The following is a 144,179-nucleotide window of genomic DNA, read 5'->3' as shown; positions in this document are numbered from 1 at the left end:
CACAAGCTTTTGTGCTTAAAATTTTACAAATCTTACAAATTTTTATTTTCGAAAACAATGACTAATCGTTTCGCTAGATAAGACCCTTCTTCCTCGGCTGGGATCATTTAGAGCCCTTTGAAACTGCTTTTAAACTACATTTTGGAAGTTCAAATTCGGGGAACAAATCAAGTTCATTATATGCAGAAAAATGCTGAAATTCTTTCCTCAAAAACCATAATTTCGACTGAAGACAGAAAGACATGAACATCTTGGATGACAAGGGGGTGAGTAAATTATTTGTAAACTGTTGTTCTGGAAGTGGACTTCTCCTTTAAGGTGTTCACATGAAGGAAATTCAGTCGAATGAGTAAAGGATTATTTGGATGCATGCAAATTTAGCTTATGCCATTCTGGTCTCTAAATATGGCTTGGGTTCCTCCTTCAATATAAGTTTACAGGTCTTGTCCCATTTAATTGTCTATTCACTATACAGCAGACTCCATGTATCCAATCCTGCTTGTGGAGGTTGACGTCCTGCAGAGTTCATCTCTAGCCTTCCCCAAACATACTTTCCTAGAAGTTTCTAGTGATCCTGAAGACCTTGATTAGCTGGTTCAGGTGTGTTTAATTGGGGTTAGAACTGAACTCTGCAGGACTCTGGCCCTCCAGGAGCAGGGTTGGATGCCCCTGGTTTAAACCAATTCACTGCATGCATCAAAGACTTGAACTTTTCTCCTAGCTGCTCTATCTGGCATCTGCTCTCACTATGTCATGTGGCCAGTCATTTTGTACAATTCAGCCTGTGCTAAGAGCCTGGTTTGCCTGTGCATTTCCGAAGTGAACTCATCCATGCTGTCTTGGTTCAAGAAAATGTCCTCTTGCAAATGACATATTGCAAAACTCCTGAGCACATCTGGTGCTGTACTCATGCCCTCCCCTCTCATTCTCATTCTATCTCTCTGTCACCCCACACCCCTCCCTCACCAGGCTCGGATATGAATGCAATGCACCAGAGAGGCAAACAACAGTGTAGCTCAGTGATTTGCAACGAACTGGGAGGTTAAACTCTTCATGGAACATCATCTGGTTCATGTGTTTGTGTGCAAAGAGTCTTTTATGGAACTGGAATCATTTGATGTGTTTTAACAAGGTTACTGAAATAAAGTTATACTAGACTACCTGTTCTAATGAAAATGAGAGCCATGCTACGTTTGCCAGGGTGTTTAGTGTTATGTGTGCTGTTGGCCATTGCTATGCATTATGCAAACACAGCTAAAATTCATTTTAGTTACAGTATTTATACAGCTATTTTCTATGTAAATAATGTTCTGTAATAATAAGTGTTAAATAGCACAATTTCATTATGATTAAAAGCTATTTAAGGCTGTAATTAAATGAAAGCATTTTATCTTAAATTTACCCAGTGATAAAGAACGAAAGTTAACAATGTCTTTTTTTTTTATAAAATAAAATAATAAAGAACTGCATTTAAATCATAATACATTCATGCTGGTTCTCATTAAAACAATATTTGTTTTCATAAGTATAATTTTATTAAAACCTGTTTAGTAAAGATATGTAAATATAATAAATATATTACAAATAGATTTCATAAATCATACAGATAAAATAAATAAAATATTAAATAAGAAATGTGCATTACACATTGATTCTGGATGTCATTAAAGCAATATTCATTTTTACAAATAGCACTTTATTAAAACCTGTTTAGTAAAGAAATCTAAATAATAAATCTATTACATTTAACAAATAAAAAATAAAATAAAATAAAATATAAAATAAGTATGTGCATTCTACATTCATGCTGGATTTCATTAAAACAATATTTGTTTTTCTAGATAGCATTTTAATAAAACCTATTCAGTAAAGACATGCAAATGTAATACGTCTATCACAAATACATTTCATAAATCACACAAATAAAAAAAATAAAATAAAATAAAATTCTCATTAAAACAATATTTGTTTTTATAAATATTGCATTTTATTAAAACCTGTTTAGTAAAGATATGTAGATGTAAAAATGTATTACAAATAGATTTCACAAATACGATTTCACTAAATCTATTTCACAAAATAAAATAAAATAAAATAAAATAAAATAATGAAATAAATAAGAAATGTGCATTTCACATTCATTCTGGATCTCATTAAAACAATATTTGTTTTTATAAATAGTATTTTATTAAGATATGTTTAGTAAAAAAATGTAAATGTAATAAATAGTAAATAATTAAAAAATAAAATAAAATATAATATAGAATACAAAAAAGTGCATTCTACATTCATAGTGGATTTCATTAAAACAATATTTGTTTCTGTTGACAGCATTTTATTAAAACCTGTTTAGTAAAGACGTAAATGTAATAAATATATTACAAATACATAAAATCATACAAATCATAAATCATACAAAATAAAATAAAATAAAATAAAATAAAATAAAGAATAGTGCATTCTACGTTCATGTTAGATCTAATTAAAACACTATTTATATATAAATAATGTTTTATTAAAATCTGTTTAGTAAAGAAATGTAACTGTAATAAATATATTACAAATACATTTCATAAATCATACAAATAAAATAAAATAAAAAATAAAATAAAAAAGAAAAGAAATCTGCATTTAAATGATAATACATTTATGCTGATCTCATTAAATTGGTATTATTATTATTTTTTTTTTAATTAAAGTATGCTTGTTTTCATGAGAGTGTTGCCTAATATCAGGTTACCAGAATTTCACTGTAATACCAGTGATATTTTTGCAGAAACTATAGTTAAGATGGATTATTCCTGTAGCTCAAACAATAAACCATGGCGCTAGCCATGTAAACTCTTTATAAAATGTGCACTTTGCCTGCAGTGTCACTTTGGATAGACACATCTGCTAAATGCATAAATTCAAATATATTGTAGAAAACAAATGAAATCATCTTAGTTGAGGAAATAAAGAAGGCCAGACACAGACACTGCCCTGAGAATTGGCCAAATCTTTCAGCGCGAATCGGCTCGCCACACTCATTTTGCAAACTCTGTGGCACGGACCCAAGTGAGCAACTTTTTAAACAAAGGGCTACTGTCTTGCATCATTTCCCCTCTCCACCGCCGCTCCGGAAAGCACTTCTTATCACCATTTATTGCCGGTCTGTATCAGAGGCCTGGTCTATGCTAACACCCAGCCCGAATGGATTTTCAGTGCTCCAAATGCAGACAGTTGTAAAATGCATCGCAGGGCTGTCTTACAAAAACAGCTTTACTTTTCCCCCATAAATTTGCCATGTTTTATTGGAAAGATTCTTCCCTGTCAACATTCGTGACAAAATACCCCATCTCCTGAAGTTGGACAATGCTTTTGTCCTATCTTCTGTCGCTGGACAACAGGAAGCAACAAGCAAAATGAGAATGCATAAATGCATCAGTTTAGAAACAATGAGTGATCTGTCTTGGTTTTTACAGTTTGCAAATTTTAATGCTTCAAGTACTAATACTGCAAGCACACACACGTGCACAGACACACACATACACACTGTGCTTGCTTATCATCTGCGGGCTGTGTGAAAAACAGCCCTTCCACTGAGTGCAGCAGCCCCCCGAGGCGCCGGAGGGGACGGAGCCAACCAAACTTGGCTTTCGATATCAGAAGTGCAACACGCCCACTTGGCCTCGGCAGTGGTGCATTCCTAGGGAGCTCATTGTCAAAAGCCAAACACTTCCTCTAGTGTACAGACCGACACGACCGCAGAGACATTTTATACATGCATGGCGCTCAGACCGAAGACAGCTGCAACCCGCTTAACAAGTCCTCACCCCACTGCTTTTCCACTTTATTACAGTTTTAAGGACAGCAAAATAACAAATGAAACTGCTTTAAATTTGTTTTCAGAGATCTGTTAATTGTCTTTAAATATGAAAATGAATGGTAGTAATGTTTAATACTATCCAAAAAGTATTTGGAAACTTGTATTAGCAACTTGCAATTTATCATAATATGAACCCAAATCCAGAAACACATTTGCTTGTGCTATATTTCCTTCTAATCTTCCTGATATTTTGCTATATGTTATCTAAATGAAGAAAGAAAGAAAGAAAGGGTGCATGTAAAATAAAGTAAAATAAAATAAAATAATCAGGAAATTAGAAGAGTATTAATAATATAACTCGGTTACAAATGCAGTTTGTTGTGTGTGTATATATATATATATATATATATATATACACACACACATATATACATATATACAATTTAAAAGGATAAAAACATTAGTATTTATTTAGAACATTTGAAAATATTATTGCTATATTGTGGTGGTGAGCTTGTGAGTTTGGGCATCATCTAAGCCTCTTTTTTTTTTTTTTTTTTCCCCAATGGTGTTGACAGCAGCTCTGGTGGTACAGTCTGTTAACGTGCTGTGCTAAGATGGGTAATTCTGAGGTTGTGAGTTTGAGCCACATGTGGAGTGTGGTTTTTGGATGCATTGCAGTTTGAAGAGGGTTTGTGGTGTTCGTTGGTGTTCAATCTTCAATTAGAAGAGAGTTCAAGAGCTGATACAAAAAACAGGTGTAACACTGGCTGGTCATCTTCAAACAAGATGGACAATCTTTAGCATGTGTGTAAGTCTTTCTTTGAGGTTGGGATATGTTGTGTATTCACACTTAGTAATTTAAAAGCTGAAGGTTTTTGGTTGACTTTTTCTTATTGTGTTTTATATTTACACTAAGTGAGTAGTAATCAGACAGAGTATGATACTTCTATGGTAGTCACATCTCAGACATAAAGGTACAAAAGCTGTCACTGGGGCAGAAAATTTTAAAAGGTACACCTTTGTACCTGCACTCTTAAAAATAAAGGCTCCAAAGGGGTGTTCTTGCAGTGATGTCATAGAAGAACCATTTTGAAGAACATTTTAAAAATCTAAAAGACCTTTTTCCACTATAAAGAAACTTTTCTACATTTGAATGGTTCCATGGATGTTCAGTGTTCTTCACTGAAACATAAATGCCAATAATTAATCTTTTTTTTTTTAAGTGTAAAGAGTCCATTTTGGTAGGTTAATGGTACACAGTAGTACCTAATATGTACATATTAGTGGCTAAAATGCATTAAAGTGTATCTTTTAAAAAGGTACTGGTCCAGTGACAGCTTTTGTATCTTTATTTTTTCTGAGTGCAGCAATGCAGAGTTTGAGAATGAAAGAGTCTGGAGAATGGTTTTAGGATGTGAGACATTGATGCTCAACAGCTTATGCAAAAAACAGGTGTACACTCTTTACAATCTTCCATTGAGCAAGACGTAGGTTGAATCTAAGTAGCCTCATTCTAAAATGTAACATTTTATGATGGCTTTCTTATAGTGACTTGCACAACCCCAATTCTGTAAAGTTGGGACGTTTTGTGAAATGCCATACAATTAAGAATATGTTATCTGTTTCTCATTCTCTTTAACCTTTACTTAATTGACTAAAGTACAAAGAAAAAAATCCAATATTTCAGTGGCCAACTTTTAATTTTATTTTGTAAATATGACCAAATTTTGATCTTTATGGCTGCAACACACCCCAAAAAAGCTAGGAAAGAGGCAACATATAAGTTAAAAAGGTTATAGAATATCCAAATTAAACTCTTTTGAAACAGTTCAAAGTAAGAAGGTGAAATGGAAATAGGTGAGGATATCATGTTTGGCTATAAAAGGAGCATTTCAGTCTTTGCAAGTTGGATCATGTCTCATCACTTTCATGACAAAAGTGTCAAACAGATCAAAAATGACATTTCTTAATAGAAAATCAGAAAGAATTTAACTACAACACATCATATAAAAAAAAAGATTCAGGGAATCCAGAGTGTGTCAGTCTGTGTAGGGCAAGGCAAGACACCTCAGGTGAATGTGCATAACCTTTGAGCCCTCAGATGGCATTGCATAAGAAACCGTCATGCTGTATGACCAGTCATGAAAAGGAGAATAAGGCAACGACGATCACAGACTGCTGAGTATTTGTAGATTTTTATCAAGCCAGATTGGACAACAGTTTTGCTTGCAAAACTTGAAATATTAGTATCCTCAATTCCCCAACAATTAAACATTGTAATTAAAATGAAAGTTGATGTGCCACAGTGTTAAACATGCCTCTGTCCCAGGTGTGTCGCAGCCATGAAAATCAAAATTTGGTCATATTTACAAAATAAAATTAAAAAGTTTTTTTTTTCTTTGTACTTTTGTCAATTAAATAAAGGTTAAGGAAAATGAACCGATAACATATTCTTGATTTTATGGCATTTCACAAAACATCCCAACTTTTCTGGAATTGGGGTTGTAATATAGGTTGCTGTCCCAGTGGTGCAATCAGTTTGTGGATGGTAAGCTGACAGAAAGCAAGGCAATGCAGTTGTTGTTCAAGCATCACCTGAGTGTGGTAGATACGCTTTAGCATTGACTGAGACATGCAAGTTGGACCTTTTTTAAGTTGTGCAATCAGTCTTGTGGCACTTATAAACCAGTATGCAGCAGGACAATACTAATTTTGTGACTTGGAGTCTCACCTGGAGTGTGATCTTGGGGTTGCAACAGACACCAAAAAGCTCAAGAACTGAGTTTAAGGTGGACTTTCTGAGGCATTTGTGCATTTGTTCTTTGAGAGTGGGGCTTGTGTATGAGCATGCAAGCCCAAAGTATACTTCACTTTTTTCGTGTACACGAGGGACAGCGTAAAGTGTGCGTGACGCAAATTTCGTCATCAGAATCGTATGCGCATACTGTATGCACCACCCGATTTTTGTCATGCATACTTTGTTCGCACATGCACATTCAAGTTATTTTGCAGTAATCAGTTGTTCCACAGGGTGGCAACACTGTTCCGGGCCATTGTTTTACAGTAGAAAACAAAACTAAAGATACAGAACAACAACAACAAAATAGCAATACAGACTGCAACAACAACAAACGGTCACTTTGACAAGCACATGTGAGCGAGAGGGTATGAGACAGCTCAGCTTTGGTTTAAAAGAGTTCAAAAATAGTTGTTATCGGGCATAACTTATAGCAGAATATAGACCAGACACTAGACATGGATGAAGCTTTCTAGAGTGCATGTGTCGACCGTCTGCATTTGCGCATAACATCAAATGGACTATACTTTGAAACGCGTACAAAAACTAAGTATACTTTGGGCTTTAGTAGCCAGTTTTTAAAAGCTGAAGGTTTAGGAACTGTGTTTTGCAATCATTTTGAGAAAGGACATTTTTAGTGGCACAACTGGTCAGTGCACTATGCTCAAAAGGCAATATCCAGCAGGGAAAAGGGGACATTGTGTGTTTGTCTGCAAGGGAATCTATGATAAGAGGAGATTTCAATAGCTAATGCAAATGACAGGCCCAAAAACTGGCTGTCCATCTTCAGTCGGACACTCTGTAAAACAGGGTTTCTTAACTCTGGTTCTTGAGGTCCACTGTCCTGCAAAGTTTAGCACCAACCCGATCAAAACTTGAAACTTTTAACTAATGAAGACTCTGATTAGCTTGTTCAGGAGGGTTTGATTAGGGTTGGAGCTAAACTCTGCAAGACAGTGGATGTTCGAGGGACAGAATTAAAGGGGTCCTATTTTTTTTTTTTTTGGGTGTACTAGAACAAGCTTTCATGCTTGGTGGTTCGAAAAACGCATTATTTTTTAACATAATTTACACTATTACAATATATTTCTCCCAGCCTGGCACATAAGGCTTGAATAGTTTCGTGTGTAATGAAGGCCCACCTTCCGAAAAAACGAAATATGTTGTGATTTGTTAGCTCTCCTACTGCGTTGCGATTGGCGAACATCTTAGACGGTGTTTCAGTACTGCCACGCCCCTTGTCAAAAAAGCAGGTTCCGTGTACAACTCTTAGCGTAAGCTAGATTAATGTGATTTTTACGTTTTAAGTATGGATATTTTTCGTACAAAAACATATCGATTCGCTACAAGAGGCCTTTATTAACCTCCCCGGAGCCGTGTGAGGCACCTTTTACTATGGATGGATGCATATTATTGGACTTGCTTTGGACTGATGAAGAGAAACACCCATCTATGCCATTCTAAAGCTTGGGAGTGCCAGGATAAATTTTAATATAACTCAGATTGCATTAGTCTGAACGAAGGAAGTCATATAGGATGCAGGGAGGGTGAGTAAATAATACGTTTCAGTAGTGTTGGGTCCTATCATCAGCCTGCGAGATCGCCAATACATGATATTATCATGCTAATGTATTTAATTATTTACATACTTAGTTTCATTGTTCGAAACCAGCTCCAGCATAAGACTAAAAGCAGCCTAACATTATCAAAGAACATCATCACTGATTAGCCTAGCCTATTCTAGTGCAAGTTTATGCATTTTTAAAAAACACTTGCGTTATAAGTGAAGCTATCTACACTGTATGATGAATAAATCTCTGATCACGTTACGGCTCCGATGCGGCAACCAGAGTAGATTGCAGGTTCGGCGTGTGTTTCGACCCCCTGTACTGCACACGTCTACGGCGCATTACAATTCTAAAGCGGCCACTCTATTCAATGCTTGTGTTTATACCTGCCGCGCTGCGACTCGTTAAAGCAGTTCTCCACGCTGCATCGCTAAAGTTAGGCTAATCCCCCACCTCATCCCTACCCTCCCTCCAACAATTCGAATTTCCGTGGGCGGGATTTAATTTAATGATATTCTAATGGACCAAAGGCAAAATATAAGTAAAAAGGTTATAGAATATCCAAATTAAACTGTTTTAAAACAGTTCACAATAAGCAGGTGAAATGGAAATTATGTTTGGGTATAAAAGGAGCATTTCAGTCTTTGCAAATGAGCTTGGATCATGTCTCATCACCAAATTTCATGACAAAAGTGTTAAACAAATCAAAAATGACATTTCTTAATAGAAAATCACAAAGAATTTAGGTCTTTCCGTGGGCGGGATTTAATTTAATGATATTCTAATGGACCGCATTGTGACATCATTGCATGCGGAAAACAAACGCTGTAGTCCAAAGGAGCCGTTCGTCGTAGTTCTTGAAAAGGGATTTTTTTTTAAAAATGAAATATCTCTTTTTGGAGTGGACTTTGAGATTTGTAACTTTGTAGATCTTTTTTATGCCCAAAGATACACACCACACACTGACTAAAATTCAAAAAGTGAAAAAAACCCTTTAAGAAGCCCTGCTGTAGATGTGCTAATCCACTGTTTTTCAATTCTGGTTCTGAAGACCCACAGCACTGCATATTTGGGTGTTTTTTACGTTTTTTAAGGGCACTGAAAAAAATGGCAAATTGTGCAAGAAACATTCTAGTAAGGCAAGAATTACTGTTTTGTATCCTTTTAAAAACGTTTATTGCAATTGAAAGAGCATGTAAAACAGGCTTCAAAATATTTTGTGTTCCACTGAAGAAAGTAATAGGTTTCAAATCCAAAATTGACATGAGAGTGAATATTTATTTGCAAGTTCTTGAACTCCTCCTGTATATGATAGTCTGAATATGCTCTTTACCGGATGTTGTCACAGGACGTCACAACAAAAGGCGGTCAGACGTGGCCGACTCTTTAGAATCCATCCAACATCTGGCCTAAAATCACCAACTGAGTGCAACAGGAAGCAAGCCCTTATGTAATATGTATGACCTCACAGGAAGGCAACTGAACAAAGGTTTTGTGGGTTTTTCTTTTTTTGGATGCACTAGACACACATATAAAGGTCCACTGTGTCTCTTCCTTGGGGTTACAAAGATGCTTTGTTGTCCCCCTCCAGAGAGGAGGAGGAGGGGGAAAGGGACAAGCATATGTATCAATTGTCTCCTCCGGCTCACAATGCGTGGGCGACCTGTAGGCATTAGGCCAATCTGATTAAAAGTAAAAAGCTACTCAAACCTATACCTGGGCTGGGGGGTTACCGGTGGCCTGTTTTATGCATGTCTCTCCTGTGCTATAGGAACTGAAGTCCTGGCAATGATAAGAAAGACGAACTTTGACTTTCAGCAAACTGAGCTATGGATTACCACACTTGAGCAAACAGCGGGTGCGATCGGTCTTAGTTTTACAAACATCCTTTGAGCCACACATTGGCTTCCTGATGTATGATACAACAAATGTCATGGGATATGATGGGCTAAAATACACAAGCTGCCAAGTTTGAATAGTCATTATTTTTCCCTCCAAGCCATTAATAATCCTACATGTAAAATGATTTTGCATTGAAAAAACAAAGGTTAAACCCATTTAATATAATTCCCTTTTTTTTTTTTCTTATTCAGAAGTATAATATTAGACCATTTTTATTTAGCGGAGAAATTACCATTTTACACCCTCTCTCTCAGCCTTCATATGAAATTTTTTTACTGCTGTGCCTTTAAGATTTAATGTAAACACGCTCTTCACATGTGAAATAAGAACAGCATAAGAGTTCAGAGTTTGTTAAGACTTCCTTCAGACTGATATGCGAAGAAAGAGGTACTGATTTACTTATTTATTTATAAATGGTAATTTGTGGTATTTGGTAGAAAGATATTCTAAATGTAGAATTTAAAACAATTTTTTAAAATTGAAATTAAAAGTTTAAATGACTCAGATGTAAAACATTTAAAAAATGTTAAGAAATTTAAAGCATTTGTGAAATAGAAGACCAAAAATGTTTACACCGTTAGGGATAAATTAACAGTTTACAAGACTTATGATTTTAACATATAGGAATCGTGTACCTTATCTCATGAGCCTTTGTCCATTTAGCTTATGAGGTAATAAAAAGAAGATTTATGAATTATTGATTGATAAAGAAAGAAAGAAAGAAAGAAAGAAAGAAAGAAAAATTATTTTCTGCAAACTTTTCATATTTCCCATAACAGAGTAGAGGTTGGCCATATCAGACTGGAAAAATACAATTAATACAAACAGACAATTGAATAGAGGATCACACTCACATTACCAAGTTGTGTATCAGCTTTATGATATAAATGTCATTTCATTTTGCCTTTGGACAATAACTTAAGATATGCACTAAAAACTTTTATTAAACCTGTTAAATTAAATTTAATAATTGAAAAACAAAAAAATCTATACATTTGAGCGAAGTATTACTGTTGTACCTAACAATGTGAAAAAATTAATCATAATAAATGCTGTATTTATCATGAAAATGGGAGGGTGATATCTGGTTTAAAATGCTTCCATTTACTTATTTATTTATTTATAAACATTATTAAAGTTCAAATGGTGTTATGTATAAGTTTTGTTATGATTAAGACAAATGTGTAATGTTCAGCACATTTGAACCCAGTAAGTACAGGTGCATCTCTATTAATTAGAATGTCGTGTTCATTTATTTCAGTAATTCAACTCAAATTGTGGAACTTGTGTATTAAATAAATTCAGTGCACACAGACTGAAGTAGTTTAAGTCTTTGGTTCTTTTAATTGTGATGATTTTGACTCACATTTAACAAAAACCCACCAATTCATAGAATACTTCATAAGACCAAAAAAAACAAAAAAAAAACAAAAAACAAAAAAACATTTTTAGTGAATTGTTGACCTTCTGGAAAGTATGTTCATTTACTGTATATGTATTTAATACTTGGTAGGGGCTCCTTTTGCTTTAATTACTGCCTCAATTCAGCGTGGCATGAGGGTGATCAGTCTGTGGCACTGCTGAGGTTTTCTCGGTTGGTTGTGCATCTTTTTCTTCCACACTTTTTCCTTCCACTCAACTTTTGGTTAACATGCTTGGATGCAGCACTCTGTGAACAGCCAGCTTCTTTGGAAATGAATGTTTGTGGCTTACCCTCCTTGTGAAGGGTGTCAATGATTGTCTTCTGGACAACTGTCAGATCAGCAGTCTTCCCCATGATTGTGTAGCCTAGTGAACCAAACTGAGAGACCATTTTGAAGGCTCAGGAAACCTTTGCAGGTGTTTTGAGTTGATTAGCTGATTGGCATGTCACCATATTCTAATTTGTTGAGATTTGTTATATTGTTATATTGATTTGTATAATTTGTTGTGAATTGGTGGGTTTTTGTTAAATGTGAGCCAAAATCATCACAATTAAAAGAACCAAAGACTTAAACAACTTCAGTCTGTGTGTACTGAATTTACTTTTCCACGACATTCTAATTTATTGAGATGCACCTGTATATGATCTTTTTTCGGGGACACAAAAGTTACAGATTACCAAAAAAGACCCAAATACATTACATCTCTTAAAATATCAGATAATTTGACCTTTTTATAAGGCCTAGCGAAGTATTTCAGGTTGCAAATCGCTGTATGGTACATTAATAAGTCATGCTATACTGTATGTAAACTTTTGAATATACTAACTTGGTAACACTTTAGTATAGGAGCCAGTTATTACTAATAACTAGTTGCTTATTAGCATGCCTATTAATAATATTGGCTATTTATTAGTGCTTATAAAGCATTTATTCTACATCCCTAATCCTACCCAATACCTAAACTTAACAACAACCTTACTAACTATTAATAAGCAGCAAAAGTCATAGTTAATGGTTTATTAAAAGCGAGAATTGGACCTTAAAATAAAGTGTGAACATAAACATTTGTTGAAAATTGTATAAATAATTTTCGAAACTAACATGAATACCAACGATTACATTTATAAGAACACAGCATGTGGTTTAAAGTAGATTTTTGAGTCTCTCCTTTCATTATCTTGGACACTCTTATACATCATTCGACTAATGTAACAGCATTTTGCTCTTACAGTGTTAGTTTTTCTGCTGTTTAATAATAATAATCCTACTTTTCCTTATTCTTCAAGATGTAAGTTGTTGAAGTTTGGAATGACATTTTGCAGCTTAGTTTCAACCAGTGCTCATTTTGGACTGTGAAGAAAGTCCTGAGATTTAAAGTGTTTTCATAGTATATTCATTTCAGCAGATCCAGGAAAATATAATTCCACATTATATGACCCCTCGAAGACTCTAAGACTTTCAGAACAACTGTGGGAAAACATAGAATATAGATGAGGTTTCTAACATCCAGGAACGAGAGATTTTTGCAATGTCACACCACACTTCCACATTTTCATTTGAACTCGCCTCTGAATGTTGAGAATTCCTCTGTGCTCTGAGCCGTAATGATGGAGTAAGCTTTTTCCACAGTGGCGTTCAAAGGAATGCCGCAACAGGAACCAAATTTAAGTGGTGACCACAGCTTGAAATATATCTCCGCTGCATGTCATTGTGGTATGGAATATGCTTGTGTAACAATTACTCAATTGAAGTCCTCTTGCTTCGAGATGCCGAAGCTAATGAGATTGTTTTATGTCAAACTGACGCATATATACACATTAGACCAAGAAATGTTGGGGTAGCTCTCAAAGGAGCAACGATTATAAAGTGTAAAGCAATAGAGTCATGTTTAAATTGCACCCTACACATGCTCAAGCACCACAAGAGTCTGTTGAAAGTTAAAAAACTGAGCAGAAACACATCGAGCCCATCAAGCCTGGAGATAGGCTATGCCTCAAGGGAACACTGTGAGGTCTGTAACCTAAGAATGCAGAGCAGTCAGGTGTGTGTGAAGTGTTGGCTTCTTGTTAAGGATGTGGTGGGTCATGGTATTCTTGCTTTTGAAATCCATTCCTTGAAAACGGTCTGGCTATCCATCAAGACATACTGGGTCAAAATGCGAATATCTTGCTTGTAATCCTTTACTTTTTCCTCCTACACTTGTAGGTCTTCCACATCCACATGCTTCCCCATTGATAATCACTCCCCTACATTTAAAATTACAAGCTTTTTAAACTGAGAAGGTGATTACCTTTTTCTTTCCTTTTTTTTTTTTGTGAAAACATAATCTCATGTTCTCCCTCATCTTCAACATTGTCTTATATCGCTGTTTTACCTTTTTTGTTAAGGGTGTTTGATCCTCTTTGCATGTTCACTTTGCAAAGACTGGGTCGGTACTTCTGCAGCGATGTAGGATGATTTTGCAATGATTTTTGAAGTCGAGGGAGAAAATACGTTTGGAGTTTTTTGACATACCCTAACTGTCTTGACCCAGAATACACAGAGTTCAGGCAGAGCAAGACGAGCATTTGAGATTAAAAAGTATTTAAATTTTTTTTTTTAAATGAAAAATAATTCACTAGATAAGGCCCTTCTTCCTCATTTGGGATCATTTACAACCGCATTTGGGATCGTCTGAAGCCGCATTTAATCTGCATTTTGGAAGTTCAATTTTTTTTTACTTTTTAAAGTATCTTCCTCCAGTAACTTTTTACATGATACTTTACCAAAGTACTGTTTTGTTAGTTCATTCTCTCTTTCTCTCGCTCTGTGTTAGCAAGCTGGAGGTGGACTTGCATCCACCCACTCGCTTACCCTTCTTTCATGCCTCCACCAGAGGGGCTGAACACAGGAACCCCCCGGGGCAGCTGAAAGCACCTGCTAAGCGACGGGTGCTTCCAGACAAAGGCACCTCTGTCCAGCCTTACAAGAGTGGCAAGACCCTTTCCTCCAGCCCATCCAGCCCCATGGTTTGCCCTCTTGCTGCAGACTTTGCCCAGCCATCTAATGTCTAACTGTTTCACCAAAATTGCACTGGTGCTTGGCTGGGGGATCTTCAACCCTCTCTCAAAACCGGCCTGCTTTTCCATCAGCTTGATACATGCCTCAACCTAAAACGTACCTATTCATACAAACTACTGCAGTGAAATGATTACTAGGGGTGGTAAAAGTCAGACAACTTTTCACACAAATTATGATTTGCAGGGCCAGAGACAGCCCAATTTTTGCACAGTTCCTTGCAGAATATTATCATGACCTCAAAACATTTTTAAGATGCTGCAAAATTTGAAAACTGATACTTTTAAACATTATCATCATGTATACAGCTTCATAGGTATGGGTTTCTAATGCAGTAGGTTTGCTCGGTAGCTCACCCGATACAGTGTTGCACTTGTTAGGTGAAGTGCTCTGATATGAATCCCATGAAGCTAAAGTTAAGTTAAAGTTAAAATAGCATGGTTGCATCAGCCAATGCGTTTTATATCACCTTTGCATTTGTTAACGCCATTGGTTAGGTTTAGGGTTGGGTTTGGTGTAGGAAGTAAGTTATTTTCCAACACAGTTGAGCATTAACCTTTTAGCGACATTTCTCGGGCATTCGAATTCTGAACTGACACAATGCATGCATGGATGTAATAAAAAAGTGGCCATGGTCACGTATTGAATTGTTTTAGCGCCAGTCATTGGACATTTCACTTTGAAACTACCTGCAGTAATGTATGTAATATAGCATGTGTTTTCAGTAAGCCTGGGTTGGTCTTTGTTCCTCTTTGTTTACAACCTGGGACATCACTACGCCCTTTTTAATGGGGCACAGCTGTATTTCACTGGATCTCATGTCCTAGTAAAAAGGGTGCAGTGACATCCTAGGTAAATAAAAGAAACACCATTGATCTAACTGGTCAAATGGGTTTGTACAAAGGTCTGAAATAGTTTGATTCATTCAGTTTGAATCTTTCAAACAGTTCACTTAGTGTTCTATGCAATGATTGTTAATTGAATTTTGAGTTGTGAATGTTAAACTCAAAAGTGGAAGAAGACAAAAATGAACTTGCAGGGGCGGGGTTAAAGCGGACTAAATTATTCTACCTGATCTCATGGCAAAAACGTACCTCGGGCACTTTTGTGCGAGACGCGAAATACGTACCAATAAGTACATATTACAGCCGTTTCGATTAATGAAGTGTAATTTTCGCACAATTACTTAAATATATTTTGTGGCTAAACGCACTAAATGCGGCTAAAGTAAACAATCTCTCAGTGCACAGCTCGTCACTCCACAGAGAGAAAAGAGGGGCGGGACGAACAGAGATCATTAACATTTAAAGGAACAATCCATCAGAATGGGTTGATTTTTGCGGAGCTCATTTTGGCATGATTTGCAGGGCCAGAGGGTGTTGTTTTACACTACCGTTGAGAATTTTTAACTGAAGTATATTACAGACTTTTCATTAAGACCCTAAAGAATCATTTCAACTTGTGGAAAATGGGCATCCGATGACCCCTTTAACACTATTTGGTAGGTTTAGGGTTGAGTTTGGTGTAGGGCATATTTCCTACACGACAGAGCATTAACTTTTGGTGACAGTCCTTGGATATTTGAACTTTGAACAGCCGCAATACTAAAGCAACGTACTAAAAACAGAGTAATACGCACCTATATCAACGAAATAAAAATATGCCAGTGTTCATGTATTGAACCCATGTTTAAGCACCACTCAGTGGACATTTCTTTTTGAAACTGCCGTGAAACGTGTAGTAAGGTACGTAAAAATGGTGAAATGCTGAAAAGTACCCAGAGGTACGTATTTTTATGAGACTGGGTTGAAATGCCTGGAGACGTCCTGCGTGTGTCACCAAAGAGAAGTCTGTCATTTTCACTGGAGGGCCTAGTTATGACTTTTCGATTAAACATTACGAGGTCAAAATGAACATTGGAGCAGATTAATGATTCAAAATAAGATCTATAAAAAGGGGTGAATTTTCATTTCATGCCGACTTTAAAGAAAATGGTGAATGGAAAGATGTGAAAAAAATCTCCATGAAAACTCACTTAAAATTTTTATTCTGTAAGATAATATGCCCATAAACTACATTGAAAACACATTTAATGAATACATTTCTCTATGTGCAAGTCATGTGACTGAATAAATCACTCAGGGAAGAAAGAAAGTGTATCAATATCTTTGCATAGCATCTCAAATGTTGCTCTGGTCATTCTGAAAAGTTGAAGTCAAAGATTGTCATCAAAATAATTAGTTACAATTATGTCCCAGAACTGTCTGACATGCTTTCCCAAACATAAGGAATCTGCTGCTGATTGCTTGCAAACACATGTTTCATGAGAGCATTTTGTCTGCATGCTCTAAGCCCCAAATCATTTATTATATATTGAAATAGTGGCCACAGTAGTCTCTCATATGGCTAAAACTTTGATATCTATTTAGTTTCTACAAAACTATTACAATAACTATTTTGGTCTTTTGAACATCTTGTATGAAAGCGCTGATTTATTCACAAATCATTTGCTGGATAATTGGTTGGAAACATCACTGTCAGTGGAAAAAGCATATGCCAATTTCCAAAGGATACCTGAGTATCAAAATATTTGTGACTTTGTATTACAGTCTACACTGGTCATTTCCTGTAATTTGGAGGAACCAGACTTCTCCATAACCTTTAACGCTGACCTCTGTATTTCAGAAATTAAGTTGGAATTCACAAATTATTACAGCCAAGAAGGCTAAAGTGTATTAGCAAAGCCAATTTTGGAGCATCCATCTCTAATAACTCATTTCCACCCACACCAAGTCCATCCTTTTTTAAGAAATCCAGTTTCTTCCTGTCCATCCATCTATCATCTGGTTCTTTCACTGCAAACACAGTCCACTTTCCTAACATCAAGCCAAAATGATGTCCCCATGGTCATCTTTACTTTTCCCAAGTTCTTCCACAAACTTTAGGGCACAGGAGACCTGGTGGAGAAGCGCGTATGTGTGTGAGCTTGTGTCTGTGAGCCTCCCACCCCGGTGCATTAGTGAATCTACATTAATCTTGGCTGACACGGGCCAGGAAGGGCCTCTGAGAGAGCCGGGACTGAGCGCACTCACACCGCCTGCTCAAATATTTATCCAGGATGTTTTTTTCACCAGGGAAAAAGAGGCATGTCGCAGGTTAACTAGATCAAGATGAAAAAAGTCATTCAGCGGGATGCAGAGGCTCACGGGACACACAGGGAAGAGCGCTCTGCATCTCAGTGCAGATGTGGACAGGTGGGCTAACCTGGGTGTGGATTCTCACCCAAATGCACTGACACACATCAGTATTAGTGCGAACTGGCAGCATGTGCCATTTTCTTCTCACTGACCCAAAATGTGCATTGCATTGTTTTTGTGTTATGAACCTGAATTAAAATATGATGGCATCTGTCAGCACATGCCAGATGAAGTGTTCCCTAAAATAGCTATTTCCAGGAGAGCGGTGTTAAGCACTGTAATCATTCACCTGACTAAATGCACCAAGGGTGGATGAAAGCACAAGGATGTGGGCATCAAGTGGAAATACCAGATGATTGGCCCAAATTAGTGGGAGTGCATTAAGCGTGATTGCTAATTGTGCAGTGATTGTTGGAACTGTTTGATCCCGGTGGCCAACTGCATGCCTGGTGGGCTTTCCCTGCCAATGCCTGAAAGAGGAACAAAACACCAAGTGACTAGAAATGTCAACATGTGAATACACAAAACTTTGCGCAATTAGAATTTCCCTCACTTATGCTTCTTTTGCATCTAAAATAAGCATCATTGCTATAAATATTAGTATGCATATGCATGCAAATATGTTATGTCAAAATACTAAAATGGCAAGAGGCAGTTTGCACTAAAGAAAGATTGGATTGTGAACTGCGCAGGAAAATATCTACTGCTCTTTGAGTTATTTGCTCATTCGAGCACTGAGAGTGTCTGGACGGCAGTCAATTGGGAGAGTTTTTTAAATAAAGTTTGACATGACAAAGCTTGCAGATAATATGCACCTGCGAGGTTGAGTAAACTTTGCATTTGGCACTCTGACTGTTGCAGTTGACGGTTCTCCTGAAAACAAATCTAATCATTTCCATCTCCGCCGCTCCCAGAGGTTGCTCTTCTGAGGCACAGTTGAGTGTTTTATGAAATTAACTTTGTCTTAGATGTTTCTTCTAAACTTTCTTACAATAAATAAAAACAGACAGGAATGTTACAGCTGTTGACATTTAGTAAGAGTTATAAAATAACTGTGAATTGTGCACATGTTTTTACATGCATCCTAAAATTGACCCATTTAATTCCAAGGGTTACGTTTGTAAATACATTTTAGTTTGATGAGTCTAAAATGACTTGAAACTAATGTTTTAGTGTGCAGAATTGTAAACAATAATTAAACGTTCATGCTCTTGATTGCATGTGACAATTTGTACATGCCTCTGTCAAAGCTAAGTTTTGCAAACATGTAAAACCTGTCATAACACACACATGTGGTACATATAACATTCAAACAGTCCATAATAAACGGATTAATAATTTTGGTCTGGTTTAAATCTTGCTCACAGGACATGTATACATGCAAGTTGTCAAATTTGTGACCAGTTGGAAAACAGAAAGCCTCATTTTTGAATAGGTAACTGATTTATTTCAAATAACTGTTACATTAAGTAAAAGAAAGTAAAGATTTTGTATTTCTTTTTTCCCCACAACTGGTAAAACATTGTTGCTACTTTATTGTTTTAAATGGTCTGTTGGGTCTGAGCAAATTTAATGCAAAATGAATCTCACCGCTGTCTAAGACAAACAGTTGAGATGTTAAATAGATTTCATTTCTGATTTTTCTTTTCTATGGAGTGTGTCAGGCACCACTCCAGTCAGACTCTTATTAGCAACAAACATCTTTCATAAACTTTCATAAAGATTTTAAGAAAACTTACACTTCACTTTAGACTTCATTACAACTTAAAAAGGGTGTAAAGGCAGCACCAAACAGTCCCTTTGCCCTGCAGAGGGAATCAATATTTCTCATTTTCTTGACATTTAACATTAAAATAATTCAAATTTCAATATTTTTCTTGGGGATTTATTTGCATAAAGTCTGCTCATGTTTGTTCTCTTTATTTCCACAAGTGGGAACGAGATTCCTTGCCTTCCAGTTGTTTCATTTATTGCTGTGAATGAGGTCTTTCGTGGTTTTGTTTTACACAGAGGAGTAAGATTCGGCTTTCAACAGGAGAACATGGTCATAATTCAATTATGACTCCACAAAGCAGTGAGCGCCGGAGTACGAAGATAGAGGATAATTATTAGGTTGAAGTGTAGCTGTTGCTGAAGCCAGATCAGGACATTTATAGGGTGTATTATTTTCTATTGGACAAGGATTCTGTATTTAGGCCAGTGAACTACCATTTATAAATCTGCTTTTTATTACAAAATAACTTGTTTATTTGGATTTCTGTTTAAGTTGTGTTTCGGTTTAACAGTTCAAGTTTTAAATGAAGTCAAATTGCCTGTGAACCATTAGTCAAATGTAACATTGCGGTGGTTTTATAATCTAAGCTGTGCAATCTGTCTACTTATCACCATCAACATTTTTGAGTAAAATATATATATGCATATAACAATAGCACTGCAAAACGTTACTCAAATCTGATTCTCCACATCTGTCAATGCAGCCAAGGAACATGTGCAGAATACAGGGGGAGGAGATGTATTTACAAGACAGCTCAAAACATTCCACTCCATGTTTTTGTCATCCCGATGCCGCATGAAGGCATGTAGCATTCCTTTTCAGAGAAAAAGTTACGTAGCTGGTCGAGCAGTGTTTCTAAGAAAGAGAGGGAAGAAATGTGGAGGGGAAGTAGTTGAAGGTTTAAAGAACGTGATTGTGTTTATTTGCGGGCTGTGTGTGGGATGCAGGAAGCCCCGGGGGCCCGGCCTCTCTCTGTTTGTTATAGAGTGAAGAGGAAACTGTTGGCGGTCTCTGTCCTCTAAGACCGGGATGGAGCCGTTGTGGAGCCATTCTGTGGCATGTTAGTTGTTTTTTTTTTTTTTTCAAGGAAAAATACTAGCTGTCTTTTATAACTTTTCAAATACACAAACAACTTGCCATGTGCACTTATAAGTGCTTTTGCAAAAGTGACATACACCATTTCAATGTCACAACTGGCAACAAAAAACATTGTGAAAATCATGAGTTTTCAGTTTCAATCAGTTTCAATCTGGTGCTCAAACAAACGCAAGTTGTGTAATCAGATTACTTTTTTAAGTAACTAGTAAAGTAACACATTACTTTCACATTTATAACAAAATATCAGAAATACTTTTTCAAAAAAGTAACGCAAGTTACTTTCTTGTCCCATTTACTCACTGACACATCTCCAGTTCATGTGTTGAGAGAAACTGGGAGTAAGCCAAAGGCTTATTAATTTCACTTTTGGTATGAAAGGGCTCTTATAGTTGCCAAAAATATAACTTTTGGGTCTCTGTTATTAAAATACAAATACAAATTAAAGCTGCAAGCAGCGTTGAAAGGGCCGTCACACCCAGGCTTTAGGAATACAGGGTGAGCAATATGCATTTAAAGTGGTAAATATAGAAGAAATATGTCAAAGTCATTTATAAGTGCCAAACTTCCTGCTACCAGGTGGTAGCGCTATGACTATAACTGGATATAGGCATGTACATGTCTTCAGGCCAGGACTCTTACCAAACATGAGAAGTCTGGTGCAGATTGGACATTGCATGTTTAAGTTAAAACAATTAATTCCCTGTTGCCAGCAGGTGGCGCTATGATTATAATGTATTGGCCTTTAGATGTGTTCAGGCCAAGATTCTTATCGAACGTGCGATGTTTGGGGCAGATCAAACATTGTACGGCTGAGCTACAACACCTTCTATTCCCATGGCAAAAGTTCGAACATTGTCAGCAAGGTTGCCAGGTTTTCACAACAAAACCTGCCTAACTGCTACCCAAAACTAGCCCAAAAGTAGCGTAATTGCATTTCGAGGGGGTCCCCCAGTAAAAATCGCGTTCTGGGGGGTAAAATACACATTCTTTTTTTGGTGTAATTCCTCTGGTAAGGAAATTCTAGGGGGTAGATATTACGTTATTGAGGTCGCTTCAACCCGCCGACATGAAAAACAACCTGCGGCAATAGTATGAAAATAGCCCAATTCCGTGGGAAAACCGCAGACTTGGCAACACTGTTTGTCAGGCCTCCATGGACACGCCCTTTAATGAAAACTCAAGATCTTCTCAATTTAACATTGCACAGGCCTTTAGAGTAGACCAAATATAATGTAGATGTCATTAAATCTCTTTGAGGAGTGTGTAAAAGATGCCACTTCCTGTTGCTAGCAGGTGGCGCTATGTCTATAACTGAATATGGTTATGGGCATGTGTTCAGCACAGGATTCTTATCAATCATGTTAATTTTGTTGCAGATCGGACATTGTATGCCTGAATTATAGCAACTTCCTGTTTCATGGCGAAACATTTTGTTTGTCAGGCCGCCATGGACACACCCTTCAACGAAAACTCAAGATCTTCACAATTTAATGTTACAAAGGGCTTTAGATTACACTGACCAAATTTGGTGTTGATCTCTTTAAATCTCTAAGAGAAGTTTGTTTAAATACAATGCCTGAAAATGGCAAAAACGCCACAAAACTTGCAGAGAAATTTCAAAATAACAGACCTCCTGTTGAGTTTCGGACTTTGTACCGAGGGACTTTTTTGTAGGTATCGGTGTGTTACATGTGTCTACCGAATTTTGTACATGTATGTGAAACATAGCTCGAGGGACACTTCGTTGAAATTTTATAGGTGGCGCTATCGAGCCATTTCGTCATGTCCACTTCTGAAATTTTCACCACTTTTGGAGTGTGTGCAAAGCTTTATGAGTTTCTGAGCCCTCTGATGTTTTCTGATGTTTAGGCCCTCAACAATGCGATTCATTTTGGAGAAGAAGAATCTGAGCAATTCCAAAAGGGTCCTCGCACCACTGGTGCTCAGGCCCTAATAAGCAAGCCCAGCCCAGGTGACAAAAAATCAAAGTAACAGTAACAGTAACAGTAACAGTTTACATAGAAAGTAACAAAGTAACGCAATTAGTTACTTTTTAATGGAGTAATGCACTACTGTAAAGGATTACTTTTCAAAGTAACTTTCCCCAACAACCCAACTGTATGTGCATATTAAGCTGGGACCGAATAACATTTTGACATTGGAAAAAAAAAAATGAGACAGTTGACCTTGGGTCTTTGCATTAAACTTTTAGCATATTAGGCAAACCAAATCTCCAAATCCCATCATCTCAGGCCTATGTTCCTAGATGCAGTTCAGAGTGTTGCAAAATACAAATGCATCTAGCTGCTCTCATTCGCCTTGAGGTTTCCCCTCCATTTCCTTTTTGGTAATTTGACATTTTCACCACATCCACTTGGGTTTCTCGCTGGTGTCTTGGCTCAGAGCGGCCACGGCTTTTTCTGGAACTTTCTACCCCCTGCTAGGTCTCTCTTGTGTGGTTTTCCTCCAAAGCACATGGCTTGCGTCCCAGAGGGGGATGGAACAGCTTGTGGATCGGGGCAAACATGGTCAGGCCAGCTAAGGCCTCTCTCTCGCAAGGACATAAACAGCAAACAAGAGCCCGAGGGACTTTTTCATTGAGCAATTTTTTCTATTTTCAAATCTTTTCCAAGATCTTTGATTGTGGAATGGAGGAAAAAGGAACAAAAAGCTGGAAAGACATGTGGCCAAACAGGTCATCCGTCCTTCTTGACACTCGATCCCTTCCACTGCGAGTCAAGTACAGGCCAGAACGTTTCCTCTGGCAATCGTTGTGCTTTCAGAGCCAACATGAGAAAAATATGACCGTAAAACCCAGGTTTGTTAATGAATAATTTCCGCAGTCAAACGCTGTCCCTGTAGATTGTTTTACTTTACATGCCGCAAAATGCTGTCCACAGATCCGGGGTTGGGATCATGATCCAGCAACACAAAAAACCTGAAGTGGAGTTCAGCTGTGAGATTCAGAAATAGATGAGGCGTAAAGCGTGGTTTTGCATCAGGGCTAAAATTTACTCAATTTTTGGTTGACTGAATATTGGACACAAACCCACGCAAAACCTAGGCCTCCTTCAGAAAACAGTTTTTGCATGTAGTATAGTGCATGCAATGTAGTTTTAGAGCTGCTAATGTAAAAAACAAAACAAATAAAACAGTACTTTTTGAGTTCCATTCCATTACATCAGTAACTAAGGACATTTTTGCATACTTCAAACGATATTTCTTCAAAACTTACCTAACCCCAAACTTAATGCGCTTAAAGACAGTTTCTGATTATTTAGTAATTGCGCTGACGAAGACTCTGCCAAGACCTTGCTGCACTAATTTCATTAAATGGTGACGGCAGCATTCATCTGGAGTCTGGAGCGTTTTATTGGCACCACAAAAGAAGCCCCAAACATTCGCAATCTTGCTTTAGGTAACACAGTTTACTGCCTTTAAAAGCATCTATTTTCATCCTGGCCCAAACACCTCTGCCCTTCCCTGCCGCCTCACTACCGGGGCTGGAAGGAGCTCATTTAGCAGACAGCGGGGCAGCTCGCACTCACAGAGTCCCAATAATGCCTCCACACTGGGCCATGGGCGACGGAGGAGGAGCAGACAGCGTCACTTAGCACTTTATGGATCATACTTCCTTCACACTAATGCTCAGATTTACTGGCCCTGGCTGAGCAGCGCATGAATTCAGGGAGCGCCAGTCTCCGCTGGCGGCTGCCCTCTGCGACTCGCTGTCTCTTTATCATGCTCCAGCACAAGGAGGTATTATAAAAAAGACAGGGGTGACCCCTGCTCCCAGGAAAGAGGAGGTAAAATTAACACAGGGAAATAATTAACCCAATCCAGGTCCAGGCAGGCTAGTTTACGGTCACCTAGTAAAAGACAACGGGATGTCTGGTTCTAAAAAGTGTATGGGGTAATGTTGCACTTATCTGTTCGCAAAGGTCTGTATGCATTTAGCTAAAACTAAAGTTATTAATTACCATAATAAATCATATTATCATTAAAGCTGTCAATGGATCAAAACATTTAATAGCAAGTAAGTTACTCAATGTAATGCCCCTTTTTAATTAAAAGGGTCTTTGGGTATCACTAGAGACTGTGTAGCCTATACGTTAGACATTTTGAGCTGCAGCTCTTATTGGTTTTAAAAGGTCTGTTCTGTTATCATGTCAAATTAGATAAATGCATTGACAGCATTAGGAAAAAAAAACACAAATTATTTTGTAATTAATCACATGCATTAACATCAACAGCCCTAGTTTATTAAATTAAACACTCACACAATGAAGAAAAGCAAATGCTCTGTGAGATTTTGACTTTACTATCCCATGAGGCCACAGGGGAGGATTTGTGAATGGCAGTAAAATGATGCAACTGACGCTGATAGACGTTTTTGTTCCTCTCATTTTGTTTTGTGGTATGTTGATAAATGTTCAATTTAAGACAGTTGCTTCAGTTATATATTTTGGTTTTGATTAGTGTTAAACGTTAAACCAGTTTAAATTATGCACACTGCATGAAAAAAAAAAAAAGAAAAAAAAAAAAAGCATACCATAGATGTAGACAGATGAGAGGAAATCCCTGCTAAAGGAAAGTCCACTTCCAAAACAAAGATTCACATATAATGTACTCACCCCCTTTCATCCAAGATGTTCATGTCTTTCTTTCTTCAGTTATAAAGAAATTGTTTTTTAAGGAAAACATTTCTGCATTTTTCTCCATATAATGGACTGATGTGGTGCCCCGAGTCTGAACTTTCAAAATGCAGTTTAAATGCGGCTTCAAGCGATCACTAATGCGGTTGTAAACAATCCCAGCCGAGAAAGAAGGGTCTTATCTAGCGAAACGATTGGTTAATTTAATAAAAATAATACAATTTATATACTTTTTAATGCCAAACGCTTGTCTTGTCCCACTCACAATAAACACAATAATAAAGGTTAATTAACAATTAACCAAATATATTACGGCTGTCTTGATAAAAATGAAATGTGAAAATGAATAAGAAGCGTCAATTTGTGGAATTACATTTAGAATCACTCTGCATCAGATGACTTTTTTGCATTGTTTTGTGCAGTGTTGAGCCTTATAACCAATCAAACGCATTTCTGTTGAATTTAGGAACGCATTGGCCAATCAGAGGCGCTTTGATTAGTCAGCTCTGAAGATGCTGGAGCTGTTTATGAGAGCGCGCACACCCGCAAGTTCCTTCATTATAAACAAGAAGGTGCAGATATGATGTAAATAAAAGATTTTTTCGTAGCTTTAGTGGTTATAACAAGAGTTTTTGCATAACTTGTCCTAGACTAGACTAACGTCATGGTGAAGCCAGAATGCGATGTGCCCAAAATGAAACAAAAACATTTAATATTGTTTTCTATACATATTATTAATCATTATTACAATTTAAAGAGCAATAATCTATGATTTCTCATAATATTGCAGCCATATGAGCCCCTGTTTTAAACAGTCTATTGTTGTTGACAACAGTTTAAAATATTGATTAAATTAATTTTTTTAATTTACTTAATGAAAAAGTTCATTTCTGACCCTGGATGGTGATTAAAATGCAGCGGCTCTGCAACTTTTCAAAATGAAATTCTGATTCATATAAAGGCACAGTCAGGGACAAATTTTGTGATAAAATGTGAAGCCATCAGAATCCTAAGAAAAAAAAAAAAAGAAACCTGATACAGATTTTTTTTTCTTCAAACCGGCCAACACTAGTTTTAATTTAAATGCCATTTGATGGAGTGAACACAGGACGTTTTAAGTACTTTTTAAATGTGACCACCCACATATTTATATCAAAAAAAGCTGCAATTTTAGTTTTTAGGGTTAAGAAAGTAGCATTATTTTGCAAGGAATCATCTCGACCCAGCCTGAGTACCTGCTGGTTTATTCCACTGTGGTGAATCTCTTGGAATGAACGTGATGATAAAATGACGTCAGGCACCGGCTTCGACTCTCAGACAGAATTCCTCACTGATGTGCTGTGCCAGGCTTAGAGAGTAACATTCTTCCTGCAGAATAAATAAAGTGCTAGCTGACGAGCGGCGGGAGACAAACGAATGCTTCTCGCCGAAGATGAGGTCAACGTGACGCGCACCACTCCCCCAGAGCTTGGTTCCGTGTGCTCAGCCACGTAGATAAATTATCTGTTTGTTTTTGTTAACTTGACAGCAGGAAAGAGTTGGGATTAACAAGTGCAGGGCTCGAAAGCAGCAAGCCTCAAAATGGTTGTGCAACCAGGCAACTGCTGCGACACACGCGCACACACACACACCACTCCCTGAAATGTGAACATGCTGTTGTAGATGTATGGACAACAGTTTGTATAATAGCCCATTTAGCTGTAGCCCAATTGCCTGACCTGAATATCTTAGCTGACAAAGTACGACATGTTTGGAATTTCAGTGAGCACGTGTGTCTTTTAATACCTAGTGGCTTTCAAAAGCATCTTCCCATTTTGCATTAATACATATTTGCATAAATCACCATATTTTGTGGTAAATCAGCAGCCTTTGAGGTACGTACCAATTTCGCATGCTACTCAGGTGTGATTTTCGGCCCACGACTCCAGGCAGATGCGGTCCAGTTGTTTAGGTTTGTTTGATGATGCTTGAGTACTGCGGTTTTCAAATAGTTCTGCAGATTCTCAGTTGGATTAAGATCTGAGCTTTGACTGGACCAGTGTAGGACACTCAACTTGTTGTTCTTCAACCACTCCAGTGTGTTTGAGATTGTTTTGCTGAAAGATAAACCATCTCCCGAGCAGTTCCAATCTTGCAGCCGTTTCTTTCTTCCTTCTGTTTTAACACAACGCTCGGTCTCGGCTGATGAAAAGCAGTCCTACGGCATGACGCTTCCATGAACTAACTGTAGCTATGTTGTTTATTGAGAAGTGAAGATTGTTAGATGTTGTATCGACCTTTGTAAATATCTGTCTTTGTCATATTTGACCACAAAATCTTTCTCTACATTGCATCTGGGTCAATATTACAGCCAATTTAATAGGCAGGCATGCTTCCAAATGGTTGTTTTTAATAACAGAATAAATTGTGCCACACACCCATGCAGGTCATTATTATGTAGTACTATTGATGTGGTTGACTGGCGCACCTTTAATCTGCTGTCATTTACTGAACTCATTAGCACCTTCAAAGTGTTTTTTTTTTTTTTGTGTGAGGGTGCTTTCTCATGGGAATTTCCTTCTTGAAAGGAGTGCAAAATTACATTTTCCAGATTTTCCAGATTTATTATATAAGTTAATAGTTCTGGCAAGCACATGGTAAAGAAATTGAGGTAATTTAAAAATTCTGTGTAATATTGCAATAAACAAAACAGTAATTAAAACATTTTTTAAGACAAATAAATATTTATTGGGGAATACTGATTTCCATGGGATGCAAAATTTATTTTCATTGTTTGTCTTGCTTTCTGTAATAGATATCTACACATTCTTAAATTAAGATACAATTGCTAGAAAAGCAAAATTACTCTAATTTTCCCTTTGAATTAAGATTATTTGAATTAAGAAAATGTTGATACATTTTTTTCAGAAAACAAGACTTCCTAAGTCATTTTGCTTCTCAAGTAAATTTAGATTTAAGAATGGGTAGATATCTGTAATAGAAAAACAAGACAAAAATACTAAGAAAGAAAATGTGCAAATCAATATTTATTTAGTTTCATTTATTGCATTACTGCACTAAAATTTTACCATTTGCATGCTTGTTTTCAGACAAATTTATCTTGATTCAAGAATGTTTACACTAGAAAACATCAAAAATATTACAAAAATATTAAGCAAGAAAATCATTTTATGCAATGTGCTTATTTTGCCACTGTAAATAATTTATTGCATTATTGCACAAAAATTTTAAATTGACCATTTCTTTATCATTTGCTTGCCTGTTTTCAGATAAATGTATCTTGATTCAAGAATGTTCAGATATTTATACTAAAAAAAAGGGAAAAATACTAAGCAAGAAAACCATTTTATGCACTGTGCTTATATTGCCACTGTAAATAAATTATTTATTGCATTATGGCATTATGCATTATTCAATTTTTAAGTTACCATTTCTTTACCGTGTGCTTGTTTTCAGACAATTTTTTCTTGATTCAAGAAATGTATAGATATTTATATTGGAAAATGTCAAAAATGCTAAGTAGGAAAATAATTTTATGCAGTGTACTTATTGCCACTGTAAATAAATTATTGACTGCATTATGGCACTGACATTTTAAAATGAATGAATAAATAAATAAATAAATAAATAGATACCATTTACCAATTTATCATTACCATGTGCTTGCCTGTTTTCAGACAAATTTTTCTTGATTCAAGAATGTTCAGATACTTATACTAGACAACAAGACAAAAATACAAAGTAAGAAAATGTTTTTTTTTTTTTTTTTTAGTGTGCTTATATTGCCACTGTAAATAATTTGCCTAGTAAAATAAGTTGACAGTATTTCTATCCGATAGCAGTGGAACATCTGATCGAATGTTGCAATAGCGTATAGCCTGCAGCACACATGCTAACATCTTCACCAGGTGGAAGTTCTGCTATTTTATTTGCACTGAGCAGACACACTCAGCCTTGTGTTGAAATGTCCTCCCAGAGATTTATTGACCCAGAGGCCCTGTTCAGCACTAGAGAAACCCGCTAGGCAAGCCAAAGGAGGAGGAGGACACTTACAGTGCGATGAGGAGCACGAGGAACACAGCTGGTCCTGCTCATGAGCGAAGAATTTCCTAATATGTCTCATTTTTATCAAGCAGGCTCATCCATTAGGATGAAATATTACCATGCATCACTTCACGCTGAAAGTATGAGTAACAGCTCATAATGGAGAGGCACAGCTAGAAGGTTAAAGATACATGTTAGTGAGTAGCTAAGTAGCTGCCACTGTGCAGTTGTAAACAAAGCGCAGATCTGCCTGGAAACGTCTGGACAAAATCCAATGGACCACTAATACGTTTAAGAAAACTTGCCAAAAATGGCTGGTTGGGTCAGTCTTAGTGTATAGGTGTGATGTCTTGTTCACAGTAAAGGTGCAGTCACATTTACTATTGCTTAGTCAATCTAATAGGAATCTGTTAAGTTTTGCACGAGGGCATAAAAGGCTCACCTCAGAGATTTCGCTCGTTTTTAAATTGGCTAGATATTGTTTAGTTTGAAAAGATCTTCAGGGTGAGCACTATTGTCAATAGTGATGAGTCAATCATGAACGATTCATTCATTTTCAATGAATCCTTTGTGTGACTCGGGAGTAACGAGTTGTATCAGATGATGATTTGTTCATATATTTTTATGACCGCACATGTGCAGCATTCTTTCATTCCTGAACAAAATGACTCGGGAGGAACTAATCGATTATATTTCCAGTACATATGACTCAGCAGTACAAAATTCTGGAATAGGAAACAGATATGATTAGTTCACCTTCTGCATCTTTTGCTGCGAGTCGTTCTTTTTTCATCACATGACAGCTGCAAAGGCTATGTACACTATATCAATGATTATCATTTCCTGTGCAGTTTCAGAAGAACAAATGACGTGGACCGGTGAAGGGACTCGGGAAGTGAACTAATCATTTCTCTTTCTTGTGTATAGCCTGCATGGCTGTCATGTGACACATGAAATATATTGCCAGCAATAATGGACAAAGTACATACAGTAAATTAGTAAAATTACAGATACCCTACAAATGTTGCCAGCAATGACCACCAAAGTACACAAGATTACAGAAACCCTAACAAAATATTACCCCATAGTTTACTCATCCTCAAGCCATCCTAGGTGTATATGACTTTCTTATTTCAGATGAATACAATCAGAGTTATATAAAAAAATGTCCTGGCACTTTTGAGCTTTATAATGCCACTGAATGGCTGTTGAGATTTTGAAGTCTAACATAGTGGGTCCATCCATCATAAAAAGTGCTCCACATGGCTTCAGGGGTTAATAAAGGCCTTCTGAAGTGAAGTGATGCATTTGTGTAAGAAAAATATCTATATTTAAAACTTTATAAACCGTCATCTGCTGGAACACCATTCTCTTGTGAACACGTGTACGGTAGTTAACAGAATTACGGTTTATAAAGGTTTAAATATGGATATTTGTGAACACATTGATTGACTTCAGAAGCCCTTTATTAGCCCCCCATAGACATGTGGAGTACTTTTTATGATGGATGGAGGCACTGTTTCGGGCTTCAAAATCTCAACAGCCATTCACTGCCATTATAAGGCTTGGAAGACCCATTTTTAATATAACTTTAAATGTATTCGTCTGAAAGAAGAGTGTCATACACACCTAAGATGGCTTGAGGGTAAGTAAATAATGGGGTAAATTTTATTTTGGGTGAACTGTCCATTTAAGTACTCTTTTTCAGTTTTACTTGAGTAAATGTACAAAAAACACTTGATTTTTAATGCACCTAAGCAATACAAGTAAAAATTACTGATTGATGAATGTTTATTTTGTAATTTTAACATGTATATTTTTATAATTTTATATAATATTATATTTTTATATATATATTGCAAATTGCATCTTGGAGTGGGTGACGATTTCTCCAATTCAAAATAACGAGGAACAACATGTAATGTAGTGGGGTAAAAAAGTATGATATGCAATGGAATGTAGTAAAGTAAAAGTAAAGGTTTCTCAAAATAAAAACACAGATAATGTACTCACCCCCTTGTCATCCAAGATGTTCATGTCTTTCTTTCTTCAGTCATACAGAAATTATGTTTTTTGAGGAAAACATTTCAGCATTTTTCTCCATATAGTGGACTTCAATGGTACCCTGAGTTTGAACTTCCAAAATGCAGTTTAAATGCAGCTTCAAACGATCCCAAATGCGATTGGAAACGATCCCAGTCGAGGAAGAAGGGTCTTATCTAGTGAAACGACTGGTTATTTTCATAAAAATAATAAAATGTATACACATTTTAATGTCAAATGCTCATCTTGTCTTCCTCAGCCTGAAGCCAGTTTTTTTCCGGTTCATGACAGTTAGGGTATGTCGAAAAACTCTTATGTTTTCACCCCACTTCAAAATTGTCCTATATTGCTTTTACCTTTTTTTTGTTAGCAAAAAAAGCAACACAAGATGAACGTTTGAGATTAAAAAGTATTTTAAATTGTATTTTTTAATAAAAATAACTGATTTTTTCACTAGATGTACATGCAGGTGCTGTATTAAGTGGTACATGAAGTGTTTGTTGCTACATGAAAATATCTGACATGTCTGCAACAAATATGGGAGCTAATCCACTTCAGCTGTTATAAAATACACAAATACACAAGCAACATTCTGGGAGCTGGAAAATGTCCCCCGACTGCAAATCCAGCCACAGCCGAAAGTCGAGCACGGCTAAAAACTTCTGTTCACTTTGTCACGGCAAATCGCTTTCAGTGTGAACACCCCATAACGCATTCGAAAGAAGCTGAGGTTTAGTTTACTGGGGTTCCCTGTACAAGGTGGTGATGACCAGTCAAGCAGAAAAGACCCCCCAGTTAAGCTATTAACATACTGTGACCTCTGACCTCCCACCTCTGACCTGATAAAATGGAGTCTTAATGGAGGCCAGACGCCAGCGCAGGGCGACGGTGTGGCCCATGGGAAGGACGAGTGTCTTTCGATTTCAAGCACCCACTGAAGAGGCCCAATGAAGAGGAGGAGGACGAGAGAGGAAGTTTATACAGCCGACTTTTGGAGGGCCGCAGGAGCGTAGCTATTTATAAAACTAGCAATCCTTTGCTAAAATTAATAAATACGCACAATTGAAGGCATCCTGTTATTTTGTGGCCAGGACTGAGGAAGTTATTTTGTGGTACACTGATAATTTTGGTTAGAACACCAGGCTATAAATACTGTCAGCACCGCTCCCTCCCAAACTCCAAATGAAAATCCGGTGTTTAGGAAAACAACTGCAGGGAAAAAAAGAAAAAAAAAAAAAAAAAAAAAAAAAAGATGGAGGTGGAACATTTTTGAAGCAGGAGATTTGAGGGAAGACTCATGCGTTTGAGCACAGCTTACAGACCGTCTACAACTCCGTAGTCAGTGTCACAGATGACTGCAAAGGGAGTTTTGGAAAACCGATACGGTCACAACGTAAATACTGTGAGTGAAACACTTTCCAACATACACTAACACAGTATTCAGAGCAGCAACAGGAAATTGGTCTGTCCACAGTAAATGTGAAACTGCTGCAGAGCATGACACAATTCTATTCAGTGAGAGTGTTTTGATTGGACAAGCAGCATTCCAAAAATGCTGATAAATATGACATGCTTAAATTTTGACTGGATTATCTTATTTTTGATAAAACAAAGTCTCCATTTTCAACGAATGCTATCTTCTCATGAAATACAATAAACATTTTAGGAGCTGTGTTGCACGTTACATGTACTTATCGTAATAACAATAAATTATGCATAATTACATGCAACTAACCCTAACCGTATAGTACTGCAATTTCGTTAATTAATATTACTCACTACATAACTGCACAATTACACTGTAACAAGGACAGCTTAAATAAAGTGTAATCAAATAAAATCTCTCTTACCTTTTCCCTCTTATTTATTTATAGTCAAAATTATTTTGGTAAATATGAACAAGGAAGGCTGTGAAAATGCTAAATGTTCTCCAAACTCATCAGGCATTAAAAGAAAACACTCAGAGCTGTTATCTTGGCAAAAGGAAATTGCAAAAAGAATTGAATTAGGGTATGATTAATTGTGGTCAATGTGAAAAAAACATTTATGTCATAATTTCCTCCCTTTTTAAATTCTTATTCCACAATGACGGGTTAGATTTTTGTACACTTTTAAATTAAAGTGTAAAATAAAATATAATTAACAATGCAGTTTTATTTTCACAGCCTTCTTTACGAAGGGTATGAATATTTTTAAGCACTGTATTTATTTATTTACTGCAAGTTATAGCACAAAAACATCATACTTTCAATCTCAGGGAGATAGTAAAACATCTTGTGAACAACAATTACCTTAGGAAAGTCCTTAATGTTTGTTAGTAGAAAAAAAATATGAGAGCAAATCACTAAAATAAGATATATGCTGGGCAGTAATTGATTACATTTAATCTGGATTACGTAATCAGATTTCAAAAATTAAGTACTTGTAATTAAGAGTATATTACACTTTAAAATGCTTATAATCAGATTACAGTTACTTTTTTATGGATTACATGTTATTCACATAATGGCAGTAAATGATTAATTAATTTTTTGATTCTGGAAGTCTGGACAAAAATATTTCAAATTTATTAATGTGTGTTTAATGCAGGGATTCCCAAACATTTTTGTCATTCCATAAAATAAAATATTTACTTGAAATATCACAGAGATTAGTTAATATTTCGATAACTCATTCACATGTTTACAGTTCTCTGCTGTTGGTTAATGGTCACACTGACTTGCAGATCGGTTATTTTAATACTGTTTTTGTTCCGGTTAATGACAGGGTATGTCGAAAACTCCCATCTCATGTTCTCCCTCAACTTCAAAATCGTCCTATATTGCTGTTTTACCTTTTTTGTTAAGGGTGTTTGATCTTCTTTGCATGTTCACTTTGCAAAGACTGGGTCGGATGATTTTGAAGTGATTTTTGAAGTTGAGGGAGAAAATATGATTGGACTTTTTCGACATACCCTAACTGTCCTGATTTAGAATACACAGAGTTCAGGGAGAGAAAGGCAAGACGAAATTGTATTTTTTTTTTATTAAATTATCGATCGTTTCGCTAGATAAGACCCTTCTTCCTCGGCTGGGATCGTTTACAACCACATTTGGGATCATTTGAAGCTGCATTTAAACTGCATTTTGGAAGTTCAAAATCGGGGCACCATATCAGTCCATTATATAGAGAAACATGCAGAAATGTTTTCCTCAAAAACATAATTTCTTTACGACTAAGGTAAAAAAGACATGAACATTTTTGATGACAAGTGGGTGAGTACATTATATGCAAATCTTTGTTTTGGAAGTGGACTTCTCCTTTAATCTGTTATTGATGTCCTTAATGTTTTAATAAATATAAGTTTGTCTAAAAATTGTTATCTTTAGAGGGTATTTTCCCCCAAAACAAGTTGCTATTATAGCAGACAACATTTAAATAGATATAAAAAACAGTATAAAGGGGACCAGCTCAAAGCATAAAACTTAAGAATTATGTCAAGCAGACATTTTTTGGTGCATTAAAAGTAATTGTGAGACTTCACTTTTGCCTGTCTGTGCAACTAACCAAATGTTTTGGGAAAAACAAAATGCTTTAGGAGGCTTTGGGCAATTTTGCAAAGAAGCCGTACAAAGCAATAATGCTGCAGTGCCGGCCTGCTTTGTTCTGACAGCAGGAGCGCAGGAGTGGCTGTTGAAAGGAGCTCTTTTTTTGGTGGGTTTGTTTGTTATTTGATGTAGCTCAGTCTACAGTCTTGTCAGTTGACCATAACTCAAGCGAACGTTGCTGGGGCACTCCAGTCAATTATGTAGAGGCAGCAGACAGGGGTAGTTAGTGTTGGATAGGTGGGAGAAACTTGGGGTCAAGCCCCAATCAACACTCCCCCCCCCTACCGGTCTGTCAAGTGCCATTTTCTACTGACGCCAATGCCATAAAACTCAGCCGAGGTTTAGGACACACAAAATGGCTTTTATGACTTAACAGAAATTGTTTTACAATAACCTCCAACAAAACACTCAGCACTCAGCATAATGACATTCCCAGCTTCTGAGATTATCAGGGGCCAAATACGGATGGGTATGAGAAGGCGTTTGGATAACATATTCATTCGCACAGGGTTCTTACTTAAATAAGTAAAAGTAAACTCAACGTTCATGCCAGCCACCACTGTGTTATTCACTAAAAAGTCAACATTAACACAGGGCATAAACAGCTTCCTTTGGTTCCGGTGGTCTCTTCCATGTTGTCCCAGTGTCCTGGCCCCCAACAGAGAAGGCAGGCAACAGGGGCCACCATGACCCCAGCCTGTTGCCGCGGGATATGAGCTGGAGCCAGCTTGGCTTGTTTAAGGCTTGTTTATGGCCTCTGAGAGGCAGGAAGTGCCGCCAGGGATTCCTGTTGGACCTGTCTTGTAGTTAATTTTACAGCCACTTTTTATTTACTGATAGTTACACTTGGGCCCTTGTCATTCATAAGGAAACATGCAGAGTTTGAGCTTACGACTGACACCCCTGACCACTCCGTTCCCTCTGTCCTTCCTGAACTCCTTCAAAACCTCTTCCTCCAGGGGAAAAAAAAGAGGTCTCACGATGCCAGCGCAGAGATATCGTTGCTTTCAATCAGCGTGCCGAGCCCAGACAGTTATTCCTGGTCATCGGAGCGGATTGTTTATTCCTGTCGTAATATGTTTAATTCTGGGGAGGATGTTTTGATTTGCCACCAGGTCTGTTTTTCATTGCAAGTTCACTGGAGATCGGCTAACCACAACCCATCGGCCTGTAGATGGGAGGAAGCGACTCTGAGGCTGAACAGAGTCTGAGAAGTGTTCTTATTAACGGCCGCTGAAAGACACAATGAAGACTACACTCCAGATGTTTCACGTCCAGCGTTTTTAATGAAGGATCCAGAAGCTGAGTGATGATTTAGATAATTGGTCTAATGGCAACATTTCAACTTTGTCACATAAAACATTGGTTGTTTAGCGATGGCAAGTCCAACCCATTTTCTTGAATTGCTTCATCAGACAAACTTAATTTTCACTTAACCTGTTGTTCATGTCTTAATTATTTAATGTTAGTTCGAATTTTTAGAAACTTTAGAGGCCTTTTTATTGTTCATAAGCTTAGCAACATGCCAACATGTAATGGTAACACTTTTTATTTAAGGACCATTTCTTAGTATTGACTAGCTACTTATTAGCTTGCATATTACTAGCATACAGGCTGTTTAGTAGTGCTTATAAACAGGGGTGCACATAAGTTTTTAGCCTGGTTCTCATAAGAGTACCTGGAGATTTGGTTTGGTCCTCACACTGCACAAGGTGTGAGCCATTAAATATAACTCTAAAAAATAAATTTATAATAGTGATAATAATATAATTGGACTTTATTTATTTAGTTATTTTTTAATAAAATAATAATAATTAAATAAACAAAATAATTAAGTGTGGTAATACTATTATATTTGAAAATAAAAAGGGAGTATTAAATACTAATACAATTATTTTATAGTAAACCTAAAAATAAAATGATAATATTTACTTTTTTAAAATATGAATTTTCATCATTTTCAAACCTAAAATTAACAAGCTTTTATTTTGGCGGGATGCCGGCAAGTATGTATATGCGCTCTGGGGTTTAACGCTTCAGACTGAAGAGTGTTCAGTGAATAAAATGTCACATTTTTTCATTGTGCTTTAAAAATAGCACCGGATAGCCTAGAATTATGCTTTTAGTTTGAGGGTCATTCCATGAAATTTGTGTCTTTTCAACTTGGAAAAATTAAAAAATAAAATAAGTTTAATCAACATTTTTTTTTTAAATATCTCTGAAATGAAGACACCTTAAAATGACAAGAAATTGTATTGTGCCATCTCAGGCTATTATATTATTTTATCACTATTTTTCTACCTAATGTTTTGGTATTTTGTCAACCCTGTTAACGACACAAGCGTTACTAGATACTATAATTTAACTAGAACTCGTATGCCACTGAATGATATAGGCATTAGCTCATAAACCGAGGGTGACCTTATAAATGTTTGAATTTTACACAGACAATCTTTAAAAGCAGGGTCAAACATAATCAGTGTCATCCCTGTTACCCACATCAAAACCTGTTACTCTAACAGGTTGACAGTAACAGGTTTTGATGATTCTAAACTAATTTGCTAATTGCTAGCTAACAGTCAAGTTCAAATGTAATAAATAATTGTTTGAATTTACAAAACAAATTAGAAAAAATGGTAACAGGATTGACACTGCATGATGTCTCCCCTCAATCAAGCCTCATTAAAAATAATACATTATAGAGGAGTGAGAGAAACATGCTTGTGTTTTAAATGTTGGAATCCTGGTTGACAGATGATGTAACCTCCTAGAAATGATGTCACTTGAATGTACATTATTTTACAAGGATCTTTTGATGAGGGTAACAGGGCTGACACCAATAAAATGATTTATATTTTATAGAAAAAATGCCTACTTATGCCAAAAACATTGCTTAAAAATGAAACTATATTTAGAACAGTATGCAAATACAAAATCATTTTGCCTTCATTTTGCAAATTAAAAGTCATGAAACCTTACCCTTACTAGCATAATGCTATTTAAATGATTTAATATAATATTTAATTGACTTTTATGTAATATTGATGAAAGCATACATGGTATTGCACATTTATTTGTTGTTATATTACATCTATGTTTTATTATTTCTTAGGGACACAAAAGGCACCGATTTAGTGAAATGACCCTTGAATGGAAATCTTATACAGTTTTACAGTTTGTCAATCTAAAATGGTAGTTGTACATTAACAGCTATCAACCATGTAGGTACACAAATGCGCACACTTAACTTATTTTCACAGCACATTTCTTATTTGGTTGCGCATGCGGACCTGCGGACCACTTATGTGCACCCCTGCTTATAAAGCACGTATTAATGCCTTAAATTTAGCAACTACCTCATTAACTATTAATTAGCAGCAAATTAGGAGTTTATACTAAGGCAAAATTTGTAGTTAATAGTATATAGTAAGAACTGGTCCCCAAAGTAAAGTGTGACTTATTCAACTCTGTCGAAATAAACTGAGAATCAAGCCTTTTGTCGTCATTATGTTCAAAATCAGTCATTTATAAGTTTCCATATCTGTTAAAATGCTGTCTGGGTAGACAATAGACAGCAGGGTTGTAATGAATCTTTTACAGGTTTTGCAATATGATTTTGCTTCCCAGCTCCATAAACAAGGAAATTTCAGTCATTCTTAAAGGGGGGCAACAGAGGCTGCAAATTTAATGTATTTAATGTATATAATGTAATGTATAAAAATGAAGCAGAGCTGTTGAAAGAGTTCTTCAATGGCTCTGCAATGGAGTTTACGTATGCATTGATTAACTTTATTACAATCTAGAGTATTTTTCAATGGTTATAGCAATGAATGTTACATTTGCATAGTCTACTGTATAAATAGATATGACAAATTAAAAGATGTGGGAAGCAGCATAGATTCTGACATTTTTATGTTAAAGGAGAAGTCCACTTCTATAGATAATGTACTGACCCCCTTGTCATCCAAGATGTTTATGTCTTTCTTTCTTCAGTCGTAAAGATATTCTGTTTTTTGAGGAAAACATTTCTGCATTTTGCTCCATATTATGGACTGAAATGGTGCCCCGATTTTGTACTTCCAAATGGCAGTTTAAATGAGGCTTCAAACGATCCCAAATGTGGTTGTTAATGACCCCAGTCGAGGAAGAAAGGTCTTATCTAGCAAAACGATCGGTCGGGCTTGTAGCCGAAAGGTTGCGGTTTGAGTCCCAGGTCCGGCAGGGGTTGAAGGTGGGGGAGTGAATAACCAACGCTCTCTCCACCCTCAATGACTGAGGTGAGTCCCTTGAGCAAGGCACAACTGCTCCCCGGGCGCCACAGCGATAGCAATATGGCTGCCCACTGCTCCGGGTGTGTGTTCACTACTGTGTGTGTGCACTTGGATGGATTAAATTCTGATTATGGGTCACCATACTTGGCCACAACTCCCTCAACATTTTAAAAATCATTTCAAAATCATCCTACATCGCTGCAGAAGTACCAACCCAGTATTTGCAAAGTGAACATGCAAAGAAGATCAAACACCCTTAACAAAAAAGGTAAAACAGCGATATAGGACGATTTTGAAGTTGACAGAGAACATGAGATGGGAGTTTTTCGACATACCCTAATTGTCATGATCCGGAACAAAACAGTCCAGGCAGAGTAAGACAAGATGAGCGTTTGACATCAAAAAGTATATGAATTGTATTATTTTTATTAAAATAACCAATCGTTACGCTAGATAAGGCCTTTCTCTCTCGGCTGGGATTGTTTACACCCGCATTAGGGATCGTTTAAAGTCGCATTTAAACTGCATCTTGAAAGTTCACAATTGGGGCACCATAGTCCACTATATGAAGAAAAATGCTGAAATGTTTTCCTCAAAAAACATAATTTCTTTACGACTGAAGAAAGAAAGACATGAACATCTTGGATGACAAGGGGGTGAGTACATTACATGTGAATCTTTGTTTTAGAAGTGGACTTCTCCTTTAAGCAAATGGCAATATTTATTTATGTTATGTGATCTGTGTGACCCTGTGGTCAGCAATGTCCACTTCAACTGGTTTCCTGTTTAGGGAGTAGTGAACATTGTGTGCTAGAGACCCTGTCAACTGGAACACACCTAGTGACACACTATTAGCCTGTGTGTGTCCTGGTATTCCGGACTGTAAAGGAATGTAATAGCAGTAAATTTTGACCTTGTGGGGACATTTTTTGCTCCCCATGAGGAAACAGGCTTATAAATGATACAGAATCAAACACGTAGAAAGTTCTGTGTATAGGGTAAGGGGATAGAAAATGGAATGGAATGCCCAATAAAACATGGAAACCAGTATGTTTGTGTGTACGTGTGTGTGCGTATTTATGCAGTTCTTGATGAGTGTTGATTGAAAACAGGTGCGGGTGATTAGTCTGGTGAGCAAAGTGAAGGTGATGGTGACAATGGTGCAAGCAAACAGTGAATCCATGACAGTGTTGGTATAAGCCAATAAATTAAATGAATACTAATTAATTAATTTAATAATACTGCATTTGTAATTGTTGTGCATTTGTTTTTAATGCATTTTATTCATGTAAGAAGTATGATGCAAGTTGTTTTTATGTGGTGCTCACATCTCTCCCAGGATTCACTAGTCCAGGAACATGTTTATGTGACCGAATGGCCCTCATGTGACAGATAAGGGCAGGCAGGGTAAACAGGAGCTAAGATAGCATGCTGATAGAGTGTTCCTGTACTTCCGGTGCTGCATATTTGCCATCTGATCAAGTGGGCAGTGAGTTGTGTGAGTGTGTGGGAGTGTGGGGAACGAAGACTAGCAGACTTGTGTCATCTGTGCGAGGCTTCTCACCTGATAAACCACAGCACAAACACTGTCAGATTCCAGGGCTGCGAACCATACAGAACTGAACTGTTACCTACATTTCATTCAGTTCCGGAATGATTTCTGTCATTCCAGTTTAAATTCCAAATCAGAATGTTGTAAGTCATGCGGCCAATTCAATTCAAAATTCTGACTTAGAATTTGAAAAGCAGCCAATTCCCAAATTCTGAAAAAAAGAGTGACATTCCCTTCCCTCTACGCCCAAATGTGTGCTCTGGACAGTAATGTTTCCACATCCAGCTGGGTCATCAATCACACTGAGAACAACAGTGCAAACTGATCTCAGATCTGCTATTTCACCATCAAAAGCTGTAATTATGTGCCTCAGGTTAAACTGTGGACTACAATCCTGACACTCCACCTGAACAAGCAGCAATAAACACCACAGCAACCGGATGCGGACCTTTAGGGCATGGGTGAGGGGAAAGAGACAAAGATGGTGAGAAAGAGCGAGAGAGAGGGACGGTCACAAATATTGGTCACATTTAAAAGCCAGACTGAGTGTGACCATCCCACTCAAATCTGAGTTGAATCTGAGTACATCAACTCAAACTTGAGACAGGACAAAACAGAAGACAACAGATAAAAAATATTTATATTTTTATAATTTCTGCATTACAACAGTATCTACATTTTCTGCATGCATACAATACCCAGAGGACCTAGTATGTAAGCCAAAATGTGTATTGGAATAATGTATATCACACTGCAAACTAACAAAAAGGTTTGCAACATTTTATTTTTCTTATCTCTTTCATGACTTATTACAAGATCAAACTGCCCAAAGTTAAAAAAATAAAAATAAAAATTAATTAATTAAATCAATAAATAAATAAAAAACTTGCAAGATAATGGGATGGGATGATAAATGGATGCCACTGCGAAATAAAATGCTTAATGTAATAAGGTCTTATGACAACAATGTAGTATACTGCTTTTGAAAATTTGAAAATAGTGCTTACTGAAAATTTGATCATTGCATAATGTGTACCAGTTCACACATTATTAATAAAAAAATTAAATAGTAAGCAGAATACTATATATACTGCACAGCATGCAGTAAGCAGTATGCAGTAGGCAGTACTTTTGTATTCTATTCTGAACATAGCCACAAAAAGACAAAACTCTTGCGATTGTCATGGTGGTACAGACATATATGCTTTGAGATTACATGTGCTATTGTTATAATTTCAGAGATTAATATACACAAATGCACTGGGTACCCCTTAAGTTTAAATTTTTAAATGTGCAGGGGACTCCATTACTTTCAATTGTTTGCCTTATGTGTCAGATCCAAATGCATTTAATTCTTTGCATGCAGTTTTTTATATGAATTTATATTTCCATAGATATTTTGAGCACCTAAACACACCCCTGCAAACCTAAATGCTTTACAACAATATAAAACCTATAACAGGCAAACAAAAGTACAGTCATGGGTATTTATTGCAAAAACTGACCAGAAAACAGACCTCTAAAGCCACACAATATCTTTATGTGAGGTTATGTGAAGTTTTTAATCATTAAAAATGTTCCTGTTCCTTAACACATTCACATCTAATTTAAAACGTAGATCCAAACTTTACCATGATGCAACTGGCCACGAGACACATGAGAGCCAATGGCATTTTACAATTAAAGTTGATGTAACACCTCTTTAGGAGGCGATTTTCAAATGTGTTCATGATTTGAGTGTCACACTTTTGGGTTTGTTCTACACACAAATCAAACATTTGACCTCAAAACACTTGGAATGTTTGCAATTTTTAAATAAATTGGGACTGTAGTTGTATCTGGCTGCTATATACTGTTTTATATTGTTTCATATTGACAAATAGTTATGGGTAGGGGTTAGGTTAAATAGTGTAATGCAAAAAAAAAAAAAAAAAAAAAAAAATGATACAGCTGCTTAAACTGAAAATAAAGGCCCAAGTATACTTTTTTTTTTTTCACACGTACACTTTTAAAGTATAGTCCATTTTAGGAGCATGCAAATGCAGGTGCTCGGCACATGCGCTTTAGAAAGCTTCATCTTTCTCCTGTGTCTGCGCTATTGTTCTCCAAAATCAACTCAATGCGCATGTGCGACCTGCACATAAAAAATGATTACAAAAATCGGATGGTGCGTGTACAGTTCATGGTTCATGGACCCTTGTGTATACGTAAAAAAAAATGAATTATACTTTTCATACTGCACACTGAATGCAATGGTGTACCCTACACATTAAAAAATTATGCTAAAAGGGTACTCGGTGTGTTAAAAAGCAATAGCAAGGGGTAGTGACCAAGTCTCCATATATGGGAGTTTGGAAGTTGGCAGTGAGAATGTGGTGTAATATTCACCCAGTCTGGCACTTTCAAAGAACTGCTAAATTTGTTGGTTTTATGTATTGCTGGCATCGCTTTCAGGTAAAGGTTGGGGGAAGGGTTTAGTTTGGCCCTTAAAGCCACCAGCACCTCCATCACCAAGGTTCTCCTCTTCTCTTCATCCTATCCAACCTCGGTGGAGTGTGACAGTCAAGGCGTGAAGATGGAGTTCAAAACAACAACATACCTTCAGAGTCAAGAAACCAGAGAGGACGCTTTTGTGTCCCACAGCCCTCATAAAGCCGAGCTGAGCCGCCCCTGGGAGTTCTAAAAGACCTGTTTACTTTTGGAGAGCAAGTGCAAAGATTTTGAAGATTTTAGATAGATCTTTGAGGATAATGTGAAATAAAATGATGTAAAAAAAAAAATAATTGAGCTGCTCCTTGCACATTTTTAAAGTGCAGAAAAACGGTTTAGGGGGTCAACTGTTTGTTCCATTATGATCGATGTGAACTGGTTCTATTTTACTGTGCAAATTTATTTCATGGCCACATGTAAAAGCTTTTTTTTCTTTTCTAGTTTCTGTACTAACAGCAGCATGTTCACGATAGAGCCTTGAGGTCCTGCTGGAAGCACAGCTGAGCCGAATGGAAGGGTGGCGGATCAGTGTGGGAAATTGGGAATGTGCGGTATGCCAGATTAGAGGAAATCTGCTGGTCGTTCTGATGAGCACTGTTAGAGCTCTGCTTGGAAAGAAACAAGGAACACTGCGCGAGCAACTTTCAACATGCTCGAAAGTTTGTTTTGAGACGGTTAAAAAATTGCGCCCCTACTTTACCACCATCTAAAGTAAGATTACCATGCTTTGTGTTTTATGAATGCCTGTGCTGTTGTCCCTGCTACTCAACACTCTTCTTGAAAAGCCCTTCTTTTATGTAGTCTTGCTGTTAAAATCCACCTCAGACTGTTAATCATCACTATTCTGCTGTGCTGTATACAGACTCGACTCTAGCATGCCACACTGCACATGTAAGGCCACTCCACATAAACAACACAAAGTCACCAGGAAGTGCCAACAATACAGACAAGGCTGAAGGGGTTAAATGCCTCATTCATTCTTGCTCAAGGGAAAAAGAGAGAGAAGAAAAGGAGGGGTGGAGGGGAGGGAAAAAAAGAAAAGACAAAGAAGCAGGCACAGCCCAGCCACCTGCCACATTCCCCGACAAGAATCGAGCCAGCGGAAGGAGCCATTTCTGCAGGAAGCCACGGCGGCTCAGGAGAGCCTCTTAAACCCATTACGGTGGCGAGAGCCAGCACGCTTGACTAGAGGATTTCAAAGCAGGAAGGAGCCTCAGCCATGCCCACTCAGTCCAAAGAAAGAGAGGGAGAGACTGTTAGAGAGGGCTGAACTGATTAAAGAACGAGTATAACCACCAGTAGCAGACTTCCTTACACCTGACTCCACCAAGAACGAGTTCCACCAAAAATGCTCAGGTAGAACTAATGGCACAATTCAGCCAATCTTTGAAGGTAATGGCCCCAGTTGCCTTCAACAGGAAGTACGCCAGAGATTTTCAAATAACTGCAATGTAATGCTGTGGCACTCAAAGGGAGCCAAACTAAGATTGCCAGAGTTCAAGTGATGGTCAACTCTCGGTAGTTCATCAACTACCAGGGAATCAAGGTACAGGCAAGAATTCAACCACTGAACCCCAATCCTCACACCCCAACAAAGGTGTCCTCTCAGGGGTGGTATGGACATTGACATGCGCTAGGCTTAATCGACTCTAAGCAGGAGTCATTTTGAGTAGGTGGAAGGAAGACAGAGAGGGAAAGAGAGACTGAGGGCAAGGAAAAAAAGCACAAGCAGAATGCAAGAATGAGCACTGCAACTGTAAATGGAATTGGAAGGAGTCCAACTCATGCATTTTTTAGTCTATTACTACAGCTGTTACACTCTGTTAACACTGTCAAGTTCAGGAGACAACGTGTACATCCAATGTGCTGGGGTAATCGCATTTGTACAACTCTACTAAAAACCATAACGTCAGAACAATTCCATGAATAACGAGGCTCAGTGTGATGTTGAAATTTATGCAACTGAGGACAGCGTGCGTCCAACTATTGCCCACGCACTCCAAAGTGTCGAACACGCCAATCTCCACGCTAGAATCTCAGGAGCCCACTAGCTGTGCTTGCCAAAAATAGGACGACATAGCTACACACAAAGTCCTCCACCCCCTTTCATGTTTTCTGAGTGGTTACCTTTATTTTCAACCATTACGGTCCATTTTAAATTGAGCTTAAAAGCTTAAGAGCATTACCTCTCCCATTTACAAACACTTTTCCCAAATTAAGCATAGGAAGGAAGACCTGCGGGTGTGAACGGTGCAATCATCCTTCATTCAATTTGGTGCATCCATAAGCCTTAAGGGTACACCCCTTGACTCCAAGACCTTTAAGAAGGTCAAAGGAACAAAAGGCCATCCACGTCGCATAGACTCCCGGTCCCAAAACTCAGACTTCCAAACCTGGTGACGTTTTAGCAAGCTGGCTAACTACAATTACCACCACCTCTCTTTCTCACTTCCCCCTTCCTCTCCTCCTCCACTCCCCTGTTCCCCTACTCCGCCTTCAGCACCTGCGTCCCTCCGGAGGGGGAGGTTTTGGAGAGGAAGCCCTGCAGGCGTCTTACAGATGGTTCCCAAATTACACCTTCATTACCCCCCCACCTCCCAACCCCACCTTCACTGCTCTCTCCGCATCCCCCCTCCCCTTCCGTTCCTCAGTACATCCCCACACCACCTCCTCCATCCCGCCACACCTCACAGTGAGGAAAAGAACCATGTCTGCACCCTTTAAGTGAAAAAGGGAATGTCTTTGGGCCACCAGGTCAAGTGTTGAGTATTTGTTATGCCTTTCAATCACTTTTGTAATTATGAATGTATCTAGAATTTTCCGGACACAAGCTAAGGAAAACTTTTTTGCCGCTCTGTTGAAAAAATTCTAAGGCGTCACATATCCTTCCTAATAGGAATCAATTGTGAGTTGGGTCTTCATGGGGAGCACTATTTTGGTTGCATGTGCTGCTGCCTATATGTAGGTCATGGGATAGTTTGATGAATGCATCTATATTCAACTATAAAGACAGAGATATATGACAAAGAACTATAAAAACATTTTGCATCTGCACACTCATTTTAGGTCTTGAGAGTCTCTATGGCCGCATGTGCATTACGTGGTTCAAGTGATCCAATTCCGATTTTTTTCCACCCATGTGGCACGGACTGGATATGACCCATGAACATGCAAACAGTTTAAAAGCACATGAATTCTGATATTCTCTGATTAGTTTCGAGCCTCATTCATATGAATCTGATATATGAATTGGATATGTGTATTTGCATCTACCATGTAAGTGGACAGATCGCATATTCCCATCAATGTGAGTTGTACTTCACTGAATAAACTATGGTGGCAAATGAGGTAGACTCTGGTGGACGCTGTGTTGCCAAGTCTGCAGTTTTTCAGGTGAATTTGGGGTTCTTTTACACCGTTTTAACAGATTATTTTTTAGTCCGTGGGTTAAAGTGTTCTCTCCTTCTCTTCCTGGGTCGTGATTTCAAGGAAGAAGACTTGAGACGTCTAGTTATGATCAGCAAATCGGGCTGGTTTTATTTTGTAGGTCTGGCAACCCAGTTTCTGGGTCAGTCTGCCTACCTTGGGTGGCTTCGCCAAGTGTATGATGTAAATGCGGATATCAATATGGGTCACTTTTAAAAGATGATTTAACCTGGTCATCAAGGGGAACAAAAATTGGATTTAGTCAAAAAATTGGGCATCAAGACTACATGCAGCCTACTGAGCTGATGAGTGGAATTGGGTGTTTGATTAAGAAGATATGCAAAATGTGCAGTGTTGGGGGTACCCTAGGAACGTGGTTGGGAACCATTGTTTTATAGTAGCGGTAAATTTATTATTATCATCATTATTATTATTTTATTTTGGTCAGCTTTTAGGAATACGCTGGAATATAGATGACATCAAAGCTAACATATATGGAGAAACATTCAGATTTCTTGTGTTTTAATAGTAACAATTCATTGTTGCCTAATAAAAGTGGTTAAGAATATAAGATCACACTCCATTTCATGGTATTTATGTAACCTGTCAGTGCTTTTATGGCATGTGATGCAATGCTCAAACAGGACTAGGGTCAGGCTGCAATACCTTTCTCACTCCGCTATCACCTTGGTTAAATGTGCTGCTGTCATAATAACAAGCACGAATGACCTCTTCCTACGATGCATTTTGACAGTTTAAGCTAACAGAGTTACCACATCCATTTTCAGACTTAACCCATTAGGCAGTTATCAGGATCCTTGTGCAATGGTTCATATAACAGGGTTATGTCCCCTACTGAGAATACCGTGCCCTTTGCCTTGAGCTGTCTTGGCAGATTAAGTTAACTACCAAGTCCTACCTACAACTCTTTTATGAAAGGCTTACAAACTTTGCCACTGGTAAAGGGGAATACAAAACTCCAACAGATTCTCAGGGTCGGCCGCTTTGGCCGCTTGGAGGATGATACAGTCTCTGGTCAGGATGTCATTACAAAGGAATGCATTCTGCAAGACCAAAAACAAGATCTATAGGTTCCATATGCGATTGCAGCTGGAGGCCAGTTTGCCGCAGAAGAGAGAGAATACTAATGCTAAGTAAACAGCCCTCTGTTTTTCCTGCTTGCTGATTAGTTATTCCTGTGCTGGAGTTGATATACTGATATTTAGATGTGTTCTGATATAAAGTTGCTCAATTAATTTCGCATGTTTACGGATCGAGTAGAGGGCAGAGAAATAATTTTAACTTTGTGCAAACAGACGTCGCCATTAGTGCCAATTCAAGAAAAACTTATGTTTTATTAATTAATTTGCTGCGAACACAAGCCTTGATTACTATCTCATAAAACAGAAAAATGGTTCTTCTCATATTATACATGGTCATTTTTTATGCTGACATACTTTTGTTTAGTTTAATGTGCATAGACAACTATAAGTAAGCGATGTGATCCTTCCAAAACCCTGCTTTGTTTATTTGAGCGATCCATTGTGTCAACCTCCTGCTTAGCTAATGATGGAACTACCTGTTTGAGAACAATAAAGGTGCTTGGGAAACTAAACTTCCATTTGGTGCTACTAGACGTATCCAACGTGATCTCATGATAATTCATGTATTTTACGTAAAATGTGGTTCTACAAAATGTACATTTACTTGCATTTTTAGAGACACAAAAATGTCAGTATTTATGTATTTACATCATCTAATACTTACATATTTTCAGCATTTAAACGTACAATACTGACATATTTTGTTATTATTTTATTTACTGACGTAAATTATTTATTTATGAACTGACTTACAACTGAATCCTTATGAATACTAAAATTGCGGCATTCATTTTATTATTATTGTTTTCAGTTGTCATATCGAATTAAATTGTTTATTTAATATGAAATGACACTTCATTTCGTCATCTCCATCCCGACAAGCAGCGGATCCCGTGCTAATGTGCTGGTTAAATTCAAAAGTTGCCACTTCAAGAAACTTTACGAGAGGTTAATAAAATAGTTATGCTTAGGTTTAGAGGTAGGAGAAAAATATCTTTTTAATTATATATTGCTATTAAAACAGTAATTTCCCTGCATATTTCAGTCAATTACCTTTTTTTATCCTTTTATATTTGTTTAAAATGGGTAGGTTTGGGTTTGGGGGACGGTTAAGGGTTCTAAAATCAAAATCTCTTATTGATCAAATTCTAAAAATGCAATGATACAAACATCTTGATATAAAAGATTCATAAATATTTTATGTTTTCAGCTAAAAATACGTAGCATTTTTTACATTTTAAAGGTAGAAATACATCTAAATTGTACGTTTCGTCATGGATAAAGTACAAAAATGTACATTTTGAGCTTGTAAACATTACGTATTAATACCTGCGTATAAACATTGAGACCAGGCTGATTTATCAAAGCTAATATTATTATATACTGCATTCTGTCCTATAAGAAAATTGACAAAATTTTATTCTGTACATCTGGGTGTAATATATCCTAGATGATGCATTGAAGACTCCTGCCTGACCAGTGTGGAGGTAGGAAGACCCGACCAGAGATGGGTTAGTCAGGCAAGAATAAGTGATTCCATGGAGATCCCTCTCCTGGCAGAGAGGAAGAGCAACGGGGGAGTGTATGACTCACTGTCCATCCCAAGAAGAGATTCCACATAACAGCAAACAGTGATGCAGACATGATGAGTTGAGGGATATTAGTGTGACCTTAAAATCCCACTCAAGAGCAGGATACCATTGCATACTGAGCGCCAAAACTGTATCACACACAATGATAAACTGCTTCCTAGAAAAAACATGCTTTGACCACAAAACTAATTTATAATAAATAAGCCTTTTAAATTGAAGGATGTGATAATTCACTAAAAATTATGACAAACATTCGTGCAGGACTAGTCCACATCAGGTCATATTTGATTGTAGTCACTGGAGGATCCTTGCAATTGCTTTGTTTGCTGGGCCGCTCTGCTGTTTTTGAACATCTAATAGCTTTGGAAAGGCAGAGAGGGGCCTCTTCTCCCACCACGAACTCACCCTAATGACAAAAACACATTTTGTTTGGGAGTGCTTTGGGAGGACAGTCAGAAAACACACACCAGAGTGTTTCTGGACTGCACAAGAGGCACCAGTAACATTCCGGGTTTACTCATTAGAGATTCCAGCTCAGCATCTATTCTTCCTTCCTTTTCTTTCCAACCATCTTTCTGTTTCTTTGTCTCAGTGGAATGGTATTTTGAAGCATTTGGTTAGATCATTCTGAGGCCATAAGTTGTGCAGGCAGCTAATTATAGGCCACACTGTAGACCTGAGGGCCGGATGTGACAGCATGCAGTGTGTGTGTGAAGGAGAGAGAGAGAAATCATGCATGCGAGTATGTTTAACTGGGTTTGCAGCAGGGGATCCAACCTTAGCCCCTCCCACAGAGTACTGCAGCAGTGACTCATTCAGGATCAAGGCAGAGAGACGGCCAGGGTCTGCACACGCAAACGCATTCCTCCAGCCCAACACACACAACGCAGTCTCTCACACACACACTCACACACACAGCTTCAGCTCTCCAGTATGTACTCAAATACACACAGTATGAAGTCATTCACAAAAATACTGACAAAAGTTCAATACATACATAGCCTTATGTTAGCAACTGTATAACTAGAAAGTTCTTTGCAAATATTAAACACTGGGAATAGAATAGAATAGAATAGAATAGAATAGAATAGAATAGAATAGAATAGAATAGAAAAGAAACAAGCCAAACAGAACAGAACATAACAAGATGTAGATCACAACAGAAATAGAATAGGAGCAGAAAATAATATAATAATATAATAAATATGTGTACAACATAATAGAGAATATGAACAGAATAAAAAGAAACAGAAATAGGATAGAGCAGGATATGATAGGAATATAACAATAGAGTATACACAGAATAGAATAGAAACAGAATACAAGAATAGAATACAACTGGAAAAGAACAAAATAGAATAAAATAGGAATGGTATGCAGAACCAAGTAATATAGAATAGAATAGAATAGAATAGAATAGAATAGAATAGAATACGAGCAGAACAGAGTATGAATTAAAAAGGAATAGAAGTAGGATAGAGCAGGATATGATAGGAATATAACAATAGAGTATGAGCAGAATAGAATAGAAACAGAATACAAGAATAGAATACAACTGAAAAAGAACAGAATAAAGTGAAAATAGGAATGGTATACAGAACCAAGTCAAACAGAACAGAATAGAATAGAATATGAGCAGAACAGAGTATGAATAGAATACAACAGAACACAACAGAGTTTCAGAAGAATAGAATAGAAACAGAATACAACAGGAGCAGAATAACACACAATGCTGGAAAACTGCAACTAGCTGGAAATTAATATGAACAGAGTAGAATGGAATAAGAACAGTACATAACAGAATAGAAAAGAACAGAATATAAGCAGAGCAGAGTGTAAAAAACACAAGAGAAGCAGAATAGAACATAATGTAAATGGATGTACTGTAAATACAACTTAATAGAATAGAATAGAATAGAATAGCATAGAATAGAATAGAATAGAAAAGAAAAAAAAAAGAATAGGTGCAGAACAGATCACAATAGAAATAGAACAAGAAATAACAGGATGAAACTGAACAGGGACAGAGTAGAATGGAAAGAGAATAGAATATAATAGAATCATAACTGAACAGAGTGTGAGCAGAACAAAACAGAATATGAGCTGAGCAGAGTATAAACAGAACAGAACAGAGCACAATAGCGTTTGAAAATAAAATAGAGTAGAAACAATACAACAGGAGCAGAATAGAACACAATGGAAATAGATGGAAATTAATAGGAACAGAGTAGAATGGAATAAGAACAATACAGACTAGAATAGAATAGAATAGAATAGAATAGAATATGAGCAGAGCAGAGTATGAGCAGAATAGAACACAACACAACAGAATAGAATACAACTGAACAGCGACAGAGTAGAATGGAAATAGAATAGAATCATAACTGAACAGAGTGTGAGCAGAATAAAACAAAATAGAATATGAGCTGAGCAGAGTATAAACAGAATAGAACAGAACACAATAGAGATTGAAAAAAATTGAGTAGAAACAATACAACAGGAGCAGAATAGGACACGGTGGAAATTAACAGCATCAGAGTAGAATGGAATAAGAACATTACAGAATAGAATAGAATAGAGCATAGTATGAACAGAATAGAACAGGACACAATAGAGTTTTAGCAGAATACAATAGAAACAGAACACAACAGAAGCAGCATAGAACACAATACAAACAGATGGAAATTAATTGGAACAGAGTAGAATGAAAGAAGAACAGTACAAAACACAGTATAATAGAACAGAACATAACAGAACAGAATAGAAAATAATAGAATATGAGCAGAGCATAGTATGAGCAGAATAGAACACAATAGAGTTTTAGCAGAATAGAATAGAAAAAGAACACAACAGAAGCAGAATAGAACACTTGGAAACAGATGGAAATAGAACTGAATAGGAACAGAGTAGCATGGAATAAGAACAGTATAGAATAGGATAAAATAGAATAGAATACAATAGAATCATATCTGAGCAGAACAGAATACAATACAAAAGGAGCAGAATAGATCGCAACAGAAATAGAACAGAATAAAATAATAAAAAAGAAAAAGAATAAAATAGAACAGAAATACAGCAGAATGGAATAAGAACAGGAGCAGAACATAACTTCAGCAGGAAACTGAGGTGAAAATATATTTAGCTGTATAAATTGCATCCGACATCACACATTTACATGGTTTGTTTCTCATTAGACTGTAGACACGGTTCAGTTATGCTTCCATACACAGTCCACTTAATAGTTGTGTTAATGCAAGTGTCTTTAATTATAATGCAATAATAATGAAACAATAGCTATTATATTCTCATTTTCTGTAACAAGCGATCATGCAGTAGTTAATAACGTATATCCACCAGCACACACGCAGAATAAACCCGCTCGCTGTCACCTTTATGCACACACTGCCTACATGTGTGACAAAGAGTGAGATCAGCACGCAAACTCATTTGAGCTCTATTCAGAGCTGCTGCCAAGGAAGCCAGCAGACTTTTTTTCTCCACTTCCTTTCTTTTTTTTCTCAATGAACGAGTGACGTGCTTCTGCCTCACTCCACCCAAACCCCCTCCCCACAGGGAACAGAGCGGCCCATTCATACAAGCGCTCAGCCAATCAGCTGCCAGGGGGAAGCGGGGGTGGTCTGTGACGAATAGGTCACCTGTATTACATCACTGGGCTCCAGGAGCAGCGAGCGAGAAAGAGGAGAAAATCAGAATGAAGAGCGAGCCCTCCCCACTCGCTCTTTCTCTCAATTTCTCCAGCATGAGTCAGAGGCAGTCTGATTCCCTTGATGCACTGCGGAAGCGTAGCATGACGTCTCCTCGCTCTTTCTCTGTGTGTGTGTGTGTATGTGCGTTTGGAGGGCGGATGATTGAATGAGTCCTCCGCAGCCAATCGCAGCATCCCAGCATTCACTGTCTCTCCTCATTCATAAAAATATGAAATGTGGATGTAGATAGCTGGGTAATATGGCTGGCCAACATTTCAGCATCTCAAAGACTCTGTAGGACACTAGCATCGCTGCATGATTTACTGCTCTACAAAAATGATTCCCGTCAAGGGGTATCATTTTTCCAGGGCTTTGTAAAAGGGATAACTTACATAAAATTCCAGCTGCAAACCTTTCTTCCTTCAAACTTTCTTTCTTCTGTGGAAAACTAAGAATATGTTCAAAAATGTCCATACAATAAAAATATCAGATGTTGTTTTGGACCCCAAGTAACTGTATGGACAAAACAGTTAAAATATTCCTCAAAATATCCTCTCGTGTTCCAGAGGAGTAAAATTAAAAAAAATAAAAAATAAAAAAATAAAACAAAACAAAATAATTATCAAATTTTATTTTTTATTATTCCTGTAAATATGGAAAAAAACAAGAAAAATAATATATATATATATATATATATGTATACAAATGATGGTGATCATGGTATTTAATATATAGTTTTTATTGATATTTTGAATTAGATTTTATCATATTCCAAAGTTGGAAGACAAAATAACCACACAAATTTCATATATATGATATTATATGATATCCCAAGGAATATGACTCAAAAGTTGCACGTTTCTAGTTCAGTGTCGATGAAGAGATTCTTCAGCTTTATTGATGGGGCCGTGGGGCCTCATAAAACCAAAAAGGTTAGGAAACTCTGACCTACAGACAGTTTATATGATAGTTACTGATTGCCGGAGTAGAATTCAGGTGCTATGAGACGAGCAAAAATACAGAAATTGTGAACGAATGGCGCTCATAAAAAGAGCGATGAGAGAGAGGTGCGGAAAGCAAGTGTGAGCAGAATACATTGGACTCAGCAGCAGCCGCCGATGAGTCACCAATCGCTCGGCCGTCACTCCTGGTAACTGGTCCACCCTCGCCACGGTAACCAGTCAGCGAGAGTCCTTGCACCGTTCGATTGACTTTATCAGCACAGAGGCAGAGACACAGACACAGACACACACACACACACCAACAAAACATCTACGCCAAATGTGTGAGTGTATGGGGGGAGGGGAGGGGCTGTATGAGTCATAAGTGACTAGAGCCCACCGCCCCCACCTTTACTAAGTGCTGAGGCGGTACCATGGTACAGCGATTGCAATAGCATGGTACTGAATGACTACCATATTAGATATGGTATTTACATGCGTGGCCAAAAAAGGTAATGCCATGGTATGTTTAGAAAAAAAGTGATGGTAGTACTATGATGCATGTTCTAAAATCTGTTATCACCATGGTACATCTGATGTTATCGGAAGGTAACAGCATGGTATTTATACCAAGGTACTGAATGATTACATGTCATAGTATTTACATGTCAAATAATATGTCAAAAAAAAATTACAACAATATGTGCAAAAAAATGGTAACGCCATGGAACATTTCAAAATAAAATAAAATAAAATAAAATGGTATTACCATGACACGTTCTAAATTTTAGATGGTTTATGTGATGGTATCAGATGATGATAGCATGGATGGTACTTAAGGATTACCATATTTACTATCTTATTTACAGTAGTATTCAAGGAATACATTAATAAACAAGGTGCTACAAATCTAATTTTTTTTTTTTTTTTTTTTTTTTTTTGGAGATGTACCATGTTGTTATTATTATTATCTGATACCATCATTGTGCCATAGTATTGTTATGGTACACTCTTAAAAATAAAGGTTATTATTATTTGGCATTTGGTTACATGAACAAACTTTAACATCTACGCAAGCTTTCAGTTACATGAGTTCTTAAAGTTAACAAAACAAATAAAATAAAATAAAAAAATACATACATACATAAAAATTAAAAAATAATAAACCACTACTTAAACTAGCTGAAATATAAAATTTTAAAATAAATATTAATAATAGATATAATCTTGAACTTGAACTTGAATTTTATTTCATACACTGTACATTTATAAATGTACTCAGACAACATTTCTCATTTTCGTTAAGTTTAAGTACTAAAATAAACTATGTAAACTAAAACTAAAAATTAAAACTCAATATAAACTAAATCGATACTAAAAAATTAATAAAATGACAAAAAAAACAACCACCACATTTACCGTCTCACTTACAGTAGTATTCAAGGAATGTGTTAAAAAACAGGGTGTTACCATGGCATTACCAGATAAGATGGTACTTCCATTGTACATGTGGTACTACCAAGTTATTTTTATTTATTTATTTATTTATTTATTTTTTTTTTGGAGATGTACCATATACATACCATGCTTCCTTAAAGTACCGTTATTACTATCTGATACCATCACTGTACAATAGTATTTTTATGGTACACTCTTAAAAACAAAGGTTAATATTATTATAACTATTATTAGCATTTGGCTACATGAAGAACCTTTAACATCAATGCAAGCTTTCTGTTGCATGAGTTATTATAGTTAACCAAAAAAAAAAAAAAAATAATAAAATAATAATAAAACAAAAAATTATATGAATAAATAAATAAATAAACAAAACCACTACTTAAACTTTAACTGAAATATAACATTTTAAAATAGATATTAATAATAAAGCGCACGGATATAAACTTGAACTTACTTTATTTCAGATAATGTACATTTATAATGTACTCAGACAACATTTCTCATTTTTAAGTTTAAGTACTAAAATAAACTATGCAAACAAATTAAAACTAAACATACTAAAAATGTAATAAAATGACAGAAAATCTATAAAGTAACTAAAGCATTAAAACAGAAACAAAATATTATTATAAAATATTATATATATATATATATATATATATATATATATATATATATGTATATGTATATGTATTTATATATATATATATATATATATATATATATATATATATATATATGTGTGTGTGTGTATTTACTAAAATAACACTAAAGAGGTTCTTTAGATTAATATGTTCTTCATACTAAAAGGTTTTTTTTGGGGAACCCAGAATGGCTCTTCTATGTGAAAACCTCCTTTTGGAACCTTTATTTTTTAGGATGTAACATGATCAGACTAACACTAACACTTCAATAAATAAATAAAAATGGCATTTTTTTTTTCTCCCTCATCTGTCACAGTCACACCCCACCTCCCTCTAAATTCAAATGGGACTGGTCCCCTTCTTGGAAATGCATCCTGGATATATTTAGGACTCCAGAGCATGAGCGTGTTTGTGTTTGTGGAGATGATTGTCAGTGGTAGGAGAGTGTTAGGTTATTAAATGCTGTGCGCTTCCCCCAGGAAGTCACACCAGAAGGAGGAATGAGAGCTGCTGGTTTCACACCTCAAATGGACGGCACAAACAGGCAATAACAGGAGACAGCCTGTGCCTGCTCCTCAAACCCACACTCGCATACACACAACTGCACTGCATTCGCGAGCTACTAGATGGGCATCGGCAAACGTCGTCGATGCGCAAACCACGAAGAATATCTCTGTATTAAAATCTGGCTTTTTAATATTCTACATTCCACATGATTCATTACTTTCATTTCGCTGACATGATAGATCGCCTGTCAATAGGCTCCGGCCGCAACCACAACAGAAATTTGCACTTGTTGACATGAATATTTTTCCTCTATATCCGACCAAGGAAATCAGGTCAGACTAGTTTTATTGGTTCAGCGACTTCAGGAGAGACTAACAGCTGAAAACAAACGTTAAGTAACACACAATTCCTTCTCGAAAGCTGCTGAAAAAATGGTCAATAACAAATCAGAGTGTGCAAAAAAAAAGCAAAAACAAAAACAAAGTAATATCTAGTTTAAAATGCATGCAACTATCTGGTTTTAAACATTTTTTAAACCATAAAAAAAAAAAAAAAAAAAAAAAAAAAAAGTTAAATCTCACATGAAAATCATGTGAAAGTAATTATTAACCATATACTACCAAGAACCTTGATTCAAAAAAATAATAATAAAAAAAAAATTACGAAATCAAATTTATTATATTGTGTAAAATTTACCAATGTTTTATTGCAAATTACTTCATATGTGTACTCAGATTTCTCATATATACTTCACCCTTACGACAAAGATACACCAAAAGCATTTCCAGTAAATGTTGAACACCAGAGACATTTAATAGCAGTATCTTATTTACAAGCAAATACATGTGCACAGCCATTGGAATTCAAAGGGTGACCGCAAAAGCTGCATGGAAAACAGAACACAAAAGAGTAACTTCCTGTGTCATGGACGAGACCCAAGGTGACAAGAGCAGACAAGCCACAACAAAATCATGCATGATTAGACAGCGAGAGATCAAACGGGCCCCTATCATGGCCACTGCACAAGGTGGGGGAGAGGCATCCGACTAAATGTATATTCAAAGGTCGGAAAAATGTGCAGTGCCATCAGCCGCGTAGTATAAAAGGAGAAAGGTTTAAATGCAAATACTAAAGTCTCCTTCACTGAAAAAGTTGCAAGTACTCAAACATGGACCCAAACGTTGTGCAAAAAAACAACCATTTTGCTTTTTCTGATGCTAGATGCCATTCACGCACCACACGATCTTTTTACAAATATTCCATGATCTTAATTTTGCTGTTTGAAGCATGTCTGAACCACATCAAAAATGACCAGTTAAAAACAGTAACTTTAATTTCATGTCATGTAGGGAGAAAGAGAAACAGTAGAAGAGAATAGAAGAAAAGCATTGACTGTTTTAGATTCAATTCATTTCACACTGCCATTCACAAAGAGAAAAGCTCTTCATGAATGGTGAACAGCAGTGACTGGTTGCCTTCTTGTCAAACGTCACTGAATGAGGGAGGGGGAGAAAAAAACACTGAAATAAAAAAAAAAGCAAGACTTCCCCCTACTGGTTAACAGGGAGCATAGTGCATGCCTTTACTACAAACAAGATCTCATACATAAGGCTTTTTTAATACATTACAGACTTGAAAAGAGCAAATAGCACTCAACATCAAACCACTAATGATTTCAGAACAGGTACAGAGCTGTTAGCATCCACTACTTTACATCTAGAAACGTAAAAAGAGTATCTTGCTATCTGACACCCAAACTGCTTTTTCAAAAGCAGAGGGCGGAAAAAAAAAACGTTCTTCCTCCATCGCTCTGGAATTCCACGGTCTTCCTCTCAGATGAGTAGATAACAGATGGAAGGATTTTTTTTTTTCTTAAATATATTTTCCCCGCTAGGTCAACGGCTCAATGCAGGCCTGTGAATGTGTTTTCATTTCCAGCAAGTGACTAGAGTAGATTAAAAAAAAAAAAACACATTATTCATGCGTTTATTTTACTGGACTGGACAGTCATTATTATAAACTCCTCCAGAGATGTTCCAAAATGCATGCTTGCTTCTAAACACAAATTTTGTATAATGGTTATGCAAAATTTGTGTTTAGAAGCAAGCATGCATTTTGACTTTATCAACACAATGCAGCAAGTGCAATCCAAAACATAAAAAGAAATAAAAAGAAATGTGCCCCTGTCAGCATACTGCATTTTTAAAGAGAATTTTGTAAAATCCAAATAAGCTAACACATGCACCTGCAGAGCTGCAGTTTCAATAATATAAGATGCCCAAAACAGTGCTACAAGGAGACAGCAAACCACAAGTAACCATGTGACAACTTCAAGAACTTCGCAAATGCCTTGGTGGAAGAGTGACATAACATCTTACAGCAAAAGCTGGCAAATCTGGTGCACTGTAGTACTTAAATCAACTGGTGGACACAAAATACTCAATGCAATTTTTGATATTGACCCCCGCTTTGTTCAATGTCCCAATGGTTGTGTAAAAAGGGTTTTTAATTAAACATTGCATACATTTTAATTTATCACTATTTGAAACCACTGTGTGTGTGTGCTTTTAAAGATATCTAAAAATGTATGCAATGTTGTAAAAATAACATTTTTTTATTTATACGTTATGCTATGTCCTCTGTTGAGGACACCGGAACTAGGTTTTTTTTTTTTTTTTTTTTTAACAAAATACAAATAAAAAGACATGAATAGATGTGAAAAGGATTTTTTAAATCACCAATCAGTTTTTATTTTAAAGATAATTCTTAACTATGTTATGAAAGATTGATATACCATTTAGCTTTTTGCAATGTGAGTGCAAAATGCCTATAAATTGGTTCTCTCATCATATACAATATATTACACATGTAATGAAAAAAGAACTGTAATGATGGGATTAATAACTGGCAAGATTTTTATAATATGTAATATTTCATAGGAAATTAATAAATGAATTCATATACATACATACATAAGGGCTGTCAAACGATTAATCGTAATTAATCACATACAAAATTAAAGTCTAATAGATGTGTGTGTACTTTGTGTAATTATTATGTATGCATAAATATGTTAATGTAAATAAGTTAATGTATATATTTAAGAGAAATATGTTATTTATGTACACAATATTTGTATTCATATATTATATCAATTATAACGGATAACTTTTTCAATAATTTTCAAAAATCATGTTTTTTCATTGTGCATTCCAATTAATCTCAATCAAACTGCAGTTGGGTTATTTTGATATAAAGTAAAACAACAACAACAACAACAACAAAAACAGCTAACACAATAAAACAAAAAACATAACATAAAACAAAATGATTTTTGAAAAGAGTTATCTGTTTTTGCAAATAAACTTTTCATACATTTTTTTCCCTATTCCCTTGTGTCTCTCAGAATGCGCAATAAACATGCATTAAGTTCTGGTGTCCTCTGCAGTGCACAGGTATGAAATTGATGACCTGTTTCATAACAGGCAGTCATATTTTGACATGAAACCCCATAACATTTGCCAAAGATTATCCAGATTTAAATGGATCATTACAAAATACTATCATATTGACATAAGGGTGTTAAATATGATCACTAAATAAATGTCAGCCATATTTAAAGACCAAGGAGAGGGAGTGGTCAGTGTGAAACTTCCAAACATCTGGTATCTCTGAAAAGCCTTAAATGTGCTCTTTACAGGACATCCAGACTTAAAACTGTAATGTAAGGTTTTAGAACTTAATTAAATAAACACAAAACAGTTTTGCCTTCATATAAAAGAGGCTCGGAAATATTAACCTTTAATAGATGAAGAGAACTCTGGTCCGTGGAAGAGTAGAAACGGAGTCTGCCATTTTTCGGATTTTGGCGTAGTTAATAAAGCCTCTGAGGAAGAGCAGGATGCCTGTAGGCCATAAAAAACTCATATCAGTGCTTGCACCTCTTGCTCCTTTAAGCACTCGCTTCAAACGGCCTTTGAACTGGGCCGACAATGTACATTTTTATGCTAAGAACGTAGATAAACACCAAACTAAGTTTTAGCATTGATTGATACAGAGCATAAGCCTGTTTTACAAGTGAAACATTTCAAACAGAGAAAAAAAAAGGTTGAGTTTTGTGCATTCATACTTACCGAGCACCAGAAACACCCACCATAACCAGTACTGTCCGTCAAAGTAACCAGGGAAATAAGTAGAAAACTAAGAATGAAAGGAGAGAGAAAGAGTGAGAAGGAGATGCACGGATAAAGCACTGATCATGTCCAGGCTTGTAATGTCATTAAGGAAAACACATTACAATACATTACAGCACATTCAAATCATTTAGTCAGATTTCAGCTGTTGTGGTGATTACTAATGCGGGGTAATGTGCTTCTGGAATGTTCTCACTAACCCAGCCAAGCCAAAATGGTTAACCAATAGACATACTGTCTAAATAAATCATAAAGTGTCAAATTCACTGCAGTTGTCTAGGTGGAAGCATACCCGTACGATGAGAATCCATTTGATGAGGGACAGACCAAACCCAGAGATGGCGCCATAACGCCCAGCTGCTGAGGTTGTAAGGCAGAATGATAGAAAGAAGCCAATCCAGTTGAAGAGGAATGCCACTGAGGAAAAATGAGATTTTAAAATTGAAATGTCAGATTTCATAAAGATTACGTGGAACTGTTTATTCACATAAAAAACAACAACAACAACAACAACAACAACAACACACACGCGCAAAAGTAACATGGCCCTTATCATCAGCAATTTCTTTTTGTTACTTTTTCGCCCTTTCTTTTTTATTTGGTTGGTAACATGCATATGTTTGGAATGTCCCACTTGATGGAAAAGAGACACAAGAACGGCGATAGGAATGCAACAAAAATCTGGTCATCCCTGAGAACACTTACTGAAACATGTCAGCATGAAAATGCCGTCGTTGCCTATCTGCAGCTGGTCAGCATCCTCAAAGTCATCTCTGGCCACAAAATCATCATCCTGTAGTAAAACATACAGAGACAGAGATGTCCATCAACTCTAAATGTGTAACAGACAGAAAGGGGAAAGCAAGGCTAAAACACAACAGTCGTGGGATCATTTAAAGAGGTCATGACATGAGAAATCAGATTTTCTTTGATCGTTTGTTGATTGTTAAAATTTTCATTATAGAAGGACTTTGTACCATTAAAACATCCTGCAAGTTTTATAGTTAAAAACATTCTCAAGAGCGAGACGACAATGAATAGTTAAACATCATTGCACCACAGGCCCCGCCTACTAACGTTCATTCACATCCATGGGTCGTCTCAAAAGCAAAAAGAACAATTATAATCACTGATGCCGTTTATACTTGACAGTATACAGATGCACATTTAATTGCTCACCTACTCCATGCACTTCAGCTACTCCATTTAAGAGAACAAATGGAAAAATAGACTTCAGCATTAGGAACAAGTGGATGGTTTGTTTTTAATGGCGTTCAGAAGATTATATGTTTGTTCGGAGCATTTGACTGCATATTATTATGTAAATGTAGCACAGTAATGGAGAGTCTGCAAAGAAACTTTTGTGGAAAGATGAAGCAGACAACTGTACTGGATCTGACAGCACCAGCATCGCAAACCAATTAGGGATGGGCGATATCTTATCGTTTGCGATATAGCAGTACATTTTTCCCCACGATAATAATGATTAATTTTAGTCGTTGACATATTTCTGTGTGCAACAGTATAGAGTGACTTGCTGAAGGCGGATGTGAAACTAGTATATCCTAAATGAGGAGCTCCAATCTGGAACTGGTTTGGTCAAAACTGTGCAGTGCGACTAAAATCGGTCTGAGCCTTGAATAACGTCAAATGTACTAGTAGCACATGTGCGATGCAGTTTTGCATGTGTATGAGCCGGTTTAAGTTACAAACATGTTGTCCAACAAAGATACAATTTATTGACATGCTTTTTCACCAAATTAACATAACAACATAGTCGAGTGTTTGAACCTTTTGTGATCAGCCATGGTTTCATATCACAGAATGAGGCTGAAATCATACTATTTTATAGTATTATAAAGGCTGTCGATGTCGATTACCATTGCATTATAAATGTACTCTATCCTTATAAAGATACCCAAAATTGCTTGAAGAACACAGACAAACCATATATTGTAGCCATCGCATGTTTATTGTCTTCAGGTTTCCTCAGTTAATATTTCTCTATCTGCATTTTATTCAGCTACAGCGATAACTAGATTAGAGATTCCTGGAGCGTCGTCAGTGCTATTGCTTCTGTTAGAAAGCATATGAGGAGTTTTGCGCAAGTGCGCCCTCCGGCTTCCGAAACAGAATCAGAAAGAGCTTTATTGCCAAAATTATTCCCTGCATTCCCTGCAATTGTCATTGATATTGTTATTGCAATAAATACCATAAATTATCATGATAAAGTTAAGCCCATATCACCCATCCCTAAAACCAATTACATCATAAATAATTTGACAAATATTGACTTGTCTGTTAATGATGCTTTTACATGGTTAAAGGTTTTTATTAATACTCGCATGCAAATAGCAAGGGGCGTTGATACTATTTTCTATGCAATGTTTAAAAACAGATCATTTCAGACTAAGGGTCAGAATGAGGGTTGAAAATATTAAAATAATTTGTGCAAAACACTTTATTAACATTGTAAGTGAACATTAAAAAACATTAAGAAGTAAGAAAAAAAAAAAAATGTCATGACCTCTTTAAATGAGAAAAACAGAATTAGATAACAACAGGAGAGCAATTTAAGTGGATGCACTGGGGTTCATATAATTCACAGAAATATAAACTACAAACACATAAGTAACAATACAGCAACACTGTAAGAGCAGACATTTAGCTTCATGGTGATTTCACACTTGGTTTGATTACTTGGTGTGAACCATAGTTCGATTGCTTATCCTTGTCCATGCCACCTATGGATTCTGTTAAATTTTATGGACAAAACACATCTGGAAAATAGCGGAGGATGTAGAGTGAGCTGCTGTGGCAACTGTGCATGACTTATATTGTCCTAAACACAGGAATACTAAGCGCATACTAACTGCTTCAAACTAAAGCATGTAGTTTACAGCGGACTGCCCTGTCATGTGTATTGATGGATGTGTGCCATTTAATGCAGTGGTTCAACCAGTTAATTTTGTTTGCTTTGATTTCATTTCTTTATTATCATTTTTAATTTTTACTTTCAAATGGTAGGCACACATTCTAAATTTTAAGAACTTTTGCACAGTTTAACTACACAGATTTGTTTTCACTCCACATCATTTGAGAACAACAGGATGTAGGATAACAACTTAGTAAGTTATGGATTAAAATGATTTATTTTTAATAAAAGTTAAACAAATTAATGTGTATTTTTCATCTGATTAATCAAATAAATAAATGTACAGATAGGCTTGAACAGATCTTTTATCAAAATTGTTAGTTGTAGCCCAAATGACACAATTCATGTTGAAGGCAGGCAGATAAACACATTGGAGTTCACATAAACTGTACTCGTGGACAGTACACGGGTGCACACCCAAGTCTGGAAAACGTTCTATCCAAACAAACCGAACTCTGTCATCAAACGAACTTGAGTGTGCACCAAAAGTGCTTGTGTTAAAGTACCCTAAGACAGCACAAGTACCCAAATCAGCCAATTGGCCTGTGACATTTCTCTGGATTTTTTTCTGACTTTGAAACAACAAAAATTCACATTTAGACATCACAAGGGTGTCATCCTAATGGTAGACACTTTTTGTTAGAATTGGAAGACGTGATGGAACCTTGTCTAGTGTTTTGGAAGTTTTAAAACGGAAGAACATTATTTTTTATTTGGTTTAGGGATGCTCATTTTACCCAACAGAAAGAATTTTGACCAATTAATACAATCAGTTAAACAGTTTAAAAGGTCATTAATTAATTAATTTATTTTTTTTTTTTTCAGTAATTTTTCAAAATATTTTAAAATGTTCGCTGGATGGTTAAAATAAAATAACACTGTATTTTTTAAAAGAAGAAAAAGATAAAGTCGCATTTTATTATTACATTCAGAAATAGATGTGATGCCAACACTATAGACTAGGCAATATTAGTTCAAAATGGAAGAGCAAAAATACAGATATTTAAATCATGTTTTTAAAAATCTGGTTTGAGGTTCACCTGACCCTATCAGACACGTTTCATAGGGGGTCTTTAAATAAAACACATTATTGGGTTTACAGCTGGAATGCAAGCAAAAGAATAGTCTTCACACAAACATTTAAAAGTTGGAGTACTTTTAGCTTGACATGCAAAGTGATTAAAAAAAAATAATAATAAAAAAAAAGATATTTGGCTGCATGTGTGCAGATGTGACAGTGGTGCTCTGACGGGGGTAAATATAAAGATTCAACTTCTCCAAAAAGTTTAATGGTGTGAAAGTTCTCACAGAAATTACAGAATGTTTTCATAGTACAATAAAGTCTCAAAAGATTTTTTTTAATGATTTTTGTTATGCTCATGATTCGACTCTCATCAAACATTTTTGAACTTCATTTAAAAGCTCCTCTGAATTTCAAATATACACATTTTTGAAGATGATTGTGCCAAATTACTAAACATTTCCAAAGACATACAACAAATTCATAAAGCAAAATATCTCCAGAAGTAACTATCATCACGTTTAAAACCTAAGACACCAGGGGCAACATTTCATGGCCTGAAAAGCACCAAATCAGTGCTGTTTTCCAAATGCACATAACTTTATCAAATATTCAATTCTTGCTGTTAGTGCTGATATTTTTCTGTGCAGCAAGTTACATAAAAAAATAAATATTTTCTAACTTCTAGTCAAGACATGTAATAGATTCAAGCCAGAAAAAAAGGGCCCTGGGGTCTTTCTAGATTGACATCACCTCCATCACCACACTTTACAGACTCACACACTCTGTTAATGTACCTCCAGCGCACAGCGAGTTACATCATCGAATGTGTCCAGACGTTCCCTGTGCTGTACGCAAGCAGTGTGTGGCAGAGAAACAGAGCAGTGAACAGGGTAAACTACATCACATTTAAACAGCATTTCCTGTGGTGATGTTAAGGATTTTTTGTCCCAGAGCTGGTTGAATTAGTGGGTGAGACGTACGGTACTTACTCGGCCTGACACCAGTGGGATAGTAGCCTCTACTTTGGTTCTCTCAGCCTCATCGTACGATGGTAGAGATGTGGCTACATTATAAGATGGTGGCTTGGGGAATGCTGCATCGTCCTTATAATCAAAATATGCTGAGAAGAGGGAAAAATATGAATGGTGATTACTCAAACGTGCCTTAACGTTGCATAATATGGACTGAACAAACAAAATACAAGCTGTGCACTATGATTAGACATCCTTTTTGATTATTTAAATTAAAATAGAATGCAGAAATTTTAAACGGAAAACACAGGAAAAACAAAATGGATTTCACAGGGCCTTACAAATGTTGCATACCTGCACTGTCAGCTGCAATACTACTGTAAGGGGGTGGAGGATCACTGGCCACCTGAGCTCCCTCCTCCGGCTCCTCTTCATTGGGCAGCTGGGGACAGAAGAGAATTCATTGGCTGCATGAAATCCCGACCTTTGTCTCCTGAGTGTGACTTGTTTGCAAATACAACTCTTCCATAAGGGCAAGTGGAAATATGAGATGATCTTTACTAGTACAAGTCAAACCTGATATTCATGTGTTGAATTTAAATGTTAGTGGTGTCAGAGTAAACACTCAACTAAACTCACATGACTTTCCATACACTCATCACATGCTCACGCACTAAACACCCACATCTGTTCCAGAAGTGTTTTTAAATTATGTTTTATTCACTAAATGATAAACAGTTCAATAATATAACTGGTTGAAGTAGGATGATAGCATTTTGCAAATGCAGTATTGACAAAACTACTGTATCAAATTTGATGCATGATCAAAATTTTGCTGAAAAAACTGTTACACAAGATCTACTACTTTTTGAGTTCCATGTCTAAAATCATGGATTTATCAAAGTTTTACCACCACAGAAGCCCATTCTATAGTCTATTGTAGATCAAAGTACTATGGTTTTTCCATATGACATCAGGATTGTAACATATAAAGGTCAGTGTGATAACCTTGACCAAATTTATTTATTAAAAAAATGATCAAACACACTTGTGACGACATGCCTATGTGATATTATATTACACTGGCCTCTAGTTCAGTGATCTAACCAGATATATATATATTTTTTAACTTGTCCATTTAAACCAGGCCGGTTCTTGCTACATAAATATGTGCCAATCCGCAATGTCCCTGCATTAAGTTTACTTGCCTTGCATGGGGATGGTAAATGAGTGATTGCTATTTGTATTGTATGAATAACAACTTTAACGTAAGCAAGAAACAATAGCATTAGCAACCATTTTTAAATACCGAACTGGTTATACACAAAATGTTCAGAGACGAACACAATCTTAGCGTTATGCCATATCGCAATTATTTAAATGGACATGTTATTCATTTCAAAACATAGCGGCCCGCATCCTGTTAGAGCCTCGGTGTTTCCCGACAACGCTGTCCGCCCTAGAGGCGCCTGCCGCTGGTCTACTTTAAACATAACCGTGTCGAGTCACAGTGGAGCTCACTCACCTGCTGATATCTCCCACTTGGCTCAGCCATCCTCAGCGAGCTTAAAAAGATAACGAGGATCCCAGTATAGACACAATTCAGGCAACAAATTGTCTACAGAAATTTTTATATCTAGTAAATGGCAAAGCCACAGCCCTCATCAGATCAGATTTGTCTCGGAGCTTCCTGTGATGTCAGTCAGACAGTTGCGAACTTTAGCGCTCGCACAGGACGAAACGAGAACTGCATTTACATCATCCAGGTAAACGCCTCATGTAAATGCTTTGAAACATCTGTATTGCATAAAGTATTATGAAGATAAACATGACTTGACCTAAGCATTTTTATACTAGGCTACTGCAAATGTGCTTAAATGTTTTATATTTACGCCTTAATTCTTGACTGATTTTAAGCATAATTTTGATAAAAAGTGATTTTAAATAATTGTTAAAATTATTTTATTAAAGACTCCATTGTATATAGGCCAACATACAATGTGCAACTATTCTGATGTGAAGTGAAGTAAAATGCAGTTTACTATGAAACTATGAAAGAAACAAAGATGAGAGCAAATTCTGATGTGTCAGAAACACTTAAGAATAAGGTCCTATTTGTTAATGTTAGTTAATGCATTAACAAATAACAATTTACACTCCCATTGGTGCTTTTATGGGATTGCGGTTTTACACAGATTTGCCCTGTTTAGTAAATCTGGCCCTTAGTCTGTATACATTTAAAAGAAGCATCATGAATTGACAGATCAGGGTAGATACTTACTTTAGGCCTTTATGCCAAGTGTTTTAGAGCCATAAAGAAATATGTAGAAATTCATAATCTGCACTCTGCATACAGACATATGAGCGTTATTGATGCATGACAGATATCTGATACAGTTGAAAGATGTGTCCTCTCCAGGAAAATCTATTTCACCATACTGACCACATTAAAAACAGGTTTTAATCACACCATCTTAATAGAAGAGAGATAAAAAGCTTTTAGATGTTCTCTCAGAAAACCCTCAACCACAAGCACATCTTGTGCAGTCATGAGGTGAAGGCTTGCATTTTTTGTTATCTGTTGATACAGATCTAATAATAATTTCATTCTTTATTCAGTTTCTTTTTTTTTTTTTTTTTTTTAATGAAATGATGTACAAAGTCTTTGGAGTTCTTCATATTCTGTTAGGCCTTTTTAACTTTCCCTGGAATCTCCAAATTGACTTTAAACAAAAGCACTATCACTGTATTGCTGTGGTTAACCAATAAGTTTGTTGCCAATTCTGATATCTTGAAGAAAAGGGTGGCTGAAGAGATGTATATAGTACAATTAAATTTAAGGACTGCTATTAACACATGCACAAAGACTATATTTATTGTACATAATATTTACTGAAATAATTAAAAAAATAATAATTATAAGTACATAAAAAAGTCAAACAATATAAACTTGCCATAAAATAAATCTGAAATCCTGTTAAATTGAACTAAATGTTTTAAATAAAATGAAATCTATTTAAATATCATAATAATATGTGATGTATGAAGTAGGGACTTCTGAGAATGTCCATAAATTTAACATAAATTTACTCTCTCTCTCTCTCTGAAATAATGTAAAAAAATAATATGCTTATCTTTAACTAAAATCCAATAATTTAGAGGTAATTAAATACATAGATGAAAGAGAATGAGGGTTTAAAATTAAGGATATGCACACATACCTGATGTTACTGAAAATTTCTTGTCACATTCAATTACAGTTTTATTATATGAATCACATTAATTATATATTTTCAAATCAACACAATGAAATATGACAAAACCCAGACGACAGCCAGGCATAAATACAGTATATTAATTAAAAACCTTCAAAAAGGAAGTAGTAAAAGAAGTGTACAAGCATACTGCTCTTACAATATTTACCATATCTTTATATGGTAGAATTGTTAAATATGCTAGTGCATATCTGAATTCAGCAAGCACTCCACTCCTTATTCTTTTATTACCTCAAGGTTCAAACACAATCCTATACTGCCATCAAGTGGTCAGTAAACATACTGTAATTAATATTTTAGACTCTAGGGAAGAGTTTCTGTTTGTTTTCTTCCCAAATTTTCTTTTTAACTGAAGTGGAATTACTAAACATTTACTAACAGATATTTGTATAAATATAATGAATCTAGCAACACTTACATGCAAACATAAGAGGCATGACTTTATTATTATAATAACTGACAGACAGAGAAAGAGCTATAGTGACTACAAAAAAAAACAAACAAAAAAAAACAAATAAATAAATAAAAATACATTAAAAAAAAAAAATTGTGCAGTGTAGTTACATTGCATCTGAATGCAGGGTACAAATGTCTGTTTTGGGCTAATTTTCTTATTGTGTATGAATATCACAGTTAGCATAATGTTTGTTTCCACTGTTATACAAGCTATGCATTTTAGTCTGACCAGATGAAACTGACAAAGATGAAGTTCACCATGATCTTGAACGGTTGAAAGGACATTAAAAATTATGGGTGAATGGCTGTCTCTCACACGTCAGACGGAAACATTATCTGACTGAAGTAAGTCCCCAGAAATTTTTTTTGTTTGTTTTTTTACATTTTTTAAAATGTTATTTTTTTTTTTTTTTAACGTTAAATGAAATATTTTTAGCACTGTGAATCAAAAATCAGCGTGCAAATTATCGGCAGAAATGTATTAAGGCACACTGCAGGCCAGACTGAACTTGTGTCATCTGTGTGAGTGTGTGTTTTGATTATAGGATAAATGGTTGAAACAAAAAAGATACAAATATCTCATCTTTTTCATTTAGCAGGAGCATCTGTAACATTATCAGCCAAATTGTTTGGTGTATTAGAACAACAGTCTTCACGATTATGACTGCATATAGAAAGCATGGCAAGAAAACTGAAAGTGAATGATACCATGACAGCAAACCTCAATATTCACCTTGAAGGCACTGTTTCCACAGAAAATAACCACAGAGAACTTCACAAAACCAACATCCGTGAAAGAGCTGAAACTGCTAAAAGGTTCCCCTTACGAAAAAAAAAAAAAGTGTGCTATTAGTATACTTCTTTTAAACTAAAATTAGGAAAGTATACTTTCAGTCTACTTTTTTTATGTACTTCTCAGAAATGTGCTTTATATACTTCTCAGAAATATTCTTAAAATGACATCAAGTATACTTGACTTATACTTAGAAAAAGTCTAAATATTTCTGAGCTATACTTGTGCTCTGAGAATCCATGTTTTTATTGTTATACGATAGGGGCACGATTGCACATCTTATGCACAGAATTTTCAAAACACAAGTGAAGAAGAAAGCGAAACAGCAGATGCTTCCACGCTTAATCTAACACAATCGTTAGACATAAAACAGCATCAAAACCATAGATATGTAAAATTGTCTAACGCTATGGAATAAAATGTTGACCCATGAAGAAGTAATAATGACTGTCAAGCTTTTGACAGTGTTGATCAACTCCATCTAGGCCTATGTTTTGATTATCATGAATAGTCTTTTTTAGCTTTTTGTTCAAAACGTTGTTTATTTTCAAAACAATGTTTTATTTATGAAACCCACATTCAAGTGTTTATAAAAAAAGAATGCATAAAGCTAGAATAAAATGTTTTTGTTTACAGGCAGATACCCTGTTCTTTCTTTTGATGTTTTGTATGTTCAAATATTCATATAACAAAATATACAAATTAATACCTAAATAGGGACATAGTAGTATACTTAAAGTATGATGTAAAGTTCACTTAAAGAAACCTTAAGAGGTCAACGCCAATAGCCTTGTGGGCAGTGCACTGACATACAGCCAGTGCCGTTGTGCTCCAGGCGTCCCGTGTTCGAATCCCGACTCAGGGACCTTTCCCAATCCCATCCCCATTTGCTCTCTCCTGCTTCACTTTCTTTTCCCCTCTGATCTGTCCTGTCTTAGTAAAGGCAAAAATGCCATAAAATAAATAAATAAATAAATAAATAAAAGAAAGCTTAAGAGTATACTTGTAGTATAAAACTACTAGACTAGTTTACTGAGACTAAACTTAAAAAAAATGGATAAGTATTTAATTCGTAAACTCTCAGTATACCTATAAGTTCACTTTTAGTATACTTACAGTACAAACTGAAAACATAGATGTAAACTAGTTGTTTAACTATACTTAAAAGTATACTTTTATATACTAGAAAGTGGGCCAATTTAGTTCCAAGGAGTACTGAAATAGAAGTATACTTCTTTTTTGTAGGGGTCATCACAGACACCAATGCTAAAATGTGAAAAAGATGGTGTCATGATCATAAAACCACATATAAATCGAATTTGTAGGCTTTTTAATCAGGCACTGAACAGAATATCCCTTAAAAGTGGAATCACTTTTGGGGTCTGAGTTTTGGACAAAACTGTTTACTTTATTGTAGCTTAAAGGCCAATTCACACGACACTGGCACACCGACAAACGCCAACAGACACTACGTTGGGTTTTGTCTGTTGGATCTCGTTTTCACCAATTAAACATGTTGAATCGTGGAATTTCTGAAAGTGACGTACTGTAATCTGGTGATTGCGTTGGTTGGCGTCTTTCAGTGCAGTGTGAATTAACCTTAAGACTCAAAACAGCAAAATCTGTAGACCTAATAGAACTAATAGAAAGTCAGTGAAGCAAAGTCTTGTTTCTTCGCAAAAATATCAGCACATGCATGTTTAAAGTTCAAAGTTCAAAGATGTATATCCAGTCACCGTAAGTTTTCCACACTTTAACACAGAGAGTCACAATGGGAGTGTAGGGAGAGGTTTATTCAGTTCTTTTAAAAGTGCCTTACAACATGACTTGAGGTAAATCCATATATCATTGTGAAGAACATTTCAGGACACGACAAACCTGCTTTCAAATATTGATTGATACAATTTCCCTGTGTTTTTTTTTTTTTTTTTTTTTTTTTTTTTTTACCTTTTTTATGTAATTATATTTAAGACGAACACCATGGCACATGGTACAAAAAACACACTGAAACTCCAGGGAAGATCAAAAACCAACAGACCTTAATGAACTGAGTGGTATTTTGAATCACAGTAGAGGTCCTTTTTGCATCGCTAACAAATGTCATCGCTTAATGCTATAACGCTCTGTCATTTGAAAATCATTCACATACTAAACAAAAAGAACAAACTTATTGCTTTTTTTCCCAAACATTCTATAAAACACTTATTCATGTGCAAACTGTCTCGATAATGACTGTATTAAGCAGGGCACCGTGTGAGTGGGGTTCACTCATATGCTAGTTTTGGAGGAGCGATGGGGAAAGGGATTGGGGTTTTTAGTACACCCAAGAGACTGGTACCCACTGCGGGGTTGAGGAGGCTCTCTCGATGGCTTCCTCCACACCCTTAACACTTTCATCTACATCGTTGTTGACGAGCATTTCGTCAAAAAAGTGGCGGTATGCACTGAGAATGCCGTCAGATTCTTTCTGGATGTTCTGCACCGCCTCTGACTGAGAAAGTAGAATGGAAAATTAGGTTACAAACATTTCGAGTGTAAAAATGAAATGTGTTTTAACCGTTAGGTCATAAGCATGGGTAAGAATGGGCTTATGGTGCTTGAAGTTTGAATAAATCAATTTCTAACCTGATTGGCAGTGTTAGTAGGAGCAATGAACATCACAAGAGGAGCGAACTCTGCCGTTCTGAGCACTTTCAGCGTCTGGAAAAAACGTAAAGAAAACCGTTGACTGGCAAAGCTAGAATTAGTGGCATTGTCAGGTTCATTAAAAAAAAAATGCTACATTAATAAACTTCACAGTTAAATTGACAGTGTGACATTACCTGCGGTTCAACATCCAGCACAGCGATTTTCCCTTGCTCATGAATCTTGTAGACGGTTTCGATCTTAGTCCCGAACATGTGTCCCTGGTAACTGCCGTATTCAAGTAGCTCATTCCCGATGATACATTTGGTCATTTCATCATTGGAAATAAAGTAATACTCTTTGCCATTCTCCTCATCTTTCTTCGGAGGTCTAGTGGTGTCTACAAAGAAAAATCGTATGTATTAATGATTCAGTATTTTCTTCAGTCTGTCTTGTTTTCTAAACATATTTAAATTAAGATCTTTGTAAGACTTTGTTTTCAGAGAATACATTTTAATTTAAAGTAATTTCTGGAAGATATATCTTATAGTCCTAATATCACATGCAGTTTTGTTTCCCAAGTAAATGTAACTCGTTTTAAAGATGACAGGATGATACTAGACAATTAAAAAAATAAAACAATAATAATAAATAAAATACAACTACAGACTAAGAAAATAATTTTGCTGTGAAAAGCAGTCAAAATAGCCTTAGGTATTGTTTTAAACACATTTTGCTATTTTAAACCATAACAAACGCCAAAAAAATTTAGTTTTGGGCAGATTTAGTTACAAATTTTGTCATATTTGTTTTTTTTTTTTTTTTAGTTGTTTATCATTTCACCTGAAGTGCATCAGGGCCTTTATAAATGTACAAAAAGCAATTTGCAACATGCTACAAAAATGGTGCAACATGTCAGCTTGACGTCACTGATGCCAAACAGGTTTAGAACAAAATGGGGTGAGTTATGAATAGTGACAAAATTTCAATATTCAATAAAACCTCAATATTCATGTAAACATGGATTTAAAAGTGCATTCAGTTTGACTGTTTAAAAATTCACAAAAACAGGTGGAAGAGTTCATGAATTGAAATGAAATTTTAAATGAAAAAGAGAAGGCATGCAGCTGGGTACATACGTGGTGCTGGGTAAGCAAACTTCTCAGGATATTTGCTCAGCAGTGAATTTTTAATATGGCTCCTTCCAACTCCAGGTGCACCTTTAAATAACAGCAAAGAACAAATAACACATTTTAGCCTGTAAACTTTAAATGAACTGCAGATTTTCTAATATTGAGATCAGCTTTGCAGATCTGCGTGGTTTATGTTTTATTAATGGACTCTTTTTCAAATTTCCAATGTTTTCAGGAGCAGAAGCTGTAATAATAGTGTAAACTTCTAAGTGAAAACCTTTTCTAAAAACTTAAAAATATTGAGAGATTGATTAGGGTGGTCAGAAGTGAAAATTGCTGACATACTCTCACCCGTTGCATAAGAAACAATCATATAGGAGCGATAACTAGTTTTCTAAAAAAGTTAAGGTAATGCCAAGGTAATATAACACAAAATGTTATAAATGCACATTAAATTTTTTAGATATAAAAATAACTTTTGTTACACTTTAGTTTATGGACCAATTCTCATTATTAACTAGTTGCTTATTAGCATGCATGTTACAAGCATATTGGCTGTTTACTAGTACTTCTAAAGCACATATTAATGTCTTATTCTGCATGACCATATTTTAGATTGATTAATCCAACCCCATAACCTAAACTGAACAACTACATTACTATCTATTAATAAGCAGAAAATTAGGAGTTTATTGAGGTAAAAGTTGTAATTAATAGTTAGTTATTGAAAATTGGTCCCCAAGCTAAAGTATGACCAAAACTTTGGCTGGATTTACAGTGTTAATAACTGTGGAAACGTATCATCACCGTCTGTGAGGTCCATGATCTACACTCTTATAAATCCTCCTTCCCTAAGAAATCCCTGCTGAACTGTTTCAAAGATAGCTATGATGATGCTTACCAATGAGAACCAGAGTTTTTCTGTTGAATGCGGGCAGTCTCACTACCTCCTCATAGGATATTACATCAAGCTGGTCAAAGACTATGGAAGAAACAAAAATTCATTAGCTAATGCATAACAAGACCACCTGCATAAGGCCTGTTTCTACAACAGCAGACACATGTTGTGCTTTAACACAGACACCATTTATGCTTCATATAGAAAATAAAATGATTTCTGGGTTCCTACACTGAGTTTTTTTTATTTATTATAGCCATAAACTGATTATTGGGAGATGGCATTTGAGTGGGAGATGATTGTTTGTGTGCCCGGCAAATCTTTTATTAAAAAATATATATATATTTTAATTATTTATTTCATTTTTTTTTTTTTTCAAATAATGGATGAGTAGTTTGCATTCAAATTTTATACTAATTTATGAAAGCCTATTTTGTAAAAGAGCATTATAAGAGCATTTTCTCAAAATAAATATGCATCACATATGTGAACCTGGACCACAAAACCAGTCATAATTTTGTGAAATTGAGATGTATACATTACCTGAAATCTAAGTAAATAAGCTTTCCATTGATTTATGGTTTGTTAGGATAGGACAAAATTTGGCCGATATACAACTATTTGAAAATTTGGAATCTGAGGGTGCAAATGAAATTCTTAGCAATGCATATTACTAATCAAAAATTAACATTCGGTATATTTACGGTACGAAATTTACACAGTATCTTATGGGAACATGATCTTTACTTAATATCCTAATGATTTTTACCATTAAAAAAAACCGATAATTTTGACTCAAACAATGTATTTTTGTCTATTGCTACAAATATACCCGTGCTGCTGATGATGTGAAACAGGTCATAGAAAAGCTAAAGAGGTGAGTTTCACTAACTTGAGCTGTGTTTGGCAAGGTATTTGTCTTTGCATTTCTTCTTCTTGCCAAAAGGACTGCAGGACTGGCTGCCTTCCCGTGTTGCTTTGCTTTTGCTTGCTAGTCGCCTGAAGAAAAATGAAATGTTCAACTTGTGAAAGACAGGAAGATCTTAAATTGCATAACACCTCTCTGTTACTTCAAAGAAAGTCAATTTGTCATGAAATATTGGAAAGGGGTGAATGCAGGTCAGAACGCACCATTCCTGAAGTTCTGGAGAAGGGATGAGCCCTGCGAAGTCTGTGGAGGAGTTGTCCACCTTTCCTTGCCACCAATTTGGATCTTTCTTATTGATAATTTGAATGATGTCACCCGTTTGGAATTTTAGGCCGGCTTCTTTGCACGGGATGAGGTCATCTTTGGTGGGGTCATAGTCGAATTGTGCTCTCATATACATCTGCAAAAATATCATTCGAAAAACATTACTTCCTCATTAAACCATAGTATGTGCTTCTTATATATGACTTGTCAGCTGGTTAATGCTGTCTAAATCTAGAGATCGGTTTCTCCATGGTCAACAAAAGTTGCTGACCCAGGAATATGTTTTCCCTTTTGTGATACATTCATTTTTGTTTAAACTGTTCTTTTAAATAACAGAACTTAGATAGATAGATAGATAGACAGATAGATAGATAGATAGATAGACAGATAATTAGTGACATTATCTACGGCTAGAGCTAGAGTAGTTTACAGCCTAAAAATGATATGCAAAGCTCTAGATGGATCTAGATGTTGTCATTTTACAGTAGCACAATGGTTACTTGTATATGGTGAATGAGGACTGCCATCGCTCAACACAATGTCAAACAACTAATGGGTTTTAATCAACTGCAGTTCAGTTTGACACTGTGTGACCAGCAGATGGCAGAAGAAGGTTTGCAGTTACTTTTTCTAATGAAAAAATTAAGTGTTGTTATCTGCTATTGATGCTTTAAATAGTCACCTGTGTCTTTCAATCGGTTTCCCATTCCCATGATAAACCCCAAACCTTAATTTAGCCAAGAATACAGAATAGACAAAAAAAGAAGTGATAAAATCACATTTAAGTGCACATTTACTGATCAAAGGAAAAAGCGACTCGGCTGTGATCATTAAAAATAAAAGCAAGAAACTGGTAAGATGTGAGAATGGTTTTGCTGTTTTTACTTTACTCACCTCACATGCCATGGGGCGACATTGCTGATTGGAGATGATTTTCAATGTGACAACACCATTTGTGTCTTTCTGTAACGTTGAACAGCATCCAACAACATTAAATCAAAAGTAACACAACCATACAAACATCTCATTTTAATTCTTCCTAAAAACTGCACCAATGCTTAGAGAGCTGCTTTGAAACTACCTACTGTAATCAAACAACAAGATACCCAGAATTTAAAGTTAGCTTTTAATAAAGTAGTTACAAAATAGAAACTTGAACTAAAGCTTTCTTTGCCCATGTTCAAGAAAATATCTAATAAGCATAACATCAAAAATATAATTCTCATTAATCTAATGCAGTAATGAAAATCCTGCTGTCAGTAATACACAAATGCTATCATTGCGTATACTTCATTCATAATTTGCATTAATAAGACATCAAGTTAAATATAATTGCCTATTTTTCTTTAGATTTCGGGGTGAAATATGACCCAGGCATTTCTCTGTAATCTTCATGAGATTCACCCTTTTCATTGTTTACAATTATAAAAATGATACAACACAATGTGATATTAAAAAGTGACTTTTGTCATGCTACACCACTTCTTGTGGGGAAAAGTTAAGTGTAATTACAAATATATTAAATACATGATACAATCATCGATAGAAATGATATAAAAATATATTTTCAAAAATAATATGCTTGTCACCACATTCAGCATTTAGCTTTAACCATATTTCAAAGACTATGGAAATTATGCATATATGTTTACTTAACTCCTACCTCAATTGGCCAAGAAAGCACTCTTACACAAAACTAACTGTTATTAATTATAATACGTTTTCATTTATTTTTAAATAACATCCAATTAAGTGCTGAAAAACATTACATTCATTTCACACTAAAGTATATTATTTTAAAGTATATTTTATTCGCAATAAATGCTCTTTTTAAAAAGTATGCTAAAATGTACTCTTTTTTCATAAGGGACTGCACCGTGTGTGTCACAAATGAGAACACAACCCACCAGAATCTTCTGTAGTTGGTCTACACTTTGATTAGCAACACTTTTCCCATTGATCTCTGCAATTTCATCACCTTCATGTAAAGAACCTGTATATAAATGAATGAATTACCAAAAGAACAAATAAGGTTTGTCATTATCCATTGTAATTTATGGAAACTGAATAATTATTTACAATCAAACCATGAATCCACTGTACCTTGTCTGTGTATCATCCCTCCATGCAATATTCTCGCCACTGTACACCTCTGCCTTTCATTCAGCTTAAGAGTTACACCCTGAACAGGCACAAAACACAAATTTAGATGTCTATTTCTATGTCTATTTATTAAGTTGGCTTGGGAAAGCCAACTTACTGAAATCCTATTTAAACTTCTTCTTCTTCTTCTTCTTCTTCTTCTTCTTCTTCTTCTTATTTTTCTGACCGCAAATTTTTTGGACACTAACTCCTCCTAGACCGTTCAAGCTACATACTCCAAACTCGGGTCAGATCTTCATACTGTTCTGACTTAGTGTGCTATATCTTTTCAGACTGGTTTGAGTTACGGTTTTCTTAAAAATTAATATTAAAAATCATAAAAAATCCCATAGACTTTCATTGACCAAAAGTCCATATCTGTTTGAACTATGTTTAATGTAAACTGCTAGAAGCCATTGATACTCAATTAAGCTTTAAGCTATCTATGTTCTTTCTAACTAATAACTAATCTATCTATCTATCTATCTATCTGTCTATCTATCTATCTATCTATCTATCTATCTATCTATCTGTCTATCTATCTATCTATCTATCTATCTATCTAACTATCTATCTATCTGTCTATCTATCTATCTATCTATCTATCTATCTATCTATCTATCTATCTATCTATCTATCTATCTATCTATCTATCTATCTATCTATCTATCTATCTATCTATCTATCTATCTTCAAACCTTATCTATCTATCTATCTATCTATCTATCTGTCTATCTATCTTCTATCTATCTATCTGTCTTCTATCTATCTATCTATCTACTATCTATCTTCAAACCTCTATCTATCTATCTATCTATCTATCTATCTATCTATCTATCTATCTTCAAACCTTATCTATCTATCTATCTATCTATCTATCTTCAAACCTTAAACATGCTAGCGACTTTGCTAATCATGCTAGAAACATGCTAGCGACTTGCCAATCATGCTAGAAACATGCTAGCGACTTGCTATTCATGCTAGAAATATGCTAATCATGCTAGAAACATGCTAGTGACTTGCTATTCATGCTAGAAATATGCTAATCATGCTAGAAACATGCTAGCGACTTTGCTAATCATGCTAGAAACATGCTAATCATGCTAGAAACATGCTAGCAACTTGCTAATCATGTTAGAAACATGCTAGCGACTTGCTAATCATGTTAGAAACATGCTAGCGACTTTGCTAATCATGCTAGAAACATGCTAGCGACTTGCTAATCATGCTAGAAACATGCTAGCGACTTTGCTAATCATGCTAGAAACATGCTAATCATGCTAGAAACATGCAAGCGACTTTGCTAATCATGCTAGAAACATGCTAATCATGCTAGAAACATGCTAGCAACTTGCTAATCATGTTAGAAACATGCTAGCGACTTGCTAATCATGCTAGAAACATGCTAATCATGCTAGAAACATGCTAGCGACTTTGCTAATCATGCTAGAAACATGCTAGCGACTTGCTAATCATGCTAGAAACATGCTAGCGACTTGCTAATCATGCTAGAAACATGCTAGCGACTTGCTATTCATGCTAGAAACATGCTAATCATGCTAGAAACATGCTAGCGACTTTGCTAATCATGCTAGAAACATGCTAATCATGCTAGAAACATGCTAGCAACTTGCTAATCATGTTAGAAACATGCTAGCGACCTGCTAATCATGTTAGAAACATGCTAGCGACTTTGCTAATCATGCTAGAAACATGCTAGCGACTTGCTAATCATGCTAGAAACATGCTAATCATGCTAGAAACATGCTAGCGACTTTGCTAATCATGCTAGAAACATGCTAGCGACTTGCTAATCATGCTAGAAACATGCTAGCGACTTGCTATTCATGCTAGAAATATGCTAATCATGCTAGAAACATGCTAGCAACTTGCTAATCATGCTAGAAACATGCTAGCGACTTTGCTAATCATGCTAGAAACATGCTAATCATGCTAGAAACATGCTAGCAACTTGCTAATCATGTTAGAAACATGCTAGCGACTTGCTAATCATACTAGAAACATGCTAATCATGCTAGAAACATGCTAGCGACTTTGCTAATCATGCTAGAAACATGCTAGCGACTTGCTAATCATGCTAGAAACACGTTAGCAACCTTGCTAATCATGCTATAAACACGCTAGCAAATTGCTAATCATGCTAGAAACATGCTAGCAACTTTGCTAATCATGCTAGAAACATGCTAATAATTTGCTAATCATACTAGAAACACTTGTTATCTATCTATCTATCTATCTATTTTTATCTATCTAGCTTTCTGACAGACTGAATTCAAACTTTAAACTTTTTAAAACTTCATAAACTTCTTAAACTTTTCAAACTTTTTAAACTTTTTAAACTTTTCAAAATTCTTAAACGGTTTACAATTTTCGCACTTTTTAAAACTTTCTGGTCAGGCTTTCTCAAGCCAACTTAAAGTTTGTCTTGACGAACTTTTTTATCTAGTTACTCTTTCTTCTCCTTTCACAGAAAAGGCTTAAGCCTAGACCCACACTAAAATGGATGCATGAGCTATTTTAACTGCAAGAAACTTGCACTGACATAGCTTACAATACGTCAGTGCCATTGTTTTGTCTGCACATCAGTAATGTTTTTTTTTCCCCCTAAGGCATGTTTATTAAAGCTACTTAAATGTCACAATTGAATTATAGCTTAAACCTGGCTTACTCTAAGCCCTATCTGTGAAACCAGTCCCTTTTGTGTCCCACGGATAAAAAAAAAAAAAAAAAATTACAGCATATACGTTTTGAACAACACAAGTAAATTATAACAGAATTTTAAAATGCTTGGGTTAATTATTACTTTCAAATAATTTAAAGGAGAAGTCCACTTCCAGAACAACAATTTACAGATAATGTACTCACCCCCTTGTCATCCAAGACGTTCAGGATTTTTCTCCATATAATGGACTGATATGGTGCCCCAAGTTTGAACTTTCAAAATACAGTTTAAATGTGGCTTCAAACTATCCCAAATGCGGTTGTAAACAATCCCAGCTGAGGAAGAAGGGTCTTATCTACCAAAACGATCAGTTATTTTCATAAAAATGTACAGTTTATATACTTTTTCATGTCAAACGCTCATCTTGTCTTTTCTTCTCAACCTCTGTTTTTTCCACTTCATAACATTTAGGGTATGTCGAAAAACTCCCATCTCACGTTCTTCCTCAACTTCAAAATCGTCCTATATCTCTGTTTTACCTTTTTTGTTAAGGGTGTTTGATCTTTTTTGAATGTTCGCTTTGCAAAGACTGGGTCGGTACTTCTGCAGCGATGTTGGATGATTTTGAAATGATTTTTGAAGTTGAGGAAGAAAATAACTGATCGTTTCGCTAGATAAGACCCTTCTTCCTTGGCTGGGATTGTTTACAATCGCATTGGGATCGTTTGAAGCTGCATTTAAGCTGCATTTTGGAAGTTTAAACTCGGGGCACCATACCAGACCATTATATGGAGAAAAATCCTGAAATGTTTTCCTCAAAAAAATACAATTTCTTTATGACTGAAGAAACAAGAACATGAACATCTTGGATGACAAGGGGGTGAGTACATTATCTGTAAATTGCTGTTCTGGAAGTGAAATTCTCCTTTAATGACTTCAGTTAGTTTAATTCTATTCTTCTTTGAATGTTTAAAAAAAGTAATTTGAATTAGTTTATTATTTTTAAATGTTTCATGAAATACATAAATAAAATAAAAAACATACCAGTGGTTCAGAGGGATTCTTCTCAAAGGCCACTTCTCGCATCCTGCTTACATCTTTGCCGTTCATGTGGCCAGCGCTGCCATTGGTGAAGACTTCCTGTCCTTTGCAGTCGTATGTCTGCATGGCAGCCTGGGAATGCAAACATGCCGCATTAAGCTCTGTATTACATGAATCACACCGTTGAGACCCCAATAGTTTTTGTATTAGCTGAATCCTTATATTTTAAGACAAGATATTAGGGGGAATCATGCAAAATTTCATAAACATTTTTTTTCTAGGTGTAAAATAAAATGGTATGATGAAGGAGAAGAATTAAAGTCAATGTGGACATCTGTTCTGGGTTAACGATTAAACAGCTACATCTTAACACTTCATTAATTCCTGCAATGCTGGGACCTGGTTGGCATGGTTATGTTGTCTGATGAGGGAGTTTTCTACTGACATGACTAAACAAACATCCTCAGAAGGTAGAAATGGCACCTTCTATTTCACTCTGTTTAATAATATGTTAAATCACAAATATGTGATTTTTTTGTTCTTTATCCAACTTTTAATTAGTGATTTAAAACTGATTTTTAGCCTGGAAACATGGCTTATAAATTCTTTATTAATTAAGTCCCAAGTATTAAGTTACAAATCTTTGTTAAGAAATCTTTATATATAAACAACTACTATATATATATATATATATATATATATATATAAACAACTACTATCATGCTATAATTATTGTTCAGGTCTAGGGTAAATCTGGTAACCTGTCCTCAAGCATTATTTATGAATAAAATGATATGACAGAGATGCTTGGATTGTCAATCATCTGCTTTTACAGACACAGCAGTCAGTCATTTCAATAATACTATGAAGACACGCAAAAAAAAATGCCACGTCTTGGTTTTACAACCCTCCGAGCAGTGATCTACACAGAAAAGCTCTTACGTACACATCTTGATGTTCAGAAAATGCATGACAATGCATGAATGACCTGAGTTCAGGACAAAGTTTACACCACATTCCTACTGTTACATAATCAGGACTTTAGACCTCAGCTTTGAGTTGAGTTTGATGACGCGATGACTAACGTCAGGCTGATGTCAGGTTTTGATGATCAGCACGATCTGGAGTCGTCTAGATATGATTAAGCATGCTTTTTCCTGCATTATAAAATCCAGTGTATTCACAGAGGGCAATGGGAACAAGCTGTGCTACAAAACACAGAAACATTTCTCAAAATATCTTCTTTTGTGTTCCTGTTTTTGGCACAACACAAAGGTGAATAGGTGTCGACTGGGGTGAGCTATCCCTTGAAGTTGACCTCTAATAAAAAAGGGAAAGGCACAATGAAACTGCTTTAAGCTGTGATGAAACAGAATCTGCAGCAGATCTTTGTCATAACTGAGAAATATGTGATTGATTTATATTTTAAATTATAAACAAATTTTGAAAAAATGCAAACCTATTCCAATGTATATTTTTACTGCACAATGACTAAATTTATACTCGTTATTCCATAGCCACTCCTCATTTAATAATTTCTGGCAAAAATAACAGCATGGTTTTATATTTTATTAGAAACAGAGGATTAGACTAATATGATCAAACTCTAAACATTAGTTACTGCAAAAGTCATGTGCAAAACATGGCTTTTAAGCAATCTCTAAGATTTCTGTTGAAAGAGGTTGTTTTTGAAAGCAAAGAATGAGACAAAACCATGCTTTTCTTGAGCCATGAATCATTTCACTAGTTTAACTGGTCACACCTAAAGTTCTTGTGTAAAACAGAAGTGAAAAGCATTCTTTGAAATCCCTGAAACAAGTTTTATCTGTAAACTGCTTAACAAATAGAAGCCTGTCAAATTTGTTCAATTTGATTAGTCTGTGATAATGTTAAAGCATGCAAATTTAACACAGCTCTTCTATGAATTAGGCTTTCTGAAAATTGTGGCGGGTAGAATTGCACAAATTTGATGACGTTCAGTTATACTGAACTAAAAAAACTGAAATGGTCCATTCCCTAGTGAAAAATAAATATACTAAAATGTATTTAAAGTACATTTATTTCATCCTAAGTATACTGCAAATACATTTACATATCATGTGCTTAATAGAAATACTCTGCAACTGTACTTTTAGTATATCAAACTGGTATATTTAAAGTCTGCTAAATTGGAACAACTAATTTTGTACTTAAACCACTTTAATTGTGTGGAAGTAGTGCTGAAGTCTAACTAAAGATATACTAAAGCATATTTGATTGTGCTAAAGTAGAACTATTATTTTTTAAAGATCATACAATCCTCATCAACAGTGACATTAAAACATAAGCTTAATATTAAGAAATGTGCAATTGTGCACAAGTAGTATTTCACATAAAGTTTAATTATAATTTTTATATCAGTAAATCTTAAGCCATATGTCAGTAAATATGTTAATAGACGTGAACTATACTTAGTATAATATAAATTCATTTTAAATCTATTACAATCTATTATCTTTTTCTTTTTTTTTCTTACTAGGGTTGTAATTGCACTACACTTCTGACCAAAAAAAAAAAAAAATCTGAATCAACACGTGCCATATCTAATGCATATCTGGAGGACCTACACTGTAAAAAAAAAAAAAAATAAGTAAGTAAGTATTCATGCTGCCTTAAAATTTTAATTTTAGTCAACATGAAATGTTAAGTTGTACAGCGTGAAAACGTGGATATGAGTTGAGTAAACTTAAAATTTTAAGGCAGCAAGAACACTTTTTAAGTCAAAACAAGTGTTTTTTTTTTGTTTTTTTTTTTTTTTTTTTTTTTGTATTTGTGTTTGTATTCTGGACATATGAAATTATTATCATCAGAAAAAAATTACTATTAAAGTCTGTTAGACTGCATTTCAGTTACCCTAAGGGTTTACAGTAAGGTAAAAGGGTATTAAGACTGAGTCCATTAGTATAAGTGTGATAACAGGACAAATGGGGAGTCCCAGAATGGAGTGACTACATTAAGGTAATCAAATCAGTAGTTTTGTGTTTCCTGACCATATGGATTCTCTGAAGAAACCCATTTACACACACACACACATACATACATGCACGATAACCCTAAAATGCACATTTACTGACATGCGTTTAACCATAATTCAATCTAGCATAAATATAGCATCTGTCTGGACACATTAAGACCAAGAGGTGCGAACTTAATATTCAACATGTCTCCATGCCATGAACATATATTTTGTGTCAGACAGGGGAAGATGCCTCCCTTCAAAACAATGTGCATTGACTTAAATTACTTAAATTGTAACATATTGAGGTGAATAGAAAAAATTGCTAATTTAGCTGTCATAATGCAAAATGAAAAATTATACAAAGACACCCCACTTGAGGCAAGAAGCCCATCAAGACATTTTTCTCTAAGGGTTTAATTTATTTTACATTACTGAAATATAATTTTCTTTTGTGGAAAATAGGGGCTCTGATACAGTACTAAAGCTTGGAGATCATCCATCAGCAAAAAGCAAAAGCCTCCCGTGAACTCCCTTTATACTGCTGACGGAGCTGTCTTCACTAGAGGGAAGTCACATGTTGGTAGGAAACAGTCAAACATCCTGAGCAAAGGTTGCATGCCACGATTGGGCTGATAAAACACCAATGCATGGGTCAGCTAAAGAGAATCTACTAACAGCGTATCCAACATGTTGACTAAGGTCTTATGAAATCAGCACTTCAAGTGAAATTGTATATTTCACATGCAGAATTCAGTGTTGGCATAACTAAAGCTATTGCAGTTTACAGCAGCCAGAGGTCATATGCTCCTGCAGTAAATCCCATATCAGACTGTTGACCGCTGTAATGCTAATAGAATACTTCATTTGTACACTTCCAAAAGTTTGCAGTGTGCATGTGGCCTGTAACTGTGGGAGGCCCTAACACATCCTCATTCCCAAGGGCAAAATAACAGTCTGAGACATGTTATCCTTATATACACTTCCTACTTTGGAGTTTCACTGAGTCAGGAGTGTCATGTGACTCGACAGACAAAGAAAAACCACCTCTGTTTTCAGGGAAGTGTCATCGCATGGCTCGAAACTGTCACCTGATTTTCAGTGCTGAATAAACATGAAAAAAGAACAGCAGCAATAACCAAGACACGATAACCGCTTAACATTCAAATAATTGATCATGTTCAAACATGTCATTTTGAAACCCTAGTGTTTTTTTTTCTTCATCTGAAGCAAACAAACTAATCTAAACCAAAAAGCAGCTCTCTGAGGAAATACGCACTGCAGTGTACTTCACCAAACAAAGTGTGATAGAGTCTTGCTGATACCTGCAAAACAGCCCTAGTGAGTTTAAGCCCTGTCATCTTCCAAACCATGAATCTGAAATTGCCTAATTTTCACAACTGGTTTACAATATAAATCTTGAAATGACAAGATGAGACAATAAGCATTAACATATGAATAAGAATATGCAGATTTGAAAATGTGATGCACGTTAAATTAGATTACTTTAAATTCTAATTATTTCTTCTTCTCCTATTCCCTAAGGCCTTTCAATTCTAACTGTTTAAGCCCTTTAAACAGAAATTTACTGTTTAAAAAAAAAAAAAAAAAAGTTTTGGTAACCCCCAGTGTTCATGACATGGTTATGGTTGGGTAATGTAGGAAATTGTGGCATTTGGTTTCTTTTAGCATATTACTGCTGTTACCGTTTTAAAAATGTCATTGGCCACAACAGTGAACTAATGATTTTACCATTATGTATTTTTATACTACTATACTACAGTAGTCAACATTTAAAGTGGATCAAAAAAAGTCAATAAAAGTCAATCAAAGGCAAGAACAGGTATTCTTTTCGGTTTTAGGAGAAATTTAATGAAAGGTTTTGATCCACTTTAAATGTTGACTACTGTATATAGCAGGGGTGGCGAACGTCGGTCCTGGAGAGCCACAGCCCTGCATAGTTTTGCTTCAACCCTAATCAAACACGCCTGAACAAGCTAATCAAGGTCTAAAGGGTTACTAGAAAGCAACAGGCAGGTGAGTTTTAATTAGGGTTGGAGCTTAACTCTGCAGGGCTGCGACTCTCCAGGACCGGAGTTCGCCACCCCTAGTATATAGCAAATCTTAACTTTGTGATTGTTTATAGCATCACAAAAATGTAAAGCATATCATCTCTAATCTGCTAAATGTAACTATAAGGCACTTTAGTTTAGGGACCAGTTCTCACTATTAACTAGTTACTTATTAGCATGCATATTACCATCATATTGGCTGATTATCAATACTTATAAAGCACATATTATTGTCTTATTCTGCATGCCCATATTTTAGATCCCTCAATGCTACCCTATACCTAAACTTAACAACTAACTTACTAACTATTAATAAGCAGTGAATTAGGAGTTTATTGAGGCAATGGTCACAGTTAATACAGGCCTGGTTAATAGTGAGAACTGGACCTTAAAATAAAGTGTGAAGAAACTTTTTTTCTTTCTTGCGGTTTGTGATAGTAATGCTATTTTTTGAAGGTTTACTGTTAATAAAGACATTTTCATAGAAAATATCCATCTCTACTGTAGACCAGCTACTCATACATGCACTGCAGTCACTGCACTTACAATCAGCCATGTGTGAACAAGGAAGCTACATGTCTCGTCCTTTTATCTAAAGCAAACGCAATGCAGGGACACCGTGTTTTACACAAGCAAACTGTTCTTCAGGCTCCCCCCTTTATCTGCAGAGAAAATCACGGCTTCTATTTATAGAAAACTTGCACTCTTCAGTTTGACTAGTGAAGCATTTTAGATCTATGATCTGCCAAAACCATAATACTCTGAGCTGAACATACACCCCGTCAGTGATACTAATAAGCTTAGTATTCTGTAGGTAGTGGGTGTAGCATTCTGATGAGATCATGATTCTCATTTAGAACATGTTAGTGTATCTAGGTGGTTGCTAAGTAGCTCACTGGCTCATCTGATAATCCCACTTACAAGTGATATTCTGGCCTTGATATGATTTCAATACAACAGGCATTCCAATTCACAATATTGAACATAACGTTATCAGCTAGTATTAACACTGGATTGGACAGAATTGATATTGGAACCATATAATATCAGGACATTGGAGCTTCCACATTGAAATGTTAGATTTTAGTATTGATTAATAACGTCAGTCATCATGTTGGTAAGTGGCTGTTAGCTTTTTATACTATTTGACTGATTATTCATAGATTTGTTGGATATTGCTACATCAATATATCTAAAAAAAACAAGGAAGAGTATGTGCCGACATATAATATTTAAAGCAGATTTTAAGAGAATGAGAGGGATATGTTATGACATGAGAGGCGCAAAGACAGAGGCCAATTTCTGTCTGAAGTGCAGAGAGAAAAAAATCTATAATCCATGATTCATAATTTGTTTTGTTCATGCTTTTCAGTGGGTCTCCCTCAAGCCATTAGATACCAGATTTGACCAAGAAGATTAACTATATATATATATATATATGACTCCTTATGGGTCCTTATAAAGTTAACGTCTATTGTGCCTCCTGCCACTAATCCTATCTTTGCTACAGAATACTATTGTCTCCTCATCGATGCCTTGAAAAGATAATCTCAGGAAACAATCATTAACCTTGTTACTTCTCAAATTGAAATGTCTTTACCATGTTGGAACATGATGTCCCAAATCTATGATTTTCAAAGAAGAAGCACTGTTGGGAACACATGGAAAAGCAGTTAATGACATTAATCCATAAAAGTGAAGATCAGAGAGATTCATAATGATGAGTCGATATGTGAATCTGAAACATTACTACTCTGATTAAATTATCATTATAGTCATACAAAGTATGGTTGTGCTTCTAGGCTAAATGTTACATGATGTGATTAGTATCTCTGCCAGCTAATAGTTATGATAGATCAGATCTCTTCAATGTCTCTATTGTTTCTCCAAGAAAGGAAAAGTATTAAATTGAGACTTCAATTATTTTATTTTCTCCTGAAAAAAAAAAAAATAAATAAATACAAATTCAAATCATCTGAGCTCTTATATCTATTTAAATCATAGTATAATTTCTATTAAAACATTGTACTCCAATATCAGGTCTGCAATTGTCAGAAAAAAAACATCTGAGATCAAGTTGATACATAAACTGCCGTCCATTACGTCTTCTGAGCCATAAAAGAGCAACCTTTAAGTTATTTTCTCGCACTGACTTGTAAAGTTATTTTAAGATGGCAAGCTATTCGAGTATGACATCAGCAAAAAGTAGAATCAGTCTCTATTAAATTATCTTACAGCAAAATAATATTTTTCCAGGCACTTGAGAGAAAAATCCTCACCACGATTAAATTAAAATACTAATAAACATAAATGATTATTTGTTTGTTTGTTTGTTTCAGAGAGAAACGCGCACAGGAGTGATTCCGTGCACGATTCCCTTCTTCTCAGTGATTCAGAACCGGTTCACTAAACCGGTCTGACTGATTCTCCCTAGAATTTGAGTGATAGGGCGAAAGTTACTTTAATAGCTAAACATAAGTATGAAACCTACATTTATTGGACTTGATTTTATATATACATATATCACTTCTTTAAATATATTAAGTAATTTTATTGAAGGACTATTTAAATGGAGAATTTGGACATGTGAAATCACAAAACACTAACAAAGGTTAATTTAAATAATAATAAAAAGGAATAAAAAGCAAATGGGCATACACATAAGTTTCATAGTTTAAAACAGATCTCTTAAAAAAAGAAAGGGCCACGAGATTAAAAGAATCACTGAATCACTGAACTGTTCGAAAGAACCGATTTGCGGAACTGAGCTCCCCACTACCATCATGACGTCACGATGCGTCATGCCAAAATAATATTCGATAACATGTTCAACGCCTTTATATGTCAGTGGTGTAATATTTATTCTAGTTATGTTGCAAACTATTTTACCTAACATCGTCACAATATCTAACGGTATGAGGAGGAAATTTGTTTTGAGTAGCAGTATGATGATACTGATCTCAAACCGGGCTGCACCAGTCTGGACCAACCATCTTTATCCCTTATGCACATGAGAAACTCTTATATCTGTGACACTGATAAAAAAAAAAAACTATCGATACACATTCATCAACATCCGATTGTCGAATGTAAATGCTGAAATAAGGCAACGAGTCGTCTTCTGTAATCGTAAAATCAGTGGGTTGGTTAGCGAAGCCTCTTACCTTGTCTGACTTCGGTTTATTCTGCAGCAGCTGTTCCAGATAGAGATCGGAGAGAGCCGTTCGTGCGCTGTTGACACGCTCCAGAATGACAGCAGGTTCGTTTTTATTGGAATTTAATGTCATGTTTCACAGTTAGCGGGGGAGGGGGTAGAAAAAAAAAGGAAAATAGTCTGGACCGAGTTGGGTCTGCTCAAGGTCCGAAAGGGGTTGGTCAGAAGAGCGATACGACGTGATAAGAAAGCTGGAGATAGTTGAAGATAAACGTTGAGGGATTCGGGCTCGAAGTCCAGAGTTTGCGCAAGAGACAAGACACAGCTGACAAAGCACATAAACATTAGTGTGAGGAGGGGGCTGGCACACTGCAGCTTCCCTTTAGAGTGCGCACTTACGTAGTTACTATCTCTGACAAAACGTACAAGCGGACCCGCAAGCGATTTCTACTATGGGAAAGGCTAAGCTTATGAATATTAATTACGCAGCAGTAGTCCAGATTGATTGGCTGAAAGACAGACGTTGATAGGAATCCTGGAATCCTGGAATCCTGTTTTTGAAGGCGTGGATCATGAATATTAATCGTGTAATGTGACTGGATTCTCCAGAAGGATTTAATAAAGATTAATGAGCAAAGCTTTCCCCATAGTAGGATTTGAAAACTAGCAGATGTGATGTCGAAACAACTTAAGTTAGCAAGTGGTAAACTGAGGTTACCACTTGCTAACTGAAGTTGTTTCGTTTCCCCGTGGAACTGAAAATGTCATAAACAACTTGCCAAATAGCTGTTTTATTTTTTTTTTTCTTTCTTCTAGCTAATTGTTAAATTATGATTAAGTACCTGCATATGAATAATAAAGAAAGAAAAAAAAAAAAAAGAAGAAAAGAAGTAATGCTCCTGTACCTTACTGTAATTTAAATGAAAATGAAATGTGACCCTGGACCACAAAACCAATCATAAGTGTAAATTTTTCGAAATTGAGCTGAATAAATAAGCTTTCCATCGATGTATAGTTTGTTAGGATAGAACAATATTTAGCCGAGATACAACTATTTCAGTATATGGAATCTGAGGGTGCAAAAAAATCTAAATATTGAGAAAATCGCCTTTAAAGTTGTCCAAATTAAGTTCTTTGCAATGCATATTACTAATCAAAAATTACGTTTTGATATATTTACAGTAGGAAATTTACAAAATATCTTCATGGAACATGATCTTTACTTAATTTCCTAATGATTTTTGGCATAAAAGAAAAATCTACAATTTTGACATATAATATGTCAAATGTATTATACCATACAGTGTATTTTTGGCTATTGCTACAAATAAACCCCAGCGACTTAAGACTGGTTTTGTGGTCCAGGGTCACAAATTTCCCTGTGCATATTAGGGAATGTGCGTTCATGTCAGTGAGTCAATGTAAAAATAAAATTTAAGTGCATGTACGCCCCCTTGCGTCCCACACACAAGGTTTTTTTTTTTTAACTCCCTTTACCCTTTTGTAGTCTTTGAGGGGACACACATTTTGTAGTGGTGTCCCGAAAGCTTAGTAGAACTCATTAAGTGCACTCATTCAGTCCTATAATGCACTGAGTAATAATGAGTGTATAACCGATGTGCACGCAACAGCTACAAACAAATAAATAAATAAAATAAAACAAATTAAAAATAGTTTTAAAAATGGTACAAAAGCTGTCACTTGGGCAACTTTCAAAAGGTAATATTTAGGGTGAATTCAGGTACAGTGGACCGTTTAAGCTTGATTGTACTGTGCTCAAAGGGTTTACACTTTCAGAGAATAACAATGGTTCTTAATTTCAGAGACACTATTTCTCTAAACTATACAATCGCTTTGATTGAGGCAATATGAGACTGGTGGGTCTGGCCATACCTCAAAGGAGGACTGTATCATGGTGAAAGGTAGTAAACCCTTTAACATAAGATTTTTATTTGTAACTTATAAGCTCCCTAAATGTAAACTAACCTTATTGTGACATTTCCTGTTTTATTCAATACTACCATCAACAGAGAATAAAATGCAAAGAAAACTTTTTTTTTTTTTTTTTAATTGTTAGTTTTCCTTCAGTCGTACTCTATGACGTTACGTCAATACTGACGTATTTGGGGTCCTACTTGGGAGCCCAATCACCTCCAAGCTTAAGAAAAAAAGGCCAATGAAATTGGCGAGTGGAATTTGCACGCCAAGCCACTCCCCCCGTATATACGGGTATATAAGATGGCGGCATGCATCCACTCATTCAGGTTTATGCTGAGGAGCTGATTGCTTTGTGAGCTGCTTCTACAAGAAGAAAGAAAATACCTTCATTGCTGCGGGAGTTTCTCGGCTGTGTGGAATTTCCCTTCTTTGCATTCCAGCAGAGATTGCCCTGCTGCGCTAACAGATAAGTGTTGCGGTCCTCCCCTGGGCAATTCAGCCTAAAAGAGCAATTTCCTACAGCATACACAATCGCTGAGAGTGTCTTTTTCAAGACGCATCTCCGATCGTGTGCTTTTAGGGAGCGATAGTTTCCTTATGTCCTCATGACGTTCACAATCGCTGTATCACAGGTCTGGGATGTAAACAAATGCATATTAAGATGGCATTTGTGAATGGGTTGCGTCCACGCTGCATGGGCATGTCCATTATTACGCTCGGTCACAGCTTAGATTGATATGTAAGCCGCCTTTGCGTTCTACCCTTTCCAATTTCGCGGGTCGCTTGACTCCCGAAGCTGCATTAGCTGGAAGCATGGGAGACCTGAGGATTATAGTCTGGGTTGCTCTGTCGGGTCAGTCCCCGCGGAGGTCCGGCTCCTCTCAGAGTATTACCGTCGAGTTTCTAAATGTTGATGCTGGTTCGTCCTAGTACGAGCCTTGCATCTCGTTTAGGGCTCATGAGGAAGTTAAGATGTCTATCGCCACATCAGTGGAGGGGCTATCATCTTCTGACGCTGGAGATTCTGCTGAGCAGCTCCCCGTTGTGGCGGTTGCATGGCTATGATCCGAGACTGAGTTGATGGCCATGTTCCCCCAGGCAGCCTCGACCGCCAGGTGGGAGGTTGGGTTCTCCGCCTTCCCCTGGGCGTTCGTGGTCTGACGTTTGGTTTCCGGTGTCGGACGCGGCTCTTGCTGCGTTCTTCCCTGGTGCCTTTCCTCCAGGAGGTTCATGAAGAGCTCAGCTATGTGTTTGGCTCTTCCCCCCGCACATGCCTTGCGGGTGGTGGTGGCTTGGGAACACGTTGACGTCCTCCAGTTGAGTGTGCGATTGCTGTGCATTCGTGCTCGCGAACACCGCCATCTGGTGGGGCTGTCCGTGCTTCTCGCCTTAGCCTGTAAGCGTCTGCCAGCCCTGGCTGTATAGCGGGGCTCACAGCGCTACAGGCCATGCCACCTCCGCCCTGCATGCTATGGCCCTCCTGCATTATATTAGGCCATGATTCGGACATGCAAGAGGGTAGTTCTGACTCGAGGTTGCTGCAGGAACTGCGTACGGTGACTGAAAAGTATCGGTGCAGTCCCTCGGTCAGGTGATGTCCGTTTTTGTGGCCTAAAAGTGCTATTCTGGCTGAACCTAGTGGAGATATGTGACACCAACAAAGCACGCTTTCTTGGTGTCCGTCTCTCAGGCCAGCCTCTTCGGCAACACTGTCCAGGACTTATCCCAGCGGTCTTGGGCAGTTCACACGCAGCAAAAGAACTGAGAGTGCCCGTGGAAAGAACTACACGACCAGAAGAGAGTTCCCCTGAAGAAGAACCTTCTTCTCAGGATGGGCACAGTTTGGCACCCGCATCCTGATCTATGGACCTGTACGTCTGGTTTCTGGGTGGGACATGGTAAGACCTCACTGGCCTTCTCAGGCCATGGTAGACATTATCATTCAGGCTAGAGCCCCCTCTATGAGGCAGGTATACGCTCTGAGGTGAGGTCTTTCTGTTGTACAGTGCTCCACTCCCCGAATTAACCTTAGATGCTCAGTCAGAGTTGTGCTTCCTTTCTTGCAGTTGGAGCAGAGGATGTTCCCTCCACTGTAATGTTCATCACAGCCATCTCGGCATATTAAAAAAAAAAAAAAAAATGATGCAGTGGATGGTCGTCCCTAGGGAAGCATCACCTGACCAACAGGCTCCTGAAGGGTGCAGGTGGATAAGTCCTCCTAGGATTGCACCTTATCCCTTCTTGGGGTCTCTCCGTGGCCCTTTTAGGTCTACGGAGTGCCCTTTGAGCTGCTTGAATCAGTCGAGCTACAAATTCTGTCGCTTAGACTTCGTGCCTTAAATTTGGTCGCATCCATGCACTTCTCCCACTTGTTCCCCTCTGTGAACTCTGGGTCCTCCACTGCCCCGCAGTCTGGATCAGAGTAGTCCGTGACTGTGCTCCTGTGCTCGTGACAGGTCTCCTTCGCCCCCTAAAGGTTGTGGCATAATGTCTTAGCATTTTCTCCATGGTTATTGACCGTGTCCCCCCTAATATCTTTAAACAAAAAAAAAAGAGAGAGATTTTATTGTACTAGTCTCCACATGGCTTTAAAATTCATCATTGTGCTCGTTATCTGGCTTACAGGGCGTTGGGAAGGTTACGTGTTGAACTTCATTTGTCCTGACATGCTTGCCTGTCAGCATTTGTTCCTCAACTACGTAACGCTGTTCAGGATTGTGCTGTTTTCCAGAGGGACCCCAAATACGTCAGTATTGACGTAACATTGTAGAGTTCGACTGAAGGGGAACGTGTCAGTTACAACTGTAACCCTCATTCCCTGAAGGAGGGTACGGAGACGTTACGTCCTACTGCCACAGTCCTGAACTGCGCTGAATGCTGGGATGGGTCTCGGCTCCTCAGCATAAACCTGAATGAGTGAATGCATGCCGCCATCTTATATACCTGTATCTACAGGGGAGTGGCTTGGCATGCAAATTCCACTCGCCAATTTCATTGGCCTTTTCTTCTAAAGCTCGGAGGTGATTGGTCTCCTAAGTAGGACCCCATATACGTCAGTATTGACGTAACGTCTCCGTTCCCTCCTTCAGGGAACGAGGGTAACAGTTGTAACCGACACGTTTTCTTGTAAGGTGTTTGCATATTGCTGGCCCACTTTAATTGAATATGTTAGATAAAGTAGGGAGGTCGGATTCAGGTAAAGTGGGCTGACCTTTAACCTTCAGTAATTATAGCCAAATTCATTAAATAAACTGACATCCACTGGTTACTTTATAGTGGACATTTATAATTTATGTTTTTGGAAAACAGAAATGAGACTGCAGCCAGGAATTCAAGTCAGAGATGGAAGAAAGGAAAGAGAATAGAAAGAAAGTCGAGGCATGAAGTTCAATCTGTGGAGTGAAGAAAGGATAAGAGGAGAGAAATATAGATGCAGAATATAAAACTTTAAAATATGGACAATTAAAAATAGTTTAAAGTGTTTAGAGCACATAGACAGAAAAACAACAACAACACAGCATTTTCTTACTGTTGGAATTTTACACAAATTTGTGGATTTGCACATTATTTATTTATTTATTCATTTATTTATATTTTTGGGAGGATTGTGACCCTGGACCACAAAACCAGTCATAAGTGTCAATTGAGAAATTGAAATTTATAAATCATCTGAAAGCTGAATAAATATGTTGTTCATTGATGTATGGTTTGTAAGGATAGAACAATATTTGGCCAAGATACAATTAATTGAAAACCTGAAATCTGAGGGTCCAAAAACATCAAACATCAAAGAAAATCACCTTTAAAGTTGTCCAAATGAAGTTCTTAGCAATGCATATTACTAATCAAAAATTACGTTTTGATATATTTCCAGTAGGAAATTTACGAAATATCTTCATGGAACAAAAGCTTTACATAATATCCTAATGATTTTTGGCATAAAAGAAAAATCAATCATTTTGACCCATACAATGTATTTTTTTGGCTATTTCTACAAATATACCCTTGCTACTTTTAACTGGTTTTGTGGTCCAGGGTCACAAATATGTTTGTCTGATAATATGTGTTAATAATAATAATAATAATAATAATAATAATCATTATATGCGTTTTTAATATGCAGAACAATTTTTGATAAATAAGGGATGGCCCACTTTAACAGACCAGCTGGCCCACTTTACCTAGAAAGAATTTTGTCTGGAGTACATGACCTCAAAATGTTTATTGGTATAGGCCTATATCTTGCAAATAACACTTTATATGGACTATTCAAATTGAAATACTATAGCTGGACCTTAAAGTTAACAAAAGTAATGAAAGAAAGAAAGAAAAGAAAAGAAAAGAAAGAAAGAAAGTCACATCTAGGTATCTAAATTACACGTTTTACAAAAAGTGACCCACTTTACCTGAGTTCACCCTACACTTTAGGTAATAATATGTTCCCTTAAAGTATGCATATTTTGATGATTCTCATCAGGAATGGTTATCCGCTTTTTAATGTTTGTGTTTTCATCTAAATATCAACATATGTGAGATTTAGTCAGACAAAACAGTTCTGAGGTTTACTGATCTAATTTAGATATGAAAATGTACATTTAAGACATTTTCTGGCATCATATTGAATTAAAAGCTATAGGCTGAGTGAATAATATTGAATAATAACCTACTGCTATTATGACATACATTTTAAAATATGGGCAATTAAATAAATGTCCAAAAAGTTCTGTTATTAAAAGTGCTGTGTTGTTAATACTGTACGTTTGCAAGTGTTTCTATTTATTTCCAATAATAACACATTGGCTGATGCTTCATCATGCACAAGCAGAACTTATATCTAAATACAGTATGTTACAATTTAAAAGTAAATGTGCATTGTTACTGTCTTGCTCAAGAGCACAATGGTGAGTTCATGAGGCTTCATAGTGGGTTTGTACCTTTTAGCTACCACCTTTCACATTTTTACAAGAAGACTATAACACTTCTATATATGTTAATAACAATGCATTACAAATATTACAAGGAGAGATAGAGGCTTTGTGTTTGGTTTGCTCCCTCTTCTCATTTGATGTTGCTGATTCAGGTCGAAACCAAGTGATTCATTTTGATGAAACGAATTGTAGTCTTTCATTTATCTCTCCCTAAACGTTGTACCATGAGACACACAACAAAAAAGAAAACAACAGGAACAGAGTAAGACTATAATATTTGCTGACGTGCTGCTAGTTATGAAAGGAGATTTGTCTCTTAAATTTAATTATTAGCAGTATTTTAATAATTTTAACATTTTATTATAATGTGTTAACAATTTCCTGGCTATTATTACAAAATGTAACATATTTTTCAAATATGTTTGTTTTCTTCTTTAGCACATTTATTTTAAACAAATCTAATGGTTTGTTGAACTGTATGTTGATATTTGGGTTTTCAAATCTAGTGTGAAATCCCTACGTTTTGCGCAACACTTCATGTGATGTGTGTTACCAGAATGACTTTACTACCGGTTCTTTGCAGTGTCGTAAGTGAAACTGGGGAGTTTGGTAGCGTGGGCTGGAAAGTTTTCGGTGACCTGTTCATCATTTTCTAGCAATGAGCTGCAGATTTAGGAGTTAGAAAGTTCAAAGCTTATTATGACTGCGTTTGAGGTTTGGCTGGCATGCAAATTTCAGTTTTGATACCAGCACTTGTCACTTCCTGTGGGGGCAATGTTAGCTGTCGTTGGCTTGTGCAGCCTTGCAGTAAATGTTTGAGAAGTGATTCTGGTTTACATGTATACAAATACAATTTTAAAGAATCGGGTCAGTTCTTTAATAAATACTCTTTAATATAAATCCTACAACATATTGTAAATGAGATTTTTTTTATTTATTTTTTTTTTTTTTTATTGTTTTAGGCTTTTCTCTTTATTGGGCGTATATTGGAAGCACAGTTTAAAGTGCATAGACGTGCATTTATTTGAAAGTCATTTTGTACTTTTTAATCTTCCATGAAAAATAACAATTTTTTTTTCCCATTGTAGGTGCATACTGATTTTTCATGCAGCACAACCAGAATTTGTATATATTTTTTAATACACCAACAACTTCAAATGCTATTTGTTTGGTTATTTATTTGGTCGTATTTATTTATTTGTTTTGATCTCGCTTGTTTTGGTCTATTTAAAAAAAAAAAAAAAAAAAAAAAAAAAAAAAAGTAAAGCTGCATTTAGAGCTGTCTTCTTTTTATTCCCTGACCCACCATGAAAAATGTCATCATTAATTGTTTTTGTTTTTGCACAGAATGTAAATAATCTAGGTCAAACCACAAGGTTTCCACATCAGTTTGCTGTTTGACACGTTCACCATGTTAACTTTCTTAGTAATGATCATATATAAAACATAAGATAATAAAATGCACTAATAGATTGTATTACAAGTTACTCTATTTAAAATGTAATAAGTAGTGTAACTTTTCAGTTACTTTATTAATGTAACTTATTTAATTACTTTTTGATTACTTTTCTACATTTCTAATATTTTTTAACTGTTAATCATTTTGAAACATTTAAACCAGGCAGACTTAACTTCACGGTAGCACTTAACACTGATTAACACTGATTGTCAGACGTTTAAAATCCTTTATTACTTGAATAAAGATTATAATAAGTAATGGATAATATACATCTTTATTTTGCGATAACTGGCTGGATGTACATTATCCCACTTATTACCCAGCCACAAAAGTAAATAATTAGGCACGAAACACTGACCTAAGTTGAAATATTTGAACGCAAAGATTACATGAAGAAATCAGTTGCTAGGAAGCGGCAAGTTCAAACTAGACAGACATTTAAGGGATACAGTGCAGTCATACCACTTCTGTTTCACCACATAAATAATTAAGTACTAGTACTTACAGACAGTACTAGTTTGTTAGTTATCTTATAGTCCATTACAGTGTACAAAACAATGTAATGACAGCAGCTGTGTTTGCATGAAACAATAGAGTGAGTCAATGATACCACAATGACAGAATTAAGAAATTGTACACATAATATTGAATTGAGATTTTATATTTTATTAGCTAACCAAATGCAAAGCTTCCACCAAGAAAAACTGTCAATCATATAGCGCCAACTTAAGTTGCTCGGATGAGTCTGTGTTAGCTTTTACCGGTTGTTATCGAGGAACAACATACCTTGGAATTTCATGACTGACCAATCACAGTCAGGCATTCCACAGAGCTGTGTAATAATTGTATTTAAAGCACAGCCACCACAAACTCAGACTTAACACCTCTTATTTACTTTGAGATCAGTCTGAGGTTAAATACAGATTTAAAATCATAACAAGAAAAAGTTTAAAATCAATGATACTGGTTTTGAAATCAAATGTTTGCATAGTTATGACAGAAAACACTGGCATCTAACAATGGCTTGGAAAAAACAATTAATCTTAAAATAAATAAATAAATAAATAAATAATGTATATGCATAAACCCAAATAGAAAATAAGAGTTATTGAATAAGCATGTGTCCTGTTCTGCAATTTATGAAAGAAGTCAGTTAAATCTGATATGGGTGTGCGTGTGAAAAATTCAGATGTAACCCACTTTATTAAAATTTTCAAATAATTTCAAGTAACTGTAATTTAATTACACTTTTTTTTTTTCTCAGTAACTAATTACAGTTACATTTATTTTGTAATTAAATTACGTAATTCTGTTACATGTAACTAGTTACTCCCCAACACTGGTTCCTCATCACCTAACCCTAAGTCTAGACCAGGGATAGGCAATGTCGGTCCTGGAGTGCCTGCAGAGTTTAGCTTCAACCCTATACAAATAGACCTGAACAAGCTAATCACGGTCTTCAGAATTACTAGGGCTACAAATGTGTGTGTTTTTTTAGGGTTTGAGCTAAACTCTGCAGGACATAGGCACTCCAGGACTGACTCTGCATGAACTATGAACTCTGCAGGCATAGCATTTCCAAGAATGTAAACAAGGGATCTCATTCCCAACTCCTGGAGTGCTACTGTCCTGCAGACTTCAGTTTCAACCTGCTCCAACACACCTGTATATAACTATCAGGTAACCCTGAACACCTTGATTGGCTGGTTCAGGTGTGTTTGATTGGGGTTGGAGTTGAAATCTTCCTGACGGGAGCGCTCCAAGACCAGGGTTGGAGACCCCTTATTACACCCTCCACCATGCACTCCAGTCCACTCCACTAGTTCTTCAAAAACCCCATCATGCAAGTTAGCTCTCCTTTACCTCCCATCTACACACCTAGTCCCATGGTCAATCCAGTGCCCTATTCTGGCTTGGTAGAGGACTCCAGCAGCTTTCTTCTGCTGGAATCACTCTGATGGAATGGGCCAGCTTTATTAGGATCATACTGCCCAGGGTTCTTACCAGCATTGCAGCTGTACATGGCTGCATTTGATGACTCCAGTGGTCCTGGATGCTTAGTTCACTTACTCATCATAGTGGTGCAGTGGGCAAAGAACTGCCTAAATAAAACATTTGCCCTGCAGTCCTCCTCTTCCATTGTCAGCTAGTCTCCTTAAGGCTTCCAGAACTCAGCAGCAAACACATAACTGCCACTCATATGGGTCACAAATGACTATTGTGCCATGCCATTTGGCCTGGTCAGTGCTCCTTCTGTATTCCAAGGATTTATGAATTAAGTGTTCCAGCAGTACCTCCATCACATTGTCCATCTCATGTACTCCCAGAACCAGACTGAATATCATCACCATGTTGCACTTGTGTTGGCTGAGCTAAGGGAATTCCGATGGCCCCTTTTCTTCATGCAATTCCAGTTCACCTTCTCCTGTCGTCCAAGTACAAAGAATGTGACAGCAGATACCATCTCCTATCTCTATTCAGCTGAAGAAAAACCTGATGAAGCCAAAATAATAATTTCCTCCTGAGCTTTTGGTCTGTCCTATCCAGTGGTCCCTGGATGATAGAATCTCCAAAGCCACTCTCATTGAGTCAGCTCTGCCGGGCTGTCCAAGTAACTGCACATATACTCCTATCTCTCAAAGTATCATCTTTATTGAGTACGCACAATCCTCCATGGGCACTGCTCACCCAGGGACCAATTAAACTCTCTTACTCCTTCAGAATTGGTTCTGGTGGCCCCAGATGGCAAAAGACATCAGAAAGTTCATCTAAGGATATGGTGTGGAAGAGCATCGCAAAGATGACATGCGCTACAGTACAATACGCATCTGTATTTAAATGATTTCAATTAAAACCTGAGCTCTATAAGACTGTTGATGGCAAAATTATTGTAAAGGATGGGAATTTTCTTATTGTAAAAAAAAAAACAAAAAACATTAAGCCAGGACAAGACTGTCCTGTTGAACGCAAATACCTATGATTCTGAGACAACTGAATCCTTGAAGAAAGCGTTGTCTGAACATTGTCCTACTACACAGTGGAACATTTCCAATAAAGGGCCACAGAAAGATGTGGCTAACACATCTATCTTTGGGCATGTCTTTTGTTGGCACTAGAGCTATGGGTAATATCAAAATGTTTAAGAATGAGTTAGTGAGTGTTTTCGCTTCCAAGTTTACACATGATCTAGATGCTGTCTAGGTATCTGAAAGAAAAATGAGTGTGCCTCTTGGTAGTGTGAACTCTTATTAGTGGAGTTCTATGCACATTTAGGTTTTGTCATACAGTTGTCATGGATTGTGTGTGTGAGTGCACAGGATGAAGCCTGATGCATTATTGTTATAACCTTTTGGAGAACTATTATATTTTATGTTTGCATGTTGTTGTTGTTGTTGTTGTTCTTGTTTTTTTTTTTTTCATGGGGTTGGTGAGTCCACAATGAATATTGGCACGGGGATGGTTAGTGGCCTGGTTAGTGGTAGGATAAATGGGATGTGGTTATCCTGTGGAAGAAGCTTGACTTATTATTAAATGTGGTTACAGTTGGTATGAACTGGTTTATTGCAGTTTACTTATAAGGACAAGGAATTTGTTATCCTAAATGTGTAGACACCTTATGAATGTCATCATAATGAGGATGAACATTTAAAGGATTAGATCACTTCCAGAACAAAAATTTACAGATAATTTACTCATACCCTTTTCATCCAAAGATGTTAATGTCTGTCTTTCTTAAGTTGTTAAAAAAAAAAAAAAAAAAAAAATGTTTTCTGAGGAAAACATTTCAGGAAATTTCTCTATATTCTCCTTCTATGGTGTCTATATGTCACTATATGTGCACTATATGGAGAAAATTCCTGAAATGTTTTCATCAAAAAACATAATTTCTTTACGATTGTAGAAAGAAAGACATGAACATATTGGATGACAAGGAAGTGAACTAATCATTTAAATAGGCTTGCCTTTATTAATTCTGTTATTGAAGTAATACTACCTCTTGTGTATATGTCATTGAGGATATGAATGCGGATATTTCAGATAGAAATCAAGATGATAATCTCATATTGTCAAGTAAAGTGTTTTTGCCTGTAGGTAGTTATAACATGGTTTATTACCAGACTCAATGCTGTCTGTTTTGTTAGTGCCGAGTTATTAAAGCTGCAGTCCGTAAGTTTTGCCTCTTTGTCGCCATCTCTGTTTGAAACCTGCAGTTGCAGTTATTTGCGGAATTGTCATCTGTACATGAGTTGTGCAGATGCATGGCTTCTCATAGTGGATTAATCTAATGTTTTGAGGTGTACCGAAGTTATATTTACTGTACTTCAGAATTACAGATTTTATGTCTTGGAAGTATGAACCAAATAAGAATTTTCACTGGATATTGTCATTCTGAACAAGTAAGCAACATGTCTGCCACTTTTGTTCTGACCAACTGAGTAAAAAAACAACATTACAATGAATTGCACTACCAATGGTGATTTGGTTACATGTAGATTTCAATGGTGATCGTTACATGTAGATTTCAGTTTCTGTACAGTCTAATCTCTAATTGTCATACCATTCAAAATTCATATAAAGAATTTGTTCTTTTAACCCAAAATGCAAATTTATGTTCCTTAGAACTGGTTCTCTTTAAAATACAAATCTTGTGTTGTATTACGTATCGGTAATTACTTGCACATTTAAAACCGGAATCTAACACAATCCTTCTGGATTATGATCCACCATCAAAATGATCAGTTTAATTATTCCAGCTGCTGTGAGGAAAAGCTATTAATAATCTGCCACCTACAGCATCCTCACATGCGATATAGCCTACTAGCTGGAGCTCCTTCTTTTTTTTTTTTTATAGACGTGGCATAATGACACCAAGACGAGCAGTGACATGCTTGTATTTTTGTGAAAACCTACCAAATTAGAAAACATTATTACAATCTTACCGTTGTGAATCAGGTTAAAGTAAGGAGATAGTTCTGAACATAGTTGGCTGGTTATGTACTTATATACTCAAAAACTGATTTCAGATCATTTTTAACCAAAAAAAGTCATGGACTGCAGCTTTCAGGACAAAGCTGGTATGACAGGTAGTACAGATAATCACAGGCCCATAGCTTTTGTCAGTATTCTGTCCTAAGATTTAGAAAGATTTTTATAGATAGGATAAATGAGTTCATTAATTCTGCAGATAACTTGTTGGGTTTTTAAGCAAAACATGGCAGTGACCTGTGTATGTATGCTTTACAGGAGATGGTAAACAAGTATATAACTCATCAGTTATGTGTAGGGCTTTGAACATGGTGTTGATGCTTTGCAAGAGTGTTATGGTCTATAGAACTAAAGAGAATAAATGTCAAAATATTCTGGCTTTAATTTGTCTAATAAGAATCTTACTGTGCGTGTGAAATTGAAATATCTTGGACATTTTATTACTGAGCACATGACAGAAAATGAGGACACTGAAGGGTAAACATTTATGTTGAAATAGATATTTTTGTTCTGGTTCTTGTAAGGTTGTTTAGGCTGTTACAAGTCAAAGAATTCTAAAGCAGAGGTCTTTAGCCATGCTCCTTGAGGCCCACTGTCCTGTACAGTTTAGTTCTAACCCTAGTGGGTCAGGGTTGAAGACCTATGCTCCAAATATTCTTGAAGCCTCAACTGTGGAGTATTGGGGTTAAAAACTAGGTGATGGTCACCAGTTTTCATTTCAGGCAACCAGATATTTCCTGTGCTCTGAGAATGGAAGGGAGTTTTGCTTTTCTTTCTCTAGCTTGGTTTATCTAGCACTCTTCTGCATTTCTACTGAGGTTAGCAGTAATGTCAACCACAGCAACCAGGGTCCAACGTCACATGCGAGCAAAGTTTCCTGCATAGGTACCGGAGTTTCTGAACAGACATGAATCTTGTCACTTGCTCAAACAGAGGCAACCCAGCCACACAGGTAAGAGTGCTATTCTTTTCTTGGGATCTTAGTATTTGTTCAAAAGCAATTTAACAAGTTAGATCAAGTAAGAATCTGTCATCATATAGACCATTTTTTGACCTTTTCCTCTCATGCTCTATTAGGACAACCAAAAATCACTGTATGCCAAGATTTTGAGGAGCAGTGGTCAGCAAGTGTACATCACTTTTTGGCTGTCACAATGTTGCAGGAAGGCAATTTAACCATCAATGAGTCCTGTCAGATTCATGATGGCATATTGTCGCCCTTCTTGCCCATTGGCTACATTGTCATCTGTTGCATTGGTCTGCTCTGCAACACCATCACCCTCTACATATTTTTCCTTCGGCGGCATGCAGACACTTCCATGGCCGTGTACATGCGGCATCTTGCCCTGGCGGACACCCTCCTGGTCATGTGTTTGCCTCTGCGAGTTTACTACCACAACAAAGAAGGTCCCTTTTACTTGTGCAAGGTGGTGGGCATCTTCTTCTACTTGAACATGTACTCCAGCATCCTGTTCCTCAGCCTCATCAGTCTGGATCGCTACTTGAAAATCATCAAGCCCGTTTGGGTCTTTCGAATCCAAAAGACAAAGTGGAGCCACATGGCAAGCTACATCGTCTGGGCGATCCTCATTTCAGGGATGATTCCGTTTTTTTCAAGCAACAGTCAAAAACATCCATGTGACAAGGTTTGCTTCCACTTCCACAGCAAGGGGACTGTTGGTGGGACCATAAACCTGACAACAGTGGTGCTCTTCCTTGTTTTTTATGTAGCCTTTCTTTGTTTTTATGTGAGGATCACTAAGAAACTCAAGACTATGTCCATGGGTAATGGTGACCCTAAGGCACAGAGTCGCAAAAAGAGGGTCATCATAAAGACTTTCTTAGTACCGGCAATTTTTACTTTGTGTTTCTTGCCCTACCATGCCGTACGAATACCATACGTTCTAGCTCAGATGAATATAATCGGAGATCTTCATAGCCAACAATTGTTGCACATCTTAAATGAGAGTACCTTGCTATTATCCGCTCTAAATAGTTGCTTAGACCCAATTATCTATTACTTCTTATCCAGTGCATACAGGAAAACAATACTGTGTGCCATTCAGGGCAAGTTTAAAAACATGTATGCTTTAAACAGAAGAAGAATCAGCATAAACCGCTCACTCACTGAAATTTAGCATTAATGGATGACTTTTCCATTTGTGACTTATGAGGTCCACATGAATTAAAATTTGTAAATTCAACACACTGAAAATATTTATTTGAGTCATGTATGAAATGATGTATACTATTGATCACAGCTTTTGGACTTTTTAAAATAATAATAATAATAATAAAGAAGAAGAAGAAGAAGAAGAAGAAGAAGAAGAAGAAGAAGGTGTGTTCAGTCCTCTGACTGACAGTTTTAGTTTGTTTAAGCAGGTCTTGTTTTTCTGTAGATGCTGAATATGCAGCTGTAGCATTTTCTTTAAAGCAGTGGTTCTCAAATAGTTTTTTCTTTGATGTAAATTTTGTGGTGGTGCTCAGAAACAATATCAAAATTGTTTAACCAAAATCTTAACCAAAATCTAAACTGGAAATATTGGTATGAAACTGTAAAAGCCCAACAACATGTACAGTATATTAACATTATATGGGCTGGATAAGAAAATAATATGTGTTATTTAAATGTGTCAATAAGTTATCTGTGGCCATAAAATAAAATAAAATAAAATAAAATAAAATAAAATAAAATAAAATAAACAATATATGCACAGCTATTGACTTCAATGACAAAATAAGGGAAGCATTGATTTATATCTGAACTATACACTGTTATATTTGCTTTGTAGTTTAATTCTCTCTTTCTCTCACTATATATATACAGTCTGCATTTAGCGTTGCATTTTCTCTGCTGTCTGTGACCAGAACCAACTATTTGAGAACCACTGAGCTTGAGTATCAGAGTGTGCATTTGTGGATAGACTTTTTAGTTTTCCTTCATGACTTTATTTAACTGAGAGAAAGACCTGTATTTTAAAATAAGAAGAATGACTTTTGTAAATGTTATGGATTTCCCCTACTGTAATGGATCCCATGTGGTTGACATGGGTGCTGTTGTGTTATGAGTGTAACCGTTTGTGGTGATAGATGTGTGTTAGCCACATTAAACTTTTTTTTGTGAGAGCAATGTGGGAAAATACTAAATGTTTTTCATGATGAAAAAATATATATATATATTTTGCACTTTTTATTATTATTTAATTATTTAAACATTAAAACAATCTTTTTTAACAATCTTTTTTAGGAACTTGGTTGAATATTTGATTTGATTTGTAGACAAGTATCTGCAAACTGAATGAGATTAACCATGTTGCATACTGCATTAGTAACCTGATAAATACAAATGCAATAAAGTTGTGTATATTTTTGTGTATAAAATGTATTACTGTCTGCATGCTTTTCTTCATGTTTTAATAAACTGTGTATGTACATAATCATGCAAACATTATTGTAACAGTTCATGGTAATAAAATGCAAAATAATGGTTATTTATTTAAATACAATTTCTCAGTTTACAACAGTGCATTGTTTGTTGCAAAAACTGCAGTTCTCAGCTGATGTCTTAGATTAGTGAACTAGACACGACGCTCAGATTGCGCTTGACATGATGCTTAGAGCTGCTGTGTGGGTTTAATATTGTCATTTGGTTTAGATTAACGGATTGGAGGGAGCATTGATAAACTGATGAGAAGTGTTTTCTGCAGCGTGTGGGTGACAAGCAGGATCCTGTTTGTGACTTGATGAGTTTCAAGTTCAGATAATTTTCCACTTACTCAAAGTTTTGATTTGTAATACATCCTTATACACAAACATACACACACACACACACACATGCTTGTTTTTGTGAACTGTGGGGATTTTCCATAGACTTCTATAGTTTTTATACTGACTAAACGATATTGTCTATCCCCTAACTCAACCTTAACCCTAAACCTACCCCTTACAGGAAACATGTTTGCATCGTTACATTTTCAGATAAACACCATTTTCTATTTTTAATAATTTTTTAACATTGTGTGGACCGCAGGCCGGTCCCCAAAATGTCAAAATTTCAGGTTTTACTATCCTTGTGGGCACATTTGGTCCCCACAATGTAGCAAAAACAAGTGCACACACACACACACACACTTCATCTGTGTATATGAAGGTCCGGTAATAAAATAAATAACTAAATAAAACCATTATTATTCATAAAATTTACACAAAAGTTCAAGAACTGTAAGCACCTTTGAAATAGAGTTGTCAAAAGGTACCAGGTTCTGTACTTTCGGTACTGAAATTTTAAAAACGTCCATTTCCAACTCACATTTGAACGCTGTTGAGATGATTTTTAAACATTGTCTACAATCATAAGTGCTTCACGCTCCTCACCGAGCACTCACACATAAACACAATGGGAGTGTCTGAAAGCCACGTGTGTCAGCGAATCCCTAATACATCTGCATATAGACGGATCCGCTGACAGATGCAGCTTTTAAACGCTCCTGTTGTGCTTATGTGTGAGTGCTCAATGAGGAGCGTGAAGCGCTCATCATTGCAGCCAATCACAGTCATGTCTGTTGAGCGCGTGAACGCTATGGCCAATCAGCGATGTTTAAAAATCGGCTCAACAGCGCTCAAATGTGAGCAGAAAATGGACGTTTTTAAAATTTCAGAACCGAAAGTAGTGTACATATAGAATATAGACATATAATGCAGCCAAGAGCTACCTGGAACTATGTTCGCTGTGCATTTCACTGAAAGTAATGCACACTTTATATATTTATACACACACACGCACACACACACACACATCAAAATGTCTGGACTGTACAATCTGCATGTAAAGCTTTAACAATTAATATTTGTAATTTTTATTATTCAAATAGGATTGTTGGAACATGAATTGTAGATGAGTAGACGATTAAATTATTTTTAGTTTAACAAAAAAAAAACTGAAAGATGTGATTTTCTAAGATTAACAAGATAGTTAGCTATCAGTTTAATAGCACTCTTAAGCATGTTTTATGATATACTGTATATTTGTTTTAAAAAAAAGTTATATACTTTCATAAATGTAGTTTCGTACTACATTTTTTTTCTTTTACAATATATACTTTCTTTCATTACCATAGTTATGAAAAATCAGATTTTGTCAAAACAAAATCTCCAGCCTGTATGCCTCAGTGACTATTGCCTATAGTACTGACATCAACTGTAATGAAATGCTTCAATCAAAAGATTGGTCAGAAACTTCATTACATTGGTCATTGGCCAGACACGCTCTTGGATCCATTACAGTTTGCCTATACCATCCTTAACTGACAATGCCATCACACACCTGCACACATCCCTGAACCATTTGGACATGAAAAATAGATCTCAAGAGTTGTATTCTAAGCCCCCTGCCATTCTCATTGTACACTTATGACTGAATGGCCACTTCCAACCCCACCACCATTGTCAAGTTTACTGTAAATACTGTTGCGGCAGGATTGATCTCAAATAACAATAAAAAGGACTGCCCTCAAGACATCAAATGCCTAGAGGACTCCTTCTGAACCAGTGGTGTAGTTGAGACTGTACGCATGTATACACTGTACACTTACTTTTTCCCCAGGGCTGTTTGTGTATTATAACTTTTAAGTACTTGCGTATACCCTTGGTACACTTGTTTTGTTGCTTTAAAAGTCTGTAATCTGTTGTCATGTTATCATCCCCTTGGTGTGACTATAGCACATCTGAGGTGGTAGTGCATTCACAATGTTACCTGAGATAAAGGTATGAGTGTTGTGCCACTGACACTTATGGGTAAACTCTTGTTTATTCTGATACTGAACCTATTTTGTTCACGTTCGTGTAGATGCATGAACCAATTGCTCTTTCACCCACCAAAAGTGGTAGAGCTGACGGCACTGGGCACCATTTCGTCTGAATCTTTTGACTGAACCGACGATGACTTGCATGCAGCCTTATATCAAGACAGCCTATGCAACATTCATTTCTTTATCTAAGGTAACCAAGGTTAAATTAGTAACCGGAGTGTTCCCTTTCAAATGGTCTCTCTTGTTGCATCGGTGACACTTACGGGGAATGCATCTAATAGCACCATGCTATAAGCAAGTACAGAACAAAGCCGCTCTGTGAGCCCAGCCCCGGAGTGCCCATACTGAGGGATCCTGTATGTCTGAACTAATAATGAGACCCAAGCCACCTAGGCTGAGGACTACATAACAAAATCTTCTCCACTTATAAAGGGGATTAGATAAACTTAAGCAGACAAAATCTGTGCCTGCGGGGCAGGGACATCCGAGTTATAAAATCTGGTGAAGGTAGACGGCAACATCCAGCTGGTGGCCGTAGAGTGAATTAGGTCTCTGCTCATCCACTGAATTAGGAAGAGCTAGAAGGGTTATGACTTATGCCTGAAAGGAGTGGAGAGCACTTTAGGCACATAGCCATGTCTAGGCCTAAACTCGAGACATGTAGCACTGACTGACAGTGCTTGCATGTCACTCACTCGCTTGACAAATGCTAAAGCCAAAAGGAGGGTGGTTCTAAGCGACAGGGGTTGCAAGTCGCCCTAAGTCGGCACAGTCTGAGGGTGAGGCAGATTCAGTATCCGAGCTCCCCTCAGAAACTTAACAACAAGGTCCTTGATTCACGCTGTAATCCAGTCAGAGAAGACTGGCCATTTAAGGGTGTAGAGGCGTCTTGTAGATGGAACTCTAGCCTCCAAAATGATATTAGTCACACTCACGTGGATCTGTAAAGATTCCTGTGTCGAGGGGCCAAGCATGAAGGCTCCACTGCTCTGGCCGGGGATGCCAAATCACGCCCCTCTCTTGCGAGAGGAGGTCTGACCTCAATGGCATCGGCCAGAGGGCTGCCAATAGCAGCTAAATCAACTTGGGGAACCACGTCTGATTTCTCCAGAGTGGGGCCACCAGGAGGACCGAACATGACTGGACCAAACTGACTTACCTGAGAAAACAGCAACCGGAAAGAAGCCATACAGGCCAGACCAATCATAGGACCCGCCTTGGTGATTATAAAGGCTATCACCGTCAGTTATCCGAACAGACTAGGAGGTAGTTCCCCTTTAAGGCCTGCAGGAAGGTTTCTAGGGGTACAAAAACCACTATAATCTCAAGGCAGTTGATGTGTAAGTGCTGCTCCATTTTTTACCAGAAACTGAATGCTGGTTTGCCCTCATACAGAGCTTGCAAACCCAAGTTGGAGGCATCTGTCATGACCACCTTCCCTTCCTGCAGTTCAGTCCCAACAGGATGCCTGATTGAAACAGGCCGAGGGGTTTTCCAAGGGGCCACAGCTCTAGGGTCACCTATGAGCATGCTACCACCCTCTGAGGGTTCTGAGTTCTCTCACTTGAGGGCTCAGTTTTCCATCTCCCAGAGCTCCTGAAACCAGCAACATCGCCCCTTCCTCTGCCTCCCTGATACAATGCATTAATGGTTAAGTTTGCTGTACGCTTACCCTTCAGGATTATCTACGAGCATGCTGTAGGCCAAGCTTCTGTCTCCCCCTTTCAGCTGAGACCTGGGTGCCACACTCCTTCAGCTATGTAAGTTACTGCTAGCCAGACCAGGCTTGTGACCATGATGATGAGTTGGTGACACATCATATGATGGATTGTTCTATGAGATGCATTCTATGAGAGTGCCACAGTCACATAGGGTCTCTAGGCCTGTCTAGTACACAGCCTCTATGACCTCTTAGTAACGGTGTTCCTAAAATACAACTCATCAGGGAGGCAGCAAGTGGCCAGCTGTCTTATGATGTTGTGACAGAGCTCAATACACTCAACCAAATTGAGTGGTCTATGGCCCAAAGGGCAGGTTCCTAACTCCCGAGTAGAGAGGAAAAAACCTGATCTGCCCAGGCGATAAGGGGCCTCAGAAACGGGATCCAGCTTAAAGGGGATCAGACATTTCAATAGAGATGAGTCTATCAACTCAGTATGGATGAATAGCATGCAGTGGCATCCCTGGGCCTCGGGCTGAGGTAAGTCACTGGGAGCGAAAGGTCTCAAGGCTAACCCTCACAGAGAGGGGAATATTACCTAGCTTTACCAGAAGGAGACACTAGACAAAAGGGGCAGTGTTGGCCTACGAGACACCATCAACTATTGGCAACTAAATCCAGTCCTGTACTTTCCATCTTGATAGAGAGCATGGGCCCCGCAAAGCCTGTAGAAACAATGGGACCCAAATCATGCATGGACAGCTGTTGCTCCCCAGAGCCAGAGCACTCAGGAAGGGTTTTCGCAGAAACACCTCTCACTCGTACCATAAGGAAAGCAGTGTACTCAAGCCCACTCCACGAAGGGGCGCTCAGCTGGTTCGACCATAAGGGCAGTGTGACAGGGAGGTCCAGGCGGGCCTGACCATCTATCTAACTGCAGAGTAGAATTAGGGCGTAAAGCGCCTCAGCAAGAGGAGCTCTAGCTCAGAGAACATGCATGATGGTTGAGTGAATGACTCAAATCTCAGGGAGCCACTCAGGGTGAGACATGAGTAGTGCGTCCTGGCTGGGGCAGCTTCTTAAAGCAAACACCCAGTCAGGATGTCAGGGACCACATCACAAAGCATTACACTTCCGAGAATGCTCAGTCTAAATGGAGGACCCACAAGTCCTGGGGTTGCAGCACTGTACTGGGGACCTGAAGGCCAAGGAGGCTCCCGCAGAAGCCTAGCAAATTGGCTGCATGATCCAGAAAGCATGAGGCAGAAGATATAGGCTATCATCCAGGCTAAATCCAGTACCGACGAGTAAGACCATCACCACAAACAGTCAACGGTTCGAGAGGTTCTGACTTCAGCAGGGGAGGTGCTCATGGAGGTCCTACCCTGTAACAGAGTCAAACATACAAAGACAGGTCAACATAGTGCTGCGGAGAAAGCTGGTTGGTAAACCACGTAAAACTAGCAATAGAAATATGAAAAGAAAGACAAAGTGGATCGTACTCACCCACCACTGCTCCTGTGCATGGTCAGGTTCATGGATATATCTGAAGGCGAAATCCTGAAGGACACTTGAGTCTGGACTGTGAGTAGGTAGTTCTACAGGACATAAAAACTATCCAGAACATCAAGGTCCAGTATGAGAGACTGCAACGCAAACGCAGGAGGCTCCTGCCTAACCCCGGTCAGACAGATGTTATTGTCGTGTTTACTCCCATAGCGACCCCTAGAGGATGCAGTTCGATGCTCCCTCAAAAGGGAACTGCTAATACTAATGTGTTTGTAGTGTTTGCTAGGAAAATTTGGCCATCGCCATGGAGTGTCGGTAAGGACACAGAGACAGGAACCCCAATTAAATGGCTTTATTATACAAGTTGGCGTGGTCTAAACAATGGAGAAATATCTATAAATTAAGTGAGTTTAGAATAAACAAGATGACCCTGACACATTTAAACATCTGTACATAACATTGTAATGCAATATACATATATACTGTGCATCATTAAACTTGACTGAGCTTAATAAACTGAATAAACTTACATAAACATGGGTAGATTAAGTGTACATTAAGTGTACATCTGACAGATTAATCACACTTCTGAACTAACTGCAACGTTGAATTAAACAGAAATATATCACAATCACATTAACAGCGCTGAGCTAAACAGGCCTGATTTACATCTCTGGTTTTACACGCATACGTTTCAGAAACATTCATCCGTCAAAGGCCGCAGCCTTCTGCGTATCTCTTCACTTACATTAAACAATACTCTCAATACCTCTGATTAATCTTAAACAGCAAGAACAGCAACATACAATATGAATAAACACTTACTTTTCATTACTGACGCACACAAATTAGGCAGGAATTAGGAGGAAAGCGAAGTACGGATCTCTCTGTAACCGAGTGAAAACGAAAACTAACAGTTCCTTAGCGCAGCAGCCAGATCAGTGTTGCTTTCCGATTGGCTGTCTGCTCACATGATCAGTGCATGATCACTATGTAAGCTCCCTGGAATCTAATACTCTCTTGCGATACTGCCTCCTGTATGATGTGAATGAATAAATGTGTCCAGCAGGGGGCGCAACTGACCGTCCTCTTCTATAGTGTTTGCACATGATGGTGATAAGAAAATTGGTATACAGATTGATTGTTAAGATTTTTAATAAAGATAAATTGACACTCCATGGAGATCTCGTTTAGGTTTAATTGATGACGATTGTTGAAGAGAGTTGCTCATTTGCAGTGGAGGGATTTACATTCAGCCATAGCTGTTAATTCTTTAGTTTCTGTGTTCAACTTTGATATTAATCAAGATTGCCCTTTTTGTACTTTTAGTGAGGCCGTCTTTCACTGTTTTATGGACTGTTGTCATCTCTTGCAAGTGTTCTCAATGTCGGAGGATCTTTAAAAATTGTTTGGTGTAGGTGTGGGGTGTAGGTATTCTCAAAAGAGCAAGAGCAATGTCAACTTTTCAATTTAATTTTGGGAGCAGCAAAGATGGCTGTGTATATGACTACATTTTTTTGTCAAAATGTTGAAAGCTTGTTTAAAATAGAAATCTCAAAAATCTCTTTCTAACTCTCTCCCTCTTGCTGGCTCGGTATACATTTGCATTTTGCATTGTACTTCCTCTGATGTTTGTGACCCAGAACTGACGTGAAACCACCCAATTGCAAAATGCTGAGCTAAAATGTCTACATTGTGGATAGAGTGTACATTTGTGGATAAACTTTGTAGTTTTCTTTCATGACTTTATTTAACTGAGAGAATAACCTGTATTTCTGATAAATATGTGAAATAAGAAAAATGAAAATATTATAGATTTCCCCAATTGTAATTCTGTGTTAGCCACATTCTCCTTATTAAGAAGATTGCAGCAGCAGATATCAGATATACAAGGTGTCTGACAACAAAGGAAGTGGTCTAGGCACCCCTCCCCCTTTTCTGTTTTAACTGTTTTAAAATTCATGGTTTGTTACCAGACTCAATGTTGTCTGTTTAGTTAGTGCCAAGTTGTTAAGGACAAAGCTGATATGAATGATATAGCCCAGATATTACAAGCTTATAGCTTTTGTCAGTATTCAGTCAAAAGTTCATTAAGTTAAACATGGCAGTGACTTGTGTATGTATGCTTTACCGGAAATGGTAAATAAGTATATAACCTATTAGTTCTTATGTGTTTTGTTGATGCATTTAAGCATTATTTATTTATTTAAAAAAAAATCTTAAATTGAAACTTAGAGGGCTATATTATACCTGTAATATATTTTAGTGACTCACATAATGTATGCACATGATCTTGTGGTCTTCAGTCCTAGTAGTGCTGGTCTCCAACAGCTTCCATATGTTTTATGTATGGCTTTAAACATGATATTACATAAAATGCTAGTAAGAGTGTTGTTATGATCTGTAGATCTAAAGAGGATAAATGTCTAAACTTTCTGACTCACTGTTCTGCAGAGTTTATTTACAGCCCCAGCAGAGATGGGAAGTAACTGAGTACAAATACTTCATTACTGTACTTAAGTAGATTTTTCTGGTATCAGTACTTTACTTCACTATTTATTTTTTTTTATCAAAACAGGCTTGTTACTTTAGTTTTAATCTGCATTTGGTGGATCACCATTCGATTACGAATCTCTAAATCATGAATCGGTTAGTTTGTACTGGCAACGCGATTCGGCTCGCATGCACTTAGCGTCTCCGCCAAACGGTTTCTATCAGAGTAATCAGTGTGAGAGACTGAGAATGGAATGGATCTGAGAGGCAAAACTATTGACCAGGTGAGTGCAGGTCAGTTTCATCTGTAAATAGGCTACTTGTAGTTTTTGTTTACTTAGTTAAGTGCTAGCAACTCTTAGCAGTAGCAGCCAGACGATTAATAATAATGTAAACTAAACTAAACTAAACTAAATCACAATTACTCAAAAGACTGTATGTAAAAGGACATTATTATAATCGGCTGTAAAGTTACAGTAGTAATTTAGCAAACAAATGTTATAAGAGATAGTTTTATAATACATTTAGAGGGAGCTAGAGCAGATAATAACAAAAAAAAAAAAATCATGGTTACTATAGTTAAACCATGTTAACCACAAATTAACCATGGTTTTGCTACACTAACCGTCGTCTAGAATTAAAACAGATTGTAATCAATCTGCCAAAAAACATGGTTCATTTTAATAAGAGAAAAATAGCTGTTCCAGTAGCTAGTCAGTACTTCTACTTTTATCAGAGTATTTTTAAACATGAGTATCTGTACTTCTACTTGAGTGAAGGATGTGTGTACTTTTGCCATCTCTGAACCCAAGTGGGTCTCCAGGAGCAGGGTTGAAGACCTCTGCTTTAGAGCTCTTTGACTTGTAATAGCCTTACAAGAACCAAAACAAAAACAACCATTTACAATCTAAAAAAGTTTGCTGATAGACCTATGCTCTAAAATATATATTTCTCAAGCCTCAACTGTGCAGTGTTGGGGTTAAAAACTAGGTAATGGTCACCAGTTTTTATTTTAGGCAACCAGATATTTCCTGTACTCTGAGAATGGAAGTGAGTTTATCTTGCACTCTTCTGCATTTCTGCTGTGGTTAGCAATAACGTCAACCACAGCAACCAGGGGTCCAGTGTCACATGCGAGCAGAGTTTCCTGTATAGATACGGTGTTTCTGTACAGATATGTGTCTATTCACTTTCTCAAGCATAAGCAAACCAGCCACACAGGTAAGAGTGCTATTCTTTTCTTTGGAATGTAGCATTTGTTCAAAAGCAACTCAACAAGTTGTAGGAATACTTGGATCAAATAAGAACCTGTCGTAATACAAACCATTGTGACCTTTTTCTTCCATGTCTTAGTAGGACCACTGAGCATCACTGTGTGATTTTAAGAAACAGTGGTCAGCAAGTATACGCCACTTTTTGGCTGTCACAATGTTGCAGGAAGGCAATTTAACCATCAATGATTCCTGTCAGATTCATGATGGCATATTGTCACCCTTTTTGCCCATTGGCTACATTGTCATCTGTTGCATTGGTCTGCTCTGCAACACCATCACCCTCTACATATTTTTCTTTCGGGAGCATGCAGACACGTCCATGGTTGTGTACATGCGGCACCTCACCCTTGCAGATACACTCCTGGTCATGTGTTTGCCCCTGCGAGTTTACTACCACAACAAAGAAGGTCCCTTCTACTTGTGCAAGGTGGTGGGCATCTTCTTCTACTTGAACATGTACTCCAGCATCCTGTTCCTCAGCCTCATCAGTCTGGATCGCTACTTGAAAATCATCAAGCCCGTTTGGGTCTTTCGAATCCAAAAGACAAAGTGGAGCCACATGGCAAGCTACATCATCTGGGTGATCCTCATTTTAGGAGTGATTCCCTTTTTTACTAGCAACAATCATGAACATCCGTGTGACAAGATTTGCTTCCACTTCCACAGCAAGGGACTTGTCGGTGGGACCATTAACCTGACAACATTGCTACTCTTCCTTGTTTTTTATGTAGCCTTTCTTTGTTTTTATCTGAGGATCACTAAGAGACTCCGGACTATGTCCATGGGTAATGGTGACCCTAAGGCACAGATTCGCAAAAAGAGGGTCATCATAAAGACTTTCTTAGTACCAGCAATTTTTACTTTGTGTTTCTTGCCCTACCATGCCGTACGAATACCATATGTTCTGGCTCAGCTGAATGTGATCAGAGATCTTCATAGCCAACAATTGTTGCACATCTTAAATGAGAGTACCTTGCTATTGTCCACTCTAAATAGCTGCTTGGACCCAATTATTTATTACTTCTTATCCAGTGCATACAGAAAAACAATACTGTGTGCCATTCAGGGCAAGTTTAAAAACATGCATTCTTTAAACAGCAGGAGAGTCAGCATAAACCAAAACTGAAATTTAGCATTAATGGATGACTTCCCATTTGTTACTTGTGAGGTCCACATGAATCATGAATTTTGTAAAATCAACAAATTTAAAACATTTAGTTTTAAATGATGTACAGTATACTATTAGTCACAGTTTGGGCACACTGGATTAAATTTGTTTTATATGATCATAAAAATTAATGTTTATATTTAAATACATATAAACAGTGTGTGTATATATGTGTGTATGCTAGTTTTGATTTGTATTTTTGATTACTGCATAATTCTGCATAAATACTCCTGTTTGTGATATCTCATATTTTTGAGTACTCCACTTTGTTCTAAAATGCAGAAAGTAGCAGGGTTGCAAACTTTTTGACTCAAGGGCTACATCAAGTTTATTTTTAAGGGGCTGCATAGTATGCATGACAAATTAAGTTTTTTAAAATGTTCTGTGTTCTTTTTGGCAAACTGATATTCCAAATCATAGCAACTAAAGCATCCCAGCTGTTAAAATGCTGTGCCATCAAAGCGTTTTCAAGCACCACCAGCTGGTTGTTTTAAGAAGAGCACCTGACATTTTTTTCAGCTGGCTAAAAATTATTGGTGGACACCCGTTATTGAATATTTATTGTTAGGCATATGGTCTATTGGTCTTTTTTGCATTCATGTAATATACTGGAGCAAAACCTGAGAAAGTACACCAGAATATTCCACTGCGCTCCTGGACTCGCTATTTGTATAGCCGTAATTCATACGCGGCGAATATGCTTATTATGAGTGTGCGTGAGCTCGCTATTACGAATGATTGGAATTCAGTAACATACGTATATTTAACTATGAAATTGGACATTTACGAAGCATTTGTGAATCTGGATGAGAGTTTTCAGGAAGGTCTGTTTTACTCACAAATTTACACAAGTTTCATGAATGAGTCCCAATGTGTGAGTGAGTGAGCGAATGGAATTTCCTGAGCTCTGCACACGTCTGACCATTGCTGCAAGGCGAGGGGCTGCTGATATCCTGCAGACTAGTGAGCAATTGGAAATTTTCCATGCTCTGTACACTGGTGGCCACTGCTTTGAGGCAAGGGACTGCTGATATGGAATTTTTTCTGTGAATGAAGGATTAAGCGACTGGAACTTCTCCGTGCTCTGCACATGGCTCTCTCTCTCTCTTTCTCTCTCACTGGCTCTTAATATACAATTTGCTTTTAGCATTGTTTTTTTTTTCTCTGCTGTCTGTGACCCCGAACTGACGTGCATCTAACTATTTGAGAACCACTGAGCTAGAGTATAAATAGAGCTCTCAGTGTATATTTGTATCTAAATTATTTAGTTTTCCTTCATGACTTTATTTAACTGAGAGAATTACCTATATTTATGATATTTGAATACTTAAAATAAGAAAAACAACTTTTGTAAATGCTATGGATTTCCCCTTTTGTAGTAGATTTCATGTGGTTGGCATGGGTGCTGTTGGGTTATGAGTGTAACCCATGTTTGTGGTGGATAATTCTGTATGTGTGAAATGTGATCAAGGTCAAGACAAAACTCACATAACCAATCTTTGGAAGAAAGTTAAATCTAGACTTAGATTCTTGTATCGAAATACAAACACAGAGTTCTGGCATGAAACTCCAGATGGCGCAAACCCGATAGGTCTAACTCAGTCTGACCTAGTGACATTATTATAACATGGCACAGCTGATCGGTTCTCTCTTGTTTCAGTAGCCAGTGAGCTCACTGTTCCACATTCAAATATATGACTAGCATGCTTCAGAAACAGCTAAAACCAACATCAAGAAGATAAGTTAATGCTTTCTAATTCTTATCGCTGTGTATATTGCGTGGTCTGCCAAACTATATTCAAAAATAAGCAACCATAATCAAGTTCACACTAAGTGTCATATTAGCAGTTCGCATTGTATGCAGCAGCGAAATTTAGGTCAGTGTTTTCATTGTGATGAGCATGTGGTTGATTTCAGCTGCACGCAGTGTCAGGTGCATGTGCTTATCGCAGTCGTTTCAATGACAGTGTTGCAGGAGAAGGAAATAAGAGCTTAAGATCGCTTAAGATCACTATCTATGGTTGCTGCATTCGCCATACCCTAGCCCAGTCAGGTGTGCTATGGAAAATTATCCAAACTTAATATCGATATTATATTTCGTTTTTATTATTTTAAATCAGTGCCATTGGTCTTCCTTATGTTTTGTGTGAGGGTTTTTACAAATGTTTAACCAATGAAAAGCATTGGTTGGGGGTGGGGATTGGCTAAATTATGATATTTGCTCAGGTGGATGCTGGGGGTCTTATCTATCGGATTGCAACGTATTTCTATTTTGTTAATTAACATTACACATACTGTGTGTCTAATTAGAGTTAAACCAGTCTGCCTGGTAGCCAAGGCTCACATAGTCATAGGCCACTAGTGTTAAGCCGGTCAGTGTGGTAGCCCAGGCACAGATAGATAGTAATGCATGCGGTTCACATGGCTCTTGGGAGCAGAAGCAGTAGATATGTCTTGGCCATAGATCTGCTTTGTGGGGGGTGTCTTGTCTCCTTGTCTGTTCATCTTCATGGGTGTGGATACATGCAAGTCCATTGATGCAGCAGTTTATCCTCATATTCAACGGCATGCATATATTGACTTGTATTGTATTGCGTACTGTGTCTCCTGCTTTGTGGGGGGGTTATACATGTATGTTATATGTGCAGCAGCAATATATCTTACATGCTCACAGCAGCATGTTGTGGATGTATTGGCAGTAGCAAGTCTCGGTACTTGCTCTGCTGCAGAGCAGCAGCGTAGCAGATCTATTCCGCCAATACCAAATACATTTACACTGTCATGTACATTACAATGCCAATTCCTCCAAAAGTTGTCATGACAGAAATACAGAGTTCTGGCATGAAACTCTAGATGGTGCAATCCTGATAGATCTAACTCAATCCTGCAGCTTCTGGACAAATCAGGGACTTATGTAAAGATCCTGTTTGTTTGTTCGGCCTTCAACACCATAATTCCAGCACTCCTCCAGACCAAACTAAACCAGCTCTCTGTCCCTAGCTCTATCGGTCTATAGATCACCAGCTTTCTGACAGATAGGCAACAGCTAGTGAGACTGGGGAAATTCGTCAAACAGCCGTATCATCAGCACTTTCACTTCTCAGGATTTCATCCTCTCCCCACTGCTCTTCTCCGACTGCACCTCTAAAGACCCCTCTGTCAAGCTCCTGAAGTTCGCAGATGACACCACAATTATCAGCCTCATTTAGGACGGTGACGAGTCTGCTTACAGACAAGAGGTTGAGCAGCTGGCTGTCTGGTGCAGTCTTGACAACCTGGAGCTCAACATGTTTAAAACAGTGTAGATGATAGTGGACTTCAGGAGAAATCCCTCTGCAATCCCCCCCACTCAGCATCATGAAGGGAGTGCATGCAGAGAGGATTAATGGTGCTCCCCTGCCCACCCTTCGAGAACTGTACACATCCAGAGTGAGAAAAAGGGCTCAGAAAATCACTCTGGATCCCTCACATCCAAATCATCCTCTTTTTGATTTTTTTGCCATCTGGTCAGTGCTACAGAGCCCCAAATACCAGGACATCCAGGCACAAGAACAGTTTCTTCCCTCAGGCAATCTACCTTATAAACAATTAAATGTTCCCCCACTGTGCAATAAAAATATGTGCAATAACCTTATATTTATTTGCTACCACCCACCTACATACTAGTACAGGGGTAGGAAACCTGAAAAATAAGAAACTGCACCCACAGTCGTAATAGAGGCTTCAAGGGACACAAACAGTTTAGAAACAGCATCTGCAGCTGATACAGAGGCAACATGGAACACAGAGTGTTCAGCGGAGTATGCCGCCACTGTCTTGGGAGAAACTGGCAAGGTATGCACAGAACTGAGGCTGAACACATGTGTAATCTGACCAATCAAAGGCTGTCTAAAAAATAAGCTCCCCTTCAGAAACGGGCAGATGACAATGCCTTTGGCAGAACCACGCTCTGAACACATGTGTAATCTGACCAATCAAAGGGTAAAACGGGCATGTGCGACAGAGCCGGTGCGACAGAGCCTTTCTGTCTTTCAGCGGAGTGCTCTGTGTTTGTCTTGTCACCCTGTTTTTTTGTGCAAGTTAGCACAACTTTTATTTGAGGGTGATGTCTCTAAAAAAGCGAGGGCAAGAGTGGCGAGAGCGGATCACGCTACAAGCTGTGTGTTCCTCCCTGCAAACGCTATATCACTAGCGGGGATACACACAGCATGTGCATGGTCCTCGAGGGGGCTGACTGTCCGCATTGCGAGCTCCTTCCTTTGCGGACGCTCCACTCCCGGAAGGCTCTCTTCGAGGAGGGAGACTTCACCAGTGTTCCCCAGGGTGCTGGCCCCGCTGCCGCTAAGGCGGAGCGGTTGCTGCACTCTTGGGGTTCGCAGCTGGATCTATTGGAGGGAATGGAGACGGGTGACCCCCATCTCCTTTCTCACCTGATAGATCCTTGGCCCGTTCTGCGGGATAGGAAGCCTGCTTTGCGGCTACTTCCCCCCCATGGGACGGGCTCTTCCCTCCATCTGTTGTCCTCCGAGGAGGGCGACCAGGAGAGCGTGGTTGAAGAGCCACTCCCTCAATCGCTGCAGTATGAGGAGCTGTTGGAGGTGGTTACTCGTGCGGTGTCTAAGTTAAACATCGATTGGCCCACCGAGGAAAAAGCTGCTCCACAGAAAAGCAAGTTGGATGAATGCTTCCTGCGGAGTAAGCCTCCATTTCCACGAAGGAGCCTTCCTTTCTTCCCCCGACCTCCACGCTGAGATCTCGAGGTCGTGGGCAAGACCCTTTTCAGCTCGCTTATTTGTCCCCGCCTCCGACTATTATCGTAATGTGGCGGGGCTCGATGAGCGAGCCTATAAGACGATGCCCCGGGTGGAAGAGACCTTGGCCAGCTGTTGACACTGTTTGGCACGCAAGCAGGCGGCAGCGTTCCAGCGGTTCCTGCCTCGCCGCTCTCTAGCTCCTGCGACTGCTGGGCATGAGGGCAGCCCCTACCGGGGAAGAGCGGGTTATACCGCATTACACAGTGTCCGTCTCTCCTCAGGGCCCTCAGGAGGTCAGTCTGCTACCCCTGCCAAGGCTACAGGCGGTAGCATCCGGCAGGCTCACATCTCAGATCTCTCCTGCCGAGCACATTGCGGAACTGGGATGTTTGGCCGAGGCTACGTCTGTACGCATTTCCCCCGATCGCTCTGCTCCCAGGAGTTCTGGAGAGAGTCCGCCGGGACGGGGTCAGTCTCTTGTTGGTAGCCCCGTACTGGCCGGGTCGAGTATGGTTCTCGGACCTAATTTCTCTCCTCGACGGCTTTCCATGGGAGATTCCCGTCAGGAGGGATCTCCTCTCACAGGCGGGGGGTACCATCCTGCACCCCCGCCCGGAGATATGGAAGCTGTGGGTGTGGCCCTTGAGGGGGCGCAGCTCCTAGCTTCCAGTCTCTCAACTGAGGTTGTTGAGACCATCCTCCAATCCAGAGCTCCCTCTACGAGGAAACTGTACGCCCTGAAGTGGAAGCTTTTCACTTCATGGTGTGGAGACCACCAGCAAGACCCAGTTAACTGCCCAGTTGGTACAGTACTGGAGTTCTTGTGCTTCTCCACAGGGTTATCCTACTCCACCTTGAAGGTTTACGTGGCGGCGATCTTTGCCTACCACGCCCCTCTTGGTGGCCTGTCAGTGGGTAAGAACCCCCTGGTTACACGTTTCCTCTGTGGTGTGCTGAGGCTGAGGCCTCCGGTACGATCTCATGTCCCCACGTGGGACCTGGCTGTGGTGCTTGAGGCCCTCTGTAGGCCGCCATTCGAGCCTATAGAGGAGATTTCGGTTCGGTTTCTTACCATTAAAACTGCTTTGCTGTTAGCACTAACCTCCCTCAAGCGGGTTGGGGACCTGCAGGCCCTTTCGGTGGCCCCTTCTCATTTGAACTTTGCTCCTGGCATGACCAAAGCCTTTCTTTACCCCAGAACGGGGTATGTTCCCAAGGTCCCTACCACTGCACCACAGCCTGCTGTACTCCAGGCTTTCTGTCCTCCTCCCTTCCGGGAGCCTGACCAGCAGAAGCATAATTGCATGTGTCTGGACGTGTCTTGTATGTACGCTGGACGCTTATGTCCACAGAGCTGCCCTGTGGCGTAAGTCGGACCAGTTGTTTGTGTGTTATGGTCCCCCATCCAGCTTCTAAACAGACCCTTAGTAGATGGATAGTGGATGCCATTTCTACTGGTTATGAGTCCTCTGACCTCCCCTCTCCGCTGGGGGTCAAGGCCCACTCAACCCATGCCATGGCTGCCTCCAAGGCTCTTCTGTCAAGACATCTGTAATGCTGCGGGATGGTCCACGCCCCTCACCTTTGTTAGGTTTTATAACCTAGATGTCCGAGCCACTCCTGGATCTTCTGTCCTCCTGCCCTAGCTTTTTCACTAGGCAGGGATTTGGAAGTCTGGTGGCGTGGGCATCTTGTTCCCCAAGTGTTTTCGGCCGCAGCTCGAGTTCCTGAAGGGGAGTGTCCCAGGTTACGTATGTAAACCTGGTTCCCCGAGGGAACAAGATGCTGCGTCTCGAGCCATCCTTTCGGCATCCCTCCGAGCGTTCGCTTCATTCTCCGAAGCTGATGCTGGCTCTGTCGCACGTGCTTTTATGCTTCCTGGTCGCTTACGTCATCTGCCCATGACATTTTGCCCTTTGATTGGTCAGATTACTTGTGTTCAGAGCATGGTTCCACCAAAGGCGTTCTCCAAGTGTTTTCGGACGCAGCGTCTCATTCCCTCGGGGAACCAGGGTTACATACGTAACCTGGGATGTTTCTAAAGCACTATTTGTGCACAAGAAACAACATTCATGAGGCAGTTCATTTCATATTTTGTTGCTGATTTGAAATATGCAATTTAATTGCGAATTCAGCAAGCAGTTTTTGAGATTTCATGATTCCTGTATTCATTGAGATAGGAGTTGGTCTTGGATGAGCTGCCTGGAGGTGTTGCAAATATGGCCGGCGAGTGAACAGACTTTGGCACCCCTCATCAGTTGATCAGGAAAAAGGTGAATACATAAGAGAATAAACTTAACAGGATAATAAGGGGGTGTGATGAATTAACTGTCATGACAACTAATGTACCCTCTGACTGTCCCGTCATAGCCGTGGAGGCAATCTGAGAACTCTGACTGTCCTGTTACGGCCAAGGAGGCCGCTGTTAAAGTGCCAATCACAACAGACGGGGTCACTGGACCTATCACCAACCACCACTAACATCTATTTTTTTAAGCACTTCTTCCGCTGAATAACGTGTTTTTTAAACTTGGGTAAGAAGCAATTAATTTACTTAATTTACTAATCACACAGTGCTTTTTGGTAATGTCACAGATTGTCCAATGTCTTTTAGTTTTTATGTGATTTTAAAATTACTTCTTGATCCTTACACTGAATGAACTCTAACAAACTGTATATTCAGGACAAAGTCAGCGTCAGCCTCTTTATCACCTCAGGCACTGAAACTGCCCTCAAAGGTGCTAAAAAAAATCTACACCTGCACCAGAGCATCACAGCCTGGTTTGGGAGCAGAATCAAACAGTATAGATGGGCTCATTCCACTGCATGCTGTGCTGTGCATGGTTGTGTGCATGACCCATAAAATTTGATTTGATTTTGAGTTGAATTACACAGCTAACATGAGCACAACCACATGTTATGCTGGATTCAGGAAGCACAGTAGAAGTACTGATACAACTATTTATTTCATTAAATAGTCAGAGGTTTTATCGTTCAAAATTTACCTAACCTAAATATTTAGCAAAATATTGATGCTATATGAAAATACATATTACAATACATAGTAATACATAGTACAATAATAATGAGCACCACCAAATTACTTTTTGTTACATCATGCAATACATCCTCTTTATATTCAAATGATTTATTTTGTCATGTAAAGAGAGTGTAAAATGTCCACAGTATGATGTAAAATGGACATGCTGAAGTATCATTTAAAATTCTTTGTGTATGGCGCAATCTGCTGGTCATCTTGCATAGTGCAGAATGCCAACCATTTAAACTTGATGCTCCAATGATAATTATATGAGAACATAGCAAATAAAAAAATACCAATTACACACATGATGTAATATGCCTAACTATAACATGATCCTAAAAAGAAAATATTTCTTACTTTTCAGAAAATTAATAAGCAGCAACAGTATTGTACTACATACATATGTCAGAGGTGCATGATGGCAACCAATTGTACTCTCACCTTCCATTGAAAAATGCAAAGGAGCCATTGGCTCTCATTTCAGAAGCTGATTATGTTACTAAGCAACTGTGTTAACAGTCATATCCTTTCACCATCTGTTGCCAATCCATTTTAGCGCCCACTGATTTAAATGGCAGCCACTTAATGAAGACGGTGGGTATGATATCATTCCAAAAATAGCTAAGCCACACTAAACCGTCTCAAGCTACATTCATCTGCACAATAATTGGAACTTTCCTTATCCTCCTATGTCATTTTATTTCTCTTTCTTTTTTTTTTTTTTCAGAAAAAAAAAAAGATGGATTGCTAAGGTCAAGAGCTACTGTAACACAAAATGAAACATTTGATTGCACACTCTCTCATTATTTCCTAAGAAGCCTGGAGAATTTTGACAGACATTTTTTGCGAGGATTTTGACAGTCTGTGCATGTGTTTGTGTGGACATATGTTCATTTCATCACATACAATATAAAAACAAAAACTGCTTCTTTTTTTGGGAGCTGACATTACATAACATTATGCACATCACAGTTTTTGACAGACAGGAATGAATTAAAATATGATGTTGCATAAATCGCTAACAACGTGAAAAAAAGAGAAAAGCCTGCGTTCTTCCATATTTTGGCAAATTAATTTCATTTCTTTGTGATCACTGAATAAGGATTTTTATTGGTTGACTGAATGAATGCTAATTGAATCATTCTGATTTGATTTGTGATTTTAGATGGACTAAATTGCAGCTTCATCGCTACAAATTTTGAATTGCAAATATATTGCAATACATGACATGACACAAGTTTCTATAGAAATGACATTAAAGTATATTTTAGTTTACCATAAATGCTTAGTACATTTGGCAGTACACAACCATATTTTGAAGACAATATATGTAATTATATAAATTACAAACAAAGATATACTTAAGTTCTACATACGTGGGTAAAAAAAAAAATCAAGTTTAACTAATTGCATTTTATATGAATTTAAATTGTAATAAATGATCATTTAATTGTAAATAACATGCAGTTAAAAGGAATAGTTCACCGCAAAATAAAATTCTGTGGTGAACTATCCTAAAAAAACATTACATTTAGTTTACATTTAAATATATTATTTTTGTTATGACAACTCTCAGAGCGATTGACATGGTTATGGACATGGCAATGTTAAAGGGGTGGTTGACTGGCTTGTTTATGGGTGCACTCTTGCATGTGTTAATGCTTTGTTAAAAATAAAAATAAACAATAATATATATATATATATATATATTTTTTTTTTTTTACATAATTAACTTTTATTCTACACCACTCTGTCCCTTAATAAATGCTCTGATGACTTCCTGATTTTATGAAACCCCTCCCTCAGAAATACGCAATGCACAAATTGGTTAGCTGGCCGTGTGTTGTGATTCGCTAAACCACCTATAGTGTGCGTGCAGAAACATCACGCCCCTCACCTCATTGGCATGCGCTACGGTTGTATTGCACATATTAATTGTATGTATAATTATGATTGGCATGGATGAATTTTTACACTGAGCTCATCATAATGCATTATAGGACTGACTTCTTCTTAATGCTGACATTGAATTTGACCAAAAGAAGCTGCCTTAGAAAACATGATGATGTACCTATGGTGCTGTGTGCAGCTCATTAGGCTTTGGAAGAGGGCCATTAAATATATGTGCAAAAAAAAAGTAAAAAAAAAAAAAAAAAAAGTTGTTAATCAAAATACTATAGCTAAACGCTCTTCACAGGTTTCCGTGCATTGCACTTGAGCAATATTTTCCCCTGTTTTCTAATTCCTGACACTGACAAAGAGACTAGTCTGCAATAGTTCCCATGGAAACCAGCGTAGTTACTAGGGCCAGTGTGGTCGTCCTGGTAACTGGGTAAATGAGCAAGAGCTACAGATAGCACTCAGGAATCAAGTTCAGTGAAGAATGAATTCCAAACATCATCAGCACAGATTGGAACAAACCTGTTTACCAACATTGGTTTAGCCACAGTATAAGGTAAAGCTTTTGCTGACTGCACACAACACATAGTTGTACAAGCCTGTTTTACAGAAATAAATAAGGGATAATAATATATAGTTGACCAGCCAATATTGGACAATAAACCCAGAGAGGGACATCAACACCCCAAACACAAAGCAGTATTATAAAATCTGTTGCGCTTCTTATAAATAATTAATTAAATTGACACAAACTATTGATTTGAGTTGGATACTATTTTATTTTGTGAGAAGAAAGAGGCATAAAAATACAAGAAATTCCTTGGCAATTCCTTTGTTCAATTACACAAATATACAGTTTCTTTATTGAAGTTGTACCATTTCACCATATAACTATATCAATCATTTCCACAATGATTAACATAAACAGTGATTTTCTTCTTCAAATAATCTTGCATGACTCATACTCTCCTCCCATAAATTGTGTGTCTGAAAGGGAAACTTCTACAAATGCATATGCTATAAGGTTTTTATTATTATTATTATTATTATTTTAACAGTTTGTGCTGGTGCAAGCTGTTAGCAAATCTGGCCCTCCAGGTGCAGCATTGGACTTTGAAATAAATCTAGTATATAATATATTGTAAAAAATGTGGAGAGAGAGAGAGAGAGAGAGAGAGAGAGAGAGAGAAAAAGATTAGAAAGCTCTAATGAGCCTGTGGGTATATCTTTGGCACTCGAAACATTTGCATTGGATTCTATGAATCACAATGAATCAAAATGACATCTGAAAGTGGCTCACTGAATCTCCATTACGCATTAATTACAGTTTTATATTCATAACGGGGTGCAATATCATAATTAATAATGGCCTGAATCAGAAATCGATTTTTAAGCACTGCAGGACTTTCTGGGTATGAACTTTAGAAAAGGAGAACAAAAGGGAATCCTAAAAATCACAATACCTATTTTTTTTTGCATTTGAGACACCAAGATATTGGAGTCCATTAATTCCTGACAGAAATAGCATGTCATTGTTTTATTAATGCAAATCTATTAAAATGGGGGTTGTATACCCAAATTAGTTGAATCCTTCAAGAAATAAAGAGTATTCACGAACGTACCATAGAATGGGATACTAGTCATTGAAGATGAGAAACCAGTGGGACATACCCAGCAGAGGAATCATACAAGTCCATTGCATGAGGAAATTGGTTGATGGTCACAGTAGTGGTGAAATTGCACTGAGGATGGGGTGCTCCATCCATGGCCACACCGATGAACATGTAGCAGTAGACGAAAATAAACAACTAATTTACCCAAAGACACATAACCAGCAGACTTCATATTTAAATAGCAGTCTTTTTGTTTACTGTATACAGTAAATTCCAATTTTATAACTGAATGGCAGAAATCAAAGCACCCTATTTTTTTCTTTTGCTGCTATAACAGCTTCTACAGTTTTGGGAAGGTATCTTGAATGTCAGGCACTGATGTTTGATGATGGGTCCTGGCTTGTGTTCAATTCTATGGAAGACAGACGAAGGCCAAAATGGAACGCATGAAATTTAATCATGTCAACATGCACTGTTTATTCATGTTAACACAATGATTTTGAACGTTTCTTTTGCATGTGTGGACAATAGGGGTGTAAATCGGATGGTTCGTCGCGATACAACATGATATCGATTCTCATAACCAGCGATATGATATTTGCCCAATACTCAAAAAATTCTATGATATGATTCGATACAGGAGTATATTGATCAATATATCGATATTATTATATTATATATCTACATTTTTATTAACTCACAAATGCAACCAAAATATATAACATGAACATTTATTTGACATTTTCACATCCTGTACCTCAGTTGGGACATTCACGACAAAACATAGGCCTACACTAATAATAAATAAAATAAACAATTGGAAAAACTATTTTGTCTGCTACTATGGGCTCAGTGCTAAAAATATGTTCTACAGATAAACAATTTACAAGCAATACAGAAAATAAATACAACAGAACAAAGATTCAAATAAAAAAAAAAAACTGCTTTTCAGGTTTTTCAGCTCAGTGTAAAATAAATTTTTAGGTAGGCTACAGAAATATAAATCAAATGTAAAATAACTGCATAGTCTTCACTGTATAAATTAAATATAGATTAATCATTTTTGAAGTTACAAAAGTTTTTTAGTCAAGAACAGTGAGCACATGTATTTTTCTTTGACAACATTAGATTTATTATTAGTTTTCTTTCACTTTAGGAACGAAAGCACAGATTTAATATACTGATACACATGCATTTTCTTTCTCAGCTTATTACATTAAAGGGGTCATCGGATGCCCATTTTCCACAAGCAGATAAAATTCTTTAGGGTCTTAATGAAAAGTCTATAATATACTTTGGTTAAAAATTCTCAGTGGTAGTGTAAAACAACACCCTTTTTACCTTGTCAAAATGAGCTCTGCAAAAATCATCCCATTCTGATGGGTTGTTCCTTTAAATGCAAATGAGCTCTGCTCGACCTGCCCCTCTCTTCTCTCTGTGGAGTGACCAGCTGCTCTAAGAGATACTACTTACTTTTACTTTACTCACATTTAGCGCGTTTAGCCACCAAACTTGCTAACTAGCACGTTATTAGGAAAGGTGATTGCAGAGATTCATAAAAAAAACCCTTATACTCACTTCTGCTGTAAGTGAAGCTGGATCATGAATGATTTGCGTGAACATAGACACATTTATGTAGATCGGAGGAACATTCCCTTCACAAACAAACGTAATCCACTGCATCTTCAGCGGCTCGGATATTGGGAGTAAATGACGACCTCTATGTTCATTATTACATCCAGCAACACAACACCTCAATCGCTCAATCAGAGATATTCTTGTCTAACTTACATCCCTGCTCTGCATCGAAATAATGGAGGTCGGACTGTTGCAGCTGATCTGAGGTAAAACGCTCATGTCAATCAACTATCGTGGGAGCAGCCTCTGTCGGTGTGACACCACATGGCTCGATTTGAAAAAGGGGATATTATTTTTACAGATTAATTAAAAACCACTGCATGGATTTTTATCATTATAGGCCAGATTTGTACATACACTATATACCAACACACATTAATGTTCAAACAACATGTAAAAGAAGTATGAAGTTTGCATCTGATGACCCCTTTAAGACATATGCCTAACAGACCGTGTTTACTAGGATAATCGCCAAAACGTGCATTTTGATGTAATTTTGTCTGTATTTATTCATCCATTCACAAAAAAAGCGGAAGAGAGCTCAGTGTAGTAGGGTAGACCGGGTGCTGTTGGTACAGGGTACATTTGAAACACCTTAAAGAACTTGCGTACACAGGAACCCCAAGCCGTGATTTTGCTCCACACATGTGTATTAATGTAACTATACCCGGTCTACCCTATTCATGCAGTGTAGTGTTCGGCGCTTCGGATGTGGGTGAAGGAAACTTCTCACACAGCCAAAATAAAGGTGTCTATTTATACAGATATCGATATTTTACATGTGACATTGCATCGTATCGTCAGACATTATATCGATGTAGCGATTCATATCGATGAATCATTACACCCCTAGTAGACACAACACATTCTGGCTGTGTTAAGGCGGCAGTTTTCATCACATTTCTTTAGTACATGTAAAGATTGTAATGACATGTAATGATACTGTGTTAAGACTACAATCGTTTTCAAATGTGTAAAAATTTTTTAAAGCATATTTACCTCTAGAATCATTCACAATCTTTAGTTCATTGTGCCATTGCTTCACTGACAGTAATATCTACTATGATAGCGTGAATTACAATGTAAATTTAGTAAAGAGCTAAAAAGAACATGACAAATAATGACATAAGATTGAAATCACACACAACATACAGATGCATTATCCCTCATGAACAAATATAACATCTAAAGTTTGCTATGTCAGCTCCAACACACCTGTTTGTAATGGTCACATATGCAAATATAGTCTCAAAAACAGCAATTTCATTGGCTGCTGTGTGTGTTGTCACGTTAAAGTGGACAAACAGTGCCTACAAGCTCACAATTTCACGTTCCATAAATTTAATTCCAAAGGCCTTATGATTGACATTCCAAATAGCCAATCAAATCGCTGTCCTGATAAACTTAGTTGTTACAACACTTACTGAACTGTCTGCAATATACAAACCTTTTCTTTCAAATTCTCAACATGATGGTAAAAAGTTGTTGTTATAACAAATGTAATTATTTTCCTAGGTTTCTAGAGAGGACTAAATTGAGTTTTGGTTTTGTTTTTCTATTCCATCTTTAAAAATGCAAGTGTTAGATCAGACTCTGCAGTAGAGTGCATGAACAGCTAAACTTGCAAATTTTGAATGACCACTTGTCTTTTTTTATTACTTTGACCTTCGTTCGTTTTACATGTCTGCAGTTTCACTATTAAAGGGATAGCTCACCCAAAAATGAAAATTACCCCGTAATTTACTGACCCTCAAGCCATCCTAGGTGTATATGACTTTTTTCTTTCAGAAAATACAAATACAATCGGAGTTATATTAAAAAATGTCCTGGCTCTTCCAAGAGTGAATGGGGGTCGAGATTTTGTAGTACAATATAGTGCATCCATCCATCATAAAAACTACTCCACACGGCTTGGTGGGGCTAATAAAGGCCTTCTGAAGTGAAGCCATGTGTATGTGTAAGAAAAATATCCATGTTTAAAACTTAATAAACCATAATCTCTAGTTTCCGCCAACTGTTGTACAAGAGAGTAGCATTCCAGTGGATGATGTAGGATGTTGGCATTTCTATTATTATATACTTACTTATTTATTATTATTTATTAAGAACACATGCTGAAAAATCTATAATTTCAACTGACAGAGAAAGGCTGTAATAATAATTTCATTAGAGGGTTTGAAGTTTTTTTCCCCCTCTGTCTTTCTTTATTGGTTTGCATCATTTTGAATGAAAGTAACCCTTTCTTATTATACCCTGCTTCAGTGTAGCCACACTGTAAGCATTACCTGTTACAAAAAGACATATATAGGTTGAAAATTAAACATGGACCACACAGTTTATTGCACAAGAAGTATTTCTTCATCCTGGTTGCTATGGTAATGCTTAAGTCTTCCAAGGTTAATCTTCCTGAAGTTACATATCAAGGCTTTTCAGGTGTCAGTGATTTAATGCATGTAATGCAAAATGCCAACGATGACCAAAAAAAAAAAAAAAAAAAAACCTAAAAAGAACATAATGAGTGAAAAAGCGTGCAACACTTTCACCCCTACAATAGAAAATTTTATTTGAATTAAAGACAGTTGAATGAGCAGCTTAACATGTTCTTTTGACATGGTCATTCAAGGGCATCATCAGTCATAATTCATCAATATGATCTGGGTAAGGGGGACAAATCTTTGACTTTAATGTTTCTCATTAAATTACATTTGTCAGAGAAGAAAAACAACATGAACTTTGTTGACCACAGCAAGCTGATAAATGCCTCAGTGTGGTTTGGATTTGGAAAACTGCCACCGGGTCACTCTAAATATTCTTCTGGCAGAGTTAAAAAAGCTTTGGCACGAGTCACAGAAAATAACCACAAAATGTATCAAAGTCAAATGGACTCTTTGGATCTGATGTGTTTTGGTATGTAGGCACCAACCATAATACGCTCATCTGTCAGGCTTAACCAGCATGACAACCAGCGTCAAAGAGTTTAACCAGAAAGGCCATGCTGGTTGAGCATTATTGAAAGTAAACTCTATGATGATCCACCTATTAGAAAAAACACTAAACTGTTCGGACCAGAATGGAATTCATGAATTTCTTAGCTGGTATCTTTTCAGCAGGTCACTACTTTGTCTTAATCTCCCAGGCTTTATCACCAAGTCTTTGTCTTGTCGATTTTTCTAGATCATAATGAGAAAGCCTCAGCCTCAAGCTTAGCCTTTTATATGTTTAAATCACCTGTTTATATACCTTAAGTAACTTTAACTTCAGGGAGAAAGTTTTACCTAAGGCCTAAATAGAGACATGAAAGACCACTGATCCTTAACTGCCTGGGATTACTATCTTTGTGTTACAGTGACCATCAGGCTTCCACTACCCAATCTTTTGCCATTAGGCAACTTGCTGGTCTTTCAAAAGCTTGCTGGCGAATCTGACAGATTACATGCAGTGTTATGCTCTTTACCATGAAAGATCAGACTTACACTATGGCCTCAAACCAAATTAAATGGTTGTAGCTAAAAACCCTGCAGTTCTATTTTGTAAGTTACAGAAACCTTCAAACTAAGTTGATCTTAAAGAGATATGGATGCTTTTTTTTTTTTTTTTGTTGTTGCTGGTTCCTCCACATTTCCTTCCATTAAGATGGATTACCTTTACTTTTGGCTAAGGTAACTTTCTAAGGTCAAAAGGTTGTCACACTTGGCTTCCTTTCTGAAAAGACCAGCTTTTCTAGCTGGTCTGGTACTGATTTCACTGGTGATCTAGCATATCAGTACTGTTCAACCAACAAAAATAATGTTATATCCCTTTCAAAAAAAGTTTATTCAAGTGTGTTATTAGTATACTTCTTTTAAATGAAAAATAGGAAAGTATACTTTCAGTCTATTTTTATTATTATTATTATTATTATTATTATTATTATATATTATATATAATTTTTTATGTACTTCTCAGAAATGTGCATGCACTTCTCAGAAATATACTTAAAATTACATTTCAGTATACTTGACTTTAGAAAAAGTTTAAATATATTTGAGCTATACTTGTGCTCTGAGAATCCATGTTTTCATTTTTATATGGTAGGGGGCGCTATTACACATCTTCTGAACATAATTTTCAAAACACAAGTGAAAAAGAAACCGAAACAACAGATGCTTCCATGCGTAATCTAACACGATCATCAGACACAAACAGCAAAAAAAACTGTGTATTGTTGTGGAATAAAATATGGACCCATGAAGAAGTAATGATGACTGTCAAACTTTGGGGTGTTGATTGTCTAATACATTTTGATTATCATTCTGAATTCTTGTTTTAGCTTTTTGTTCAAAATGTTGTTTCTTTCTTTCTTTCTTTTTTTTAATTTATGAAACTTACCCACACATGTACAAACAAGTGTTTATAAAACAGAATGCATGAAGCTAGAATAAAATGTTTTGTTTACAAGCAGATACCCTGTTCTTTCTTTTGATGTTTTGTATGTTCAGATATTCATATAACAAAATATATAAATAGGGACATAGTAGTATACTTAAAGTATGATGTAAAGTTCACTTAAAGAAAACATACAAGTATTCTTGTATAAAACTACTAAACTATTAGTTTACTGAGACTATACTTCAAAGTGTTCTAAAAATGCTACAAGTATTTAAGTAAAGTAAACTATCAGTATACCTATAAGTTCACGTTTAGTTGCAGTACAAACTAAAAACATAGAAGTAGTTGGGTACTCAAAGTTTACTACCGTTATACTTAAAGTATTCTTAAAAGTATACATTTATATACTAGAAAGTGGGCCAATTTAGTCCCAAGGAGTATTGAAATAGTACACTTACAAGTATAATACTAGTACACTGATGTTTATATACTTACTACATAAAGTATACTTAATTATCAGGCTTTTGCTTGCAATGACAAATATCAAGTAATAATAGATTGATAAATGCTAACAGAAAAGTGTTTATCAAATTGTTTAGTTTCTACCTTCTGTTAATCAAATGTCTTTTCTGTCTTACAGTAACAAGAATAAGTTTGTGAGCCCTTTGATCATATCTAGATTTGCATACTCAAAAAACAAACAAACAAACAAACAACAACAACAAAAATCTGTTCACAATTTACTTCAGAATTACAGACACAAAATCTACTAAACTAATAACAACAAATAAGTGTACTTCTCACAATTTCACTCAATATACAGAATAATCCTTCACAGTGCAAGATGTGTTAGCTTCCAGATGCTAACTGGAATCAATTAAAAATATGAGACTGGAAGTGTGGGTTGCACAGGTGCACACAAAGTGACTGAGAAATCTGTTCTTTTCAAGACTAGTTAGTGTGTAGCATGATATGAATAGGAATGAACAGAATTTCTGTGACCGCACCTTTACTTGTTTGCACCCCACCCTCTGAGCTCCAGTTTGTGTTTAATGTATTCAAGAATCATGTTTATAATGTAAGAGCAATTTACAAATGCAAATGGAAAATTCCTCCTGGGAGCCTGAGGACAGTCGAGGAGCCTCCAAGCCGAGGTCACACTAGACTTTGAGCATGCTAAATTTCTATGGACACTGAAACGGTCAAAACATCATGCACTCCACAGTCTTTTTTTTTTTTTAAAAAAAAACCACATATAATACATCCAAATCTACCTTTACTACATTTACTGTAATTTTGCAATCCTGCAGATTTAACATTTTTGTTCTTGTTTTGTTCTTGTAATTCAGCTAAAAGGCCTCACTTATTCATACAGTGGTTTGCCTTTTGAATTGTCTGTACATAATAATAATAACATATTTTTTGGTGGTTATCAGTGGTTTTCATGCTGCTGCAAAGTAAAAGTCTAGGTTCGCTTATAGAGATCAGTTTTACTGGACAATAACATACTCTAGATAAGGCACTGATATTATTTCTATGCATATACACCTGAAAGTCTGTTTATTACATAATTAATGAGTAAGTAAAAACTTAGACTCCTTATCTTTTGGAGAACCGAATAGCAGCAGGTGAGTCTGTACATTTTAACAGTGTGTTGTTTTCTGGTAATGTCAGCCTTTGCCGTCACTACTGTAAGTATTATGAGAGGAACAGAAACATGCTACGAAACATGTACAAGAATGAATTGGGTTAACAAGTGTCACAGCATGCTGTTTGCCTATCCCCCAAAATCACTCAGCATGCTTTATTTTATTAATCCCTCTCAAGTAGCCCTTAGATATTTTTCCAAAAAAAAAAAAGAATTCACAAACTTTTGCTGCGATACATGCTGGTGTATTCATTTGTTAACCAACAGGAATATTATGGAGGCGCTCCAGGTGCATTTTTAGAAATCCTTTTTGCTGTGTTCTTTCTTAATTTCAAACTCACCAGGCTCTTTCAGCACTCTCAAAATGCAAATCTTGCAAATCCATCAAACACACCTGAATCTGCTGCATCTGGATTTGCTGTAGAGTTTGTATAGGAGGTCCAATCAGTGTGTTGGAAAGCTAATATGTTTTTTTTTTTTTTTTTTTTTTACACAATAAACATCAGTGTTTCCTGGTAAGAAAAATAAAAATGAGTTGCTGTATGACCGTTCTTGCCAATAGAGGGTGGTGTTGATTAAGAAACCACAGTCAACCATCTGCTGCCAGAGCTGCAGGGAGTTGGAGCCAAGTGATGACAAAGACGTGTGTGCCTCAGTCAACAAAATGGCTCACATCTCCTGTTCTCCAGAGAAACCAGCCTAGACATTAGCTGTGATTATATTCCAGCCATATTCACTCTCTTTATGTTGTACCGTAGCACGTCACAAATGCGAGTGACATGCCAGAGCAATGTGTAAGACAAAAATGATAAAAAAACAGTGCAGTGTTTTAGTGGAGATTTGTGCCAGTGTCACTGTTGAAACTGCACTGCACATCTAATGAAACCTTTTTTCGGCTCCTTTGTCAAATGAAAGCAAAGGCATCTGGCTGGCTGCACGCAATCCACAAGGGAACGTATGTTTGCTTGAATCACACAATGCAATTGCCATGGAATTACTAGGAATCATTTGAGCCAATCATTAGTCTCCTTTAGTGTAATTATGTTTCACGTGAAGCGACTGGCAGACATTTTTGGAGGGTCACTTGTGAATTGAAAATAAAATGAGCAACTAAGCGTGTGGGGGAGGAAGGGGAGGTAGACAGACAGAAAGAGAGAAATAGATTCACTTGTGCAGCAATGGTCATATGATATAGATAAAAGAGCGCCAAGTCTTAATATTTTATTAGACGCATTCCTCATCTGTTCATCCCTGACTGAACAGAACTACACTCTATGTGCATTTATGCATGCGTGTAATGTGTGCATTGGAGAAATGTGGGACAACCTCAAAGGCACGTAATTTTTAGTCATACTGCCTAAAGTAAATCTTTATCCTCTCTTTTATATTTTGAGCATGCTCCATTAAATGAATTCAAAATGGTTGCGCCACAATATTGTTAACATATACTGCATTATGTTAGCCATAGCTGTAACCTTTGAGTGATAAATCAATCCTTGATTGCTAACATTATCCTAGGCTTATTCACATATTGTCCATCATCTCATCTAGTGCTTGATGGATATCTACCAACTACCAATACAGATATCTAGACAACAGATGCCCAATGGCTGATAAAGCATATACACATTTAAAACCAAATGAAATGCACAAAAAATGCTGAAATGCTAAATACTTATTTCATGCAATATTTACTCCAAATTTTGTAAAAACAAAAAATTAGATGTTGACATTATTGCTGATTTTTTAACTGGCAATCATGTCCACAAATTTCCTGCATGGATTTCAACTGAAGCTGTAATCTGCAAAATATATTAAGATGTTATAAACATTAAAGGTTTATTTGACTTTCAGAATAAAAATCTCCTGACAATTTACTCACCCTCATGTCATCCAAGATGTTCATGATTTTCATGTCAAAGCACATTCGCTTTGTAAACACTGGGTCAGTACTTCCGCCTACGTCATGCAAAACCTTTCCAATGTGACTACGTAATGTGTGAGGCTGAGCTAGTGCAAGATGAGCATTTGTGGTTAAAAAGTATATACATTTTTATTTTCAATAATAAAAATGACCAATCGTTTTGCTAAATAAGACCCTTATTCCTTGGTTGGGATTGTGAAGAGCCCTTCGAAGCTACAATGAAACTGTTTATACCTTTCTACCCTTTGGCTCCCACTGAAGTCCACAATATGGAGAAAAATCCTAGAATCTTTTCCTCAAAAACCTTAATTTTTTTCAGCTGAAGAAAGAAAGACATGAACATCTTGGATGACATGGGTGTGAACTAATCCTTTAGGTAAAATACAGTATATAGTAACCTTTTCAGCTCGATTGTGTAAACATTAGAGACAACAGTGATTTTGATAGATACAATTCCATAACTTTATGGCTGCAAAGTCATCTGTCAGTGTGGTCACAAGAGCATGTGTGGGCCACTAATTTGATTTGCATTTTACATAAGTATTGAGTTATCAACAGAGAGTCCTCTGCTGGTACTGTATTAAGTTTAATTGTAATATTTGTATTGCAAGCATCAAAAGCTAATGTAAAGATTCTTCACTGTGAGAAAAAAATACATAGTTGATTCATAAGATTTATAGGTTTGTCAGACCAGTGGAAGTCTGAGGGCTGTTTGGGGAAAACGTGTCTGAAAACAATTGCAATATTTGCAGTTCCATTCGGTGTTGTCAGTGGTGCATTAAAGGGATAGTTCACCCAAAAATGAAAATTACTCCATGATTTACTTACTGTCAAGCCATCCTAGGTTTATGACTTTCTTCTTTCAGATGAATACAATCAGAATTATATTAAAAAATGTCCTGGTTCTTCCAAGCTTTATAATGGCAATAAAAGGGGGTTGAGATTTTGAAGCAACATATAGTGCATCCATCCATTATAAAAAAAAGTACTCCACACAGCTCCGGGGAGTTAATAAAGGCCTCCTGAAGCATTTCTGTAAAGAAAAACATCTCTATTTAAATATTTGTAATGCGTAATCTCTAGCTTTCACTAACTATTATACATGTGTACAGGCGTTCCAGCTGATGACGTAGGACTTATGCGTAGCATTAGCTCCGATGAGAAGTGACGAACAAGGAAACACAGAAGAGAGAGCAAAACAAAACACGGGTCACGAATTAGAAGTGCAAAATGAGGATTTGCAAAGAAAAATGCCTTCAGAAGGCCTTTATTAAAGTCACCATGAAATCCAAAATTACAATCTTATTTTTTTAACAGTGTTAATGTATTTATTACAAATGATTCATCTGTGCACATCATTATTATTATTATTTATAATTTGCATACACAATCAAATGCAATGTATTTTTCAATGAGTGATGAAGTGTGGCATAAGCATGCAATCACCTCATTTCAAGTGGCATGTGTACAGATCATCTTTTCCTCTTTACTACTAGTTATAGCATGGAATAAACATTAATATTTTTTTCATCAACATTTTTTTCATTTTTTAACAAGTTATGTTGTCTTAACTATGGAAAGATGACCCACAATACACCATAGTCCGCTGACATTAATCCAACTGTCCCCTTTGGGTTATTTGTTAGACAAAATAGCAGATTCGGCATTATGATCGGTCAGTTTGCCTGTCAGTCAAACTCCTGGTGAAGGGTGAAATCCCGCCCTACATTTCAGAAGTCGTTTCACTCAGATATACATCACAATATGGAAGAAAAGACTATAGCAACTTCTGTTTCATGCTGGCTTTAACCTGCCAGAGCTGAGTGGAGTACTTTTTATGATGGATCGATGCACTATTTTGGGCTTCGAAATCTTAACCCTTATTCACTGCTATTATAAAGCTTGGAAGAGCAAGGACATTGTTTAATATAACTCTGATTGTATTTGTCTGGAAAAATAAACTCATATACGCTTATGATGGCTTGAGTGTGAATAAATCATGGGGTAATTTTCATTTTTGGGTGAATTATTGCTTTAATGCATTAAGCAAAACAAAATTTGATTAATGTATATTTATCAGTCATACATCTATATTAACATTACCACTTAAAACAAATAATTTACCATTATTTCTTCTTGATTTCAAATACCAAACCTGACAGACCTTCACTTTTCAAGATGGAAGAATTGTCCACAGCTAACAGAAACCAGTCAAGTCAAGATGGCATCTTCTAACTTGTTGACTGTTTTCATCTTTTTTTTTTTTTTTTTTTTTTTTACCCCTCACCCGAGCAGCCATCAATTTCTGGCCCATGTTAATGCACCCTCTCAATATTTGATGTTTTTTTATGGAGTGCTGACAATGGAACAAGAAAATGGCCGGCACATTTCGCTGATCTAGTTCAGTGCTCTGCTTCCATCTTCCCAACTGATCTCTGTACTCCTAGCCCCATAAGTGCCTCTCCTCCACTGGGAACATTTTCAAAGTTTACTGAGGCAAGATGGAGCACAAAAACAACAACTCTGTATTTCCCTCAAGATTCTATATAGGATCTTTCTTTTCTCTGACTTAAACCCCCCCTTTTATTGTGGCTCTGGTTAACTACATGGACATAAAAAGAAGAAAGCTACTTTAAGGAACAAAGTTTTGAGAAAGAGTAGCTCTATATGTACATTTTCATTTCTTGACTTGGCCTTTGTTGTCTTTCCTGCATTCTTTTGGAAAAGTGTTCTGCTCATGTATACAAACTGCCATAAGAATACACAAGATGGAGGTAAGCCATGTTCTGCTCAGGGGCAGAATGGTAAACATCCTGTGGGATTTCAGACCTTTGCATGTAGTCATGTCTTTGAGGTGAAATAGTACTGGCACGTGTGTACAGTTTCAGTGATTTACTTATAGTAACACCATCTGCTACTTTCCTTGAACAGGGTACAAAATTGGGCCTAAACCTCACAACAAACAGCCAGTGAAAGCAGATGCTAAACCTTCAGAAAGCAGGGGTGCAGGATGTCAAACTAAATATTATATGTTGTATTTGTATTTATTATTATTATTATCATTATTATTTTAATTTTGTATTCATTTTACATGAGATCTGCAAAACCAAAACCACAAGTTTTATGTTTTAGCAATATACAGTGCTGCTTGAAAGTTTGTGAACACCATAAAATATATATATATATATATATATATATATATATACACACATACTTTGTCATTTATTTACTGAGGAACATAATCCAGTGTTAAATATTTGCGAGTTGCAAAAGTATGTAAATCTTTGCTTTCACTATCTGATGTGACCTCTTTTTGAAGCAATAACCACAGGTAACTGCACAACAACTTGTAGGAATTTTAGCCCATTCTTCAGTACAGAAACACTTGAATCCTGTGATATTGGTGGATTTCCTCCTATGAACTGCTTGCTTCAGTTCCTTCTACAACATTTCAATTGGATTAAGGTCCAGACTTTGACTTAGGCATTCCAAATCATTAACCTTCTTCTTTAACAATTTTTTGGTATAATGACTTGTGTGCTTGTGGTCATTGTCTTGCTGCATGACCCACTTTCTTCTAAGATTCAGTTCTCAGACAGATGTCCTGACATTTTCCTTTAAAATTTGCTGGTATAATTCAGAATTCATTGTTCCATCAATGCTGGCAAGTTTCACAGATGGAATAAGGTTCTTATGCTGGAATTAAGTGTTTGTATTTTTCCAAACATAACACTTCTCATGTAAACCCCAGAAAGTTTTATTTTGGTCTCATCCATCCACAGAACATTTCTCTGATAGCCCTCTGACTTGTCCACGTGATCTTTAGCAAAATGCAAACCAACAGCAGTGTTTTTTGTTGTTGTTGTTGTTGTTGTTTTTTTTTTCTTGGAGAGTTGTGGCTTTCTCCTTGCAACTCTGCCATTTATACCGTGGTTGTTCAGTGTTCTCCTGATGATGGACTTATGAACATTAATATTAACCAATGTGAGAAAGGCCTTTATGTGTTTAAAAGTTACCCTGAGGTCCTTTGCAACCTATTACAAGTCTTGCTTTGGAGTGATTTTAATCGGTCGACCACTCCTAGGGAGGGTAACAGTGGTCTTGAATTTCCTCCATTTGTAAACAATCTGTCTGACTGTGGATTTGTGGAGCCCAAACTCTTTAGAGATGGTTTTGTAAATTTTTCTAGCCGAATGAGCAACAGCGATTCTTTTTCTGAGGTTCTTAGAGATCTACTTTGTTCATGCCATGATTCACTTCCACAAACATGATCAGACTTGATAGATTCCTGTTTTTTATTGAAAACAGGGCATACACTGGCACCTAATAATCATCCTATTGATTGATAGCACATCTGAACAAATGGATTCTAATTTTACCTTAAAATTAACTGCTAATCCTAGAGATTCACATACTTTTGCAACTCACAAATATTTAACACTGGACCATTTTTCTCAATAAATAAATTACAAACTATATATTTTCATCTCATTTGTTTGATTGGATTCTCTTTGTCAACTTTCAGGACTTGTGTGAAAATCTGATTAACTTTTTGGTCACATTTATGCAGAAATATGGAACATTCTAAAGAATTCACAAACTTTTAGGAGGGACTGTATATTAGGTAGAATGATTTAAATTTTTGGCTTGATGAACATAGTTAAAACAATAATTTGTGTACAACTGACAGAATGTAATTATTTTACTTGGGTGTAACAATTATAATAAGTAAAAAATAAAAAAAATAAGTTTTATTATGTGGTAAACATTGATTTTGGTCATTAATGTTATTTAATAACAAATAATTCAATGTGTTGAATATAAATTCAACAGATTATCTCAAATTTCTAAAACTGTATGACTTTAAGTGTATACACAGTGAGGAAAATCAATACTTCAAAGGTCAAACCTAAATATAATAGTTCTCACATCAGAAAATATATGGAAATTGGTGCATCTAATGCTTAAAAATGTAACAAGACACCAGTTTGTACCCTGCTCATGAAAAGTTCGGTTATCCACAAAATGGCACCAAAATAGCAAAGAGGAATTTTCCATTAAATCAATGTTAAATTTAACTAATTTAAGAGACTATGAACAAATGAAATAAAAGGAGACTGTTTTTACTGTTCACTGCATTGCAGCTGGGTACTTCCTGTGTTTAGACTTTTTCATTTGGTTTTGTCTAGTAAAAAGTTTCTCAACAGTGATGCAACTGTTTCAGTTTCTCATCAAAGCAAGTTAGACTACTCTTTTTACGGCATATGGGAGCCCTAATATATATGCGTTTTCCTCTGATTCTCTTGCAGAATCTTGCCAAATATGAGCATCCAGACTAATGTTGTTATGGGGCAAAGATTACACTCTTCCGACAGGGATTCTGATGGTACTTTATTCAGGACCAAGGGTTTGGGCGGGAGGTGTATCTTTAGTAATGTGTCATTGTTATCATCAAATTCAAACTGATTATACAAGACATTGTTATGGTCTTCACTTGTGTCTGTTTGCAATCTCAGTTTGCCCTATATATATATATATATATATATATATATATATATATATATATTTTTTTTTTTTTTTTCTCTGCAGCCCTTTTAAACACAGAAATAAAATAAAATGACAGTGTGAAGACCTGCAGCACTTTGAATGTTTCTCCTTACATTTCTAAAAACATACATGATTTACCATTTGAGGACTAATTAGTTAAAACCAATAGCTAGAAGAAAAGAAATGCAAACATTAGTCCACAAATGGCAAATGAAAAGACTTCTGCATTGTCGTTCTTTACTGTATAAGCCTTTATTTGTAAAAAGTCAGTTGGTTACTTATAACCCTTT

At 36.8% G+C, this 144,179-nt stretch overlaps 3 protein-coding genes across 6 annotated transcripts; 1 reads left to right on the top strand and 2 right to left on the bottom strand.

The window, feature by feature from the left end:
- Window positions 1-57,439: 57,439 nt before the first annotated feature.
- ndfip1l (Nedd4 family interacting protein 1, like) lies at window positions 57,440-67,493 on the bottom strand. 2 transcript variants are annotated; one of them, XM_051093410.1, is made up of 9 exons: window positions 67,300-67,493; window positions 66,129-66,216; window positions 65,793-65,923; window positions 65,598-65,648; window positions 61,550-61,637; window positions 61,137-61,261; window positions 60,785-60,851; window positions 60,451-60,556; window positions 57,440-58,596 (listed from the first exon to the last, which is right to left on the bottom strand). In XM_051093410.1, exons 1-8 carry the CDS (start codon window positions 67,327-67,329, stop codon window positions 60,453-60,455), a joined length of 684 nt encoding a protein of 227 aa, XP_050949367.1. In that variant the 5' UTR covers window positions 67,330-67,493; the 3' UTR covers window positions 57,440-58,596; window positions 60,451-60,452. The 2 variants fall into 2 exon arrangements, with proteins under 2 accessions (XP_050949367.1, XP_050949368.1); XM_051093411.1 differs by lacking the exon at window positions 65,598-65,648.
- Window positions 67,494-72,070: 4,577 nt separating this feature from the next.
- Window positions 72,071-90,616, bottom strand: mpp1 (MAGUK p55 scaffold protein 1). Its single transcript, XM_051093207.1, has 12 exons — window positions 90,244-90,616; window positions 82,016-82,144; window positions 78,250-78,328; window positions 78,054-78,139; window positions 77,041-77,109; window positions 76,086-76,282; window positions 75,847-75,953; window positions 74,958-75,038; window positions 74,063-74,143; window positions 73,121-73,323; window positions 72,924-72,998; window positions 72,071-72,789 (listed from the first exon to the last, which is right to left on the bottom strand). The coding sequence occupies exons 1-12, from the start codon at window positions 90,364-90,366 to the stop codon at window positions 72,613-72,615; spliced, it is 1,407 nt and encodes a 468-aa protein (XP_050949164.1). The 5' UTR covers window positions 90,367-90,616; the 3' UTR covers window positions 72,071-72,612.
- Window positions 90,617-102,407: 11,791 nt separating this feature from the next.
- gpr34l (G protein-coupled receptor 34 like) lies at window positions 102,408-117,658 on the top strand. Of its 3 annotated transcripts, none has more exons than XM_051093188.1 (2): window positions 102,408-104,496; window positions 104,622-107,522. In XM_051093188.1, exon 2 carries the CDS (start codon window positions 104,699-104,701, stop codon window positions 105,680-105,682), a length of 984 nt encoding a protein of 327 aa, XP_050949145.1. In that variant the 5' UTR covers window positions 102,408-104,496; window positions 104,622-104,698; the 3' UTR covers window positions 105,683-107,522. The 3 variants fall into 3 exon arrangements, with proteins under 3 accessions (XP_050949145.1, XP_050949147.1, XP_050949146.1); XM_051093190.1 differs by lacking the exon at window positions 104,622-107,522 and adding an exon at window positions 116,367-117,658 and having other exon boundaries at window positions 104,485-104,496; XM_051093189.1 differs by lacking the exons at window positions 102,408-104,496; window positions 104,622-107,522 and adding exons at window positions 116,120-116,234; window positions 116,367-117,658.
- The last annotated feature ends 26,521 nt before the right edge of the window (window positions 117,659-144,179 follow it).

Source organism: Labeo rohita, chromosome 21 (genome assembly GCF_022985175.1).
Source record: "Labeo rohita strain BAU-BD-2019 chromosome 21, IGBB_LRoh.1.0, whole genome shotgun sequence".
Lineage (NCBI taxonomy): Eukaryota > Metazoa > Chordata > Actinopteri > Cypriniformes > Cyprinidae > Labeo > Labeo rohita.
This window is presented reverse-complemented; position numbering and strand designations above follow the sequence as displayed.

Excerpts from the sequence above, each read along its gene's own strand:
- mpp1 (XM_051093207.1), bottom strand. The coding sequence starts at position 90,366 with ATGACATTAAATTCCAATAAAAACGAACCTGCTGTCATTCTGGAGCGT. Across the intron at positions 82,145-90,243 it reads ATAAACCGAAGTCAGACAAG|GCTGCCATGCAGACATACGA; the intron begins GTAAGAGGCTTC and ends TTGCATTCCCAG. Across the intron at positions 75,954-76,085 it reads TCTCCAGAACTTCAGGAATG|GCGACTAGCAAGCAAAAGCA; the intron begins GTGCGTTCTGAC and ends ATTTTTCTTCAG.
- ndfip1l (XM_051093410.1), bottom strand. The coding sequence starts at position 67,329 with ATGGCTGAGCCAAGTGGGAGATATCAGCAG. Across the intron at positions 66,217-67,299 it reads CAAGTGGGAGATATCAGCAG|CTGCCCAATGAAGAGGAGCC; the intron begins GTGAGTGAGCTC and ends TTCTGTCCCCAG. Across the intron at positions 65,924-66,128 it reads TATTGCAGCTGACAGTGCAG|CATATTTTGATTATAAGGAC; the intron begins GTATGCAACATT and ends CCCTCTTCTCAG.
- gpr34l (XM_051093188.1), top strand. The coding sequence starts at position 104,699 with ATGTTGCAGGAAGGCAATTTAACCATCAATGAGTCCTGTCAGATTCAT.